We start from the raw sequence: 123,359 nt of genomic DNA on the forward strand, positions 1-123,359 counted from the left end.
AATTGCTATCTAATTATTGTATGAAATATATTTCAGAAATGACTGTACATGATAAGCACCTGAGTAAATGAAGCTGGGCCTGCTTTGGAATTTCATTTTTAAGAAAAGGATTTGAAAATTAAAAGAAAGAAAGTGGTTCTAATGGACAGTAGATGCTTCTCTCACTCCAGAAACATTTATTCTGTACCTCCTCTCTGCTATGCCCCGTTAGGGATAGAAGGTGAATGGACATGGCTCCTAACTGCAGGATGCTCATAGCATGGTAGTAGAGATGAAGGAGGTATATAAAAAAAAAGTAGTATGTGAGGCAGAGTAGGATCAATCTACTGAGGCACAGAAGGAAGATGACTCCCCTTAGGGACTTAGGAAGGGCTTGTGGAGATATCACTTGAGCTTGACTTTGAAGAATGGGTTCACAAATGGAAATTGGTAGGTCTGGAAGGGCATTCCAAATGGAACTATTCTTTTTATTTTACAGTTGAGAAAATTGAGGTGCAGGGAGGTTAAGCCACCCAAGGTCATGCAAATAATAAGTGGCAGGCCCAGAATTGGAACTCTGAGCTGATTCTGAAAACAAGTTTTTTTTCCCCAGTACATCCAGGCTTTCACTCAAATTTCCTCATTTAGTACAATGATGTATTAGAGATGTTCTTTCTTCCTCAGGCCAGGATATTTTGGTTTTAAGGAAGAGAGACCATGCAAACAGTTCAAGTGAAAGGGCGGGTTTTGTTTTGTTGGATTTACTTTTGCTCATTTATTTTAAAATAAAGATAAAATAAAGATATAGGGGCCTCTTGAGGAACCCACGTGAGGAAATAAGCAGAACCTTGTGCACGCTGACACCCACTGAAGGCCCACCTCACTCTCTCCTTATAGTCTCCCTGGTCTCCATTTCTTCCCGTTTGCTCTGTTTTTCCTCCATTCTTCTCTTCCTATGAAGGAGTCATCTTTGCTTCTTCATCAGTTTATCCATGGCCTTCAAACTTTCCCAAACCCGAGGAGCTTCTGCATCTTTTAAATGCATTTTACTTTTCAAATGAGAGACTTGATTGGAGCAGTTCTTCTTTCTGGGCAGAGCCCTTCATTGTCAGTCATTTATAAGCTGCTGATTGGATGTCCTCCTAGTTCCAAAGAACTGTGGCTGGAAGCAGTGAGAGTAGAGGTATATGGTTCATGACCATTTGGCAGTATGTGGTAGGACAAAGATGCATTCCCTGCCCTGACTGGTTCCTGACTGATCCCAGAAGTAGTCCCAGAAATTCGGAGACTTAGGAATTTTGAGAATGCTTACCTATTTGATCTTGAAAGCAGTTATGAGCTCTGCCAATTCTATAATACCACAGTGACTTATATTATCATCTGTGCTGACTTGAGGTGAAGGGCCATTGGAAAACAAGACTTTGAGACATAAAGGAGCTACTGTACTTGATAGTTATGGTAGTAACGATGATTATGATAGTAATGAAGAAGGACCAGCTTCTTCATGTGGCACTGGAGAGCTTATATAGAAGAAAGTGCTAAGCTCAGGGCTTTAAACTCTTGGCTCAAATCAGGGCATGGTCAAAGAAATGGAGAACTTCCATGATGGTGCTAATAGAACTTCCTATTTTTATATCACATACTGAAAACTAGATCAAAATCTAGTTGTACAGGCTTCCGAATTACAAGACAACTGCAACTTTTGCAATGTCAAGACTCTTATGTTAAGATTAGGTTATGTTAGTATGGCAGGTGGGACCTTGAAACTGAGATGAAGACATTTGGATAGGTTTGCAAAATCGAAGAACCTTGCATCCCAAATCTATTAAACCTTTCTTACCAGTACAAACACCTCCTTCCATACCATCTGAGGCCACTCACCTGACATAATAGGCTTTCAAGGAAAAGCCTGTTCTGAAGATTTGCCATCACTCTGCTTATTACCAAACCCCCAGTTACAGTAAGATCCATGCATCCTCAGTCTGTTCCTAGAGATAGATTATACACCAAAACAACAGCAAGATTTTGTTAAGTGTATATCCATAAGAACCTGAGATGGAAAAAATATTGGACTGGACTACATTTATTAATATGGGTACTATTAGCCAAGATTCTGGACTTCATGTGCTAGTTTGAAGAGCTGGAATTAGCTCTACCAATTTGGTTGGTTGGTTAACTGTTGGTTGACTATTGGCCCAATAGCAGTCTATGTTTAACAAAGCAGAGAGGTTCAAACTTCCCTGGAATAACGTCAAAGACTTAGGAATATGAGAAAGCTGAAAGGAGATTATTTTGTGCAACCCACTTACCCACCACCTGACTATGTCTCACAGGAGACCCAGAGACTGACCTTTATTAAGGCTTTGAGACATGCTCTGGTAAGGAGAGGACCAGATGCCTTGAACAGCCCTGTGAGAATGACAGTGGGAGAATTTCCAATGAAATGGGCTTTCTGGTTCAGTGGGAATGATGGGGCCCTGGGGCAATGAGTCCAACTGACAGCGCTTAACCAGCAGACAAGATGGGTACAATTACTATAGTGTGCAAAAGGGGTAAAGACAGTTTTAAGTTTGAACTGCTGGAATTAACTTTTAAAAGAAGCATGGGCACCCTCCTAAAGCATTACTTTACATAAGCAGAAAAATTCTAGGTCAGCAGAAACATGATTTGAATAACCACAAAAGGAAGTTATTTCTCTTTCAATTCCCAGAACTTTGCCAGCTCTCAGGAGCCCCAATTCCTTGATGAAGAGAAGACTAGGTCTCCTTAGGAAGGAACCTTCAGCACTGTCAGAAATAATACAGTAATATATAAGTCTTCCTCCAAGCCATCCCCAAAGGGACCCAAGGTCATTTACCAGGGTGACTAAGCATCAAGGAAAGAGAAATCATGAGAGTTTTGAGGGCCAAGTACTAAATATATATTGATGTTAATCTCTGGAAAGCCAAAATATCCCCATGTTCTACCATTCAGAGCAAATCTGTAGCATATTCTACTGACAACTGTAACTTTCGCTTTTGTGAAACAGCTGCTGGTTTCCTACTGATCTCTGGTAGAGACTGAAAGGTTGACCAGAGGACACCAGATTAGTAGGCAGTACAACTTGCCATCATGAACTGGATGCTATCTGACCCACCAAGCCATATGGCTGTGCATGCATAGCAGGAATTCATTATCAAGTGATAAATGCCTTACTTCTTTTGATGTGTAAGAGTCCATTGGTCAGAATAAGGTTTTACAAGATACCATGATGGCAAATAGACCATTCTTTGAGCCTATCAATAGTGGGACTAACAGAAGCATTGCAGGAAAGGAAAGCAAGTCCGCAGTCAAAATAGTTGTCTGTTGTCTTGAGAACAAATTGGTTTCCCCTCCATGATGGAAAGGGGTTTAATGTAATCAACATACCCACCATGTTGGCCTGTCACCAACACCCTCTTGGAATTGGTGCCCTACTGGAGAAGAAATGTTGACTTCTGCCATCAGCAGATTGGGCAATCAGCAGTGGCAGTAGCCAGATCAACCTTGGTAAGGGATAGTCCATATTTTTGAGCCATCATCCCTTTTGCTATGGCCACTTTTTACATGGGCCACTGAGCAAGCTGAGGAGAAAGCTAATATTCACATATTAATGTCAGCATGTCCACCTGACTTTTGAAAGTCTCTCTGCACTTGATGCCATTGGGAAGTTATCAGATGAGACACAAACGTCATCATGTTCCATCCATTTTGAGAAATCAGACCTCTTCCCCAGATCTCCTTGTCATAAATCTTCCAATTTTTTTCTAAGTCCCCAGTCAACCAGCCAAACTATTAGCCACTGTCTAATGATCCTTATCTCTGGCTATCTCTCCTATTCAGCAAAGAGCTCTAAGTTCTGTCCATTGGGAAGATTTCACCACTGTCAGGCCCACCTTGAAAGGGTCTGAATGCAACAGCAGTCTGTTTCTTGTTGGTGCCACCATGTTGTGTGGATATATCTGTAAACCAGATCAAGTTTTTATGTCCCTCTCATATGGTCATAAGGAGTTTCTATAAGACTTAAGTTTGGAAGAAGGGAGGGGCAGCAATGCAGCAAGAGTGGGTATCATAAGACTCTGTGCCTTCTGGATCTGCTTAAGCCCAATCTTATATATATTTAGTTATAGGACCACCTGGGAAACAATGTTGGAAGAGGGAAGCTACCTATAGAATGTTTTCAGCTGGGGAGAAATTTATGGTGCCATTTTTTCCACAACAGGATTTTACAAGTCCAGGGATCAATGGGGTGGAAATGTTAAAGAACCCTCTCACCATTACCTGATAATCTATCACCATTCTTGAAAACTTGGTCTAGAGGTTTAGAGTTTTTGGTTGTCAGGAGGTGGGGTGGAATGCTTTACTAGGGGATGTTCCTACTGACTCGCATGCTGAAACGTGGCAATTTGGGGCCTCCTTATACCACTGCCTCAAAGCAATAGGCAGATAGAGAAGGGGATTTAATGAGCAGTCTGGGTAATACATCCTGAATTCCAAGGGGATATTAGGTTGGTTCTGTATAGTAGGGGATAAGAGAGGACCAGGTTTGACACCCAGGGGATTTAGTGGGCTCTTCTTAGTACTTTAATGTCCAAAAGTAAAATCCAGTAGAAAACTACAGCTGTCCATTAAAGGTAGGACCACTGAGGACTCACATGACTCAGAAATAAAGGTTTGTGTCATTCTACCAGGTAAAGAATGCCAACTACATGATGGCAAAGGGAATTTGGAAAGGATGGTAAAAAAAAAAAAAAGTGATAATATCAACCTAATGACAGCTACAGAAATGAGAACTATAGTAGTTTTAAATAATAAAATATGATGAAAATATAGTAAATAAATAAAAATAAAAACATACATAAATAAGTTTTAAAATTATATATACACACACATCCACTTTATCTGTTGCCTATTATTTTAGACAAGGAGAACTGGTGTTACTCTGGATCTGACAGAGGTAACTATGTATGCACTTTGAGGTGGATCCAGAGATTGCTGGGGCTTTGTGTCTCTCTCTTTGAGGGGAGAGAGTATCTTAAGGGGAGCTGATTCTGATAGTTGGATACAATGACATTATTGTATGGGAGTTAAATATGCCTAGGTATATAATAGATAGAGCCACAGAAGGACTGGTTGTGCCAGTTACTTTTCATCTGCTCTCATACCTTCCCAGCCCTCAGCCTGCTCTGCTCCATCAGACTTCATTTCCCAGACTCCCTTGCCAGGCTCCAGGTAGGATTGGCCAACAGGAGGAACTGGTAAGAGATTGGCAGGAAGGAAAAGGAGAGAAGCAGAGTACCCCCTCCCCATTCTCCCTGCTCTTGCAGTGTTTCTGGCTGTGTCTCCTCTGTCCTTCAGTTCTGACTAAGTGACTTCTCCCCCAGAGCCCCAATTCCAGCACACATAGGTGGTCCTGGCTTTTGGATATCAGGCTTCACATCCTTTCTTTGTCCTTTCTGCCCTAGGGAGGTAGTGCTTCCTGAAATTACTAATGTCTGGGATACCTTGCCCTCCACTGTACTCTATCAGCTTCTTAACCCATTGCTCCCAATTACCCAGATTAAAATCCCCCTGTTGATCTGTGTGATTTAGGCTGTTTCCCAAGCCTATTACTATGTGTGCTGTCACATCGCTGTGAGACATTACTGTGTTAAGCCTTATGAATGTTTATCATCTGCTTGACTTGTTTCCCACAAAATCCAAATGAGCACCTACATTTGTGAACCAGTTAAAAAATCAAATTCACACGCATCAGTGCCCTGCAAAGAACATCCAGAACTGAGCTTGCTCTGGGAAGCTTTAGGACTATTGCAGCTTTGCCCAAAGAAAAGGTCACAACCATTTTGCAACAAATGGCTGCATCCTAGAATTGTCCTTTAATCATGTCTAGTATGACATGCTAATGAGGGAGGGGTCATGGCTTCCAAGGAGCTAATTATCAGTGTGATGGCATTTCCAAGTTCCTCTCTGCCTAAGTAGCCACTCTTTTCTCTTAAACACACAGGAGGGGGAATCTTTCTTAAAGGAAAGTTGTGTTCTAGAAGTCAACTCTATCTTTCTCTCTCTCTTTTTTTTTAAGATTTTATTTATTTATTTGACAGAGAAAGAGAGAGCACAAGCAGGGGGAGTAGCAGGTAAAGGGAGAGGAAGAAGCAGGCTCCCCGCAGAGCAGGGGGACCCTGATGTGGGACTTGATCCCAGGACCCCGGGATCATGACCTGAGCCGAAGGCAGTTCCTTAACCAACTGAGCCACCCAGGCGCCCATAGAAATCAACTCTTAAGAAAACCCAGACCTACTGAGTCAGGAACTCAAATTTCAACATGGTTCCCAGTTGGTTCACACTCACCCTCAGGTTTGGAGAAGCATGGTTCCGTGGTGTAGAGGTTTTTACTAAAGTAATTTTAAAAAGTTAAAATAGTCATGGGTAAGCACACAGACTGTTGAGGTTTGAGTCTAGGTTCCAGCACTGACTGCCTTGGGTAGGTCATGGCACTGAAGGAAGAGCAGAAGGCAGTTCTGGTCCCCTAGGGCCCCATGCAAACCTGGAATAGCGACTATACAGGGAAGGCACGTGGCTTATTTTGAATCAGGCTGTCTCTTCCCCAAACCCTATAAGCACAGAGACCACCTGTGGTCCTTCAGAAACCGAAGTGACTAGGGCAGATACCCATTCCCTCCTGCTTCCTTCTCAACAAGGCACTGCCTTAGGCCGACATCCCTATCCCCAGCTTTGGGTAGACTCTGGTCAGCTGAGGGCCTGTGTGCTCCTTCCTTAAAGAATGAGGAACCTTTTCCCAGAGCTGTCCAGCGGCCAACACCCCTCCCCCCCCTGCAACACACCTTATTAGCCAAGATCAGTTGCTGATCCTTGCACAACTTGCCTGGCAAGGCAACAAACATGGCAACAGGCTAAGACTGACCAAGATTTCTACACTGGCGAAAGGTCACCTTCCCAAACAGTGGATTCCTGACCATAACTGGGAAGAAGCGGCTCTGCACATGGGAAGGCAGCCACACACCTGCTACTAAAAGTAAGGCACTAGGTTGTCAAGGTGCACAGGGGGTCTACCAGGCCAGCTGAAAGGGACAGGTACGGGAAACAGGGGGATGTGGGGGGAGGCCAGGGCCCTGCCTTCCCCCAGCTCTGCACCCACAGGGCCCACAGCCTCCCTGTCTGCTGCTTTCTGGGGAGGTGGGAGCCAGCACTTGGGAAGGCCGCCACCTCAGAGGTGGAACATTTCCTGCTGGACCTGAGTCCACAGGAAGTAGTTTGCATCATTCAGACTGAAGGAATGATATTCCCCGAGTCGACGGGACCAGAAACCAGCTATTCATCTTTCCTGGAGGCTTCAATGGGTGAGGATGGGGAGGGACATCAGAAATGTTTCTATTTCCTCTTCTCCAGTTCTGCCTTCCACCCCCAAGGACCATGGGCCAGCAGTTTGTTGGAGGCATTCCCAGGCGCAGATGCCGGAAGGCCAGGCTGTGGAATCCCGTGTTTGCTTCCTCAAGCACACTGGAGAAACACTTTTCCTTCTGTGTGATTATCTCTCATGGCCCTGGTAGGAAGAACAATAGGCAGAAAAACAGACCCAACCTGATGGGGCTCCCTGAGATGGCAGAAGAGCAGGCCCTGTGATTTAAGCAGCCAGCCTGAACAGAGAGGGCCCAAGGGCACCACAGGCCTGCTTTACTCAGTGGTTGGGATCAGAAGCTATCCTTGTGTGCCCTCTCTTTTCTTTTTAAATCTTTTTTTTTTAAGATTTTATTTATTTATTTATTTATTTATTTATTTATTTATTTATTTATTTGACACAGAGAGAGCGAGAGGGAGAGAAAGTGCACACAAGCAGAGGGAAGGGCAGGCAGGGGAGAAGCAGGCTCCCCGCTGAGCAAGGAGCCTGATGCGGGGCTCGATCCCAGGACCCTGGGATCATGACCTGAGCCGAAGGCAGCCGCTTAATCGACTGAGCCACCCAGGCACCCCTGTGTGCCCTCTCTTACCAGGGACTCAAGGTGACTATTAAATACATTATGTATCAGCCCCCATAAGGATCCCTTTCCAAACCAGGGCTCACTGACCCACTTCTGGCTGAGACATGTGGGGGGCCAGAGGTGTGGGGAGCCAGAGGTCTTTGAGAAAAAGCTGCTTACTCTTGAAAGGAAGCTCCAGGGAGAACCTGGGTCTCCTACCACAGGCAGTGTCAGTGTCTGGCTGTGATGGGGGCCCACATCCGCAGCTCTGGAGGGGATTCACCTGAACATAGCAGTCTAAGGATGGCAGAGCAGAGCAATGGAATGAACCTGGGTCCCTGATGACATCATTGAATGTCACACCACACCTCCAGAATGTCATGTGATAAGAGATAATACTCTTCCTAAGACAACTTGTTTGGGATTTTTTTTGGAACTTAAAGATAATAAGAGTCTGAAGTCCTCCTAAAAACAGAGTAGTCTTGCTACTCACACTGAAAAAGCAAAGGCTCTGCCCTGTGGCCAGTTTCTCAGTATTACCTTGCATCTGTATGTTCCTTCATTATTTGTCAATGCACATGGTCACAACCACTACTTATCTGCTAATGTGTTTGCGGGTTAGCTGGAGGGAGGGGAGCATTTGTTCTTCCATCTTCTGGAATTGGCTCAGAGATGGAGAGGGTGTTCTGTTTAAGACAGCAGCCACTCTACAGGAGTGGGACCACATACATCTCTGAGTTTTTGAGAGGTTTGCCTTTGTAACACACCCATCCTGATCCCCGGAAATGGTGACCCATGAGAACCTGACTGATCTAAGCATTGGTAGGTGATACGCAGTTACAGCCAGTGAGAACAAAGGTCATGCTCTCCTACCTGCCCTGCTGCCTGCCTCCCCGGGTTACACCTGCCAGAGGGCTGGAGGGTGTGGTCTGACCTCGCAACTGCGCTCCAGCCCAGGTGATCTCAGCCTGGCTTTCCACGTCATCTATAAGCTCTTGCACCTGACCCAGACCCCTCCCTAGGCTCTGATTTCCAACTGGCTGCCTCACCTTTCTACTTGGATAAGCATCTCAAACTTAACCCATCCTAAAATATAGCCCTTGGTTTCCCCCTAAAACTTGTTCCTCCCACCAGTTCGTCATCTCAATAAAGCCACCAGGTTGTTCAAGTAAGAAACTGGGGATCATTTTTTTTTTTTAACATACTCCATGACGCAAACCAGACAAAATTAATTGGTGATGTTGGAAAGCAAGCCACTGGCTCCCTCTGAGGAGGTGGGTGGAGCAGGAACTGGGAGGGGCACATAGGGGTTCTGGGAGCTGATGAGGTTTTCTTTCTCGGGCAGTGGTCACCCAGTGTGTTCACGTTGTGGTGTGTCATTGAGCAGAAGTAGCTTACCGCCTACTCTCCTGTCAGAAGAGCAGACAGGCCCAAGGATATTGCTTTGCCTCATTTGAAATATATTGGTATTAATATTACCTTACATGTTGGATGTTACTCTTGGATTTTTGCATGTTGAACCTACTTTATGTATGTTATTTTTATTTATTTATTTTTGTGTGAGAGAGAGAGAAGGAGGGCGCATGAGCTGGGGGGAGGGGCCGAGGGAGAAGCAGGCTCCCTGCTGAACAGGGAGCTCATTGCAAAATTCCATCCCAGGACCCTGAGATCATGACTGAAGGCAGATACTTAACTGACTGAGCCACCCAGGCGCCCCTGTATATTTTTAAATTTTTTTTAAATTTTATTTTATTATTTTATTTTAAAATTTTATTTTAATATCTTTGAGATTGTTACATATTAATATTTCTATGACTGTCTCAAAAATATTAAAATGTCATGTGAAATGACTTGGAGCCTAATTCTATAGACTGGACAGAAATTGATGCAATGTGGTGGGTCTTTTGCCAGGTGACCTGAGTTTGAACCCTGGTTCTGGCACTTAAGTTTTAAAATGTGTCTCAGCTTCCCCATCTGTAAAATGGGCATGGTGGTGATAAATATGGTGTTCAAATGCAGTAATGTACATTCAGAAAGGTGTCTGCAGGATCAAGTGTCATATAACATTAGTTCTTTCTTCTTAAGAAAAATGCTTGATGGAAAACTTCATTCATATACAAAAGAAGGAATGGCATACTGAACCCCATACATCCAAAACCAGGCTTCAGTGATGATCAACACATGGCTGGCCTTTTTTCATCAAGACTTCTATCCACTTCTCCCTCCCAGCCAGACATAATACCATTTCACCCAAATATATTTTAGTATATATGTCTAAAAGATAGGAACTCTTTTTGAAAACGTAACTAGGATTCATTCTTGACTCTGTTCCCTAGCCTTCTCCATTCACGCCATCAGTAAGTCCTGAGGATGCTAACTCCAAAACAGATCTCCAACCTGGACCTTGCTCTTGGCCTCTACCCCTTCTCCTGGTCGAGGACTCCATCGTTGCTGGGACTGCTACCTGGTGTCCCATCTCTACCTCTCATCCTCCAACCCACCGGTCCATTCACAAAGCAGTCAGCAATATGCTTTTAAAAGATGTAAATCATACTATGTCATTCTGCTACTTAAAATCTTCCAGAGGCTTCCCACTACGTGGAGAATATGGTCACAGATCCTGCCAGCTTTCCCTCAGAAGCCAACCCTGGCCACTCTATTATTTCATCCTCTCTGCTTCCTTCCTAAGATTCCTCTGATGTGTGATTCCTGCTTATGTGCCCATTTGCTTGCTTATTGTTTGCCTTCCCCAACAGACTGTAAGCAACTCCAGGGCAGAGATGGAGGTCACTTGTCACTGGCCACCGGGCTTTGCACAGGGGGCGGAGTGCAGTAAGGTGACCAAGGAAGGTTTGTGGAATGATAGGTGTTCTCAAAGTCTGAGTCACACCTGTGCTCCAAAGGCTTTCAAGAGGGAAGGGCATAAACGCAAGTCTAGTTTTGTTCTTAGGCTTTAACACTGCAGATCTGGTGAGTTGTGCAAGTGACTTCTATATTTCTATGCCTCCCTCCTCTAGGTGCCAAGGCCTCCTAACCCTCTTCTGGTCTCCCTCTTATATTTTCTCAGGTGTTCTATTCATAGGGTATGAGTTACTAATGACACTGAAATGGAATCATTTCTGTTTCAGCATTCATTCAATTCATTCATTCCATCAAAGAGGGTAGTCCTGAGGCTGGAAGGCTGATTCGAAGCCCAGCCCTCCCCTGAACTGCCACTTAAAACTGTTGTCAGGATCAAAATGGTAACTCAGGTAAGTGCTAATAGCACTGGTAAGGAACAAGTACTACTTAGGCATTGGTTGTGAGTATCCATTCTAAGAACAAATATTTACTTGTGAAGAGTGGGAGTCTTTTGCCCTGAAACAAATAATACATTATATGTTAATAAAAAAAATTTTTTTTAAATTAATAAAACTAGTAAAAAAAAAAAAAAAGAATGGGAGTCTTTTGTAACCAAACATTTGCAAGTTCTAGGGTTGCTTTGGGGTCATGGTATCACAGTGAGATACTATTTTACCCAATGCATGTGTTTGTTTACATTAATAAATTAGTATTGAGCACCTGGCATTGTCACCCACTGTACTAGTTACTGGGGTCCGAATGGCGACCAAACAGATGTAGACCCCTGCCCCCAGGGTGTTTCCATTCCAGCAAAGAAGACAGACAATAAAACATTCTTACAAATATTTGATTACATAATTTTGGAGGGACTCAGTCTAGGAGTCAGGGAAATATTCTCTGAAGAGATGGTGGTTAGCCAGTCAGGCTTTCTGCAGTGGCTTGAAATAACCACTCCTGGAACTACCCTGAATTGCTTTCTACCTGCTAATTGGTTTGTTAATATTATCTTCCCTCTCTGACCTTTCTCATGTACTGTATTCATGAATCTATGGTCATTGCCCACGACAGCCATACAAAGTGAAGCCATGTTACTAGGGCTCCACTATCCTATTGGCTCACTAAATTTGCCTCAAGGAGTTTTTTTTATTCTAAGTAATGGAAATCCACCTACACTAGCTAAAGGGTTAGAAAAGGACTGGATGATAAGGACATGCCTGTAGAACCTCTCCCTCCGCCTGCCACTCCCCCTGCTTGTGCTCTCTTTCTGTCAAATAAATAAATAAAATCTTTTTAAAAAATATTAAATCAAACTATTACTTATCTAGATGACTGATTTTTCTGGCACTGTCCCCCTTGCAGTTTGTGTCCAAAGTAAAATCCTCACCCTGGTGCCTAACTGAAATATGAGGGTCAGTCACCTGAAAGGAGACCAGAAATATAACCAACTGATAGGAAGTAACCTAGGGAGCATGCCCAGTGAGGTCTCCCTCAGGAGACAAGATGCCTGAGGAGGGAAGGTCAGAGGTCAAGAAGTAGGAAGTAGCCTGGATGGGGTGCCAACCCCATCCCATTCTATGTCCTAGTGCCCTATGCAGCTGATGTCGGGCTTCAGATTTCCTTTGACTTCAGATCCCTCTGGTTCTCCCTTGTGTCTTAGTCAAGTTTTTTCAAATGCTGCAGCCTTTCTGCCGGCAAGAAGAGTTTTATCCGCACTGGGAGCGGAGAGTTTAAAATGAGAACAGTGAACCTCTGGGAGCTAGCATGGGGTGACAGCCATAATCAAATAGTTGTAACACTCACATTGGACTTCCTATGTGTACACCCAGGCTCCAGGCAGAGAACCATGACCCTCCCACCTGTCAGTGCACCAATCCCCGGAGGGTTAGCATGCCATCCTCACCTGGAAAGTCTCCTTTTGGATATAAACTTGGGAGGACCTGGGTTTGTTTTAATAAAGTATGGTCTCATTTACTAATGGCAGCAGCACTTGGCTTTACACAGAGAACAAAATCTCAGGCTGAAAGGGTGCATTTTAGGCGTCTCCCATGAGGGATTTGGCCAGAAGAGGCTGGGTGCCCAATCCTTTTGCGGCTGTAGGACAGGTAGTTGAAATTACTGACCAGACTGGTGAGGATTTGCAATGCCAGTCCTACTCCTATTGCCTTCTTCCTACCTGTCTCTACACCTTGCAAGATTACCCCTGCACTCTCTTGGCAATGGAGACTCAAAAACAGTCTGCAAGGAATTAAATTCATTGCACCCATGAAGAGGTGCATTACAAATAAAACGCCAGTGGAAGAATTTTACCAGTGGATTGAAGAGTAACCTCGCCACTAGCATTCACTCTGACATTTAGGATCCCACTGGCTTGTGAATGGAGGCATTGTCCTTTGGGGCCACACAGTACGGGAAGCAAACAAAAGCTGTTCAGAGTTAGCATTGCATTGCTATTCTTGGGAGTGGGGAAGAGCAGGAGCAAACCAACCAGGGAAAAGTCCCTAAAAGCTGACAGTGTGAGCAGAGCGGTTTCTGCTGACTTCCTCTTCTGTTTGTTCTAAGTGATGGGATCTGGACCTTGGCAGTGGAAGGGGTCCTGTGATCTGGAAATCAAATATTGACAAGTGGCTGAGGAAACAGGGCAGGAAACAGAGTCCAGGTTTGGATAACAGTTCCATTTCTTTGGAAAGTGGCGTGCTGGCCTCAGCTTTAAATTCTAGTCCAAAAAAGACAAGATGGAAAAAATAACCTCAAAAAAAATAACAAGAGGCAATACTGACTGCCAGGGACCTAATCAATATGGACATTAGTAACATGTCAGAACTAGAGTTCAGAATGACGATTTTAAAGATACTAGCTAGGCTTGAAAAAAACATGGAAGATATTAGAGAAACCCTTTCTGGAGAAAAAAAAGAACTAAAATCTAACCAAGTCGAAATCAAAAAGGCTATTAATGAGGTGCAATCAAAAATAGAGGCTCTAACTGCTAGGATAAATGAGGCAGAAGAGAGAATTAGTAATATAGAAGACCAAATGATGGAAAATAAAGCAGCTGAGAAAAGAGAGATAAACAACTACTGGATCACAAGGGCAGAATTCGAGATAAGTGATACCATAAGACAAAACAATATTAGAATAATTGGGATCCCAGAAGAAGAAGAAAGAGAGAGAGGGGCAGAGGGTATATTGGAGCAAATTATAGCAGAAAACGTTCCTATTTTGGGGAAGGAAACAGGCATCTAAATCCAGGAGACACAGAGAACCCCCCTCAAAATCAATAAAAATAGGTCAACACCCCAACATCTAATAATAAAACTTAGGAGTCTCAGAGAAAAAGAGAAAATCCTGAAAGCAGCTTGAGATAAGAGATCTGTAACCTACAATGGAAGAAACATTAGATTGACAACAGACCTATCCACAGAGACCTGGCAGTCCAGAAAGGACTGGCATGATATATCCTGAGCACTAAATGAGAAAAATATGCAGCCAAGAATACTATATCCAGCGAGGCTGTCATTGAAAATAGGAGAGATAAAAAGTTTCCAGGATAATCAAAAACTAAAGGAATTTGCAACACAAAACCAGGCCTACAAGAAATCTTGAAAGGGGTCCTCTAAGCAAAGAGAGAGCCTAAAAGTAACATAGACCACAAAGGAACACGGGCAATATACAGTAACAGTCACCTTACAGGCAATACAATGGCACTAAATTCCTATCTTTCAATAGTTAATCTGAATGTAAGTGGGCTAAATGCCCCAATCAAAAGACACAGGCTATCACATTGGATAAAAAAACAAGACCCATTGATATGCTGTCTGCAAGAGATTCATTTTAGACCCAAAGACACCTCCAGATTGAAAGTGAAGGGGTGGAAAACCATTTACCATGCTAATGGACACCAAAAGAAAGCTGGGGTGGCAATCCTTATAGCAGACAAATTAGATTTTAGACCAAAGACTGTAATCAGCAATGAGTAAGGACACTATATCCTACATAAAGGGTCTATCCAACAAGATGATCTAACAATTGTAAATATCTATGTCCCTAACATGGGAGCAGCCAATTATATAAGGCAATTAATAACAAAAGCAAAGAAACACATCGACAACAATACAATAATAGTGGGGGACTTTAACACCCCCCTCACTGAAATGGACAGATCATCTAAGCAAAAGATCAACAAGAATATAAAGGCTTTAAATGACACACTGGACCACATGGACTTCACAGATATATTCAGAACATTCCATCCCAAAACAACAGAACACATTCTTTTCTAGTGCCCATGGAACATTCTCCAGAATCGATCACATCCTAGGTCATAAATCAGGTCTCAACCGGTACTAAAAGATTGGGATCATTCCCTGCCTATTTTCAGACCACAATGCTTTGAAACTAGAACTTAGTCACAAGAGGAAAGTCAGAAAGAACTCAAGTACATGGAGGCTAAAGAGCATCCTACTAAAGAAGGAATGGGTCAACCAGGAAATTAAAGAAGAATTTAAAAAATTCATGGAAACAAATGAAAATGAAAACACAACTGTTCAAAATCTTTGGGATGCAGCAAAGGCCGTCCTAAGAGGAAAGTATATAGCAATACAAGCCTTTCTCAAGAAACAAGAAAGGTCTCAAGTACACAACCTAACCCTACACCTAAAGGAGCTGGAGAAAGAACAGCAAATAAAACCTAAACCCAGCAGGAGAAGAGAAATAATAAAGATCAGAGCAGAAATCAATGAAATACAAACCAAAAGAATGGTAGAACAGATTAACGAAACTAGGAGCTGGTTCTTTGAAACAATTAATAAGATTGATAAACCCCTGGCCAGACTTATCAAACAGAAAAGAGAAATGACCCAAATAAATAAAATCATGAATGAAAGAGGAGAAATCACAACCAACACCAAAGAAATACAAACAATTATAAGAACATATTATGAGCAACTCTACGCCAGCAAATTAGATAACCTGGAAGAAATGGATGCGTTCCTAGAGTTGTATCAACTACCAAAACTGAACCAGGAAGAAATAGAAAACCTGAACAGACCTATAACCACTAAGGAAATTGAAGCAGTCATCAAAAATCTCCCAACAAACAAAAGCCCAGGGCCAGATGGCTTCCCAGGGGAATTCTACCAGACATTTAAAGAAGAATTAATACCTATTCTTCTGAAACTGTTTCAAAAAATAGAAATGGAAGGAAAATTTCCAAACTTGTTTTATGATGCCAACATCACCTTGATCCCAAAACCAAAGACCCCATCAAAAAGAATTGCAGACCAATATCCTTGATGAACATGGATGCAAAAATTCTCACCAAAATACTGGTCAATAGGATCCAACAGTACATTAAAAGGATTATTCACCATGACCAAGTGGGATTTATCCCTGGGCTGCAAGGTTGGTTCAACATCCACAAATCAATCAATGTGATACAATACATTAATAAAAGAAAGAACAAGAACCATATGATCCTCTCAATAGATGCAGAAAAAGCATTTGACAAAGTACAGCATCCTTTCTTGATCAAAACTCTTCAGAGTATAGGGATAGAGGGTCCATACCTCAATATCATAAAAGCCATCTATGAAAAACCCACAGCGAATATCATTCTCAATGGAGAAAAACAGAGCTTTCCCCCTAAGGTCAGGAACACAGCAGGGATGTCCACTATCAGCACTGCTATTCAACATAGTATTAGAAGTCCAAGCCACAGCAATCAGACAACAAAAAGAAATCAAAGGCATCCAAATCGGCAAAGAAGAAGTCAAACTCTCACTGTTTGCAGAGGATATGATACTTTATGTGGAAAACCCAAAAGACTCCACCCCAAAACTGCTAGAACTCAGACAGGAATTCAGTAAAGTGGCAGGATATAAAATCAATGCAAAGAAATCAGTGGCATTCCTATACACCAACAAGACAGAAGAAAGAGAAATTAAGGAGTCCATCCCATTTACCATTGCACCCAAAACAATAAGATACCTAGGAATAAATCTAACCAAAGAGGCAAAGGATCTGTACTCAGAAAACTATAAAATACTCATGAAAGAAATTGAGGAAGACACAAAGAAATGGAAAAATGTTCCATGCTCATGGATTGGAAGAACAAATATTGTGAAGATGTCAGTGCTACCTAGAGCAATCTACACATTTAATGCAATCCCTATCAAAATACCATCAACTTTTTTCAAAGAAATGGAGTAAATAATCCTAAAATTTGTATGGAATGAGAAAAGACCCTGAATAGCCAGAGGAATATTGAAAAAGAAAAGCAAAGCTGGTGGCATCACAATTCCGGACTTCAAGCTCTATGACAAAGCTGTCATCATCAAGACAGTATGGTACTGGCACAAAAACAGACACATAGATCAATGGAACAGAATAGAGAGCCCAGAAATGGACCCTCAACTCTATGGTCAACTAATCTTTGACAAAGCGGGAAAGAATGTCCAATGGAAAAAAGTCTCTTCAACAAATGGTGTTGGGAAAATTGGACAGCCACATGCAGAAGAATGAAACTGGACCATTTCCTTACACCACACACAAAAATAGACTCCAAATGGTTGAAAGACCTAAATTTGAGACAGGAGTCCATCAAAATCCTAAAGGAGAACACAGGCAGCAACCTCTTCGACCTCAGCCGCAGCAATTTCTTCCTAGAAACAGCGCCAAAGGCAAGGGAAGCAAGGGCAAAAATGAACTATTGGGACTTCATCAAGATAAAAAGCTTTTGCATAGCAAAAGAAACAGTCAACAAAACCAAAGGACAACCCACAGAATGGGAGAAGATACTTGCAAATGACATATCAGATAAAGGGCTAGTATCCAAAATCTATAAAGAACTTATGAAACTTAACACCCAAAGAACAAATGATCCAATCAAGAAATGGGCAGAAGACATGAATAGACATTTTTCCAAAGAAGACATCCAAATGCCAACAGACACATGAAAAAGTGCTCAACATCGCTCAGCATCAGGGAAATCCAAATCAAAACCTCAATGAGATACCACCTCACACCAGTCAGAATGGCTAAAATTAACAAGTCAGGAAACGACAGATGTTGGCGGGGATACAGACAAAGGGGAACCCTCCTGCACTGTTGGTGGAAATGCAAGCTGGTGCAGCCACTCTGGAAAACAGTATGGAGGTTCCTCAGAAAGTTGAAAATAGAGGTACCATACAACCCAGCAATTGCACTACTGGGTATTTACCCCAAAGATACAAATGTAGGGATCCGAAGGGGTACATGCACCCCGATGTTTATAGCAGCAATGTCTACAATAGCCAAACTATGGAAAGAGCCAAGATGTCCATCGACAGATGACTGGATAAAGAAGAGGTGGTGTATATATATACAATGGAATATTATGCAGCCATCAAAAGGAATGAAATCTTGCCATTTGCAACAACGTGGGTGGAACTGGAGGGTATTATGTGGAGCGAAATAAGTCAATCAGAGAAAGACATGTATCATATAGTCTCACTGACATGAGGAATTCTTAATCTCAGGAAACAAACTGAGGGTTGCTGCAGTGGTGGGGGGTGGGAGAGATGGGGTGGCTGGGTGATAGACATTGGGGAGGGTATGTGCTATGGTGAGCACTGTGAATTGTGTAAGAGTGTTGAATCAGAGACCTGTACCTCTGAAACAAATAATACATTATATGTTAAAAAAAAAAAAGAAGAAGAAGAAGATAGCAGGAAGGGAAAAATGAAGGTGGGAAATTGGAGGGGGAGACAAACCATGAGAGACTATGGACTCTGAGAAACAAACTGAGGGTTCTAGAGGGAAGAGGGGGTGGGGGGATGGGTTAGCCTGGTGATGGGTATTAAAGAGGGCACATACTGAATGGAGCACTGGGTGTTATACGCAAACAATGAATCATGGAACACTACATCAAAAACTAATGACGTAATGTATGGTGATTAACATAACATAATAAAATTTAAAAAATGTAAAAAAAAATAATAAATTCCAGTCCGAGGCTGCAATGAGGAAGCATTACTGCAACTTCCCCAGCAACAGTGTTCTAGATGCTCTTGGGGTTAAAGAGATCTTGGAGCCAATTCATAGCTCCTGTGGTTCGAATATGGTCACTGCAAAAACCTGATTTTCTTTTTTTGCCTTAGAGAAACTTTGCACATGGTTTCTTAGTGCTCATCTTAGATCTGGAACATTCTAACTTAACACGGACTACTCCCCTTCGACCATGCTCTCTCCCCTAGTGACCTTATTTGATCCTGTGGCCTTAAATAGCCTCCGTGGCTGATGGCTCCTGAGGTGCACCCCCAGCTCCATCATCTCCTCCGAGCTGCGCAGATGGACGTCCAACTGTGGATTGACACTTCCAAACGCCACCTCAAACTCAGTATGGCCAAACCTGAACTTCTGAGTGCTGCCTCTCCCAGTTTTCCTCTCAACAAGTTCATAACCATCCTCCCGTAGCCATCCTCGCAAAAACTTAGGAATCACTCCCCCAAAATATATCCTGAATCATTCAGTTCTCACCACTTCACTGACAGAACCAGAGTGCAAGTCACCTTCCCTGCTCACCTAGGTTATTATATTGTGAAAGCTTCCCTCCCTTCTTCTCTCTCACTTATTTTTACTTTTTTATGTTTTAAAAACTCTTTATTATGGAAAATTTAAAACATATAAGAAGTAAAAGGTAATAAAGTAATAAAGTAATAAACCTCCATAAACCCATCACCCAGCTTCAAAATACCAGCATTTTGCTCATATTATTTTTATCTTTTTTCACACAATACTGGTATTTTGTTTTATTTCAGAACATTTAAAGCAAATCTCTCCTATCATGCCACTTTTTTCTGTAAATACTTCAGTATGCATCTGTAAAATTTTTAAGAAACATAATCACCATAGTATTGTCATATCTAACAAAATTTGCAAATACTTCTTTCATAATGTACATATTGTCTTAAAAACCTATTTTTACAGGTGTTTTGGTGGAATCAGGATCCAAACAAATTCCACATATTGCATTTGGCTAATTTGTTCCTTAAATCTCTTTTATAATCATCCTTCCCCTCCTTTTTATGGTATTAATTCAGGGGAACCTGGTCATTTATCCTGTGTTTTCCACATTCTGGAATGATTGATGACATCCTCATGGTGTCATTTAAATTGTCTCACTGTTCCTTGCTATTTCCTGGAAGAAAGGTGGTAGCTAGTTCCACAGGTTTGATTAAGTTTAGGTTACATTTTTACGGCAAGAATACTACATAAGTGATGCTAAAAACTTCTTTCTGCATATACCGGGAGGTATAATGTCTATAGTTCCGGTTTTAGTTCAGAATCCCTTCAAGTCAAAATTAATGGAATGGTGCTATAATTTTTAAAATTCTGTGAGAATTCTATTTGGTGATCCAAACCCAGAGTCTACACAGTAAGTGGGAAAAGTGAAGCAACATGATTAGTTATGACTGGTTGAAGATAAGGGATAGGGGTAAGGACATGGCAATGAGGCATCTAAAAATCACAGGCCACCTGTCTCACCACTGGGATCAGATACTGAATGGATGTCATCCTGAGATGGGCCCTTGACTTGCATCCTTTTCTTCCTCCCAGGTGTGACCCTCACCTCCACCCTACCAGCCCTCTGTTCTGTCTGGACTTCTGGGGCAGGGTGCTCTGCCAGAAAGGGGCCTTTGTTGATGTTACATTGATTTTTACATTCTCTTTTAAAGAGAAAATGCCAGCTACTTCACAGCATAGTCAGTACTAAAAAAATCTTGATCTCACTAAGAATGGGCCAGTCATCTCTTGAATGTTTTAGAAGAATGATGAAACAAGATATTTTGAGTTGAAGAGAAGAAAAATTGGTCAATAGAACTTTAGTCGGCAAGGAGTTAAGGATGGGGGGAGCTGACAGTTCTAGGCTTAGGATATGGAAGATACTAGAGTAAGTCTTTTCAGCTTTAGTGTCTTCTTAACTATCCAACCCATCCATCCACTGTGGGCTGTACCCCAAAAGAAGATAGGTCAAAGATACGTTCCCTAATGACCCCCATTATTATGAGGGATAGTCTGTGTGTAACAGGAGGAAGGGATAGTGTTTTGGAAGAGAACAGACTAGACCTCGAGGGTGCTACCTCCCAATAGCGTGTAAGGGTTCTAAGATTAAGCAGGTCTATGAATTGCATTTCAAGCTGTGTAGAAGGACATCAAGTTAAACTTAGCATATACTATCTTGTTAAATTCCCGTAACAAGCCTATGATGGTAGGTATTATTCATCTTTATTTTGTGATGAGAAAGCTGAGACTCAGAGAAGTGAATCAAACTGATTTAAGTCTCACAGTCAGTAGTATGTTTTATTTTTTTTAATGGATTTTGTAACACTGTCCTCTGAAAAGCCTAGAAACAATGAAAGACCCAAAAGTAATGTGCACCATAGATGTCTCTATGGCATTTCTCACGAAAACAAAACAAAAACTCGGTTTCTTTAGAAAAGTGTCCAATTCCAGGTATGGGGAAGGAAATGTACAAAATGAATTTGGAACATATTGTTATATTAGAAAGCAAAGAAGTAACAGCGACTACTAGAGTTGTGTCAAAATGAGTTATTAGCCAACTTGAGAGCCAACTAAAGGTCAGAAAGACCCTCTCAAATTGGTTATTAAAATTAGAGCATCAAAAAATAATTAGGGAGGATTGAAAAACATTAAATATGTTAAAGCTCACAGTTCATAAAGATATCTTTAAAATTCCATTCCCTGGGCACCTTTGGAAGATTCTAGGAAACCATTTTGTTGTTTGGAAAATTGGCAAATAAAAGGGTAAAACCCATGCATTTATCCTTCTTTTCCCATATGAACTATATCTCAGTGTAACTGAATAGTTGATGAGAAGTTTCTCTTTACAGAAGTATTCCAGCTAATAATTGAAGAGAGAATGATAGAATTAGAAGATAACCATTTGACAACACTTAAAATAGTGGATCTGGAGACCCATCTTCAATAACTGCAAACTTCACACTTATAGGTACAAACAACAGATATTACGGGTTTCCTGATAAAAGTACAGAATACCACTTATGAAGTGTTCTTGGCAAAATGGAACCTGAATATAATTAAGCCTATAGATACCAATACCAATTTCCAGGAAATAAGGAGACAGAAGAACATGATAAATGACACCATAGGGCTACAGTTGGCAAAATCTTGACTGTGGGAACTCTAAAGGAAGAATGAACCAATTTCTTCAACAAATAAATAGAAGCTATAGGGCACCTGGGAGGCTCAGTTGGTTAAGTGTCTGCCTTCAGCTCAGGTTATGATCTCAGGGTCCTGGGATCAAGCCTGGCATCAGGCTCCCTGCTCAGTGGGGAATCTGCTTCTCTCTCTCCTTCTGCCCCTCCCCAGCCCCCTCCCCCTCTGTTCATGCTCTGTCTCTAGCTTTCTCTCTCTCAAATAAATAAATAAAACTTTTTAAAATAAATAAATAAATGGAAGCTATAAAAAATTTTTTTTGATGGAGTAATTGGGGGAGAAACCTATCAGTTAAGAGACTTAACACATAACCAATTGAAATGCATGAACCTAACTTGGACTCTGTTTTGAAAAAACAAACTATTTAGAAATATGAGAAAATGGGGGAAATTTGAACACTGAATATTTGATGATATTAAGGAATCATTGCTGATACTTTAGGTGTGATAATGATATTGTGATTATGTGATTGTGTGTATGTGTGTGTGTACACACATTTTCCTTTTAGGGACACAAACAAACTTTTCTTATTTTGAGTTTTATTAAGAATTTTAAAGTCTAAATATTTTGGGGCACCTTGGTGGCTCAGTTGGTTAAATGGCCGACTCTTGGTTTTGGCTCAGGTCATGATCTCAGGGTTCTAGGACTGAGCCCCACATCCAGCTCTGCTCTCAGCAGGGAGTCTGCTCAAGGATTCTCTCTCTCCCTCTCTCTCTGCCCCACCCCCTGCTCAAGCTCTCTCTCTCTCAAATTAATAAATAAATCTTTTAAAAAGATCTAAATATTTCATAGAGGACTGGGAAGCCTTCCTGGACACTACACCCTCCTGCATTAAACATGTCCACATACCTCACTGCGCACACACCCTGATGATGTGCAGTTTGGCAGCACAGGGAGTGTCTATATTTTTACAATTTGTAGAAAACAGGCATTTAGATTTCAAAATTTATATTCCTAAATTACCAGCAGCAGTTTTAAACATTTCAACAATGCTTATGAACTCCACTTTTTCTGATGTTTGGGATTTGCTTCAAAATAACACGAGACAAGGGAAAGTGGGTAGGAAAATAGATGAAAGAGGATTTGACAAAACAGCTATCTGTGGAGCCTGGTTTGTGGGTTCATTGGGGCTTACATATACTTTTCCATACTTTTGACATGTTCCAAAATGAAAAGTTAACCACAACAACAGCTAACCATTTCCCTCCAGACAATATCCTTGGTTATTAGGACCCACAATTTTTTGACTGCTAGCAGTTCCTATTTCCTACCTTATCTTCTACTTCTCAGAAGTACACTTTGTTCTAACCAAAGTGTGTTATTCATTGTCTCCCAATGTCAGGCGGAGACCACAGACTTTGAGGACATGCATTATATTGTCCTGTTGCTGGAACCAACCCATCTGTCATCATTCCAGGTACATGGTTCCTTGGTCTGTCTCCTTTAATGCTTCCCATTTGACAATACACTTTTTCCTCTGGGAGCATTAGTAACACATGAGTATGTGTATCTCACCTTCAGCACTGACATTGTTAGTTACCTTTCTGTATACATGTGGCTTTCATTCCTGTCTAAGATATAAGTCCCTGAGACCCAAAACCTTGTCTTGTACTTATTGGTACACACAGAAGACTTAGCACTATGGTCTGTAGTAAATGATGAAAGAAATATGACTTAAATGGCTGTAATGACTCAGATGCTAGAGGTAGAGCCTTTGAAAGGAAAAAGATGGTGATATCTGAAAGCAAAGTTAGGAAAAAGAAAAGCTAGAAGTGAGGCAATCTGCCCAGAAGAGGAAAAAAAATTACCTGGTGACAGCCTTTTGAATACTTTGGGCTTAGTGTGGGAAGATTCTGTCTTATGCCTTTAGCAGATAATATTAGCAGATTTTCCCCAGGCTCTAAGTAAAGTGTCATTTTGTGCACACACAAGGGACTTTTATTTCCTGCTTACAGCATAACACTTCTGTCTGCCCCAAATGTTCAGTTGCCAAAGTACACAATCTGGTTGAAACACCCTGAACCACTCATTAAATGGACATTACTCAGTTCCTTTTATTAATCCTAATTTCTTTCTAAAATGTATCTCAAATAGCCAAAGGAAAATAAAGATTATTTGAGAAACAGAAAGCCTGCCTCTGCCATTTACGTGACTGGCTAGAATACTATCCCTTTGTTCCTTAATCCATTTTTTTTTTAATGTGGCAAATACACATAACATAAAATTTACCATTTTAGCCATTTTTAGATCAGTTTAGAGGCATTAAGTACATTCCGTTGCTGTGCAACTATCACTACCATTCATTTCCAGAACTTTTCCATCTTGCAAAACTGAAACTCTATTCTCATTAAACACTAAGTCCCCATTGTCTATCCCCCAATCCCCTGGCAGCCCCCATTCTACTTTCTGGCTCTATGAATTGGACTACTCTAGGTACCTCATATAAGTGGAATTATACAGTATTTCTCTGTGCCAGGCTTATTTCACTTAGCATAATGTCTTTAAGGTTAGCCTAGGTTATAGCATGTGTCAGAATTTCACTCCTTTTCACGTTGAATAATAGTCCATTCTATGAATATACCACATCTTGTTTACCCATTCATCCCAATGTCATTTGGGTTGTTTCTACCTTTTAACTATTGTGAATAATGCCACTATAAACATTGGTGTAGAAATATCTGTTCAAGTCCCTATTTTTCAATTCTTTTGGGTAAATACCCAGCCCAACCCATGTTTGGAAGCCATTATTTGCAGTTATAACTTCTTAGGCATCCTGAATATTTTCCTTCTCCCTTCTCTTATTTTTTAAGTAATTCTAGAAGATTTATCTTCAATTTCTAGTCTTTGGTAAGCCCCATATAAAAAGCAACAGCCTCTAAGTGTCAGGAGATTGTCAGAGTTGATTTGGAAACAGGAGCCAGGCGGGTATGGATGGGCGCCGAGCCATCTGATTCAGTCCTTCCTGCTACACCTGGGCCTGATTTAGAATAACAGATGCTTCAGTCTCCAGGCTTGAGGATTTGGAACGACTGTTCAGTAAACAGCAGGAGGGCAGGGTAAAAACAGAGCCCAGGAATTTGAGCCTCCCATCGAGAAATGGCTGAGTGTGGCTGTGATTCACTGGAGCGGGAAACCGGCAGCCCAGAGTTAAGGATTGCAGTGACATGCCATGCTAATGAGGCATTGCTGTGGCCCTCAGTGACTAATCAACTCTGCCCTTCCCTGGCCTGAGTTTACCAGCTTTTAGAAAAGGGATCCTGTAAAACATGCTTACTCTTCAGAGCCATTGTGAGGAAAGATTAAATATTAAAAGAGATTCAGGCTTTGAAAAAAAAAATCATATAATTTCTAAGTATTCCCGTGAATCCCCCACTATGGTTAATGCACGCTTTCAGAACAAAGTAGAAGACCCAAGAAAGAGAGAAAATGCCCAGCCCTTTCTGAGCAGGAAGTTCTGTGGGTTCTTTTCTAATCTAGTACTGTTAGAAAACATGAGTGGCCTGTAGTAACCTTTTGTAAAAGGCCCATCCAAGCCTCTAGATTACAACCAAATTCCTAACATGATTTCTAGAGTCAAATAACTAATTAAAACCTGCAGAAGATTCTGGAGGGGTTCTCTTTACCACAACGTCCAGTGAGATGGAGAAACATCTGCTTTATTTTCTTAGCATAAATTCAGCCTAATGCTTAAATCCATCACTACTATTAATTCCTCAATTCAGAAAGAAGAGAATAAAAGCACTTGAAAAAAATCTCAGTGAACCTCTGCAAATGAGCAGGTGCTGCAGATCAAACTACTTTAACATGTGAAAGGTCTGACAACTAAAACCATTCTAAGCATTAGGCAAACTAGCTCCTTCTTTCCAAGATTATTGGCTAGAAAAGCCAGGTGACACCTCTTTTAAATTGCTCCCATGTTTGCCGTAAAAAAAAAAGGGGGGGGGGGGATTTGGCCAGTAGCAACATCTGCTGGGTCCAGGCTCTGTTTTGGAGCATGGCCAGGACGTTACTGGAGGTAGAAAAAAGCCTCCAACCTCTATTTCAAGAAACTTCATCTCAGGGTGTTGGCAGAAGAACCAGGGAGTCTTACAAGAGCATCATCTCAACAATGCAATTTCTTAGGCATATGAAACTGCTTTTTAGCAGTTTTAGTGGTTTTTAATGGTTTTTTAACAGTTTAGTGGTTATTTTGGAGAGCCAGGCCTAGTAGCTGAGATCAGGCCCTCATGAATGAGCCATTAAAAGAACCTAAAAGACAACAGTATTGTATTATAATCATTAATCTTGACAAGAGACTAGAACTTAATGATTCCAATCACTAAAAAGAGAGGATGATTAGGTAATGTGATAGAGGTGCTAATTATTGCTACAATGGCAATCATATTACAATATATAAATGTATCAAATTATCATGTTGTACACCTTAAATTTATACAATGTATTTATCAAATATATTTCAATTAAAAATAAAAATTATTTTAAAAGAATTTTTTAAAGAATTGAATAATGGGAGCCCTGTTGCTGAGGTTCCATTTAAAAAATTTTTTTTTATTACTGTGCAAACCTACTCTTTGTATTACTGCGTATTACTATATTAGATGGGGAAGCAGAAATTGATTTTCTTAACATATGTGTGAAAGCTAAATCAAACTGGATTGATTTTTAAGCTGGTCAATGGAAAGAGGTCACACAGAAGACCAGCAACTAGATCACCATTATCTTTTTGTAGATGGCTCAGTCTCACTCTTCAAAGTCATTTTGAAAACCAGGTTCAGGACAAATAAGAACAACGCACACCAGTCCAAACATGTAACATGCACACCTGGTGGGGAATTTGGAAATTTGGTTTGCTTTTATGGAACATAAAAATGAAAGTTTCAGAAAAAAAGTTAAATCTGATATGGAAACTACTTTCAGAGAGCAAACCTGGTGTTTACCCCATCTTTAAATGAACTTAATTTGGTTCCAGTGATTGCTACATCTTACCCCTTAAGTCTTGCATGTTATGTTCTTTTACCTAATTTTTAATGTAAGTTGCATTAAGAGCACAAAGAATTCCCATGTCTTTTGTCCTGATTCCTCAAATGTTAACATTTTGCCACATTTGCTTTAACTTTCTCTCTCGTTATCTTTTTTTCTTAAACCATTTGAGAGTAAGTTGCAGACGCGATGCTCCTTAGCCCAGATACTTAATGTATTTCCTGGGAGGAAAGAGATTCTTTTACACAACCACAATGATAAAATCAGAAAATTAGCATCGAAACAATGCCATTATAATCTACGGACCTTATTCAGATTTTGTCAATTATCTTAATAATGTCCTTTATAGCAAAAGAAAGTTTGGATCCTGTGTTGCATGTGGTTGTCATATTTCTCTAGTCTCTTTTAGTCTGGAACAGTTCCTCTGACTCTTCTTGTCTTTTATGATATTGGTGCTTTTGAAGACCACATGTCAATATATTATAGAAAGTCCCTCCATTTGGGTTTGTCAGATGTTTCCTAGTTATTCCATTCAGGTTATACACTTTTGGTAGAGATTTCAGAGAAGTAATGTATTCTTTTCAGTGCCTCACATCAGGAGGCATATTATGGTGGTGCATAATAACTTCTCATAGAAAAACTATATCTTGGTACACTCTTCTCAGTGGGAAACACATGAGAATTGTAAACTATCATCAGATTCTTAATAACCTAGTACAATTCTGTATTTATCACTTTCCAAGGCTAAGAAAGGTATAGAGCATGTCGTATTCCTATTTACAATTTAGCACCCAGGAAAGTGCATGACATCTAATCGCACTCAATAATACCTACTGAGTGAATTATTTTTCAAGAGGAGAACACTCACTCCATCTTCACAAACCATGTTTCTACTCTGGATCTCCTCAATCTTGGCTTCTTTCTCAACGTAGACAGGGTCACACAGTAGTCCAGTTTGGACACAGCTCCCTCTTAGGACATGACATGTGGCTCCCCTCTGAAGCTCAGAGTGGTAAAATGCCACTCACTTCAGTGCTCAAGAATGTTGGATCACTAAATAAATACATGTTTAGAATATAATATGCCAAGTAATTCTCTCACTTCTGCTAAACACTGGAGTTTCATAAAGTGGATTGAAGAACTAACTCATTAACCTTCAAAAACTTTTTGTGATTTATAGAAAATATTAGGATCATCAATTTCAGTTTTCCCTATAAATTGGTGTTAACACTCAGGACGTAAGTTCTTGTCATAGTCTACATGTTAGGGGTTGCTGACAGATGACAAAATAAATAAACATGTCAGCAATGGAATATTTAATTAGAAAAAGATGATTGTAATTGTTTACCAGGTTTTAATTTCTTCATAGATACTCAGTTGTGGTTTGATTTTACATTATATGCAAATTAGTATTATACTGAACATTGATCTTTTTTTGTATGCAGATCTAAACTCCTTCCTGTTAGTTCTCTCTTAATTTTTAAAATTACAAGTGATTGTTATTATTGTATTATGCAGTCAATAGTCTTTTTTTGATTTGCCCACATAGGCACATTAATGTACACATAACCCATATGTCTCAGAACTTCCATCTGGGATTACTTTGGCTTTTTCTCAATATAGTTCTTTAATGAACAACAATATTAGCAGCAAATTCTTTCAATTTTTACTTATCTGAAAACACCTTTATTGTGCCCTCAGTCTTGAAAGACCTCTTAGCTTCATCTTCAGTTACAGCTGACTGTTATTTTTGTCAGTGCATTGAAGCCATCATCCCCTTGGCCTTGTGGCTCTTATTGCCCTTATTGCTATTAAGAGATTAGCTCTCAGCCTAGCTGTCCATTTTGGGGAGATAATGTGCCTTTCTCTCTGGCTTATTTTGGTGTTTTCTCTTTGTACTTGGTGTTCTCCAGTCTAAGGATAATATATCTAGGTGTCAGTTACTACTCATTTATTCTGTTTGTGATTTGTTGGACTTCCTGATCAATGATTGGTATTTTTCATCAGTTGGGGAAAATTCCATCATTGTTTCTTTATCTCCTACAGGAATCCTAAATCCATGTATGTTAGGTCTCATCCTATCCTTTATTTGTCTTACCTTCTTTTTTACATTAAAAAAAAAAAACTCTCTCTCTGAGCTGCATCTATATAATTTCCTCAAATGTATCTTCCAGTTGATTTTTTTTTCCTTTTTCTGAAATGTCTGATCTGGTATAAGGCAGGTTGTCCATTAAGTTTGTTCATTTTCAATTTCAATTACTATATATTTTATTTATGAAAGTTTTGTTTAGGGGCACCTGGGTGGCTCAGTTGGTTAACTGCCTTTGGCTCAGGTCATAATCCCAGGGTCCTGGGATGGAGCCCTGCATTGGACTCCCTGCTCAGCGGGGAGCCTGCTTCTCCTTCTCCCTCTGCCTGCCACTCCCCCTGCTTGTGCTCTCTCTCTCTCTTTGTCAAATGGATAAATAAAATCTTTTATTTTTTTTTTTTAAGATTTTATTTATTTGACACAGAGAGAGAGAGCACAAGTAGGGGAGTGACAGGCAGAGGAAGAGGGAAAAGCAGGCTCCCCTACAGAGCAGGGAGCCTGATGTGGGGCTTGATCCCAGGACCCCTGGATCATGACCTGAGCCAAAGGCAGTTACTTAACCAACTGAACCACCCAGCCACCCCAGATAAATAAAACAGTTTTTAAAAAAGTTTTTTTTAAATTCCTTTTCAAATAAGCTTATTCAACTTAGAGTCTCTCATTAGTTGCTCACATTTTTGTGCTGAGTGTTCAGAAAGGAATATGAAAAAATCTATGCCCAGATAAAGCTCACCATGTAGTATGGAAAATAGGTAGAAAAACTAAATGAAACATCATAGGGTAACATCTCAGGCTTACAGGTGGTAATAGCTTCCCTGGGTGCTTCAGCCTTCCCTGCTGGTTTCTTAATCCTATTTATTCTTTTTAAAATTGTTCTGAGAACAAGACACCCTAATAATTAGATAGCAACAGTTAACAGACAAGATGAGTCCCTTCATGTCAAGGGAAAAAAAACCCAAAAACTATAATCAGGCTGAATAACCATGAGGAACAAAACCACTCAGCACCAAGATGACAAGCTTGTACAAAATTCATCAAAATTTGCAGAAAGATCCCTGCAACATATCTTATCATGCTCTTCAGTGGCTGCTGCTACATCCTGGAACTGCTACCAGAAATGGTGAGCTGTATCCTGCTGGTCACTCTGCTCCTGAAGTTTGCAGTTTGGCACCTGAGTCTGACCAATTTCGGAGCATACTTTTGGTTTGCAGCAGAGGCTATGTCTCCCCAGTTTGTAAATTGCATGGTGATAAACTTTTCCTTCCCTCTGACCAAATCATTGCATTCTGAGAATTTTTGTTGAGAGTTCCTTCATTTAAAAGTCTTTTAAAAAATTCCAGCTGAATATGCCTTCTATTTCTCATCAAGACCCTACTTAATACAATTCCCCAAAATCCTTTTCCATAGAGCATGAGCACAATAAAGAGGGAGTAACAACATTTATGATAACGTGGCAGATTTTAGAGCTCTTTCCCACAAAAGGAAAGAAATCTAACATGATAATTGTGTATTTCATCTTGGACATCAAGTATTGAACAGATAACTGTTTCCACCAAAACTGGTCTGACACCAATCGGGTACACTGTAATTCATTCCAACACTGGCCACCTGAAGTCAGGTATAGTCCCCACAGGCTGAGGCAGAGTCCTGCCCTCACTGTAGACAGTAGCCACAAGTCTCGGAGGGTCCCCTTGGGTTTGATACTTCACTAGAACAACTAACAGAACTCAGGAAAGTGCTGTACTTATGAGTATAGGTTTATTGTAAAAGATACACATAGGGCAAGATCTGGGAGGGTCCCAAATGCATAGTTTCTGTTCCCTCTCCCTGTGGAATAAGGGTGTGTCACTATTGGGGTTTCATTACATGGACACAGTTGGTTAAATCATGGACCACATAACTGAACTCAATTTCCAGGCCCATCCCAACCCCCAACCCTCAAGGTGTGGCTTGAGGTCCCAACCCTCTAATTACATGGTTGGCTTTTTGTTTGGTGACCAGCCCCCCATCCTAAAGCTATCTAGGGACCTATCATGGGTCACCTCATTGGCATAACAAAAACACTCCTCTATCATTTAGGAAATTCCAAGACATTTAAGAGACTCCATGCCAGGAAGCCAAGACAAAGACCAGAAACATTCTTTAGTATACAACAATGATCACGAGAAGGCTTAATGAACTTGTAGCTTCTCCCAGAGCACAGGATTTTCAAACTTCATATTAGTAGTGGGAAAGGACTTAGGACACAAATCAACATACAACTTAAATTGGGATGCTATTTGTAACTAGGGTTTCCCAAATTATGGATTTGGCAAGTTATGACAAATGTTGTCATTAAACTTATGAATTGGTATCTATATACTTACCTCACTTTCCAAAAAGATTTGGGACTATGAATGCGACTTCTTTTCAAAATATCCTATTATAAGAAAGTATAATTCACCCAAACCATAGAAAATAGTCTAAATGGAGGCAATAGTAGTGAGCTGAGACTCTGTGGGCTTAGATCCACACCCTAGCTCAGCCACAATGTTACTCTTGCCTTATCTCTGCTGCTCCATGTATAACACCAAAAGCTGGACAAGATGATATCTGCCATCCTACGCCTGCCACAAGTCAACTGCCAGTTCATGCAACGATGGCATCATGTGTACTTAAGCTTCAAATAACTGGCATTCTTAGAATATTTATAATATGTAATTTTCAAGCTTTTAATCTTAGAAACTTTTATCATATATGGTATTGAGATTTAAAAATCAATTCTCAATTTAGTAAATATATATATATATAAACTAATTTTTATATTAAGGTTAGAGATTTATCATTTTTTAAGTTTGTGGAAATAAGGTCCAGAAAAATGAAAAATCAATATAATTTATTTTAAAGAAACTACTTTAGGCCAAGTAACATTTGTACTTGCTGGTGGCTATTCAGTAGTATTTATCCATTAGGAAGTATTTTATGTTTAGTCAGACACTTACAATTAAATGATTACCAGCTTGTTTGCCAAAAACATGAGATTATTCAAGAAGAAAAGGGATAACAACCAGAGCTACTTAAGTACTTTTGTAAGATTAACAAAATCTGCCATTTAAAAATAAATTAAATGTACTACCTGAGATGCGTTGCTTCAAAAAGGTAGCATGTCATCATATTGGTGAAATGCTTTGAAATGAAATGTGGGTAGATTTTAAAAAATATAAAACAAGCAGACAGCTTTGGGGGCAGAAAAATGCATTCATATAGAAAACATGAGACTATAAGTAAGTATATAAAGGAGAGGGGCTTACCCTAGTAAACTAAATGTGGCTCTAATGGGAATAACAGGAAATATATTCTTTAAAGGCTCATGATCAGTTGTTTGAAACAGAAATCAGGAAAGGGGTATCTATTGCAGTCTCCTAGGTGTCTGGAACATCTCTGTGTTAGAGAGAAGGCTGTAGGCTGAGCTTCTAAGACCCTCCCAGAATACCACCACAGAAGAGGACCACTGGAGCTGCCACCTCAGTTTCTATCTGGAAGATGGAGACTCAAGAAGTCACTGTCCCAGATGGACCAGAGTTAAAAAGATATGCATGCCCTGCCACCCAGCATCTGCTCACCAAAAGCCTTTCATTAGGATATTCATAACACACACATTATAGCCCCAAAAAGAAACTACTCAATTGACATAAAAGACATAAATTGTGTTATAGTCACACAACTATATAACAATGAGAATAAACAACCAATCTGCAATCAATAATATAGATGAATCTCATAAACACCATTCAGGAAAAAAGTCAGACACATGGAGTATATACTATATAATTCCATTTATATAACATGCAAAGACAGTCAAAATTAATCTATGGAGTTTTTTATATACTCCAATAAAATAAAAATTTAAGTCACTGCCTCAACTATGGATCTAGGCCCCCCCTGTCCTAGCCCCAGTCCACACCAGCAAATTGGATGCGTGTACACTGCTCTAGACTTCGATGAATCTAAGGACCAAGCTAGGGCTCTACTCCCAGGAAAGAATTCCATCCCCAGCTTGCCTGTGGAATGACAGACAGAAGAGCCTGCATCTCATCTTGACCTTCCTAATCTGCAAAGCAGAAATTTGATGGAAGCCAGTCTAAATAAAAGTTCTCAAATTTGAGGGTCTAAGAGGTATAGCTGCAAGTCTGAAATATGCCAGTTTCCAGAGTAGGCACAGGACAGGGGGTTGGGATGGAGTTGTGGGATCAGTGTGCAAATCGGCCTCCCTTTACCATCCACTAGCTGATGTCCTTGGTATTTGCCTCTTTAGTTTAATCTTGCCTCATCTGTTAACAGTTTAATGTAGTAGCTTTCTCAGGGCTTGTTTATAATTTAGATTTTATTGTGAATGAGTTCAGATAAACAGCAAAACAAGGAAGAATGGAAAACTCATGACAAGAGACTGTCATACTTTGGTATGCCTGTCTCTTTCTTTCTTTTCTTTTTCTTTCTTTCTTTCTTTCTTTCTTTCTTTCTTTCTTTCTTTCTTTCTTTCTTTCTTTTCATTTTCTTTCTTTCTTTCTTTTTCCCCCTCGTGCAATATTTCAAACAAACAAAAAAATGGTAAACAAATATATATACATCACCCAGCTGTAGCATATTTAAACATATTGCTATGTTTGATTCTGATTTTTTTTTTTAATATTTTATTTACTTATTTGACAGAGAGAGAAACAGCAAGAGAAGGAACACAAGCAGGGGGAGTGGCAGGCAGAGGGAGAAGCAGGCTCCCCACTGAGCAGGGAGCCTGATGCGGGGCTGGAAACCCGGACCCTGGGATCATGACCTGAGCCGAAGGCAGACACTTGATGACTGAGCCACCCAGGCGCCCCAATTTCTGATCTTTTTTTAAAGAAACAGAACACAACGGATATAGTTATTTCTCCACTTCATTCTCCTTCCCCTGCAAAGGTAACAACCATTTGGTATATATCACCCCATGCCTTTTTTGTGCTGCATATGTTTGTCTCCCCAAATGAAACAGTATTATTTTATTTTCAAATCATATAAACTGCATCATACTCTACATTTCAGTCTGCAATTTGCTTTCTTTTTTCACTTAACACTACAATTTTGAATTTAATCCATGTTGGTATATATGGCTTTATTTCATTTATTTTTAATTGCTTTATAGTATGTCATTGTATGGTAGTTCTACAATGTATCTGTTCTCCTCCTGTTGGAAATTTAGGTTGTTCCCTTTCTGATTGTTATTAGAAAAAATACTGCAACAAACAGGAACTTTCCCTTGCTTGAGTTCCCTAGAGCCAAAGCTAACCAATTCCTGGGATCTTATTGAAATGCAAATTCTGATTCAGGAAGTCTGGGTGGGGCCTGAGATTCTGGGCTTCTAATAAGCTCCAAAGTGATGCTGATGCTTTAGGTATAAAGACTATCATCCACTGGGGTGCCTGGTGGTGCAGCCGGTTAAACTTCCAACTCTTAGTTTTGGCTCAGGTCCTGATCTCAGGATCATGAGATCAAGCCCTGCTCCATGCTTACGACTCTCTCTCTCTCTCTCTGTCCCTCCCTGCACTTGCTCTCTCCCCTTCCCCTCTCAAATAAATAAATAAATCTTAAAAAAAAAATAGAGGCTATCTCCTGAGTAGGGTATGTATTGAGAAGTGGAATGGTTGGCTTAAAGGGTATAGGTATCTTCAACTTCATTCCATTTTTCCAAATTCCTTCCATAGTGGTTCTACTTTACACCCTTTCTGCATGACAGTTCTCTTTGCTCTACATTTTTTCCTAACATTTGGTGTTATAAGAATATAAAGCTGTTTAGATGATTATATAGTTTTTCTCCATACTGGATTGTGGTATATTATATCAGACAGATTTTCTGATTTTGAAGCAGCCTTTCACTGCTGAGGGAAGTACCTTACTTGAATTTGCTGAATTTGATAAGCTATCATTAAGGATTTTTAACTCTAGGTTAACAAGTGAAATCGGCCTATAATTTTGTTTTCTTGCACTCTGCCAGTCTGATTTTGGTATCAAATTACATTAAACTCATAAAGTGAGTGTTTCTTTTTACATTCTCTGAAACAATGTATGTTAGAAAGTATCTGTTTATGTTACATTTTGTTTGTTTTGAGAGATTACAGTGTTTTGGGGAAAGAACGACTTTTAATTAACAGCTCAATTTCTTTAAAAAATTTTTTTTAAAGAATTTATTTATTTATTTGACGGAGAGAGCAAGAGAGCACAAGCAGGGGGAGCAGCAGAGGAAGAGGGAGAAGCAGGCTCCCTGCTGAGCAGGGAGCCCAACATGGGGCTCGATCCCAGGACCCTGAGATCATGACCTGAGCTGAAGGCAGATGCTTAACCAACTGAGCCACCCAGGTGCCCCAACAACTCAATTTCTTGAATGGTTATTTGGTTTTTAAAGATTTTCTATTTTGGCAGGCGCAATGGGGAACCTGCTTCTCCTTCTCCCTCTGCCCCCCCTCCCCTGCTCATGCTCACTCTCTCTCAAAATAAATAAATAAAATCTTTTTAAAAAAGATTTTCTATTTTTTAAGTCTTTTTCCCCTTAAAACATTATCTATTTGATATTATTTCTCAAATTGTTACTGTAAAGTCACTATATTGTTTTTGTATAATTTCTTATCACCATCTTTAAATTTACTATATTTCTAGTTTGATTTGAGTGACTGACCTAGTTTCATTCAGATAACATGAATTGATGAAAAATCTGAATTATAAGATGTTATAAATGCAATTCATTTCCATGTATAAACTCAAGCTAGGTTGACAAATTTCTGCTTCAACATAGGTCCCAGTGTTAATGACTGCCTGCAGCTAGGCTGGGGCATGAGAATAAGCATCTGTATCACAGAATTTTCTGATTAAAATGACCTCAAAGTTTATCCTGTCCAACTTTCCACTCAGTTTAGAATTCTCTCCTCAATATCTTACACTAATGGTAGTATTCGCCTTGAATGAGAGGCACATGGTGATGGTTTACAGTCTTCACCTACCAATGTTTCCTTTAAATACTCCTTTACTCTGTTCATTTGCTTACCAAAATATCACTGCAGCATTAGTTAAGAGCTTAACTTCAGTGCAGCCCAAATCTGAATAGATTTTCTGTGTATACCCAAGAGATAGAGATGTATGCAAGGACACAAGGAGATCGTGAATCTGACCAGTCAGCATAAGAATTACACATGTCTAGACTATACTCATTAACTACCTCCCCCCTCCCCCCAAACACACACATAGGGAAGGAAAAGAAGAGCAGACCTCAAGTAACATTCCCCAGGTAAGTTGCAGATGGCTTCAGAAGGAGACCTGAAGGAAAGTTTAGGAGAGTGAAAAAATGTTTATGAAATGTGCAAGGTGGATTGGAAACATTATCAGGGTGAGGTGGGAGGCAGGGAGGGCAGTGGCGGGAGATGAGGCCAGAAAGAAGAAAGTGGACCCCGGAAGATTGTGAAAACCTTGTCAGTCCAAAGCCTAGGAATGGCATGGTCAGGTGTTTCATTTGCAAATCTCCCTCCAGAAAGGGTGCCACGGACTGGCAGTGGGCACATGGAGACTGAACAAGCAAGCATCTTAGTGAAGCTTCCTGTGGTATCCAAGCTGTAACAAGTCCTACTCTCATCTCTGAAGCCTTAGAGTTAAGGTGTCCTTAGACGAGAATCTAAATACTAGCTTTTTTTCACTTTTTCAATATCTGTATTAGGTATAACCCAGTAAAAACTGAATGAATTATTTTAGACCAAGGAGAGAGGATAGCCTAAATTAAAGAAAAGTCAGATACCCAAAAATACAGAAGGAACCATTAAGTTGGAGTTACACTGGGGAATGTAAATGGGGTGAAATGAGTAGTTTTTACTTTTTCCCCTATCTGGTTCTATCCTGTCATTTGTTGAAATCCGTGAGCATACATTACATTTTTTAAATAAAAAGAGTTAATAAATTAAAGCAAGGCATTTTTATTCATTTGAAGCCCATATGTTGTTAACTGGGTGTCAAAGTTATAGGAGGTGACTCATTTTTAAGAGCAGTTTGCAAACAAGGGGCAAATATCCTTAACGATTCTGTTCTTTAAAACATATAAATATCACCCTTTGTAATACAGCAAAGGCAAGTTAATTTCTATTCCAAAATGAGTTATCAAAATTCAGATTCATTGGGTTAAAAATTGGAACATTTATGGCAAGGAAAATGGATGATGTATTGCTGGTTTCCTTTGAGGTTGACCTTTAATCTTATGATTGTGGAAGCAGCAAGCCTTCCATTAAAGCTTAGTGCTCAAAGTGGGAGGAGAGGCTGGGGAGAGGGGAGGTGAGCCTGAAAAAAGAAACATAACCATACCCTATACATTTTAGCTACTCTATCATTCTGAGCTAAGAAAATAATCTTTCTCAACCCAAATGAATTTTATCCTAGGCGAGATAGAAAAAAACTAAATACCTAAAAATCTAGTTTTAATCTTTTTCCTGTGCAGCAATATCAGGTATTAAATCAGCATTTGCCTCACTCATCACTGCTTGCCTGTGGTTTTTGTTTGGGTCTCTTATACAGGGACTGTGAATGTTCTACATCATTTCTACATCACTAGGTGGTAGCCTTGTAAGCTTATGGCCAGTTGACTATAACTTATGTTCCCAGAGAAGTGGCATAGTTTAGTGCTTACCACAAACCCAAGAACCAAGTTGCCTGAGGTTAAGACCAAGCTTTACTACTAACTAGTTTTGTGAACTTGGACAAAGAGCCAGTTTCTGTATCTCAATTTCCCATCAATAAAATGGAGACACTAGAATCTAATGGGGAGGAAGCTGGGAGAATTAAACAGCTTACTTCTTATTAAGTGCTTAAAACCTTGCCTGGCACACACAGTAAGCTTCCTGGAAGTATTAACTGTTTTCATACAGCCAAAGAAAACCCTTTGCCAGGTTTAGAATCTCCTTAGCGCAGACTCAGCATGCAGCCATAGGATTGAACTGATGACCATAACCAAACCATTGCCTCTTGAATACATACTTGTTATGGACTGAATGTTTGTGTCTTCTCAAAATTCATATGTTGAAACCTAATCCCCAATGTGAAGATATTAGGAGGTAAGGCCTTTGGGTAGTGATTAGGTCACGAAGATAGAGCTCTCATGAATGGGATTAGTGCCCTTGTAAAAGAGACCCCGGAGAGCTCCTTTGCTCTTCTGTCATGTGAGGACACAGGGAAGAGACTACTGCCTACATGAAGCAGGAAGCAGATTCTAACCAGACACAGATTCTGCCAGAACCTTGGTCTTGAACTTCCCAGCCTCTATAACTGTGAAAAATGAATTTCTGTTGTTTATATGCCACCCGGTCTATGGTATTCTGTTATAGCAGCCCGGATGGACTAAGACAAAACTCAAGGATCACAATTACCAATATTGGAAACTTCTGGACAAATCTCAGGAATTCAGATCTTCTGAGAGACCCATAAGAGTATTCTAACACATGCTTCTGGGTTCTTTCATCAGAACAGCATAAATTTGGGTTAAAAAATTATATAATGCTACTTCACTGGATAACTTACTTCATTCAAAGTCAGGCCAGTTTTAGTTAAACCTTTGGTCAGAATGGATATGGCCTAGAGCAGTGTTTATCAAGACAGAACAGTCACAAAGGCGCTTTAGATCTATTTTAACTTCTCAGGTGCTCCTATAACCTCTGATTATTTCCAAGGGCTGTGTTGGGCCTCCTGAGACAGTCCATGGCATGTTTAAAATGATTATTAGTAAGTCCTCTAAGCTAAACTTCACCTCTCTATTCTTTTGCTTTTTGGGGTTACACAAAGTAGTCATTTGTATACATGATAATACTTAGAATATTTAAAGTCAGTTAAAGTAGATTCTCCTAGGGATTATGTACTTGAATTAACTTGTAAGGTAAAATTTTCTTATAATCAAATTTACTCATGAAAATCTTTTAAGTTGCTCACAAAGTAAAATCCTATTAAAGCTGATTTTACCTCCTGGGTTGGAGGATTGTTCTTTTGGCTGGTCTGTAGATTAAGTGGTTGGCTAGCAGTTAGGAGCCAGATCCCATGAAAAATACCTTTATTCATTTGGCGTAAATGCGTATCATTGAAATTATCCATATGATGTAACACTATGAAATATTTTAGTGTTTTCCACTAAAAAAACAAACAAACAAACAACAACACCCACTTATCTTCAACACACCAGGCATTGTGTGAGGGTGGGGACTTGTCCCATATTCCTCACCAATAAATGTGGAAAAAGAGACAATTTTTTAACTGAATGGGGAAGCCATTCCTAAGATGAAACTGAGTTTTAAAGAGAAGATTAAGGAGAAAAAAGTATAACGTGAAAGTGATATTCTTCAGAGGAAAATAATCAGATATGACACAAACAACTCTACTGCCAAATCTTGAAAAATGAGTTCACAAAATGTCATTTTTCAACTTAACATCTAATGTTATTCATGAAAATTTGACTCATCTCTGAAGGAACAATGGTTTGCAGTAAATTCCCAGAATATTTTTTAGGATTAACTTCCAGGAAACTCCAAATAATTGCCATTTATTTAGCAAAATACAGTTTTTCACTAGGACTAATTACAAAGATCTTCAAGTGGACTGTTTAATGAATCCTTCTAAGATACGTACTTCTAAGGAAAGAAGTCATTCTAGAAACAGAAACTAGACTTATTTAGTCCTTCAGTTGTACGGAAAAATATTTTATAAGTTGTCATAAAGCAAGAGTGACAACAAAAATCCCCAGCAGCAATGATAATTGGATCTTCCCAGGAGAGCAGCGGCAGACAAGTACATCAAGGCTTCCCACATATCCCTTTGACATCTGAATAGAGGTGAATTTTGTTAAAATAAAGATCAAAGTATTTATTTGGTGAGGAAATGAGCTCACTAATGATCAAAGCTTAATGGATATTGAAGAAAATAGAAAAAGGCATTCTTACGCCTTTAAGATCTGGTCTGGGTAGGAAGGGTTCAGGTTAGTTGGTGTTTGCATGAACTATACGTTTTTTTTGTTTTTTTTAAAGGTAGTGGTGAAGGTACTACCTTCTGTCCAAGTTGATTCCTCCATCACTGAAGCCAAACTACAGTAGTTTTGCCCAAATTTGGCAATTTGAAGTGCTGAAAATATTGTAGAAAAGCACTGAATCTTAAAATCTTACTAGCTGCCATTTACTTCGTGACCCTGAATAGCCATCAACCTTCATTCCCTTATCAACTTTAAGGGACAGGAAAGGGATTATATAAATGGAAACTTTGAAAAGCATTGTGTGAACTATAAAACACTACACAGGTAAGAAGTATAAAGGACTACAATGATTTAGACAATTCAGAGAAAAAATGTAGTGTGAACCTTTTATTTTGACAAAACAAACTTTTACAAATTATACACTCTATAAACTCCCAAAGTTTCACTCATTTAAAAAATAAGAGACAAGGCATCCTGGACTCACAAGATTTCAGTCATGAATAAAATAGTACCAGATTTTCAAGTTATATAAACTAGCTGCATTTTACATACCATAAAAGTGTAGAGAATTGTGACCAAACATTCACTAGTTTCAAGGGTACCTATAAGAAACACATGGATATACTTGGGTTGTCTACCCTACACAGTTTCATATCAACAAACATCTAAGTAACTGACATATATATTTCCATTAATGGCAGACACAACTCCACAAAATCAAATTACACAGATCATTTGCTTTTAATAATCTCAATTTGGAAACTGAAAAATAAGAGGAATGTAGAGTTTAAGTAGATGAAAATGCTATACTTATTGCACACAAGCACATAATGACAAGGAATGTTAGAAGTAGTTCCCCTCAGGAATGATTTTTGAAAATTTAGAGTTTATTGGAAAATTTAAAATCTTTAGTGTGAAAGGCAGGTTAAATGAAGTATTGACTCAATCTCTAAAAATCCGGTAAATTATAGATTTTGTGTAATTAGTTACTAATATATGTTTTGAGATTAATACTGACTTTAATAGAACATTTAGATGGCTCTGAAGTATCTACTTTTCATAGTTCACTTTAGCTTTATATGTCAATGAAATATAAGATTCCAGGGTGCCTGGATGGCTCAGGTGTTAAGCCCCTGCCTTCGGCTCAGGTCATGGTCCCAGGGTCCTGGGATGGAGCCCCACATTAGGTTCCCTGCCCCGCAGGAAGCCTGCTTCTCCCTCTCCCACTCCCCCTGCTTGTGTTCCTTCTCTCACTGTGTCTCACTCTGTCAAATAAATAAATAAAATCTTTAAAAAAAAAAAGAAATGTCAGATTCCTCGGTGGGAAGTTATATAGCTTGTTCTGCACTAGATACAGGTAATGTGTATATGATTCCAAACAAATGACTGCTTTTCACCTTCAAGGAACCTCTATTTATACAAAATTAGACTGTTTTTATCCATATGTATGGATAAAAGTGCTTCTCAAACGTACCTAGCCCACTTCCATAATCCTAAAAAAAAAGGCACACAAATGGATAATACTTTCTATATTTTATGTGAATATTTTTGATATGTCTTTAAACAAATTCAATTGCTATCTAGAAAGGTTGACAAACTTGGTACAAATTTCTCCGACTTGGGAAAGTAAAGATCTAAGAACTCTCTTAAGTCTCCAGTTCTGCGCCATTTATATACTGGTTCATTCACATTTATACACATCTTATGTACCTCTATGGGCTGCAGGTACTTACATTTCAGCAGTTAGGACACCAAAAAAAAACTGAGAGAGAAGGACTTGTTAGAATTAGTCTCCCACAAAGTTGTTTTGAATCTTGTTACAAATTGATTTAATACGCTTGTGAGTTAAATTTTATATTATATAGACGTTTACCCTAACAAATTTTAATGAAATGTGATTAAGAACTACACTTAACTCTGTAATCTTAATGAAAGGTATTTTTCACTTATATACAAAAGAATTCAATAGCCAGCAGCATTTAAATAAATAGTCCCATCTCTTCTCTTTTCCCTTTTATAAAGTGCTATTTTTAACTGGGTAGATTTACTATCCAGCTTTTCAATAACTTCACTGTACGTCTCTAACAAATTCAAGGAAACATTGGAAAATTGAAAGTCTTTAGTATTATAAACATTTGCAAACATTGCTACAAAGCACAGACTATGAGCACAATGAGTGTACTTTATTAGTAAAATAAAAAGTGTACCTTATGTGAGAATCATTGATTTAATAATTACTTCACAGAAGCATAGGCTCACTAACATTTATGCCAATTTTTGCTAGTCGTCTAAATCAGAAACAGATTCTGTAGGCAATTCACATCTAAGTACCACCAAATAGGGTCATGTCAAATAGAACCAATGGTTATATGATCCCTAGAATTAAAACTCTGGCAAATTTAGACTTATAATAGCAAAACAAATTAGTGAGAATCAGAACCAAAGGCAATGTTTTACTTAAAAGTACCATAGGTTGTTAAGTGTTCTCTTTAAATAAAAATTTGTGTAGTTATTAATAATGTACCTTAACACTGAGTGCAATGATACTAGAGATAGTTAAGAGGAAACCACACTATAGATTACCTCAAAAATGAATGTTGCCTATATCTTTAGTTCAGTGATTAAAGTTGAAATTGCTTTTTAAAAACATAGTTGAGCACTACTTACAATACAAACAGGATACCATTTTTATTCACATTATTCTCTAAATAGTATTGTCGCTTTTCAACTTTGACCTGACCTTCAGTAGTATTTTAAAAAGTAAATGCAATTAGTAAAAAACAAAAAACCAGAGCAGTATGTAGTTTTGTTCACACTTACAATTTCATTACAACTTGCATTTCTTGTTGCTCTTGGAAGAGTAATCACTTTTAAAAACAGAAACATGAAAGTGCAATATTCCTTATTTTGCATGGCATCCAGTAATGGTAAAATCAAAGGAACCCTCAATCATCAATTCTGTACACCCAATTTAAATACATTTCCAGTCCTCAGAAACAGGGACTCCAGGGCAGAGGGGTGGCATAGGGAAAAGAGGCCTAGGGCACGGTTTGATGAAAAAAATCACTGGAAACCTACTTCACACAGAATGCTAGGGGGAATTCCTCCCACCCATTCCAACTCCCCAAGTAAGAATGCAGAATTTAGCCTCTTTTCTGGTCTCTCTTCCTTGCCTACACTGTGTATTCTATTCCTGAAGACCAATAAACCTAGAATTTTCTAAAAGGAATTATTTTTACCCAAATACATTGGACTTCGGCCTCAGTTTGAATGAGGATGAGTGGCCTTTAAGAGGCCGGTCCTCCTCTTCCTCCTCCCCCTCCTCCAGTGGCTGCTCCGGGTCTCTGAAAGAGGGTGTAGTGTGGATGATCTGGGTGCGGAAGCGGATTTTGTTGAGTCTGGGTTTTATTCGTCCACTAGAGCTGCCGGGGCCCTTGCGACCTGGATCCTTTGCTTTGGCTCCAGCCCATCCCTCAGTCAAGTGGTGGTGGTGGTGGTGGTGATGATGGTGATGATCCCCTCCATCCTCCAGAACATGTGAGAGTTTGTAGGTGATGAGGTGTGAAGGGAGCACCTTTGAAAGCCTCCAACGCCCACCCCCGCTGCCAGTGGCACTCTCTCCATCGTCCTCGTCCAGGGCTCCCACCAGGTTCTTGATTTCCTCCGCGATGCTCTGACTCAGGTACTGAGAGGCCTTTTTCCCACTGTAGTCCCTGATGTCCACGTCTGCGTCGTAAGCCCCCACCAGCAACTTCACCACCTCCACGTGCCCGTGCATGGCAGCTAAGTGCAGGGCAGTGTAGCCTCCGCTTGTCCTGGCGTTGATGTTCACTGGCAGCTGGTGTTTGTTAGCGAAGTTGACCAGCATGGCCAGGAGCTCCTGCCTGCCGTGCTTGGCGGCCCAGTGCAGGCAGGTGAAGCCAGTGATAAAGTCTCGCTTGGCGAGCAGGCCGGGCTCGCAGGTGAGCAACCCTTCCAGGCTGTCCCACTTGCCGTCAGAGGCTGAGAGCATCCAGGCGTGTTCTAGAGGGTCCAGCGTCACTGAACCCCCGCCGCTGCTCTCCTCCTCTGCCGACGACGAAGCGACTGATGCGCTGTCTGAGTCGCCCCCGCCTTTGCCGCGTACTCCCCCAGAGGAGCTGCCCGGGCTGCTCCCCCCGGGACAGACGCTCCTCTTCAGCTGCGGGGAGCTGCCCATCACAAGGTCCCGGAGGTTCTGGCGGGTAGACCTTGGGGTGGTTACGCCCCCGGGGGAGCTGCCCGAGTCCATCTCGCCGCAGCCGTGGGGCGGGGGCGCCAGGTCCTCGCTGGGCCCGGGGACCGGTCCCCGGGGGGGAGGTTGCATGTCTCGCCGCGAGTTTTTCCTCCGGGCACCGCCGCTCAGGGGCGGCCCGTTCCGGCTCTCGCCGGCCGCGCTTGGCCGCCCAAGCGCTGCGGCCGGGGGCTCCCCATCGCTCGGCTCGCAACGCGGACTTGGGGACGCCGCCTCTGCGCACAGGCCGCTCTCCCGGGTCTCGACCAGGCCGTCGGGCGCCCCAGGGGCGCAGCTGCTGGACTCGGGCTCTGCAGTCACCGAGATGCTGGGGAGGTCCCGTGGGGGCACGGCTTCGGACGGTGGGGCCCCCTCCAAGAACCTCTTCTTAAGGTGCACGTACTTAGAGCCGTCGGCAGGGTCGGTGCGCACCGTGGCCACCGCATTGACCAGCTCCTTGAAAAGGGCGCGGGCGCGGGTGCGCTGCTCGGGCTCGCCGCCCAGGGCACCCCTGAAGTGCTGCACCAGCTCGGCGTGCCGGGCCCGACCCCCGCGCTCCGAGAGGAAGCGCAGCACGGCTTCGGGGCTGAACTCCGCCGGCCCCTCCATCCTTGGCCGCGCTGCTCGTCCGGCGGCGGGCGGTTCAACCCGGCCCCATCTCGGCCGGCTTCCAAACGCTGGCTTCTGACCGACGTACAGTCGAATCGGCTGGCTCCTCAGGGTCCGTGCCTGGCTGTCCGCAGCGGGAGACGCCACCACCGCCTTACTGGGGCCGCGCCCCGGGCGAACACGCCCCCGCCGGCCCCGCCCCCGCCGGCTGCACCCCGCCCCCGAACCCGCCCACTTCCGGTCCCCGCGCTGGCCGCAAGCTCGGCTCCCGCCGGCCGCCGGCGGACACGCCCCCTCCCCGCCCCATGACCCGCCCACTTCCGGCCTTCGCGGGGGCCCGCAATCAGTGCGCCCGCCCGCTGCTGTCCGCTGGCCGAGGTTTGTTTCCTCGCATCTTCTTCCTCAGGTCCCGAATCTCTTCCAGTCACCCTCCCCCTGCATGGATTTGTCGTTCTATGAGACGTCGAGGGGCACTCCTATGAGAGGCTCGCTTCGCGCGCCCGCTCAACGATTTGGCGCGGTTAATGGCGCGCGCCCCGCCTGGTGGGGCCTCCGCCCTCCGGCTCTGCGCCCTCGCGTCACTGAGGCCACTAGGCTTGGCTCCTCCCCTTTCCCCGAACACCCCCTCCATGCTACCCCCCTCCCCCAGCGGAGGCTGGTCCCGCCCGTTACACCCGCCTCCGGCCAGCGCCCCGCGCGTTCCACCCGTTCCGGCCCCCCTTTGCTCCCTTCGTGGTCCGGACGCTCGCTCGGGGGCCGGGGCTGAGACCCCCGCTTCACTGGGACCCCCGCCTTCGCTCAGCTCTCGCTCGGGACCATGACCTCTGAGGTGGCGCGGCACTTGGTGAGTCCCGGTCGACCCCTCAAGCCCCCTCCGTTGCTCAGCGCTGCCCCCTCCCCCAAGGGCCCAACTCCCAGGACCCCCGCCCCGCCTTTCCCGGGGTCCCAGCGTAACTTCCTTAGCCCGGGGCTCAGGGCGGGCAGCCCAGTCCCGGCCCCGTCCAGTTCAGGCGGCGATTGTGAGCCGCGCCCCTCCCCAGCCCTTAACTGCCCACTCTCCGGGGTCCCGCGGCCGGCTGGTCCGACCCGGTGGGGATGGGGGGATTCTCTTTCTCCTGCTGCAGCGGAGGAGACGCCCGGCGTGGCTGTACCTCGCCTCCAGAAGCGGGGCCCAGGGCGGACCCCCACAGCTCGCGGAGAGCGCGGTGCTGGAGTGGCTGGAGGTTTTTTCATTGCTTCCCTGTCTCGCCAAAAGTTAAACTGAAACAGTGATTGTGGGTCCATCATTTTTATAACGGTTTTGGACGCACAGAGCAGATTAATGCAATAGTAGTGTAATATTTTATGGTTGTACACTCTTCCCTGACTATACTCCCTGGAGCCCAGATTCCTTGGACTTTCAAGAAGTTCCCTCTTTTTACCAACTGTGCGCTTGTCCAAGTTGTCCTCCATTAGGATTTGAGCTTTTTTTTTTTCCTTTGCCTTGGCACCCTTGAACATTAAAAGAATGTAAGTTTTGTTCAATGATTTGTTCAGTGTTTTATACTTTTAAAATCACTTAAATATTTACCTCATTTGATAGTAAGCCAGTGGTTCTCAAGGTGTGGTCACAATTATTTTCATAACAATACCAAGCAGTTATTTGCCCTTTTCACCCTCTTTCTAAGTACACATTGAATTTTCCAGAGACTGCATGAGATGGGATGACCTCACCATTCTGAGGGCTAATGTGTGTACTTGTCTTTTAAAAAAATTCTCTTTTAATTACTAATGCTGTAAATATTAATGTTTGTAATCCAGGTAAGTGAAAGCTCTTTGGGGGCCTGAGACCAAAATGTTTGGGAACTACTGGTCTAAGCAATCTCCTAAATTAGTTTAGATAGTAGGAACAGAGTTCAGATTGTAGCCATAGAGGTAAGGTGATGTGTGGAAGTTATACAGCGTTTCTTTGATAGAGCCTGGATAAGGACTTTTCTCCCTGATACAGCCCAGGTCTCTTTCCACTTTTATCACGTGTTTAGAGAAATCTGTTTTTCTGTCTGAACTGTGCTACAGTTGCTTGGTGTGCGTATGTAGGTGAGGAAAATGTGTTTTATAAACTCTGATTCAGAGTAATCGTCAGAATTAAACGTGGGCTAAAGAGAGCACTTCATTTAATTGGTGTTGGATTTCTTGTCAGTTGCTGTACTTATTTTGCAATAATGCTACCTTTATTTTCTAATTTAACTTTTTATTTTGAGGTAATTGAGGATTCAGATGTAGTTTTGCAGTTAGTAAATAATAGAGATCCCCTGTACCCTTAATCCAGTTTTCTTCAATAATAACATCTTGCAAAACTGTAGTACAAGACCACAACCAGGACATTGCTACTGATAACTGTGAAGATAGAGAACCTTCCATCACCACAGGATCCCTCAGGTTGTCCATTTATACCACATCCACTTCATTTCTACCCCACTTCCTCCTTAACCCCTGACAACCAGTAATCTGTTTTTCATTTCTATAATTTTCTCATTTTAAGACTGTTATATAATGGAATCACATAGTATGTCACCTTTTGGGATTGGATTTTTTTCATGGAGCAAAATTCTCTGGAGATTTCGTCCAGGTGGTTGCATGTGTCATTAGTTTGCTCCTTTTAATTGCTGAGTGGTATTCCATGGTATGGACGTACCACACTTTGTTTGAAGGACACTTAGTTGTTTCCATTGTTGGGCTACTATGAATAATGTTGTTGTAAACATTCCAGTACAGTAACATGTCATGTAATATAAGTCTTCATTTCTCTGGGATAAATGCCCAGGAGTATAGTTGCTGGTTCACATGGCAGTTGCATGTTTAGTTTTTTTGTTTTGTTTTTTAAAAGATTTTATTTATTTGTCAGAGAGAAAAAGAGAGAGCAGGGGCAGCGGCAGAGGGAGAAGCAGACTCCCGGCTGAGCAAGGAGCCCGATGCGGGACACCATCTGAGGACCCTGGGATCATGACCTAAGCTGAAGGCAGACGCTTAACCGTCTGAGCCACCCGGGTGTCCCGCATGTTTAGTTTTGATGAAAAACTGTTAAAATTGTTTTCCAGAGCGTCTGCACCATTTTACATTCCCACCAGCAATGTATGTGGGGTCAGTCTCCCCGCATCCTCATCAGCATTTAGTGTTCCTATTTTTTATTTAGACATTTTGATAGATATGTATGTATGTATGACAGGTATGTGGTTTTAATTTGCATTCTCCTAATGGTTAATGATGTTTAGCATCTTTTCATGGGCTTATTTGTCATCTGCATATTCTCTTCAGTGAAATGTCTCTTCATTTCTTTTTTTTTATTATGTTCAGTTAGCCAACATATAGTACATCATTAGTTTTTGATGTAGTGTTCAGTGATTCATTAGTTGCATATAATACCTAGTGCTCATCGCAACAAGTGTCTCTTCATTTCTTTAGCCCGTTTGCTAATTGGATTTTTTTACTGTTGATTTTCGAGGGGTTTTTTTTTTTTCTTTTTTAAAAATTTGTCTGGTGCCAGTCCCTTCTTGATACGTAGTTTGCAAATGTTTTCTCTCAGTCTGTTTTTTTTTTTCTTGTCCTCTGAAAAGACTCTTTTGCAGAGCAAAAGTTCTTAGTTTTGATAAAATCTGTTTTAACAATTTTTCCTCCAATGGATTATACTTTTGGTGTTAAGTCTTAGAACTCTTTGCCTAACCTTAGATCCCAAACGTTTTCTCATTTTTTTCCTAAAAGTTTTATAGTTTATTATTTTACATTAAGCCCATGACCCGTTTTTTTTTTTTTTTTTTTTTTAAGGTTTATTTATTTATTTTAGAGAGAGAGTGTGAACGGAGGAAGGGGCAGAGGGAGAGGGAAAGAGAGAATTCAAGCAGACTCCCTGCTGAGGGTGGAGCCCCGCTGCAGGGCTCCATCTCATGACCCTGATATCATGACCTGAGCTGAAATCAAGAGTCAGACTCTTAACTGACTGAGCCACCCAGGAGCCCCAAGCCCATGACCCATTTTGAGTTAGTTTTTGTATAAGGTGTAAGACTAGATCAAGTGTCATTTTTTGGCTTGTGGATGCTCCAACACCATTTGTTAAAAATGCTATCTATCCTCTGTTGAATTGTTTTTGCACTTTGTCAAAAAGCAGTTGAGTATATTTGTGTGGATCTATTTGTGGGTCCCTATTAGCACACAGCCTTGATTCTTGTAGCTGTATAATTCTTGAAATAGAGTGGATTGGTACTTCTCACTTTTTTCTTATTTTTCTTTTCTTTTTTTTTTTTTAAGATTATTTATTTATTTTATTTATTTAAAAGAGAGACAGAGATAGCGAGAGAGAGCACAGGCGGGGAGAAGAGGGAGAAGCGGGAGAAGCAGGCTCGCCACCAAGCAGGGAACCCGACACAGGGTTCGATCCCATGACCTGAGTTGAAGGCAGATGCTTAACCGACTGAGCCACCCAGGTGCCCCTATTCTTATTTTTTCAAAAATTATTTGGTTATTCTAGTTCCTTTGCCTTTCATTATAAATTTTAGAATAGTCTTGTCAATATCTACAAAGAATTTTGCTAGGATTTTATAGGGATTACATTAAATCTGTATCAATTTAGGGAGAATTGAAATCTCTAGTATGTTGAGTCTTCCAACTTACAGACATGGTGTCTCTCCCCATTTCTTTATATTTTCTTTCATTTCTTTCATCAGCATTATGTAGTTTTCAGCATACAAGTCTTGCATGTTCGATTTACACCCATTTCATTTTTTTAAGCAATTGTAAATTACATTTTTAATTTTATCATCCCCATATTCATTGTTAACATATAGAAATACAGTTTATTTTTGTATATTTATCTTGTGTCCTTTGACCTTGCTGAATTCATTCATTCTTGAAATTGGGATTCCTAGTGGATTCCTTGGGATGGTCTTCATAGAAAATCGTGTCATTTGCACATAGAGACAGTTTTATTTCTTTCTTTCCAATCTGTCTTTTCTTGCTGCCTTATTTGTGCTGCTTAGGACTTGTAGCATTATTTGAAAAAGAGTGGTAAGAATAGATGTTCTTGCTTTGTTTGTGATGTTGAGGGGAAAGCATTCAGTCTTTCATCACAGAGGCAGATTTTTTTGTAGATTTCTATCAGTTCATGAGGGATATTGGCCTGTAGGTTTTTTGTATTGTCTTGGTCTGGTATTAGAGTAATAATAGCTTCATAACATTAATTGGGAAGTGTTCCCTCCTTTTCTTTTTCTAGAAGAGAGTGTGTAGAATTGGTGTTAATTCTTTTTTAAATGTTTGATAGCCTTCTTCAGTGAAACCATTTGGGCCTGGAGGTTTCTTTTTTAGAGTTTTAAAATTACAGATTTTATTTCCTTAGTAGTTATGTGGCTATTAATATTATTTCTTATTGGATGAACTGTGGTAATGGGTTGTTTGGTGATCCATTCCTTCCCAGTTGTTAAATTTATCTGCTCTTGGCCATATTGTTTCTGCCACTGCTCCAGCATTGTCCCTTATTAGTAATTGCATAAGTGTTATGATTCAAGAGATCTTGACTGTATAGTTATTTATTGCTGACTGCAATAGTAGATCTTGAAATAACATTGACTATCTTTTCCTTTCTCCTGAGAAAAGCACTTGGAATTTCCCGCTTTTCCAGATTATCCTTACCAAAACTTTTAAATGGTGTCTGAATTTTTTCAACTTTTATCTGCATTTGTGATTTCTTCTTTCAGCTGTAATGCTTCTGAACTCTTTTATGTTTCTTTTTTAGTTATCCTTCAGTGAAGAGAATGTATCTTAGAGGCTTTCCTCATTTGTTTTATTTTCTGTTTTGAAGTTGTGATTCTTAATTTTCTACTTTCATGTCCTGGAATTAATTACCACCTCAGTGCCTTGTGTATTTCCATTTCTCCATCTGGAGAAACATCCTTTTTTTCCCACTGATCCAGATCCTATAATCATTATAGGATAATGAAAGACCAGGTTCCTGTCCCACCTTCTCTGAAGCTTTCCCAGAGAATCCTAACCCTTGAAATCTGTCATACTGCTCATTTGCCACTTAGTCATATGCTACTTTGTAATACCTCCTAACTTATGTTTTGTATTGTTACTTAACTTTTTGCATCAATTAAGTTTTAATGAGCCTTGCATTTTCCCCCTCATGATCTGTTTTCAGGAAGAGCAACCTTTAATATTCTTTGTATCCTTCATAGCCATGATTATATATTGTTGAGGACAGATGTTGATTATTCTTTATATGGAAAATAAGTTCACCTTGAATCATTTTATTCTTGTTGAATGTTAAATGCAGAAATTATAAATTCTTACAGGCAGCCAGGAGCTATTTCTTGGTCTGCATTTATGCTTTCATGAAGCTCCACCTTCCACCAGGCTGGACACAGATAATGTCATACCTTTTAGGCATTCCCAGACCGGTTTTGATCCTAACAAAGTCCCAGACTACCTATTTGTATTGGTATGTACGTATGTATGTATGTATATATGTATGTATTTAATTTAGTGTGTGGGAGAAGAGGAAGGACAGTACTTTTAAAATTTTATATTTTACTACAGAATAGATTTCCTCTCTTCAGGAATATGTATCAACCCCCATTTTTAACCGTATTAAATCTGATTTTCTCTGCTTAAGATTTTAAGTACTTCTAATACAAAATACCTGATTTTCAAAGCTCTCTCAGAAGTTTGATTTTACACTTTCTTCTCATATCTGGAAGGAAGTTTGATGCTTTATTTCAAAAATTTATTTAACACCTTGTAATATTTGTATCCACTACTGATTTGAAGATCATGGAAATAGGAATCACATTTCTTATAGTCTCAATAACATAAATAAAAGATGAAAAACTCATTTTAAATACCTTAAAAATAAATATGATTTTGTAGACTGGGACATAGCACTTAGACTTTGTTAGTATTACTTTTAGTAAATATGCATATTTTGTTCCAATATTCTTCCCATCTTTGAAATTTTGTCTTTGGCAGTTAAACTAATTTGAAATTAACTGCTTTCTTTGTATTTCTCAGCAAGTCTTGAGATTTTTCACTGAGGATTTAGCTGAAACAGTTCATTCCAGAACATGACATTTTGAGGGTGAATTTTGTTTGCCAACCTTATATATTTTGGCACCCCCCTTTTCCTTGTTTGCTTTGCTTAAATAATGTCGCATCAAATGTATAGGTTTCCCTTTGGCTACCTACAAACCTTATTATCATAGACGAATGAAGGCGTGTGATTACAGTTTTACCTAGTTAGAAAAGTCTTGAGTCCTGGATTTTCTGCAACAGTGCCAGTTATCTTTCTAAGTACCATGATCCCTTTAGACCTTGTGTTTGGAGAAACATGGTTATCATATTGTCTCAGTAACCATGAATTGACTACATTGGGAATTCTAGAATTTTCAGATTTCTTTCAGTCTGTTTTTTTCAGGCACTAGACAGTTTTAAATTATGGAGTAAATAAATTGTCAGGCCAAATTTTAAAAAGTGCACTGGGTATTGAGACTAGAAAGGAAGGTAAATTCAAACAGCATGTGAAAGATTTTTGAAATTCACCCTTGGGGATATATAAACTGAGGAGAATGACCCTAGGCTTTAGAATTTCACTCCCACTTCTTTCTGTTACAAGGGAAGATGCTTGGAGACTCAAGTGAGAGAAAGTGGTAGTTTCTCTGATAAGAATAGGGGAGAGCTAAGGCTATAGAGTCTCTGTTAGAGGAGAGGGATAAAGATAGACCCTCTCAGCCATGTTCCATTTAAGGCTGTCCCACCTCTTTTTCCATTTAAAGAATCCTACATACTCTGATGTCTAGGCCTGAGACAACTGACAGAAAAGTATACAGCAGTATAGTGGAGATTGCGTAGTAATCATTTCATTAACAAAAGTTGTGTTCCAAAATCCTTATGACCAGAGGTAGAAATTATATAGGAGGCCTAGGGTTATTTGCTGGGATGTCAGACCAGAGTAATATATTAAATTGAAATATAAACTAAAATGATGCTGTATGTTGAACAAAGTAATATATACATAGGAAGAAGAAGGGGCTATGGTTAGGGGAAAGGAGAAGAGACAGTTGTGTTTGAGATTTGGGTGTGGGGTGAGACCAGGATGACCCAGCCCTGCAGGTCCTTGCCAGGTATGATGGGTGCCTCAGCCCCTTCAAGCTAGTTTTAAGCAGCCTAGTGTCACATGACCAAGGGGTTTACCAAAGAGAAGATGGGAGAATCATCAGACATCTCTGATCTCCTTTCCCCTCTCCTCTTAAGAATCAGGTCAAGTTTATCCTACTCTCTGTGTGGGCTATACTTATAGAGACACTAAGGAGTCCTGTTGTTCTGGTTAGCCTTATATGTGTAGAAAGATATTTTGTGAGTCATCTGTATGCTGGTTTTTTTTTTTTTAAGATTTTATTTATTTTTTGACAGAGAGACAGCGAGAGAGGGAACACAAACAGGGGGAGTGGGGGAGGGAGAAGCAGACTTCCCGCTGAGCAAGGAGCCCTATGTGGAGCTGGATCCCAGGACCCTGGGATCATGACCTGAGCCGAAGGCAGACGCTTAACGACTGAGCCACCCAGGTGCCCCTGTATGCTGTTTTTTTCATAGACAAATATAAGTTGTGCACAGCAATATTTTGCCTAGTTGTATGTATACTCTATAGCTGGAACATTACCTTGAGCTGTGGATTAAGCCAGAATTGCTTGAATGATTTTTGAAAATCAAAAGATGTCTTTGTTATAAAGGAGTTTTGTTTTAAGAGGTGTTGTTAACTAGGGTGCTCCTGTATATGTGGATGAGAAATTGTCCTCTTTGACAAATTCACAGCTAGTACTGCTCAGTAGGCAGAGCAGTGAGTCAGGGCTTCAAAAACAAAGACATTGAATTATCCCCCACCTCCAGTATGATCTTCAGCATTTTCCCATTTATACTGCATGAAATCCACTTATTCTCTTGTGAAAGTATAGCTAGCTCTGGGAAGTCAGTGGGTAAGTATAGCTAGCTCTGGAAAGTCAGTGGGTCACTTTCCTAACACCTAGTGAGGTTTTGGGAGTCCAGAAAGGGAATCCATTAGGAGTGAATACAGGTGGGCAGTTTTGATTTAGGGCCAGATTGGGGGAAGAGACTGGAGTGGGAAAGACAGCATGGGAGAGCGCTGCAAAAGCAAGGTGGGAAAAGACAAAATGGCAAACATGTCCTGTCTCAAGGTTTACCTAGAGTAGTAGTTCTCAACCTTTTATTTTCGTTACTGCCCCTTAAGGTGAAAAATTAAATTTAAATCAAATTTTGTTAATAAGAGATTTAATCAGTCTTTTAAAATTAATCTAGTTAATTGAATAACTTTAAGTTCTCCCTGATAAGAGGAATTCAATACCAAAGAATAATTCTTTTAGGTAGGTTGAGCTTAGGAGGGCTACAAACCATTGACTTTGGGGTTTTTCATGCCCCAAGGGCTGATTTCTACCACCTTTCTGTGGGTTAGGTAATATCTCCACTACAAATGCATGACCTAGAGTTGGTCTTTCTAGGAAGAGGGCAGCAAATATGCTTTCTTCTTAGTTAGCTGCTGGATTTGAAAACTTAGTCTCGGGCTGTAAATTGTTTTTTTTTTTTTTTTTTTTTTTAAAGATTTTATTTATTTATTTGAGAGAGGATGAGAGGAGAGAGAGAGCACATGAGAGGGGGGAGGGTCAGAGGGAGAAGCAGACTCCCTGCTGAGCAGGGAGCCTGATGCGGGACTCGATCCCGGGACTCCAGGATCATGACCTGAGCTGAAGGCAGCTGCTCAACCAACTGAGCCACCCAGGCACCCTCGGGCTGTAAATTGTGTATCATAGGTAAATAAATGAGGCATTTGTGAACCTACTCAGGACCTGAACTCCATTTATAATATTGTTTCTATGGAAACTGTATTCTAAATTCAAGAAGCTTATTACTAAAATGAACTTTTGGAAAATACAACCTATTTGTAAGATTATGATTTGTACTAGTTTTAAGTTATATAGTGAAGACTTTGCAAAAGTTCAATATTGAGCTAAAGAAGAGATGGCTATAGATTAGAAGAACTGGCTGTATATTTTAGGTAGGAAGAAGATTCAATATCTCAGACTCAGTCTGTATACTCAATCTTAAAATAACACGAGATGCCTTTTAATTGTATTTACTAATCATGAAAAAATTCCCTTTAAATTTTTTTAGGTATAGTTGTAAAAAACTAAAGGGAACTTTAGCCATCACTTTCAACTTCTTTGGACATATTTTTACTTCTTTTAGTGGTCTAATAATCTCTAAAGATCTTTGCAAACATTAAAGTATTCAAGATGTGTTTTTACATTTTTTTTCCTAAAGATTTATTTATTTATTTGCCAGAGAGAGAGAGCATGAGCAGGAGGGGCAGAGGGAGAGAGACTCTCAAGCACATACTCTGTGCTGAGCGTGGAGCCCAGTTGGGCTCAGGCCTGGATCCCATGACCCTGAGATCATGACCTGAGCAGAAACCAAGAGTCAGACGCTTAACCGACTGAGCCACCCAGGTGCCCCTCAAGATATATATATTTTTTTTTTTTTCTCAAGATATATTTTTATATGGATTTCTCCTTTGCTGCTTTGAGTATATCCACCGGGATAATTGAATGTTACCAAATGCTAAGGTGCTTTCCCTGTGACAAGTACTTAGGTTGTATTATCACATTTATCCTCCTAACCCCAGGAGCTCAATACTGTTATTCCATTTTGGGGGGATGAGGGTTAACTTTCTTAAATTTTACTGAGAAATCTTTTTTTTTTTTAAAGGTTTTATTTACTCACTTGAGAGAGAGGCAGAGAGAGTGAGAGGGAACACAAGTGGGGTGAGGGGCAGAGGGTAGCAGGGAGCCCTATGCAAAGCTCAATCCCAGGACTCCAGGATCATGACCTGAGCCAAAGGCAGACGCCCAACCGACTGAGCCACCCAGGCGCCCCCAGAGAAATCTTGTTTTGTTCATGTTTTCATTGTACCTCCTTGTCCCAGACCCTCATACAGGGCTTTGGCAGTTACTTTGTGCTCCAGCAGTTTGCATCTGTTGCCACCATAAGCAGTTAATTCTAACAGCCTTCTTAAGCCATACGTTTATACTGATGTCATGTTAACTCTTCTCTGCTGTGACATGGACCATTGGGATCATTTCTAGGGCTCTCTCTTTTGGGAGAAGATAGGCTGCTTGTCATATAGTAACAGAGATTCTGTTGTATAGAAAAGAAATAAAATTTACAGTTTCCACATAATTCTGAGAGCCAAAAGAACCTAATGCTGAATTGTAATTTGAACAGTTGGAGAAAATATTTTAATCTCCTTTTGCATTTGCTTATTTTGGTGTATATTTACTTTTTTATTGCTGCTTACAAATATGTTGTCTTAATTAGTTTATCCTCAGATGTTCTAAGTTTTCGTTAGCTACTGCTTTCCCATGTATTGATTACTTATGTTTAGTTAGCAAATTTTGTTATAGCTTCATGAATTAAGTTTTTTTGTTGAGGTATAATATATGTGTAGTGAAATTTACCCTTTTTTTAGTATAAAGTTCCATGAGTTTTGATGAACACAAGCAGTTGTGTAACCATAACCATAATCAAAGATATAGAACAGTTCTATCACTGTCCAACCCCCTATTCCTTTGTGCTTCTTTATAGTCTTTCTCCTGATCTCTGACAATCACTGATCAGTTTTCTGCCCCAATTGTTTTGCCTTTACCAGAGTGTCCTATGTATGGAATTACCATAGCTTTTGAGCTGGCTTCTTTCACTGAATGTAATACTTCTGAGATTTGTCCCTGTTGTTGCATGTTCCTTTTTATTGCTGAGTATTAGCCCATTGTATGGATGTGTTAACAGTTGAGTTTGTTCATTCTTTCTCCATTTGAGGAACATTTGGGCTGTTTCCAGTTTTAACAGTTTTGAATGAAGTTACTAGTTACATTCACATACAGGTTTTTATATGAATATAATTTTTTATTTCATCTGGGTTGATATCTAGGAGTAAGATTGCTGAGTGGAATGGTAAGTGTTTATTTAATTTAAGAAACTGTCAAACTGTTTTCCAAAATGTTTGTACCAATTTGTATTCCCACCAATACTGACTGAGAGCCCTTGTTGCTCTGCATCTTTACTGGTGTTGTCAGTTTTTTAAAAAGTCATTTTGATAGGTATGTAGTGATATCTCGTGATTTATTTGGCTTTACCTTATGACTGATGATGTTAAGCATCTTGTCATGTTCTTAAAACTTTTTTAAGTTAAGTTATTGTGTAATTATTGAGTTGTACAAGTTTTAAATATATATGTATTTCTCATATAAGTCCTTTATGAGATAAATGACTTACAAATGTGTTGTCAAAGTATGTGTCTTGTGTTTTCATTCTCTTAACAGTGTGTTTTGAAGAGCAGATGTTTTTTAGTTTGTTAGGTTCAATTTATCATTTTTTCTTTATGGCTCACGCTTTTGGTGTTGTAGCTAAGAAATTTTTGTCTAACCTAAGGACACAAAGTTTTAGGTCTACAATCTATTTTGAGGTAATTTTTGTATATAGTACAAGGTTCCTTTTTTTTTTTTTTTTTTTCCATATGGGAGTCCCAATTGTTCCAGCACCATTTTTTAAAAAGACTTGCCTTTCTCCATTGAACTGTATTTGCACCTTGTTGGAAATCTCCCCCTCTCCCCCTTTGTGCTTTGACTGCTCTGGATCACATCACTCTCTTCCCTTCATAACATTGACCACACTCTGCTTTCCTCTTTAACTGTCTCCTCTTCACTAAGCTCCTTGAAAGGAGGAACTTTTATATTGGACTGAGGATGGAAAAGGTATCCAGGCAGAGGGAATGACCGTTGCAAAGGGCCTACCTGTGGTGGGGTGGGGCTTTGGCATGTCTGAAAACATGCCCGAAGTGGGGGCATCAAGAACAAGGTGAAGCTGGAGAGATAGAGATAGATGGTGGTCAAATCCTGTAGAGCCTTAGAGAGCCATGGTACCAAAGGACAGTATGGCCCAGGGCAAAAGGATTGCCCTACAGAGGGAACAGGGCATCATCACAGCATGATATTCCTCTTTGTCAGTATAGATGAAAGAGGAATAATAAAAATTTTCACCTATTTATTGCTTGTGTCTTGTTCCACAGTTCCCCAGAGTTCCTCCCATTGCTTTTCTTAGGTTAAGATGGATTAAGCCTTCCTATGTATTTGTTAATTTAGTCAGAATATAGTAATATTTTACCAATTTTACATGTGACCAAACTTCCCAGAGAGGATTTGTGGGAGCTTTGTTTCAAGGTTTACTGTCATTAATGGACACCCCTTGTAGTGTGGAACCTATTATCATAGCATATGCTTTATGCCTGTCTTCCCCTAACTGGAATGGAAGCTTCCTGATGGCCAGGACTTTTTTCTATTCTGTTAAGTTATACTTCCCCTGTACCTAGGACAGTTCCTCGAACATAGTAGTCACTCAATACATACCTGTTGAATAAATGCATTTTTATAGATATTTGAAAAATACTTACTTCTTTTTTTCTTTTAGTCTTTGTTAAATTCACATAAGTGAAGGGGCGCCTGGGTGGCTCAGTCGTTAAGCGTCTGTCTTCGACTCAGGTCATGATCCTGGGGTCTTGGGATTGAGCCCCGAATCGGGCTCCCTGCTCAGCGGGAAGCCTGCTTCTCCCTCTCCCACTCCCCCTGCTTATGTTCCCTCTCTCGCTGCCTCTCTCTCTGTCAAATAAATAAATAAAATCTTAAAAAAAAATTCACTTAAGTGATAATATTAATGGATATCAAGAAAAAAAGACTCAGACTCCGTATATGCTTGTTCATATGCGTAAATAACTTGTAACCATGGTGTCAGTACAGTCTTAAATTCTTATTTTGCCACTTAATATCATATCATATCATTTCTCTTAATTTTCATAATTATTGCTTCCAATTTTTGTAATAATATTGCCCATAGTCAGTATTTCAATGTAGACTTATATGCAACTTTTCCCTTTTTTTTTAAACATTTCTTTTTCTGACTTATAAAAATGGAAACTACCTTCTAAACTGCAGCCTGTTAGTAGTAATACAGCATTAACTATGTTCAGTCTAAAAAGTAAGCCTGACTGGCTAAGTGACTTAGGCTAAGTTTTTAGTGCTCTAAAATGTAGAATTACCAATATGGATGAATTCCAGTCTTAGAGAATCAGTGGAAACTTCAAGAGAAATGGGAATTACCACTGTATTTTTAATAATCATGTAAAAATTACCCTAGATTAATTATATACTTGACTAAAGATTTGGGTGATTAGACTCTCTGTGAGGGATCCAGAGTGCCCATGAGAACCTTAAACTCAGTATTTCCAAAATTTCATCAAACCTGTGCTGATTTATCTCATTTCTTTCCTGCCTCACAGTAATATCTACCAAATTACCTTAGGTCAAGACACTTGAAGGTGGGCAGGGCTTCACTCTAAGGCAGAGTGGATGTCCAGCCCCCTGTTGCCTTGTCCAGGCTCACCTTTTGTGTCCTCCTTGCACTTAACCTTAAGCCTCTTTAGGCTTAAATGATAATGAGCTTACTGTTGTTTTCCAACCATTCCAGCTGCTGTTTTCCAACCATTCCAAGTATACTTGCATGTTTTGCACACATCAGTTCCTCTACTTTCTTTTCCCATTTGCTAGGAATATTTGTATTTCTCTTTCAAGTCTTTGCTCAAGCCTTTTCTTGGCAGTGTCTTCTCTGACCATGCAGGGTTCATTATACCCTGAGCTACTGTTGTGTCCTGTCCATAAGTTGAAAGACTGTTTTCTCACTGTACTAAAATTTAAATTGCAGGGATATTTGACTTATTCATTTTTGATCCTCAGTGCCTGGCGTTTGTTATTCTGTCCTGGAAATGGAAGGCCTTTTAGTTAAGTATTGTGTGTATTTGTGGAACAAATAAAAAGCAGTTGTGTATTGATAGTCTTCACACTGATTCCTCAGTATTCTTTTTTCCTCAGGTATTCCTTGTCGATTCTAAGTCTTTTTAATGAGTTTCTTCTGCCTTCCCCCCTTTTTCAGCTCCTTTTCCCATTTGCTTTTTCTGGGTTAAATAAATGACTTAAAATTTGATTGGCTTTTTTATCACCTAGTCTGCATGGAACATACTCCCTCTCCCAGGAATTCAAGCTGTCTACTTTTCATTTAAGTAAGCCTTGAGATACAGTTCCAAGAAGTCTTTTCACATCAACTAGCAGTTTTGTTGTGCCTTTCCTTACTTCCCTTTGTCTGAGCATGCAGTTTCCATGACTCATTCTTCATTCTCCAACACATCACATACTTTTTCCTCATTGCTCGCTCATAGCTATGCAGTCATAAAATTGAGTTGAAAGAGACCTTAGAAGATCATTATTTTTGCTTCCCACTCAGTGCAGGAATTGGCTCTACTGTTTGCCTAGTTGATCACTATGTAACTGTTTAAACCCCCCCACGGGGTGGGGGGCAGTAGCTGAATCCTTCCACTCTTGCTAGGCAGCCCTAGTCCTTCAGTAATTTCTCCTCACTGTGTCAGATTGGCCTCTTTAGTCCATTCATGCAATTCTTAATTTTTCCCTGGGGATTCATTTCCCTAAAACAGACTATGGATGTTTGAATATACTTTGCTGTCCCTTTATGGAGAAGTAGGCTAAGGATGTTGGGAAAAAGTCAGATTGCCTTGACTCACACAGTGCTAGAAGGTAATTTTTAGAAGGCTTGAAAACTTATGTGTAAGACATGAAACCCTAAAAGAACTTGGAAAAAATTTAGATGCATTTTTTTTAAGCCTCAGGGTGTGAAAAGATTTTTTAATCTTTACATTTATGGAAGAAACCATAAAGGAAAGGATTGATAGATTAGGCTCTATGAAAATTGAAAAGGTCAGTGACAGATCAGGAGAAGATATTTGTAATACACATGACAAGCACAGAGTTATATCCAACAGCTTTTGTAAATAAGAGGAGCAAAAAAGGGATACCCTGATAGGCAAATGGGGGAAAACATGAACTGACGACTTATGAAAATATGCTGAAAAAAATGTTCGAAATACTGGATATCAAATTAAGATGTCAGTGTTTGCCTATCAAATTGACAGACACTTAAAAAGTGTTAATATCCTGAATTGATGACTACATAATGAAATGAACATACAAATTTTGTTTTTTGGTTTTTGGGGGGTTTTTTTGAACATACTAAATGTGAACAGGTATAGCCTTTTTGAGGGGCAGTTTGGCAATATGTTCATACCTTTGACCAGTAATTATATTCTAGGAATTTATCATGAGGAAATTATCAAACGTACAGAATGATTGATGCTTATACAGGTATGTCCCTTTGGATCCTCCAGGAAGCAGATGCTGAAGTTAGGAGTGTTAGAGGTAGATTGGGGGTAGGAGGTAGGGAGGGGAGGTAATGCGTATGAAAGAGAAAGGGGGAGGAAGCAGGACTGCAAAGGAAAAGCCTTCAAGCTCTGATGCAGTTGGAGATAGCTGTGATAAGAAGCTGGGAAGCTAGAACCTGGTGGAGAGAGCCTCAGAGGGCATGCAGGTCTGGCAGAGTCTGGGCCAACCCAGTAGAGAGCTCTCTGACTGACTGTTAGGGCTGCCCACCTAGCACAGAAGGGGCCAGGCCCTGACACCCTCACTGTGCTCAGTCCTGGGCTAGGGGCTGCCAGGGAGGAATGGTCTCCGGTGGAATACTGTGCAGATCCTGAAGGCTCCGCAGCTGGAGGCTGTCAGCCAGCTTCATTCTTTGTAATCAAAGGGCAAGTTCTTGCTAGACGGGAGATCTAAGTAGTGTACCACAAGAGGGATGTTCGTTGCAGTGACACAATTAGAAATGGTATTTTTCCCTATAATAAACAAAATACTCCCATTTCTAATTAAAGGGAGGAAAGTAATTTCAAAATAATTTCAAAATAAATTGCATTTATTATTTTAAGCAGCCTTCTATTACTGTAAGCTTTTGTTAAGCTTGATACCCCTAACTCTTTAGTACATGAACCACTCTCAAGAATTTCCATGTCCTGGGCGCCTGGGTGGCTCAGTCGTTAAGCGTCTGCCTTCGGCTCAGGTCATGATCCCAGGGTCCTGGGATCGAGTCCCACATCGGGCTCCCTGCTCGGCAGGAAGCCTGCTTCTCCCTCTCCCACTCCCCCTGCTTGTGTTCCTGCTCTCGCTATCTCTCTCTCTGTCAAATAAATAAATAAAATCTTTAAAAAAAAAAAAAAAAAAAAAAAAGAATTTCCATGTCCTGATCTTTTGAGGCTGAATATTAGACTTTGTAGTTATCCTCTAATTTTTATATTTATTGGAGATGATGGTAACATTGAGGTGATATTTTGATGGGACTTTGGCTCTCCCAAGCTGCCCTAAACTGAGACTGCCCTGGGGGAGATCCAGGCAGGACACAGGAGGCTGCTGTGTTGCTTTGCCTTAACACTATCCAGTCTTACTGGTTTCAGTTGAATTCTTTCTTTTTTTCCCTGGGTTGTAATTACCATCCACTTCTAGAATCAGGTAATGTTACTACTTGTTTTTAGTAAAAGTTTAGATCAAGACTCTTTATTTTAAAGTTTCCTTAACCTGAAGAGTTAATAAAATGATTTTAAATAATGAGTTTGTGGAATCTTTCAAAATACTATTTTAAGCCAAAGAACTCTGTCATCTTGAAACCCATAAAATAGACCCAGGTAATTATTTTGACCCTCTCTGCTTTCATTCTCTTACTTCCCCCCCCCCCCCCCCCCCCCCGCCTTTTAACTCTAGGGAACAGCAGGGAACAATTTGGAAACTTTGGTTCTATTTCTTGGATTAATTTTATAAAGAAAAAAATTGTGGGACAGTAAAGTTAAAATGAAACTATGGTAAAGCCAAGTCACATTTCTGTTCCTCTAAGGCTCATTGTTATACCTAGAGAGAGGGGCAGTTTCAAGAATGTTTACAAGTAAGGAAACTTGTTATCTGAGGTCCTATTGTGAAGGAATCACCAAATGTTTCCCATAATTGGCTGATAGGAAAAAGGTCATCTACTGTATGTCTCCCAAAGGACCCCAGAACAAATTGTGTGCCACCTATGTTGTATTTCCCATACCCCCCAAACTGAAATTTTGTAGAAAGTAGAGCACCCATCTCTTCCTCCAGCTACCCCAAAATGTTATGGCACTTTTATCTATGATTCATTATATATTACAACTTAAGAAAAGTGTGTTAGAGTTTGCCAGGAGTTAAAGGTACTGTATTTTTTTTTCCCCTGTAGGTAGTGTGTGTATAGATTTAAATATATATATGTTTGTGTATGATGTGTATATGTATTTAAAATAAAGTAAAAACTATAGAAAAAGCAAACAGTAATCAAGTGTAGGTGGTGATTTTGTTAGTCTTCCTTGGAATGAGATTGATCAATGACTTTGTGTTTCTCTGAGGCAGGTTCTTAAGATCAAGGGCTCTGTCTTACTCCTCCTGAGACCCCAGTACCAGGCACAGTGATTTGCACATAGTAAGTGATCATTGATATTGCAGACTGGAATTCCACTTCCAATTTTTTTTTTTTTTTTAATTTAGGGTTTGCCACTAGAGGGACTTGGTCAGCTCTTGTCCCCTTGTTATTTTACCTTCAATAATGTCTTGTTAATTTGTTAAAAACTTTATTCTAAAACTTGTTTTGGAAATTCGACTAGTCAGGTAGTGGCAGGGGAAAAATTAAAAACAACTATTTTTAATACTTCTATGTGACTCATTCATACTTCCTGATCAAAACATTTATCCACAGAGATATTAAGTAGACTTTTTTTGGCAGGTATTCAGAAACACAGGAAATGAACAATCAAAAGCAGATCTTTGAAATGAACATATATAAATGACAGAAATATAACCTAGGTTTTATTAGTCAAAATTTATTGATGAACTAATACAAAACCTATCCTGTTTCTTAAGCAATTTTTTTTTTTTTTTTAAGATTTTATTTATTTATTTGACAGAGAGACACAGCGAGAGAGGGAATACAAGCTGGGGGAGTGGGAGAGGGAGAAGCAGGCTTCCCACTGAGCAGGGAGCCCTACCCTGGGACCTGAGCCAAAGGCAGATGCTTAACAACTGAGCCACCCAGGCGCCTGTAAGCAAATTTTACCTATCAACCAAATTGCTTACTAAGCAAGTATTTAACAAAAATATGCTAGTCATTATATTAAAACTGTGAAGCTACTTTCTTAACCATAATTTTTTTGACATCAGGAAGTAGCACTAGGCATGGAGTGTTCTACTGTCTTACTCAGTTTATCTAAGGCAAGGCTCTGAACAGGGCCCCCAAACAGTTATTTTCAGACTCTTGAGATGGACGCTTCAAAATTCCTCAATCAGCTACTCATCTGTTGTACCTAATCGTTTCTCAGCCTCATTTATAACCTCATTCATAACTACAGCAGGAGACCAATGAACTTTTTTTTCCCCCCACCAAACTCTTATATTCACTATTTTCTTTCTCCAAATACTAAATTCTACCTCCCTCTGGTACTCAGGGATTTTTTTTTCTACCCTAAATGCCACCTTCTCTCTTGCTATATATGCCATTTTTCCTGACTCGTTGCAATATCATTGTCTTCTCTGAAAACTGCTCTGGCCTGTAATGATCTCTTTCTCCACATTTCCATAACTACCACTGCTCTTTTCCCTTAGCTCTCACTTTTCTCTTCTGGCATAGGAGAGGGACATGAGCTACTGCCTACATGTCAGACAATGACTGGGGGCAAGGGAGCTGGCTGGGGGGAGTAAGGTGAAGTATATATAGTTAAAAACAAAAAACAAAATCTTAAGCCAATTTGATGTGCTTATGTATTTTTCACTTTTTTAAATTGTGAAAATACAGCCAGTACGTAAGTGTTCATCACAGAATTTTTGTTGTGTGCTTTATATAAAGGACATCTTCCAATTGACAAGAGTCATTTCATGTTGAAACAATGTGTTCAGTTAGGTACTCAGGATTTGGAAACACTGTATATGTAGTGATTAAGTCACAAGGCCAGCTTCAATAGATTATATTTCCCAGAATGTACAGAGGGAGATTGTTGTTAGTATTCTATAAAATCCAGTCATGATACATACCTGTGTATCTGTGAGATTGCATTCACAATCCCAGTATGTGTGTGTGTATGGTGGGGGAGCACTTGAAGGTGCCAAAAGCACTACTCTCTTGCTGCAGTGGTAAGGTTCTCCCTTTCATCATACATGTGGTCAAAGCTGTTCATTGAAGCATAGTTTATTGTAATTAAAGACTAGGGACTGCTTAAATAAAGATAGAGATCCACATATATTGTCATATATAAAACAATACTATACTACTGAAGGAATGAAGTAGATCTGCATAACAGTGAAACAGTCTCCGTGAGAGATTAAGGGGAAACATCACAATGCAGAGCAATAGGCCACTACCATTTTTATAAATTAAGACACCTGCATATTCACATACACTCATACATGCATGGTCTGTCTCTGCAAAGGATACATAGGTCTGCTGAGGTACTAGTAAATCAAGGGTAGGAGAGGAACTTATTTTGCACTGTTTTCTTACTGGCACTGTTTACATTTTTCTTACTACATGCATATGAATGCTACTTTTTAAAAAATGCCACATTTCCTTAGTATCTTGTCCTGCACTGAAAAGTAGCATAGCAACTTTTGAGGCAGCATTGCTTTGAAATTCCCACTTCTCTTTTACTTCTCTTCCCCCATTCCTCACTGTTGCAAACAGTGAATATTTGTTTGGTTTGTAGCTTGGGACAGTAGTGGAAGGAACATCAGCTTTGCAGGCAGATCAGACCTGTGTCTACAGCTTATTGGCTTTTATGATTTGGGGTATGTTCTTTAACCTTTCAGAATCCTAATTTTCTCATGTAGGCTGTCAGAATGAGAATATGTATAGCTCAGAAAATAAGAAATGTACTTAAATAAGAATATGTACTTAATGAGCTATATAATGATTGGCATATAACAGGAACCCTATAAATGATAATTATTTCTATTTTAATTGGATAACTAAGGGACTTGTTCAAATTTTTAAATACCTGTTTTCCTAACTCTACTGAAATTGGATCATTAACATTTGTATTTACCCTGGCATGCTTCTGGGGAATACACCTAATTTTGAGTATCTTCTTGGCTCCTAGAATATTTTTTTAGTGAAATAGCTTATTTTCCCTTTTTAATCCTGTAAAGTCTTTTGTTTTTTTTAATTTTTAATTTCAATTCAATTTAATTAACATATAGTTTATTATTAGTTTCAGAGGTAGAATTTAATGATTCATCAGTTGCCTCTAACAACCAGTGCTCATTCCATCAAGTGTCCTCCTTAAAGACCAACACCCAGTTACCCCATCCTCCCCTCCATCAACCCTCAGTTTGTTTCCTATGGTTAAGAGTCTCTTATGGTTTGTCTCCCTCTCTGATTATGTCTTATTTTATTTTTCCCTCCCTCCTCCATGCTCCTCTGTTTTGTTTCTTAAATTCTAAGTATGAATGAAATCATATGATAATTGTCTTTCTCTGATTGACTTACTTCATTTAGCAAAATACCTTTTAGTTCCATCCATGTCTATATATATATATATACCCACAATGTGTATATGTGTATACACACATCATACACACACATCACATCTTATGTATATGTGTATATATATTGTTTATCCATTCATCTGTCGAGAGACATCTGGGCTCTTCCCATAGTTTGGCTATTGTGGACATTGCTGCTATAAATATTGGGGTGCATGTGCCCCTTTGAATCACTATGTTTGTATCCTTTGGATAAATACCTAGTAGTGTAATTGCTGGGTCATAAGGTAGCTCTATTTGTAGCTTTTTGAGGAAGCTCCATACTGTTTTTCAGAGTGGCTGCACCAGTTTGCATTCCCACCAACGGTGTAAGAGGGTTCCCCTTTCTCCGCATCCTCGCCAACATCTGGTGTTTTCTCAGTTGTTCATTTTAGCCATTCTGACTGGTGTGAGGTGGTATTTCACACCTGTCAGGTGGTTTTGATTTATATTTTCCTGATGCTGAGTGATGTGGAGCATTTTTTCATGTGTCTGTTGGCCACTTTTATGTCTTCTTTGGAGAAACATCTGTTCATGTCTAATGCCCATTTCCTGACTGGATTTTTTGGTTTTTTTGGGTGTTGAGTTTGATAAGTTCTTTAATGGATCTTGTATACTAGCCCTTTATCTGATAAGACATTTGCAAATATCTTCTCCCATTCCATAGGTTACCTTTTAGTTTTGTGAACTGTTTCCTTTGCTATGCAAAAGCTTTTTATCTTGATGAGGTCCCAGTATATTTTTGCTTTGTTTCCCTTGGCTTTGAAGACATGTCTAATAAGAAGTTGGTGTGGCTTAGGTCAAAGAGATTGCTGCCTGTGTTCTCCTCTAGGATTTTGATGGGTTCATGTCTCAAATTTAGGTTTTTCATCCATTTTGAGTTTATTTTTGTGTATGTTGTAAGAAAATGGTCCAGTTTCATTCTTTTGCATGTCATGGTCTAATTTTCCCAACACCATTTGTTGAAGAGACTGTCTTTTATCCATTGGATATTCTTTCCTGCCTTGTTGAAGATTAGTTGACTACAGAGTTGAGGGTCCATTTCTGGGTTCTCTATTGTGTTCCATTGATCTGTGTGTCTGTTTTTATGCCAGTACCATACTGTCTTGATGATTACAGCTTTGTAATATGGCTTGAAGTGTGGAACTCTGATGCCACCAGCTTTGGTTTTCTTTTTCAACATTCCTTTGGCTATCCGGGGTCTTTTCTGGTTCCCACTGTAAAGTCTTCTAAGTAAAAGTAATGTTCTTTGTCTTCCTGGATGTAAATGGGAGTTTACTCTTTTATAGAATTTTTGAATATTTGGGTAAGTATGTTGATTGTAAATTATATGTTGAATATTATATATTATTTACTTTTGCATATATTTATCCAGCAGGAAAACCATGTTTTAAGCATGAGTCAGTTGTATAGATTGCAAGTCAAAACTTGGTGATAATGATAATATTAGAATTCCTGTTTAACATAGATACGTTATTTAGATATAAGGTTTTCTGGAGTAATATCTGTTTTAATTTTTTTTTTTTTTCTTTTTCAGCTCTGTCAGTCTCACATGCCAACAAAAACAACTTGTCTGTCCTCACAAGTATCTGATGATGAACAGAAAGTGAGTATATCTTTTAAATAGATCCATATTGTACTCTGCATACCTCTTGGATTTCAAAATAACTACTCAGAGACCTGAAAGACTTTTGTTTGTACCTTGAATATAAATTAACTTTTATGTTGATTGAAATTAAAAATCAATAATAGATTGAATAATTATTGAGTGTTTTCAGTGTCTCTTTCTTATGGGACATTGAAGCAAATTAAAACTCTTAACTGCTTCCACAGCATTCAGTAGGAAGACTAGCACTGCTTTTGCTGGGCATACTTGCAGAACTTGGTGGATGGAGAGAACTCCTTTAATGACAGAGTGTAGAAAGTCGCTGGATGGCCCTGTCAGATGCCTTCCTGAGTGCGAGATCAGCCCTTAAAGGTTCTTCTAAGTGTGCCTGCATAGGAGGGATGTGTTTTGGTAATTCATACGAAAATTTATATTTAAAAAGAGGAGTAAATTTAACTTGGTGAAAGGTGAGTTGATGATTCTTTAAGTAGAAAATCTCAAATACAGGTTAAGCATCTGCCTTGGCTCAGGTCATGATCCCAGGGTTCCTGAGACTGAGCCCTGCATTGGGCTCCCTGCTCAGCGGAGAGCCTGCTTCTCTCTCTCCCTCTGCTGCTCCCCCTGCTTGTGCTCTCTCTCTCTCTGTCAAATAAATAAATAAAATCTTAAAAAAAAAAAACAACAAAAATCACAAATACAAGCATGGATAATTCAATAAGATTAAATGATTTTCTTAGTTTTGTGCTCATTAAGCCTCTTCTTGTTTTTCCCTCTTCCTTCACACATGCTAAAGGCTCCATGGTTTTGATAAATTGTAGTTTGACCACCAAACTACCATCCTTTTTATCTTTTTTTCACTCTTTGGTAATAATAGTCTGCCCCATCTTTATTTTATCACCTTGCAGACCTTTGGAATTACTCTTTATCTGCTTTCTAACACATTGCTCTGCTGAAACTGCTGTCACAGTCACTAATACTTTAGTGACTAATCCACTGAATGGTCATTGCTTAATCCTCATTTTCTCTGGCCCCTCTTCTTCATTTTTGAAAAGCTTCTTTTAACATGACCCTAAAGTCTTATAGCTTTAGAACTAGAAGGGATTCTATAGATCATTTAGTTCGACTTTTATCTGATAAGCATGTGCTTATCAGGTAAAAACTAACAAGTATTACTCTAATCTTCTTGAATACTTTCATGACTGGGAAGCATGGTGTTTCTTCTCTCTTAATAATAAAGACAACATACTTACATGACTAAAAGGTATTCAAAAAGTAGAAAAGAGAAGAATATAGTGTACTAGTTTTCTATTGCCCTGTAACAAATTGCCAGAATTTAGCTTCTTAAAATAACACCTATTTATTAGCTTATTGTTTTGTAGCTTAGAAAGTCAGGCCAGCACAGCTGGCTTCTCTGCTCAGGGTCTCACTCAGGATATTGGCTGGCTAGGTTCTTATCTGAGGCTCCTCTTCCAAATTCTTTCAGGCTGTTGGCAGGATTCAGTTTCTTGATGGCTGGTTGCTATCAGCTCCTAGAGAACATTCTTATGTCCTTGCGCTATAGCTCTCTGTCATTCATACAAGACGGGAGAACCCAAATGTCAAATCCCTTTCAGGTTTCAAATCTCTTTCACCTGGAAGCTCCCAGTCCTTTTTAAGGGCTCACCTGATTAGGTCAGGCCCACCCAGGATAATCTCCCTTTCTCAGGTTAACTGATTTGTGACCTTAATTACATCTACACAATCCCTTCATAGTAGCACCTAGATTAGTGTTTGATCAAAAAAAATAGAAGGTGCGGGTACACGAGGGACCATCAATCTTGGGGTCCATGTTAGAATTTTACCCACCATATACAGTAAAAAGTGAATCTTTCTCACCTCTACCTCCCACACCACTCCCTCCAAGTCCATTCCCCAGTAATAACCACTCTCAATAGTCTGTCACTACCCTTTGAAAGATTTTTATCCATATTCATATATATGAGAATATATGAAAAAATATACTTTTATTTTTTAGTCAAATCACAGTAAATACATCACTTAGTTTTTGAGACTTACCCATATTGTGGCATATATCAGTAGTTTAGTATTCCATTGTATGGATATACTACATTTTATTTCTCCATTCACCAGTTGTTGGATATTTGGGTTGTTTCTGGTTTTTAACTATTTGGACTAAAGCTGCCAAGAACATTCATGTGTATTTTTATTTATCTTGGGTATCTACAGGTAGAGTTTTTTGGTTGTATAATAATGTGTATTTAACTTTATAAGCAACTGCCCACCTGTTATCCAAAGTGGCTTTCCAAAGCATTTTGCTTTCACACCAGCAAATGTATCAGCCTTTTAAATTTTTAAATTTTCGCTGTTTTGGTGGGTGTTCAGTGATATCTTATTGTAGTTTTTTTTTTTTTTAAGATTTTATTTATTTTTGAGAAACAGAGAGAGAGAATGGGTGAGAGCATGGTGGGGGCAGAGGGAGAAGCAGACTCCCCATTGAGCAGGGAGCCCAATGTGGGGCTCGATCCCAGGACCCTGGGATCATGACCCGAGCTGAAGGCAGACGCTTAACTGACTGAGCCACCCAGGCACCCACCTTACTGTAGTTTTAATTCACATTTCCCTAATAACCAGTACTGTTGAGTACTCTCTCATTTGCTCATTGGCTATTTTGTTATCTTCTTTGTGAAGTTCTATTCGAGTCTTTACCCATTTTTTTAAAAAACTGGATTGTTATTACTAAATCATTTGAATTCTTCATGTATTCTGAATATAAGTGCTTTGTCATGTATATATGTCAAATATATAATATTTTCTTTCAATCTGATATACATATTCCTTGATGATCACAAGTTTTTAATTTTGATGAAGCAGACAAATAGATAATTTGATTGTCACAGTACCACACTTCCTGGCGATTGTAGCTTTACCATTAGGTAGTGTAAGTCCTTCAACTTTGTTCTTTTGCATAATTGTTGTAGTTGTTCTTAATCACCTACATTTCCATATAGATTTTAGAACCAGATTGTCAGTTACTATATTGATAGCATAGAGATGAGTCTTGCTCTTTTATCCAGTCTGACGATTTCCTTCTTTTAACTGAAATGTTTAGACATTCATTGTCCAGAATGGTAGCCACTAGCCACATGAGGCTATTTAAATTTAAATCAGTTAAATAAAATTTAAAAGTCAGTTCCTCAGTTGGATTAGTCACATTTGAAGTCCTCAGTATCTGAATGTGGCTGGCTAGTGGGTTCCTGTTGCACAGCTCAGATGTAGAACACTTCTACCATCATAGGAAGTTCTGTTGGATATCACTGGTTTAGACCATTTACATTTAATTTAATTATAGATTTGGCTAGGTTTAAGTCTGCCTGTTTGCTGCTATTTTCTTTGTCCCATTTGTTCTTTCAGTTTTCTTTTTTCTATGCCTTTTGGATTAATATTTTTATGATTGCATTTCACCTTAACTATTGACTTACTGGCTATATCTCTTTGGTCTTTTATTTTTTTTAATAGTAATTGGTGTAGGCTTTAATTTATCACACATATCTTCAAACAGTATTATAATACTTCATGTATAGTATAGAAACCTTACAAGAGTAGCTCTTCATTTCCTTTCCCATGTGTTGTGCTGTCACTGTCATATATTCTGCTTCTCTGTGATTACAAATTCTGCAGTACATTGTTGTTGTTATTGCTTTAAACAATCATATTTTCAAGAAATTAAAACTAACCAAAAAATTCTCTTACAATTACCCACATTTCTACCTTTCTGGCAATTTTTATTTCTTTTTGTAGATATGATGTCATTTTCCTTTCTCTTGAATAACTTTTAACATTTTTTTTTTTTTTTTTTTTTTTAAAGATTTTATTTATTTATTTGACAGAGAGAGAGATAGCGAGAGCAGGAACACAGCAGGGGGAGTGGGAGAGGGAGAAGCAGGCTTCCCGCCGAGCAGGGAGCCCGATGTGGGACTCGATCCCAGGACCCTGGGATCATGACCTGAGCCGAAGGCAGACGCTTAACGACTGAGCCACCCAGGCGCCCTTAACATTTCTTATAGTATAGGTCTGCTCTTAGTGAATTATGTCAGATTTTTTTTTTTTTTTTTGGTCTGAAGATGTCTTTCTTTGGCTTTCATTTATGAACGATATTTTCATTGGATATAGAATTCTAGGTTGTCATTTTTTTTCTTTTGCATTTTATTGATGTTCTGTTGTCTTATGCTTTGCATTGTTGTTTATGAGAAACCCGTAGTCATTTTATATGTTTCACTGGTGTGTAATATGTCTCCCCACATTTGGTTGCTCGTAAAGTTTTTCTTTATCTTTGTTTTGAAACATTTTGTTCTAATGTGCCTAGTTGTGGGTTGCTGTGGATTTTTCCTGTTTGTAGTTTGCTAAAATTCTTGGATCTCTTAGTTCATGTTTAGAAAATTGGAAAATTTTCAGTCACTGTCACTTGGATATTTCCTTCCCTCCCCCAGTCTCTCCCCATCTTTTCTATATGGCATTCCAATTACAGGTATGTAAGACCATTTGATATTGTCCCACAGTTTTTTTGGACTCTCTTAGTTTTATCTTTTCTATAAGAGGTTGGCTTGGACTGATAAAGATATTTAACTTGGATATAACTATTGAACAAGTCTTTCCTTCCATTGTTTGATCTGCTGTTAATTCTGTTCAATATGTTTTTTATTTCAGATGTTGCATTTTTCCTTCTAGGAATTCCATTTGTTGCCTTTTGTTGTTGAGAGCTTTCATATCTCTCTGGTAATTCGCCACACATTATACCTATCTCCTTTTCCTGTAGAAAAAGAGGGTATTTTTTCTTCTTCAGCATATTTATCATAGTTATTTTAAAGTTCTTATCAGCTGATTCAATATCTGGTTAATTTGTGGATCTTTTTCTGTTGACTTTTCCCCCTGACCGTGAATCACATTTTTCTGCTTCTTCCTCTGTAGTAATTTTTTATTGTATAGTAGATGTTGTGGATGATACATCATAGCGGTGCTGGATTCTGATTTCTTCTTCTGAAGAGTGTTGACCTTGGTTCTAGCAGGCAGTAAATTACTAGCTTCTTGCATTGTTCATGTTGAGCCTTGGTTATACACTTTGTTAGGGCAGGTCTATTTCATTTGTGTGCTAGGGAACATTTCTGATTCCTGGGATGTGATCCTTACTCCTAAAATGTCCATATAGGTTTTTGGTGGAAAGCCTGAAATGTTTATTAAGCCCCTTTAACTTACAGAGTTAAAATTCAAGCTTCCCAGGATGGCATTCTTGAAACCTCTACATAGTTCCTTCCAATTTCCATTTCCCCCTTGCTAGGCTCTTTGTGTTCCCCCTGTTCTTGTGCAGTTCAGCAGTCAGCCAGAGATTTGAGGGGAGTGCACTTGCAGATTTTGGACTCCCTCCTTTCTGTAATTTTCTTCTTCAATTTTCAGCTGATCTACCTGCCCTTATTTCCAACTTCTCAACCCAGTAAGACTACCACTTCCATCCTGAGGTCTGTCTTTGAGCAGCAGTGACTGGGGTATGCCCTCAGAAAGACCTAGAAAATGTGCATCTCACTTTACATGGTTCCTACTCCCAAGAGACCTCCAGTGTCTGTTGGCCTTTGGTTGCACTCCATTGACTTGGAAGAATAGATTATAATTGTTATTAGCAGCTGACATAAGTTATTCTGCCATTACTGGGAGCTGAAACTGTAATTTTGTATTGTACTTTTTTCATGTGACATTTTAATGTAAAATTTAAGTTACTGAATACTTATCATAAACATTTATAATAACTAAACATTCCATTTCGTGAATGACTGCCATAGTTTACATGAGTATTTTCCTAATTTTTGGAAATCAAGTATTTGAATGAAGAGAATAAGAAATGTGTATGTGTTTTCAGGGTCTGGAAACAGGTTTCTCACAAATTTACTTAATATAGTTGTATCTTGGTGAAGGTCTAATGATCATAAAATCTTTAGTTTCTTTGGTAAAGTATATTTATCCTTTCAAATGTGCCTACATCCTATTTTAGTAAGTTTTTTGTTTTTAATTTTAATTAAAAATTTTAATTTAATTAATTTAATTTAAAACAATAATTGTTTTAAATTATTGCCATTGTCTTTGTTTTCCTTTAGCAAAAAAAAGAAAATATTCGTTCTTTAACTATGTCTGGCCATGTTGGTTTTGAGAGTTTGCCTGATCAGCTGGTCAATAGATCCATTCAGCAAGGCTTCTGTTTTAATATTCTCTGTGTGGGTAAGTGCCAAACTCTTCCTCTAAATTATTCCTTTATATTCCTTGTGTTCTCTTCACTCTTAGAAGCAGTATGATGCTCATGTTATTAATTTGAGATCATGATTGCAGATTTTTTTCAGTTACTTAAATTCTGTCAGTTTTGTTTTTCTTAGCTGTACTGCTTTAAACTTTTTTATTCTGTAAACATTTCAGGGCTTTCTTCAGAGTTCTGAGTAACTTAGCATACATACTCACTTTTATGTTCTGCTAATGACTCAGTGGACTAGCCTTAACTTGTATATCTTTCAGCATTTGGAATGTTTGAAATATTTGGGATCCTTGAAACCAGTCTAAGAGTTCTATTTTTTCTCATTTGTCCTCTGCACCTGTGAAGATGTACCTTTGTTTCTTTCAGGGGAGACTGGAATTGGAAAATCAACGCTGATTGACACATTGTTTAATACTAATTTTGAAGACCATGGATCCTCACATTTTTACCCACATGTTAGACTTAAAGCCCAGACATATGAACTCCATGAAAGTAATGTTCGATTGAAATTGACCATTGTGAATACAGTAGGATTTGGTGACCAAATAAACAAAGAAGAGAGGTACATGTTTTCTTATTGTAATTGTTTTATTTCAAGACAGTTGTCTCGTCCCATGAGCCATGATTTGGTTTTCTACTCTGGAAATTCATACCTTTTCTTCCCAGACTTTAACTTTTTTTTAATAAATCAGCAATGTTTTATTCTTAACAAATTGACATTTTTCTATCCAGTTGTCTTAAATTTTTTTTAGCATAATTTGACTCACATTATTGAAATGTGTACTTTGACAGAAATTGTTTTAATTATTTCCTCACATGCCAGTTTGGTGTGTAATAAGTGATTTGTTCTAATTTTGAGGCAGGACTTACTTTGTTGAGGGGAAAAAAGTAAGACATACAATGGCAAATATATAATGGCCAAATCCATGGTGCATGAATTTTTGTGTGTGTGAAATTCTAAGCAAATCAGCCAGGTCCATTATTAAGCATTGCAGGAAAAGTTTGATAGTGAAATTGTTACTTATATTTTATATTATGTCATTCTTTCTCCTATGGTATTATAAAGAATGATTATAGACTGTGTATGAAATTTAAAATATGAAGCAGGGAAATAGTTTGGGGTTAAGCAATAACTTCTTGTTCTTTTTCCTTTTTGAAATTCATATATTTTCATTGTTAGAGGTAATTTTTTAATTTCCTAAAGTTTGCTTTAGAGGGGAAATAGTTTGCATAATTGATTCCCTTTATGTGACTTAACGTTGGCCTTTCAGCATATTTATGTGGACTTTTGAAGAAGCAGATTAGTGGTAGAGTCAAAGGCCTGTGACATGTTGCTTTAAATCTTCATAATTTCCTTATAGTTTTCAATGTAGTGATCTTATACAGCTTTACTTAAATTTATTATTAGATATTTGGTGTATTTGATGCTCTCATAGATGATATCTTTTAGAAATACTTCATTTTCTATTTGGTGTATAGAAATATAATTGATTTTGCATACAGTGACTTTTGTAAATTCTCTGATTAATTCCAGCAATTCATCTCTAAATTTGTGTAGATTTTCTATGTATGTATAATAGTGTAATCTATGAATAATGACATTTATATATTTTTTTCAGTTCTTTTGTTTCTTTTAAAATAAGTTTTATTGGGGCGCCTGGATGGCTCAGTCATTAAGCGTCTGTCTTCGGCTCAGATCATGATCCCAGGGTCCTGGGATCGAGCCCCACATTGGGCTCCCTGCTCGGTGGGAAGCCTGCTTCTCCCTCTCCCACTCCCCCTGCTTGTATTCCCTCTTTCACTGTGTCTCTCTCTGTCAAATAAATAAATAAAATCTTGTAAAAAAATAAATAAGTTTTATTGATGTATAATTTACACAGAATAAAATGCACTTTTTTTTTTAAGTGTACAATTCAGTTAATTTTGACAAATACATAGTTTTGTAACTACCACCATGATTATAACATAGGAAATATCCATAGTCTTGGGTTCTTTCCTCACATGTATATGCAGATTAGTGCTTCACCACAGACTGGAGGGAAGCGCTGTCTGTCTAGATCATTAGCACTTCTGTTGGTGCAGCTGCCTTCTATTCAGTGTTCTTGCCTACAAATTCTAGTTGCCTTGGCCTCCTTGAACTCCTGTTTCTGTCTCCTCAACTTGGTGAGTCCGCCAGGCTCTGTGCTCTTTTGTGCTGTGCCCTGGAAACTTGTCTTCAGGCAGTAAGCTGGGAGAATCAAAAAGCTTTCCTCATTTATTTCCTTTCTCAGTGAACACAGTTTTATACTGCCTGTTGTCCAATGTCTGAAAGCCTTTTTCGTGTATTTTATCCAAGTTTCTAGTTGTTCATAGTGGGAGAGTAAATCCAGTCCCGGTTACTTCATTATGGCTGAAGACAGTTTTAATTTTTCTTTCTTCCATTTTTAAAACCTGACTGCACTGGGTAGGACTTACAGTATTATGTTGGATAGTCAGTGGTATTAGTGGGTATCTTTGGCATGTCGTGATGCAAAGGGAAAGCTTTATTTTTACCATTTATTATGCTTGCTTGCTTGCTTTTTTTTTTTAAGTTGGAATGAGGAAGTTCCATTGTATTACTAGTAGAGTTTTATTTTTTATCATGAAAAATATTATCAGATATTTTTTGTTTTTGCATTCTGTAGAGAAGATTGTACATTTTCTTCTTTAATCTTTAACAAGATGAATTTTAGTAACTGATTTTTCATTGGTAAATTAGCCTTCAATCTTGAATATCATTTTGTATTCTTTTTATATTATGCATAAAATTAGAGTTATTTTTCCCTGAAGTGATTGGTGGAACTCACTAATAAAACCATCTCGGTCTGGAGTTTTCTGAGGTTTTTAATTACTAACTAATGTTCTTTAATGATTATAGGCCAATTTAGAGTAGTTTCTAGAGACAGTTGGAATACTACAGTGTTCCAAGAATCTGTCCATTTCATCCAAATTTTCAAAGATATTTACTTAAAATATTTGATAATATATTCCTAATATCTTTTTATTGTTTACATCATCTGTGATGATATCTGCATTTCCTTTTCTTTTTTTTTTTTTTTTTTAATTTTTATTTATTTATTTATTTATTTATTTATTTGACAGAGAGAGAGGCAACACAAGCAAGGGGAGTGTGAGAGGGAGAAGCAGGCTTCCCGCGGAGCAGGGAGCCCGATGCGGGGCTCGATCCCAGGACCCTGGGATCATGACCTGAGCTGAAGGCAGACGCTTAACGACTGAGCCACCCAGGCGCCCCGTGCATTTCCTTTTCTGATTCTGGTTATTTGTGCTCGTTTTCCTTTGATCAGTCTCAACAAAGCTTTGTTGGTCTGTTTTTTTTCAAAATTTGGCTTTATTATTTGTCCTCTCAATTTTATATTGTTTTTTTTCCTACTTATTTCTGCTCTTACACCTATAATTACCTGTCTTTGGGTTTTGATCTAATTTGCTCTAATTTCTCATTGATTCTCAGCCTTATGCATTACTTACTGATGTTTGTTTTTTTCCTTTGGTTCTCATTCATTGTGCTTTTTTTCTTATATGCTTGGTTATTTTTTTAATATAGTTCTCATGGTCTTTGGAAAAGTTTTTGCAGAGATACTTTGAGTCTAAGATGAAGTTGTCTTCCTTTGAACAGATTTGGATATGCTTATGTTAGGCCCCTGTTGGCTTTAATACTCTGAGGATCCTTACACTCATTTCATGGCTCAGGGTTCTCAGCATCAAAGAGGCATTGTGAACCTGGGCTGTGGATATGTGTGAGAGCAGACCTGTGGCTTCAAGTTCTCAAGGACTTTTTTTTCCCCTTTTATTTTCCCTGCTTCATTTAGTGCCAGGGCAACCTTTCCTATAGAAACTTGGGGAGAGGGGAGGAATTGTAGGTTAATTTCTAGTTCATTCTTACCCTGAAGGTGTGGCTTTTAGGATCTCAATTCAGTTTCTTAATAGATTCCTACCTGTGTGGGCCCTGGGCTTTGATTTTTTCCTTCTTGTCCTGTGAGTCCTTCAGAAGTGAAGCTCAAGAACTAGATTGACAAGTGGCCTCAGGACGAAACTAGCACTGATGCTTTTAGTGCAGGGGTTAGTAAACTCTTTCTGTAAAGTGCCAGATAGTAAATATTTCAGACTTTGCGGGACTTATGTTTTCTGTCCAAACTACTCAACTCAGCCATTGTAGCACAAAGGAGCCATAGGCAATACATACACCTGTGAACAGAGCTGTGTGATACAGGCATCATCTGGACTTGACCCATTTACTGACCCCTCCTGTAGTCCTCTGCTCACCTCTCTCAGGCTCCACTCTCTCTTCAATTTTTTTAAATTTTATTTTATGTTATGTTAGTCACCATACATTACATCATTAGTTTTTGATGTAGTGTTCCATGATTCATTGTTTGCGTATAACACCCAGTGCTCCATGCAGAACGTGCCCTCTTTAATACCCATCACCAAGCTAACCCATCCCCCACCCCCTCCCCTCTAGAACCCTCAGTTTGTTTCTCAGAGTCCATAATCTCTCATGGTTCGTCTCCCCCTTCGATTTCCCTCTTTCATATTTCCCTTCTTACTTTTTTTTTTTTTTTAACATATAATGTATTATTTGTTTTAGAGGTACAGGTCTGTGATTCATCAGTCTTACATAATTCACAGCACTCACCATAGCACATACCCTCCCCAGTGTCCATCACCCAGCCACCCCATCCCTCCCACCCCCCACCACTCCAGCAACCCTCAGTTTGTTTCCTGAGATTAAGAGTCTCTTATGGTTTGTCTTCCTCTCGGTTTCATCTTGTTTCATTTTTTCCTCCCTTCCCCTATGATCCTCTGTCTTGTTTCTCAGATTCCTCCTATCAGTGAGATCATATGATACTTGTCTTTCTCTGATTGACTTATTTTGCTTAGCATAATACCCTCTAGTTCCATCCATGTCGTTGCAAATGGCAAGATTTTGGGGTTTTTTTGATGGCTGCATAATATTCCATTGTGTATATATACCACATCTTCTTTATCCATTCATCTGTTGATGGACATCTTGGCTCTTTCCATAGTTTGGCTATTGTAGACATTGCTGCTATAAACATTGAGGTGTACATACCCCTTCGGATTACTACATTTGTATCTTTGGGGTAAATACCCAGTAGTGCAATTGCTGGGTTGTAGGGTAGCTCTATTTTAAACTTTTTAAGGAACCTCCATACTGTTTTCCAGAGTGGCTGCACCAGCTTGCATTCCCACCAACAGCGTAGGAGGGTTCCCCTTTCTCTGCATCCTCACCAACATCTGTCATTTCCTGACTTGTTAATTCTAGCCATTCTGACTGGTGTGAGGCGGTATCTCATTGTCTCTCTTCAATTTTGACCTGGTTAATTCCTTATCACTTTATGAATACTTGGAGGTTTTTAAGGAGGTGGTTTTTATATTTTAAGCCATTGTCTTTTGTTTCATTGGAAGACTGAGTATGCAGTGTATTAGAAATGGAAACCTAGGGCAAATTACTATGGAAGAACTCCTAATGGTATGCTATTTATTTAGCAGAAAATGTTTTGGTCTTCATTTATGACAAGTGTAATGCAGCACAGTCAGGTAGAGGACCGTTTATGGCTATTAGGTCATAAAATGGGTCATGTTACTGATCTCTTTCAGGTCATTAATAAACGCTTCTTTGGATTTTTTTTATGTTAAATATGTACTTACAGATTAAGTTTTACTATTTTATTATTTTGGGGAGGGAATCATGTTGGATCACATTTAGACAAGTTTCCCAAGGATAGTGTTCCTGATAGTGAATACTCGTGTTCCTAATACTCTCTCTCATAATGTTCAAAGTACATGCTAGGTGTCATGGAGAACAAAGAAGTATAAGATACTGTCCCTGTCCTCACATTGTTTACCATCTGCATGGGAAGAATAAGGTATTCCATGACATTAAAAGAGGTGATGATCCTTAAGGACTAGAAGGATCAGGCAACTTTATGGAAGAATTCAGTTCTATGCACACCTATTGAGTACCTCAGCTGCACAAAGTACTGCTCCATTTGGGCTACAAAGATAATTATGTGTCCACGGAATTTGATAGAGGAACTATTTGCTATTATTTTCACTTGGACAGCCAGATTTACTTAATAAGAATAGTTAAGAGTAGAAAGTTGAATTGTGTAGACAGTTTTTAATATATCAGAATGAAGCGGAACATTCACAAACTAAGTTGAATGCCCATGCACATGCAGTGTGATATGATTTGCATCTTGAAAGATGAATAGAATGAAATAGCTAGTGGGAAAATGGCATGCCAGGAGGAGAAGTGATCTAAGCAAGGACGCAGAGCACAGAGTGTGTGTGCCTTTCCTTTGTTTATAATTAAACAAAGATAAAATCATGCCTGCATTACTAGTTACTTTCCATTTGATGTACACCTTTCCTCCTTACTTTGTTGCTGTTCTTCATGCCTTATGAATCAGATTTAAGAAGCAAGGAGTCATAGAATTTGACTTAAATATCTTTTAAGTTATTAATACTCATGCCTTTTCTCAGTTAAATAATATGTCCAGTTTGGTTATAGTTAAGTGCCTGGCCTCATTCAGCAGTCTGACAAGTATGGGAACCCTTATCAGAAAGGGGAGCAGTGTATGAATGAATGTGAGAATGACTCCAGGTACATTCATTCAGTTTCTATAAAGCAATTTAAAGTACAGGTTATACTGATGGTTTTGAAGTACTATCTGTGCATGCATATTCTGTGAAATTTGTTTTATTACTAAAGTTCTCTGTTTAGCAAAGATAGTAGCTGTTTATTAATTGGTAAAAATATAGATCTCACACCTTAGAATTACAGAAATACCTTACTAAGGTAGAGTAAATATATTGTATTAAATACTTAAATATTTATTTTTTCAGCTACCAACCGATAGTTGACTACATAGATGCTCAGTTTGAGGCCTATCTCCAAGAGGAGCTGAAGATCAAGCGCTCTCTCTTTAACTACCACGATTCTCGCATCCATGTGTGCCTCTACTTCATCTCCCCCACAGGTCACTCTCTGAAGACACTGGATCTCTTAACAATGAAGAGCCTTGACAGCAAGGTGGGCTTGGAAAAGGACTCAATTTATCATGCTTTAATATTTATTTTGAACTGTTAAATACCTTTACAATATGTATATGTATTTTAATTTTTATTCTGTGCATTTTTAAAACATTTGATAAGTTTCAATCTTAGGTTATTTTCCAGAGAAATTCAGTTTGGAAGATGCGCTGCAAAGAAAATACATTAACAAAACTTAAGTCCTTTTTTAAGTGATTAAATTGCATGGCAGAATTTATTTGACACTAATTTTACTTTATGACGCTGGTGAGAAGAAGTTCGTTGACAAAGATTAAGGTCTAATGTTTCATCATGTGTTATAATAAATTATGTTTTAATTTGAACCATACCAAGAAAACCTATTTTTGAATTTCTGAGCCAAGGAGTGATATATAAATTCAGGGAGCTATAAAAAAATAATATCTACAAATTAACTTACCTTTTTTTTTTTTTAAACTGTGTAAAAAGGTGGTTGAAGACTTCTATCTTGTACTAAAAAAACTAGTTTTCCCATAACCTCTGATGGTGTGAGAAATGCAGCTTTCATTATCCTGCCTAATGATTTTATGAGATAGGATTCAAGAAAAAGGGCATTCTCGCCAGTACTACTTTCTATATAGAAATCAGTATGGAAAGCATAAAGCTGCCAGTGAAGTTGTGATTGATTGACTTTTGGCTAGTTGCACAGTCCTCTGGCTTTAGCAAAAACTTGATGAAGCTTACATGATAGTCTCCTCATTTGCTCAGATGTTATAACCATTTATCCGTATTCTCATAGTTGAGTCTGATTATATGGAAGCTCATAAAATCCACATAAAACCAAGCGTGTGCAAGTTTGTCTTAGCTAGACAGAAGCAACATGATGTAATCTGTATAAACAGCATAGAATTTGGTGTCAGTGGAGGCTGGTTTTAAATACTGGCTCTGTCACTTAATAGCTTTGTGTTCTTTGGCAAGTTTCTATAGTCTCCTGAGCCTCAGTTTCCTCACATCTAAAATAAAAAATTAAGGAGAATAATACCTACATTGGGGGCAGATGTGAGTGTTAATTAAATTGATAGCTTGTCTTTTGTTCCTAAAAGCAGAATACTCCACTGCTTGACATGAAAGTTACCTTATGCAAACAGTGACAGGTTACCATCAGTGTAAAACATCTTTTTCCCTCCCCCTAATATACAAATAAACATATGTATAGCTTTCAGTGTAGCTTTCAGTCTGTGATGTACACTCCCAGCCTAATTATAGTGATATTCTTGGCTAGGAATGCCTGAGGTAGTCCCCGCAACTATATTATTCATAGCAAGCCCCACAGACATCCTCCCCAGGGCCAGTGTCATGGCTGGACCCAGCCCTTGTGGCTCTTACTACAATCTTAGGATACACTTCAGGCAGATACCATCAGGGAACTTTGAAGAACAAGGTCTATATTACTTACAGGTCCTGGAGGGTACATAGCATGCTGAAGGGCCACACAATGAGGTCGAGTGTGAACCTGGGCTCTGCCTTTATTAGGGTTGAGGGTTGGGTGTCTAGGGTTTCATAAGTTCACTCTTTGTCGGCAGATTTAAAGCATAAGAGTGGGATTAGGGCATGCTCAAGTGGTCAGTTATCCAGGTCACCCAGGTTTTTTAAAAGGGGAATGTTATGGGTGGGGGTGGCTTTGTGCCTTATTCATTTGCTAGTAGCTGTGTCATACGGCTGGCAATATGTTTATTCGACATGGATGTCTTTGAAATGAGTACCTTGACAATCAAAAGCTTAATGTCAGACACTTACACTACAGCGTGGTTTTGCTATTTATTGTGGAAGCAATTATAAGTTATTAACTTGGCATAATTTATTGACAGTCTAAGTATATAATGAAACCAAGAACTTGGCATCAAATTTTTATGTACTATAATTTAGCATGAAAGCTGGTAAGTTTTCATGGGTAGATGAAAAAATCTTTATCTCCTGTGGAGCATATTTATAAGACTAATAAATCGAATATACATAGTAAGTGTGAAATTGGAGAAGAGCAAGAAATTTAAGAATAGAATTGATTTTTACTTTTCATTCTGAAAATTACATTGATATTTCACTCTCTTGATACTAGTTAGCTTGAAATTTTTCACTAAAACCAACTAAATAACCAAAAAAACCCAAAAAACAAACAAAAAAACCCCACAAACCTACAAACCCCTAGATTTGCGGAGACATCAATCTTTTGTGGGACTAATGTTGCAAAGTTGGTCTTTATGACCCCACATTTTTTCCTCTCTGGCCAGTGATAGGACTTTAAGGCTGAGAATGTCATGAACACTTTCAATTGGTATTCATAAAATTTCCTTCCTTCAACATCTAGGTAGAAGTCTCTCACACAGGGTGCAGATTGGATGGAGTCATTGGGGAGGGGACCTGCCAAAATGAGAGGCAGAAGAAGAAACTCGCCTGCTTCAAAGTTTTGCCCAGGGATCAATTACCCTGATTATTTAGTGCTTAGATTATTATTTTTTTTTCATTTTCTTTCTTTATTTTTTATTTTTTAAATTTTATTATGTTATGTTAGTCACCATACAACACATCATTGGTTTTTGATGTAGTGATCCACGATCCATTGTTTTCGTATAACACCCAGTGCTCCATGCAGTACGTGACCTCCTTAATACCCATCACCGGGCTAACCAATCCCCCCTCCCCCCTCCCCTCTAAAACCCTGTTTGTTTCTCAGGTCCATAGTCTCCCATGGTTCATCTCTCCCTCCAATTCCCCCTGCCCATTTTTCCCTTCCTTCTCCTAATGTCCTCCATGTTATTCCTTATGTTCCACAAATAAGTGAAACCATATGATAATTGACTTTCTCTGCTTGACTTATTTCACTTAGCATAATCTCCTCCAGTCCCATCCATGTTGATGTAAAAGTTGGGTATTCATCTTTTCTGATGGCTGAGTCATATTCCATATTGTATATATGGACCTTCTTTATCCATTCATCTGTTGAAGGGCGTCTCGGCTCTTTCCACAGTTTGGCTATTGCGGACATTGCTGCTATGAACATTGGGGTGCATATGGCCCTTCTTTTCACTACATCTGTGTCTTTGGCGTAAATACCCAGGAGTGTGATTGCTGGGTCATAGGGTAGCTCTATTTTTAACTTTTTGAGGAACCTCCACACTGTTTTCCAAAGTGGCTGTACCAACTTACATTCCCACCAACAGTGTAAGAGGGTTCCCCTTTCTCCACAACCTCTCCAACATTTGTTGTTTCTTTCCCTGTCCATTTTGGCCATTCTAACTGGTGTAAGGTGGTATCTCAGTGTGGTTTTGATTTGGATTTCCCTGATGGCTAATGATGATGAACATTTTTTCATGTGTCTGTTAGCCATTTGTATGTCTTCTTCAGAGAAGTGTCTGTTCATCTCTTCTGCCCACTTTTTGACTTGATTATTTGTTTTTTGGGTGTTGAGTTTGAGAAGTTCTTTATAGATCTTGGATACCAGCCCTTTATCTGCAGTGTCATTTGCAAATATCTTCTCCCATTCTGTGGGTTGCCTCTTTGTTTTGTTGACTGTTTCCTTTGCTGTGCAGAAGCTTTTTATCTTGATGAAGTCCCAAAAGTTCATTTTTGCTTTTGTTTCACTAGCTTTTGGAGATGTATCTTGAAAGAAGTTGCTGTGGCCGATGTCAAAGAGGTTACTGCCTATGTTCTCCTGTAGGATTTTGATGGATTCCTGTCTCACATTGAGGTCTTCCATCCACTTTGAGTTTATCTTTGTGAATGGTGTTAGAGAATGGTCGAGTTTCATTCTTCTGCATGTGGCTGTCCAATTTTCCCAGCACGATTTATTGAAGAGACTGTCTTTTTTCCATTGCATGTTTTTTCCTGCTTTGTCAAAGATTATTTGACCATAGAGTTGAGGGTCCATATCTGGGTTCTCTATTCTGTTCCATTGGTGTATATGTCTGTTTTTGTGCCAGTACCATGCTGTCTTGGTGATCACAGCTTTGTAATAGAGCTTGAAATCAGGCAACGTGATGCCCCCAGCTTTGTTTTTCTTTTTCAGCATTTCCTTGGCGATTCGGGGTCTTTTCTGATTCCATACAAATTTTAGGATTGTTTGTTCCAGCACTTTGAAAAATGTCATTGGAATTTTGATTGGGATGGCATTGAAGGTATAGATTGCTCTGGGTAGCATAGACATTTTAACAGTGTTTATTCTTCCGATCCATGAGCATGGAATATTTTTCCATCTTTTTGTGTCTTCTTCAATTTCTTTCATGAGTGTTTTGTAGTTCCTAGAGTATAGATCCTTTACCTCTTTGGTTAGGTTTATTCCGAGGTATCTTATGGTTTTTGGTGCTGTTGTAAATGGAATTGTTTCTCTAATTTCTCTTTCTACAGTTGCGTTGTTAGTGTATAAGAAAGCAACTGTGGGCGCCTGGGTGGCTCAGTTGGTTAAGTGACTGCCTTCGGCTCAGGTCATGATCCTGGAGTCCTGGGATCGAGTCCCACATCAGACTCCCGGCTCAGCGGGGAGCCTGCTACTCCCTCTGACCCTCTCCCCTCTCATGCTGTTTCTCTTTCTCTCTCTCGAATAAATAAATAAATAAAATCTTAAAAAAAAAAAAAAGAAAGGAAGAAACTGATTTCTGTGCATTGATTTTGTATCCTGCTATATTACTGAATTGCTGGATGAGTTCTAGTAATTTGGGGGTGGAGTGTTTTGGGTTTTCCACATAAAGTATCATGTTGTCTGCGAAGAGAGAGAGTTTGACTTCTTCTTTGCCAATTTGAATACCTTTTATTTCTTTTTGTTGTCTGATTGCTGTTGCTAGGGCTTCTAGTACTATGTTGGACAACAGTGGCGAGAGTGGGCATCCTTGATGTGTTCCTGATCTTAAGGGAAAGGCTCTCAGCTTTTCCCCATTGAGGATATTCGCTGTGGGTTTTTCATAGATGGATTTTATGAGCTTGAGGAATGTTCCCTCTATCCCTATACTCTGGAGAGTTTTAATCAGGAAAGGACGTTGTATTTTGTCAAGTGCTTTTTCTGCATCAATTGAGAGGCCCATATGGTTCTTCTCCCTCCTCTTCTTAATGTGTTCTATCACATTGATTGATTTGCGAATGTTGAACCACCCTTGCATCCCGGGGATAAATCCCACTTGGTCGTGGTGGATGATCCTTTTAATGTATTGTTGGATCCTATTAGCTAGGATTTTGTTGAGGATTTTGGAATCCATATTCATCAGGGATATCGGTCTGAAATTCTCCTTTTTGATGGGGTCTTTGCCTGGTTTGGGGATTAAGGTAATGCTGGCCTCATAGAATGAGTTTGGAAGTTTTCCTTCTGTTTCTATTTTTTGAAACAGCTTCAGTAGAATAGCTATTATTTCTTCTTTGAATGTTTGGTAGAATTCCCCAGGGAATCCATCAGGCCCTGGACTCTTGTGTTTGGGGAGGTTTTTGATCCCTGCTTCCATCTCATTACTGGTTGTTATTGGCCTATTCAGGTTGTCAATTTCTTCCTGTTTCAGTCTTGGCAGCTTATAGGTTTCCAGGAAGGCCTCCATTTCATCCAGATTGCTCAGTTTATTGGCATATAGTTGTTGATAATAATTTCTAATAATTGTTTCTATTTCCTTGGTGTTAGTGGTGATCTCTCCCCTTTCATTCATAATTTTATTAATTTGGGTCCTTTCTCTTTTCTTTTGGACAAGTCTGGCCAGTGGTTTATCGATCTTACTAATTCTTTCAAAGAACCAACTTCTAGTTTCGTTGATCTGATCTACTGTGTTTCTGGTTTCTAATTCATTGATTTCTGCTCTAATTTTAACTGTTTCTCTTCTAATGCGTGGCTTAGGCGTCGTTTGTTGCTTTTTGTCTAGTTCTTTAAGGTGTAGAGTTAGTTGGTCAATTTGGGATTTTTCTGTTTTTTTGAGTGAGGCTTGGATGGCTATGTATTTCCCCCTTAGGACCGCCCTTGCAGTATCCCATAGGTTTTGGACCGATGTGTTTTTGTTCTCATTGATTTCCATGAATTGTTTAAGTTCTTCTTTGATTTCCTGGTTGACCCAAACATTCTTGAGCAGAGTGGTCTTTAGCTTCCAAGTGTTTGAATTTCTGCCAAATTTTTTCTTGTGATTGAGTTCCAGTTTTAGAGCATTGTGGTCTGAGAATATGCAGGGAATGATCTCAATCTTTTGGTATCGGTTGAGACCTGATTTGTGACCAAGTATATGGTCTATCCTGGAGAAAGTTCCATGTGCGCTCGAGAAGAATGAGTATTGTGTTGTTTTAGTGTGGAATGTTCTGTAAATATCTATGAGGTCCATCTGGTCCAATGTATCATTCAAAGCTCTTGTTTCCTTGTTGATTTTCTGCTTAGATGATCCGTCCATTGCTGAGAGTGGAGTATTGAGGTCTCCTACAATTAACGTATTGTTCTCAATACGACTCTTTATTTTGGTTAACAGTTGGCTTATGTAGATGGCTGCTCCCACGTTGGGGGCATAGATATTTACAATTATTAGATCTTCTTGTTGGTTAGACCCTTTCAGAATGATATAGTGTCCTTCTGTGTCTCTTATTACAGACTTTAGTTTAAAATCTAATTTGTCTGGTATAAGAATTGCTACCCCAGCTTTCTTTTGAGGTCCGCTGGCATGGAAGATGGATCTCCATCCCTTCACTTTCAGTCTGGATGTATCTTTAGGTTCAAAATGAGTCTCTTGTAGACAGCATATGGATGGGTCCTGTCTTTTTAGCCAATCTGCAACCCTGTGCCGTTTTATGGGAGCATTTAGGCCATTTTCGTTGAAAGTGATTATTGAAAGATATGAATTAATTGTCATCATGTTGCCTGTGAAGACATTGTTTTTATAGATTGTCCCTGTAAATTTCTGTTGTATATCACTCTTGGGGTCTTTCTCCTTTTATAGAACCCCCCTTAATATTTCTTGCAGGGCTGGCTTAGTGGTCACATATTCTTTCAGTTTCTGCCGGTCATGGAAGCTCTGCATCTCTCCATCCATTCTAAATGAAAGCCTTGCCGGATAAAGTATTCTTGGCTGCATGTTCTCATTTAGTACCCTGAATATGTCTTGCCAGGCCTTTCTGGCTTGCCAGGTCTCTGTGGATAGGTCTGACGTTATTCTGATGTTCCTCCCTCTGTACGTAAGGAATCTCTTCCCCCAACTGCCCTTAAGATGGGTTCCTTGGTTCTAAGATTTGCAAATTTTACTATTACATGCTAGGGTGTTGGCCTGTTTTCCTTAATCTTAGGAGGGGTCCGCTCTGCCTCTAGGACACGAATGTTTGTTTCATTCCCCAGATTAGGGAAGTTCTCAGCTATGATTTGCTCAAATACATCTTCTAGTCCTCTCTCTCTCTCCACTCCTTCCGGGATTCCAATTATTCTGACATTCGAACGCTTCATGGTGTCACTTATTTCTCTGATTCTATTTTCACGGATTCTGAGTTGTTTTTCCCTTTTTATCTATTATATTGTCTTCCAGGTCGCTTATTCATTCTTTTGCCTCAGTTACCCTAGCTGTTAGATTATCTAGATTGGATTGGATCTCATTGATAGCATTTTTAAGTTCTGCCAATTCACCTTTTATTTCTGCCCTTAGAGACTCTATGTTGCCATTAATTGATTTCTCCATTCTAGCCATTGTCTTCACAATTGCTAGCCTGAATTCCATCTCCTACATCTTGGTTATGTCTGCATCCATTTGTAAATCTGCAGCATAAGTCATAATCTCTGAGTCTTTTCTGTTTTGGGGGCTCCTTCTCCTAGTCATTCTGTTGATGGGTGTTTGAGGGAATGTATAGAGTCCAAATTATTGACCAGAACCCAAGCAAGATGCACCTGTTTTCTTGGGACCTTAGGGTTGCTGGCCTCTTGTTTTCCCAGCCTGTCTTCTGGGGGAGGGGCCTGCTGCGCTGTTACTCAGGCAACCCCGTTTGGGCGGAGTTGCCCTGTGCCCCTGTGGCAGGGGATGGGCTCAGTGGGAATCAGTCTTTGGGGCTTTTGTTCTCTGGCACCTTTCCCTGGCGGCTTTCCGTGTCTCTTCCGTGAGTCAGAGCAGACGAGACCGTTTCCAACCCTCTGCCTCAGAGCAGAGAGATCGCAGTCTGTTCTTCAGTGAGCTCTCCAGGCCACACTGTCTCCGTTTCTGTCCGTGCTGCTATAAACTGCAGCGTCCTGGGTTGTGTGCCTCTCCGCAGCACTCTCAGTCCTGCCTCCAGGTCGGAGCATGTCTCTGCCCTTTGTGCTTCCAAAACCGCCAGCTGCTCCCAGTTCGCGGGCGCGTGACCCCACCACTCCGGGTTTCCGCCCCAGGAGCTGCAGTTCGCAGGTGCGACCCCGCCACTCCGGGTTTCCACCCCAGGGGCTGCCCTAAAGTCCTTTCCCCGCTGCTACCGGTCTGCGAGTCTGTGCCCGTCCGCATCGCGCGAGGCTGTCACTCACCGGCGGTGTAGGATCCCCATGGCCAGGCACCCTCCCAGTGCCGTTTATCCTCCGATATCTGCCCGCCGAATCACGGCTCCCCGCTTCGTACCTCAATTTTATGTGATAAAATTATAAGAGACTTTGAGAAAGAGAAGAAAATATAAGATTTCTAACCCTAAATTCAAATGTAAGATTAATCTTATGAGAACTCTGCTTTTTAAAAGCAGTTACTATTAAGGCCAGCATCTGTAGGAATGATTGTGTAGGGGAATATGGTGGTAGTGACAGCCAGCGATGATCTGGGTTAGGAGTTGGCAAGCTTTTTCTGTGAAGAACTAGGTAGTAAATACTTTAGGCTTTATAGGCCATATGGTCTCTGATGTAACTACTTATCTCAGCTATTGGAGAATGAAAGTGGCTCTGGATAATATGTAAATGAATGGGTGTAGCTGTGTTCTAGTAAATATTTATATTAACAGACAATGAGCTGGCCCATAGTTTATTCATCCCCTGATCTAGGTTAAGGAAGTTTGTCAGAGACTGAGTGGTTTTGAATGCAAAAACTACAGAGTTAAAAAATAAATCCTCAATTATGAGATTTTGTTTTTCTTTATTGTCAATAGGTGAACATTATACCAGTGATTGCCAAAGCAGATGCAATTTCTAAAGCTGAATTACAGAAGTTTAAGATCAAGCTCATGAGTGAATTGGTTAGCAACGGTGTTCAGATATATCAGTTTCCAACAGACGATGAAACTATTGCTAAAATCAATGCTTCAATGAATGTAAGCTCCTAGTTGAATGTTAATTCTGTTTACATGTGAAAAGAGTAACTTGTAAGTGACATTCCTACTAACACTTTAACTTGTGTCTTCTAAAAAGACTTCACGGGGGCGCCTGGGTGGCTCAGTCGTTAAGCGTCTGCCTTCGGCTCAGGTCATGATCCCAGGGTCCTGGGATCGAGTCCCACATCGGGCTCCCTGCTCAGCAAGAAGCCTGCTTCTCCCTCTCCCACTCCCCCTGCTTGTGTTCCTGCTCTCGTTATCTCTCTCTCTCTGTCAAATAAATAAATAAAATCTTTAAAAAAAAAAATAAATAAAAATAAAAATAAAAAGACTTCACACAAGGTGAATTTTCAAAAAGTTCAGTATAGGAAAATGTGTTATTTTCTAGAGTTGGAAAAAATATATGAGAATATATTTTTGAGCATATTTTCTTTCCTCTACTTTCACCTAAATAAAATGATACATTGGTGAGGCTGGGATACTCCTTTTGTGGCACCATACTTACTAATTGCCTTAGAAAGATGCCTTTTATCCTGTCTTTAAAAAACATGTGAAGTCTTTATATTCTCCCTCAGAATGCTTTGGAATCTTAAAGTCCTTAAGGATATCTTTCTAATCTGATATTTAAGCTCAGTGTCCTTATAGTGTCACACGTACATATTAAACATTCACATAACTTTTCATTTAATATGACTAAAGATGGCTAAGTTCTTTGTGATAGTTTCTTTAGGCTACTAAATTTCTTAAATATCTGGTTATATTTTGAAGGGTCATTGGTTTTGACTTAACCGTATGTTCTTGTGGGAGATATTAACCTCCCTGAGACTGTTAACTTACCTACAAAATTGGGTTAATACGTACAGTTGGGTTGTTGTGAGGGTATAGTCTTTGTTCACTGCCCAACACAGTGATATTCAGTAACTGTTCATGCCATGTCTCCTTTTCCTTTTCTGATTTTTCATTAAGATACTTTAAATTTAAAAAGCTGACTAATGTAAATGAAGTGATCTCAATACCTATGTGTTATATTGTCTTTAGATCTAATTTTATTTTTTGTGCCCACTTGGAATAATTTTTCAGAAAGGGACAATTAAGACACCAAATGTCAATTATTAAATATTAAATATAATACTTAAAACTTTTACATTAGACTTTTCTCCTATATTAATCCTCAGCTTCAGACAGACCAGTCTACTCTCTGTTCTCTACATCTAGCTATTATGTATTTGTTCAAAATCTTCTCCTTACCTAAGTTAGTTCTTACTCTCCTTGATCCATCTCTGGTTTGGGTTATATCTTTCTGCTCACAGTGATCCCTTACTCCTCTAAGTTTATGTAACATTTACTATCTTTAGCACTAGTTTGGGACTTAAATATTACTTTGTATTAGTATCATGTATCTGTGCACACACTAAATATAGATATGTATTTTAGTTATTTATTTTGTGTGTGTGTTTGTATGTGTGTAATTTCCTCAACATTACTTTTGTCTTTTAGGGCAAAAATTCTATACTACAATTTTTTTTATTCTTATAGCATGATACCTTGCATGTGGGGGATTCTCAGTGAATAATTTTCTTTACAGAGCCTGAAATTTACTTTTATAGAACAGTTGGCACATATTCACTACCAAGTTTTAAAATTGGAGGTATAGGGGCACCTGGGTGGCTCAGTTGGGTAAGCATCTGCCTTCAGCTCAGGTCATGATCCCAGGGTCCCGGGATCGAGTCCTGCGTCAGGCTCCTTGCTTAACAGGGAGCCTGCAGCTCCCCCTACTTGTGCTCTCTCTCTCTGACAAATAAATGAGTAAAATCTTAAAAAAATAAAATAATTTTAAAATAAATAAAATCAGAGGCATAGCAGATCATTTGATTTTAATAACTCTGTTATTTAGTAAATTTTCTCTAATCTGTTATTTTCATAAAACTTTTTTAGTTGGTCATTTATCACAATAGCGTGAGATATGATTTGGTATCATGGTTCCTTTCCAGGGACATTTGCCATTTGCTGTTGTAGGAAGTATGGATGAGGTAAAAGTTGGAAATAAGATGGTCAAAGCTCGCCAGTACCCTTGGGGTGTTGTACAAGGTAAATGAGATGAATGATGACTAGGAATATGTTTGTCACCTAACAGTCTGAAAGTTGCATTCAGTGCATTCTCTGAGTTGATGCTTATTTTGGGTTATGATTTGGTTATCAGAAGAGTGGAATGTGTTCTGTTTTGGCCAAGTATGTGGAGGCTGGGCAGAGTGTCCCCATTTTCTCCATTATACCACACACATTTTGTGCCTGGTATGCCAAGACATTCAGAAAGTGGAAAGCACTAGTCAGAACAGAATTTGAGTATAAATACTAGTGTTTAGACATGATATATAAATTAATTACTAGGTAATTCTAGGCACAATAAACCATCTTGTACATTCATGTATTTCTAATCACCAAAGTATCACCAACTGTTTCCAAAACAAACTAGTCAGCCAATTAAAAAATTTTAGGATTTATGTAGCATTGTAATGATTAAGTAATTAGTACTATCTGGTTCATTCACTTACTTGTGCTTTTATTACTGGGGAATGGATTCCCTACTAGTACTGGTTTCCCAATACTGCTGCTTTTTTAAATTGACAGATTTGTAGTTAATAAAAATATTAACAAACTTAACATTTTTAATATATAAAAAATACAAAAATAGTAATTGTACTTAAAACTGTTGGTTATAGTTACACAATTATTTGTAGTCTTCTGGTTACCCTAACCCTAGAAGAAGGGCCATGTAAGGAGAACTAAGTGTATTTATTCACTAATCTTGAATGGTGTCAAACACAGCATCATAAATGTGGCATTGTATAAAAAGAATTTGATAATTACAGCATGTACAGATGGCATCTTGAGTATGCAGAATTACTACTTTGAAGTTTTAGTAAAATAATGTTACAGACTCTTTTTAAGCACTTTGTAAAATGTCCTAAGGATGGTTTGTAAACTGCCAACAAAATATTTGTGAAATAACTGGAGCATATGGTAACATAATATAATGTATTTCTTTCCTGTTTATCGATTGCCTACTAAATTTAAAGCAATTTGCCAATCTGTTCATTTAAATTGCCTATAATTCAGTGTGTATAATGCAAGAGTTTCTTCCTTGGGTACTTATATAAAACAATCATAGGTATTAGGCTGATCATTTCACTGTTATTTCGGATGTGTTTTTATAGATTCTTTCATTCAACAAATACCGTGTGCCAGGAATTAAAAATTGGTATTGCTGTTTTCTTGTTTTTCTGGCTAGTGGAAAATGAAAACCACTGTGACTTTGTAAAGCTCCGGGAAATGCTCATTTGTACAAACATGGAAGATCTGCGAGAACAGACCCACACTAGGCATTATGAACTTTACAGGCGTTGCAAACTGGAGGAAATGGGCTTTACAGATGTGAGCCCAGAGAATAAGCCACTCAGGTAACAGGGGATTTCTGTGAGAAGCCAACCAAAGAGGAAGTTAGAGAGGATTGTACCTTGTTATATATCCAGGATGCTGGAGAATGTGGTTTTCAGAAATCTGGCAAACCATGAAGTAGAATCATTTGCTTATGATTAATTATTGTGCTTCTCAGATCACTTGAGGCCTTCTTGCTTTTGAAGGGTCTCTAATACCTCATCTGACTCAAAGAGTTTAAGAAAGAACATAATGGGGCGCCTGGGTGGCTCAGTCGTTAAGCGTCTGCCTTCGGCTCAGGTCATGATCCCAGGGTCCTGGGATTGAGTCCCACATCAGGCTCCCTGTTCGGTGGGAGGCCTGCTTCTCCCTCTCCCACTCCCCCTGCGTGTGTTCCTGTTCTCGCTGTCCCTCTCTCTGTCAAATAAATAAATAAAATCTTTAAAAAATAAAAAAAATGAATAAAAAAAAGAGAACATAATGGCAGAAGCCCATTATCTCAATACATGCTGAAATGAATAAGTAAAGGAAAGAACTCTCATTATTTGGTTTTATGTTGTATTTTTCTGAAAAAGATAAAAGTATATTTATCTGTTCTTCTAAAAGAAAGTTGGAATGTGAATCATATTAAACCAAAAACAAAACAACCTTGGTTTTTATCTTGATGAAAGTTTGAAATTAGTTAAACTTAGGAAAATGTCTTATAAAGGAAGAATGAAAGTGCTTGTAGGGAATCAGAGATTAGACTGTTTCTTAAAATATTACAGGGTACTTGTAAGAATTTTAGAGCCTGATGACCTTCTTGTTCAGTAATTACAGCATTCAGTGTTATAAACTTGCTGGGTAATTTTATGTACTGCCACATTCCTGACTTTTTTTATTATTAAGGTATGTAAACATGAAACTAATCCTTAACCTACTACATCAAATTTGATTTGATGTAACATTCCAGAATAGTTTTTGCATGGAGGAAAGCATGAGATCTTTAGGCAAAATACTCTTTAAAACTCTGTTGTGGAACTAAGGATTTCTTTTCTATTTCATTATTTGTATTTCTGTCATTTCCCTGACTGTTAGTATTTGTAGTAGAGTAAACACAAAAAGACGGAGAAGGAGAACATTAAATCAGTGCTGCCATTGCATATGACCTTTGGGAAGATTTAATAGTAGATGAGGTTAAATTTTTAAATTTTTTAATCTATGGATTTAATTAGTGTTGTCGCTCTAGTAGTATGATAAATTAAGAATTATATGTACTTGGGCGCCTGGGTGGCTCAGTTGGTTAAGCGACTGCCTTCGGCTCAGGTCATGATCCTGGAGTCCCGGGATTGAGTCCCACATCGGGCTCCCTGCTCAGCGGGGAGTCGGCTTCTCCCTCTGACCCTCCTCCCTCTCATGCTCTCTGTCTCTCATTGTCTCTCTCGCAAATAAATAAAAAAAAAAAATCTTAAAAAAAAAAAAAAGAATTATATGTACTTAACCCTCCTCACCAATTTCACGCATGCTATGCTTTTGATTACAGGCCAATCTGATAAAATTATTTTCTCTATTGAAGATTTGGCTTCGCTAGTGTTTCCCAGAGGAGGCTTACTTCTCGTTCTTTCAAATTTGAGGGTCAATTCAGAGGTCTCAGTGTACATTACTAAGACATGAATCCTGAGTGAGAGCAAGTGGGACAGCCTTGAAGTACTCTGAGAAGAGGGATTCAGGTTGCCTGGTGAGTCAGTCATCAGGCATCTGTGGAAGATTAAGAAATGTGGGTTCAGAATTTCCAGGGATGGAGCCCAAGAATCTGCATTTAAGTTAAAATTTCAGTCATTCAGCAGATATTTGCTGTTTGTCTCCCATTGGTTCCACACACTGCTAGTCAGTGATATGTAAGCACTGTGGGATTAAACAGAAACTCTACCTTACAGAATTTCTGGGGTAGAGGTGGGAGGAGGACACTCTGGCCCTTTGTGGAAAATAGAGTCAGGGTGCTGCTACAGTAGTCCTGGTGAGACCATAAAGGCTTGGGGTAGAGTGGTAGTGTAGAGGTGGTCAGAAGCACATTTAAGACATCTAATTTGAAGGTAAAATTCATAGGACTCATTGATGGTTTGGATATGGGATGTAAAGGACAGAAGAATCAAGGATGACTCCAGTCACTGAAAAATGACCTGAATTTGGCTGAATGGTGGTAATATTTACTGATATGAGCAAGACTGGGGAAAGGATAGATTTTAGGGGTTATGGTTGATAATTGAGAGGTTTTGGACATGTTAAATTTAAGTTGCTTATTAAATACTACAGTGAAGAGACGCCTGGGTGGCTCAGTGGGTTAAACATTCAACTCTTGGTTTCTGCTCACGTCATGATCTCATGGGTTGTGGGATCAAGCCCTGCATTGGGCTCCACACTCAGCGGGGAGTCCGTTTGAAGATTCTGTTCCTCTGCCCCTCTGTCCACTCATGCACGCACATGTGTTCTCTGTCTCTCTTTAAAATAAATAAATAAATCTTTTAAATAAATGCATATTCCAGTGAAGAGTTTCAGTAGGTTATTACATAAATGAATCTGGCACTTAGGGAGAAGTTAAGGCTGTGATGATAATTTGAAAGTCAGCAGTGAATAATATGAAAAATCATAAACACTTTTTTTTTTTTTAAAGATTTTATTTACTTACTTGATAGAGATAGAGCCAGAAGCACAAACGGGGGGAATGGCAGAGGGAGAGGGAGAAGCAGGCTCCCCGCTGAGCAGGGAGCCTGATGTGGATCTCCATCCCAGGCCCCTGGGATCATGACTTGAGCCACCCAGGTGCCCCCAAATCATAAACATTTTAAAAAGTGTCTCCTATTTGCAAGGCTCGGGCTAAGTGCTGGGGATATAATAGGAATAAGATCCTATAGACCTGGCTGTCATGGAGATTACATTCTTATAGGGGAGGCCAAAATCAAATTGCACAATTAATCACAATTGTGAAATGTGCACTAAAGGAGAGATGGTATATAATGGGGGAGGGTTTTTCCTGACTTAATCTGGAAAATTAGAGAAGATTTTCTTGAGGCAGTTAACTTTTTGAGCTAATAATTTGGGGAAGTCAGAGCAAGACATGAAAAGACTGCAAGCAGAGAGAGAATGACATCTTCAGAGCTCTGTAAGAAGGTCAGTGCAGCTGGAGAGCAGACAAGTTGGGGGCATAAGATTGAGAAAACAGGTAGGCAGGAGTCAAACTGTGGAGGACCTGGTTGGGATTTGGGCTTTGTTTCAAGGGAAAGGCAAAACCATTCAAGGAGTTATCATACCATATTTGCATTTGAAAAATCACTTTTAGCTGTAATGCAAAGAAAGTATTAAAATGGTGTGCAAAGATGCTTAGGAGAGACCAGTAGGAGAGTATTGCTTGGATGAAAGCAAAAGTGGTGAAAATAGAACTGGGTGTGTTTGGGACATATCTAGAAGATGAAATTGAAAGAATTTAGTGACTGTTTGGATATACTGAGGTAAAGAAGCAGGAAATGCCAGAAGATGCTGCTAAAAAGAAAGACTTTTAGTTTCCTGGTATTATGGTTTCATTGGCTAGGTAGATGGTTGTACCTTTCCTCGAAATAGGTATCTCTGGAAGGACTGGCTCTTTTGTGGAGCAGCAGTGCTGGGCATGATGGAGCATAAGCTTGGTTTGGGACCTGCTGACTTGAGTTTCCTCTGAAACATACAAGTGACAATGTTGAATAGGCACTTTGGGTATTTTTCTGGAGCTCAGAGGAGAGGGCTGGGCCAAAGGAATGAACTTAAAGAGTCATCAGCATTTAGATGGCTAACTGAATGTTTGAATATGGATGAGATTGCCTGGAGAGAGAAATACATCTGAAAAGAAAGGTGCCTTGGAAACAGACTTGAGTCACTAATATTTGTCAGCTGGAGAAGCAGATAGAAGAGACTGAGAAGCCTTGGGTAGAGGAAGGAGGAAAACCAGCAGTGACATGTCTTGGAAGCCAAGTGAAGAGAGTTTCAGGAAAGGAGAGGTCAGCTGTGTTGAAGCTAAGGATCAGGTTCTTGCTATAGAAGTACAGCAGTGTAATACATTGCAGTTGCTTCCTTTACAGCTCTTTGAAAATAAGACAAAAAGGGCAGTAGTTCTATGGAAGGCTACATCAGCTAAGAATTACAGATTCAAAGAGAAGACTTAGAATGGGTAGAAACCAGTTTCATTCTATGCTGGGAGTGGAGTGAATGAACTGAAACCATTTCCAGCCTTTTTATTCTCTGCTTGACAGTTTATAGTCTAGTCCAGTAGGCCTACCTTAGGACATGTACCCTTGTCTTGGCCGGAGTGGGCATGAATCTAATTAATTGTCCCACCAGACTGTATCCCCAGGGGGAAGAGGTAGCTCTCCAAAAGGTAATCAGGTTAACAATACCAAAGGGAAGTATAGGTAGATGGTGGGCATTCAGAATCAAAGATTGCTTAGAACATCCATTTTTTTGAGCATTTCTTCAGTTCGGGAAGCACCTGCTCACTGATCAAATGAAGAATGGAAAATTGGAAAAAGGAGGTTCTTCAGTCTACACCAGGTAACAGATTGGGTAGGGAACAAGCAAGAAAGGTTGGGGAACTAGATCTCAGTGTCAGGGAGGCCTCTGCCTGCCTGAGTCTTCTACCCTTCCTAGGCTGCTCTCCTTAAGGGAGAAGACATTTTTTACTGGATTTCTTGAATCAGGCATGGCAGAATGTTTCTTCTCCTGGTGTTTTCTTGTTTGTAAATAAATTATTTGGTAAAGCTTCTATAGTTCATTATAGCTTGATGTCTTAGGAAGGTTTTATAGTTTCAAGAAGTTCCATTCTATTTTCTGGGCAATATTTCCCATTTAATTTGGGGTGTACCTAACAGTAGTCACTATGGTTTGGTTGGCATGTAAAATCCATCCCTCAATATTATATCTATCAATTAAAAAAACAGTTATATGAACATGTTAGGATGACTTTTATTTCTCTTTACTACCCAGTCCTCTACATTGCCAGACCTTCAGCTTGTTTTCCATTTACATTTTATTGTGAACAGTTATGCTGAGTCATAGTTAGTGTCTTAATCTCTCAACACTATTCATGTGCTTATCATGAGGTCCCAGTAAATGGCATTATACTCTCCTCTAGCCTTAACTAACTGATCTTTAATTATTTAAGCTAGATCAGAAATAACTGATAAACCTTCTTAAATCCCTAAGTTATTTTAGATTAACATAACCATTCTCATTCCAACAGTTAATCATCTTTAATGTTTGAGTATAAAATCACTGCCATTTGAAGTGTCGAGGGACCTGTAGTTTTGAAAGGAAGATTTTTGTAGTATTTTAGAGTTGCTTAAGTTTGACATAATTTTTTTTGTGTTGTAAAATTTGTGTCTTTGAAACTCTCAAGAAATAAATAACTTTCTGCATTTAGTCTATAGCAGAAATGGAAAAAGTTCAGCAGGCTTTTAAGAACTGTATATGAAACACAAAGAAGTCCTAAGTGAAGGGACTGCAGTGATTTTCTTGATGAATATGAGCATTTGAAAAATTTTTTCTTCCTCTTTGGTTCTAAACTTTGCTTTAAATCAGTGATATTTGCAAGTATAGTAATATGTTTCATTGAATATTTGTGACAACAAGCTACTTTTATACTAGAAAAAGCAAGAATTTTATACTAACATAGCAAGAAAACTTTTTCATTTTCGTTTAATGAATAAATCCATGATTGTAAACAGTAGTTGCATTAGTTTTACAACACTAACTATGTGAATTGTTCCCTTACAGATCTTCTAGGAGTTTTTTTTTACCACCTTTTGAAAGATAGTGTGGGTTTTTTAACTTACAATTGGTTTTACTTAAAATGGACTTCTGGTTGTCAAAGTTGAAAAACGATGTGACATGATGGAAAATATGCAGGAGCAGTACATGACTTTTTAATCTTTTGATAAAACAAAAACCTAACCTGGTTCAAATTCTAGCTTTTTACTTAACGACTATGTTGCTTTGATTACTTTTCCTCTCTGAGCTTTAGTTTTCTTATCTGTAAAACAGAGTATTAGTGCTTATTCTTCATGGATGCTATGGGAATTAGGTAGAGAAAGGATTCCAGAAAAGTACCTTGTTGGTAGGAGCTATTCAACAAATGTTAGGTCTTTTCTCTTTGCCAGGTAGATTTATTTTCCTCTTAAGCAACTCAAGTGCTTATATAAACAGATAATGGGAACTTTTTTAAGCTTACATTTGGTATGAATTCAGAACATTATTTAAATCAAGTTTGTCATTAAAGACTATCAATCCAGTGTAGGATCAGCAAAATGTAGTGAGGTTTCTGAAAATGATGAAAGTAGCCTGATAGATATAGAGGTTTCTTTAAAATAAGACCAAAACAAACACAGAAAAGCAAAAAGCCTGGTAAAAAGTAAAATGTTTCCTTGAGATTTTGAGCATTTATGTGGTTATCTAGGGCAGTTTGTACATTTTGCTCTTACAGACAATGTTTAGGATCTGTTCCTCCTCAGAACACCTGCTATGCATACCCCATACAATCAGCTGTAATAGCTGTTGTGCAACATTTCTTACTCTAATTCTCCTTGAACTTCTAGAATTCTCTATTTATAAGATTTATTTCTCCAGTTATGGGACCAGTGAATAGGTTGGTATGGCTGGAACCTTAAGAGGATTAGTTTGTTTGGTAAGAGATGAATCTGGAAGGGTAGAATTAGGCCAGATTGTGAAGTTTCTTAAGTGCTATTTAAAGGAGGTGGGACCTTATTTAAGACTGTAAAATTCCTTAATTCATCATATTTATATCTACTTAGATATAAAATACTTTTGTAAGCAGTAGAAATTTCTCACTGCAACACAGCTGGAAAGTACATTTGTGTTCCCTGTTAAATCTTTGTGATAGTCTCATAGTGAGCTGAAATGGAAGGGCTTGGTGTTTCTGACGTATAAGAAGGTCTGTGATACCTCTGAAATGCTATAAGTAAAACAAAAAATATATATATAAAAAAAGGGGCAGCTGGGCATAGTGTTCCAGGACAATCCTTGCTCTGCTTGGTTAAATCTGGCTCTACTTCCTGGCAATTTCTGTCATTAAATGAACAGTTATGAAGAGCCTGAAATGTCTAGAGAGTTTTGCTGGATAGTGGGGTTACAAAGATAATGATCTATTAGAGAGACAAGTAGGATATAAATGCCAAAGAAGAGGTACAGAGTGCCATGAGAGTGCTTAGAAGGCATAGTTAGTTCCAAATGGGGAGACCAGAGAAGGCTTTTTTTTTTTTTTTTTAAAGATTTTATTTGTTTATTTGAGAGAGAGAGAGAGCAAGCACAAGCAGGGGGAACTGCAGAGGGAGAGGGAGAAGGAGACTACTCTCCACTGAGCAGGGAGCCGGATGCAGGGGTCAATCCCAGGACCCTGGGATCATGACCTGAGCCAAAGGCACTTAACTGACTGAGCCACCCAGACGCTCCCAGAGAAGGCTTTATAGAGAAAGTTGCATTTGAATTTGGCCTTTCAAATTCAAGGAGTAGAGGATTAGCTGGGTAGAATGGGGGTTGGCAGGTGGGCAGTAATGTTGGAAGCACAAGTTACACAAGCTAAAGCATGAAATGTGTGGTTTTAGGAACAACGAATTGGTTGGTATGGCTGGAACCTTAGGAGGATTGGATTTGTTTGGTAAGAGATGAATCTGGAAAGGTAGAATTAGACCAGATTGTAAAGTTTCTTAAGTGCTATTTAAAGGAAGTGGGATCTTATTCTGTAGATAACATAACTAATGCAGTGGAAAAAAAGATAATGAGATCTGTGGTGTTTTTTGGAAAGTCTTAGGAGTGGCAAGATTAAGAAAGTGAAAGAAAGAAGAACTAAAAGCCCAGAGATCAGTTAGGATATTAATTTGTAATAGTGAAGGCAGAAAATCACTTATGATTGAGTTGGGCTGTACCAGAGTATCTGTAGAAATCAGAAGACTGGATTAAAATGATGTCAAGGTCACAGACTGAACTCCCAGACCTTGGTGATCAGATACAGAGATAAGGTTAAGGGAAGAGTCATGGATGACTTAAAGACTTCAAGGTTTCCAGACACAGTGATGCTAATTAACAAAGACTGAAAGAGGAATTCATTTGGGGTAAAATGAGAATACTTCTTGTAAAGGACTTGACAAGTCAGAGATTTCAGAAATCTAGTACTCTCTATTAGCTGTAGCGCTGGTGGCTTTTTAAGTCTCATGCTGTAGGAAATGTCATGTTTCGGACTGCTCTGTATAAGAGGTATTGGTACATGTTGTTATAGTTACAAGGCTTAACCCAAGAAGTTTGAGTGTTTGCAAGTTTCCTACATCATTTTTTAACATGAGAGTACCACAAATAACTTTTTAGTCTTCAAGAAACCTATGAAGCCAAAAGACATGAATTTTATGGTGAACGTCAGAGGAAGGAAGAAGAAATGAAGCAGATGTTTGTGCAGCGAGTAAAGGAGAAAGAAGCCATATTGAAAGAAGCTGAAAGAGAGGCAAGTATGCTGGTTTGATATGATTTGCATTTGTTTTTTAGGTGTCCTGTTGGGGAGATTTATCTCAAGAATTTAGCTGAGATGCTTTTGGAGACTACTTCTTCAATAAGTAGCTATTTTAACACATAGTCTTTGCATATGGACTTTAAAAAGTCTGAATTCAAGTAAAAATTTTGGCCTTTTTGCATAGTCTTCCATTAGAAGTGGTTCACCAAGTACTTGTATTGGACTAGGTTACTAAGAAGTGTTTTATTTATTTATTTTTTTAAAAGATTTTATTTATTCATTTGAGACACAGAGATACAGAGAGAGAGAGAGAAAGCACGAGCAGGGAGAGAGGCAGAGGGAGAGGGAGAAGCAGGCTCCTCGCTGAGCCAGGAGCCCGATGTGGGGCTTGATCCCAGGACCCCGGGATCATGACCTGAGCTGAAGGCAGACGCTTAACACCCAGGCGCCCTCTAAGAAGTGTTTTAAATGTCTTAAGTTTGAACCAGAAATGTTTTAGCTGTGGCTTTATAAAGCCTTTCTTGAGAGTTCTTGAGAGTTGTTGGGATTGATGCTTGCTATGAAATGGGTAACTATGAAAGCAGTTAAGTAGCTCTTTCAGTTTGAAGTCAGGCTTTCCACATGAGTCAGGTGGTCAAATGACCTTTGGATAGCCTTGGTGCACATGTGCACATGCATACATATAAAACATCACAGTTAATTTCCATAGTACTGTTTGCTTCTAGTTCTTCAGGCAATAATTTTACTTTTATTCGAGTTAAGCTATTTCCTATAGACCTAACCACAATGGCTACTTTTAAGTGAAATGGCCATATTCAAGATGGTGGTCAAAAAGGATTAGCTCAAAAGGGAATTTGCCATCTGTATTTTATAAATGCGTGTGTATGCATCTGAGGGGAGGATGTATATTTTTCCCTGGTCATCTGAAAGCTGATTATAGACATTATGATTATGATTATGACACTTTATCCCGAGGCCCTTCAGTATGCATCTCTGAAGCTTAGGCACATTTTCCTCCATAACCATTGTACCAGTATTATACCTAAGAAAAATTTTTTTTTTTTTTACACCTAAGAAAATTAATAAGAATGCCATAATCTCACCTGATCTCCAGTCGACATTCATACTTCCCCAGTTGTCCCAAGATGGCCTTTTATTGTGTGGCTTTTTTTGTTTTGGTTTGGTTTGGTTTGGTTTTTTTGGTGATTTTTTTTTACTTTTGTTTTTGAACTGGAATTCAATTGTAGGTCTCATGTCACATTTGGGTATTCTCTTTGTTTAGTCTCTTGTATTGGAGAATAATCCCCTAGTTTTGAGTTATTTTTAAATATAAATATTGAGGAAAGAGTTGTGATGAGTAGGAAGTAAGGATGCTGATTTTTTTTTTCATTAGTAGATTCATCTTTAAGATGGTAGTAGAGTAAAACTCTTTATTTAAGAGTTTATCTCATGTATCATGAGTCTTAGTTTCTCCAGTGAGGAGAAAAGACGTAGAAGTGGTTTCTAGTTGAGTTTTTAATTTTTAAAATCCCACATAAGAATATTTTGCTTAAACGTGTATTGTTTAAAAGGAAATTAAAAATTCAGGGTAATCACATGGTTAAAAGAAAAAAAGAAAGACTGTTTGTCAGCAGATCTTTTGAAGACTTTTATTTTTATGGTTCAAGTGCTTTTTTGTGAAGCACAAAAAATGCAGTTAATGTAAACCTAAGGCATCAACAACCAAAATTCTCACAAGAGTTCTAAATTTTTTATTATATAGCATTAGAGGCAGTAGATTCCCGGCCCCTTTATTAATATTACAAGGTACTTCATGACCAGTTTTTATACTGTAAAGTCAGTATCATTAAATACTTTAGAGTCAAGGTCAGAAAAACAGACCTCTGTGCTGTTGATAACTTCTCACCAGTGCCCTTAAGACAGTATCATCAGTATGGTACACTGCTATATCTTTTGTAAACACTACTTCTGAATATTTGAAAATATGTTTGAATTAAATCCCTATTGTAGTGAATAGTGGAACCATGAGTGAATCTTGTATATGGTGTAGACTGTTGGTATCAAAAGTTGTGAACTCCACGTGATGTGATGTCACACCTACCCTGCCTCCCCTTTTATTTTTTTTAAAGATTTTATTTATTCATTTGAGAGAGACAGAACACAAGGCCGGGGGGGGGTGGGTGGGGAGAGGCAGAGGGAGAGAGAGAAGCAGACTCCCACCCCCCTGAGCTGGGAGCCTAACGCGGGGCTCAATCCCAGGACCTGGAGACCATGACCTGAGCCGAAGGCAGACACTTAAGCATCTGAGCCACCCAGGCGCCCCGCCCCCCCGCCTCCCCTTTTAAAACATTTTTCTCTTTATAGTATTTCTGCAATTTTTAGTCAACCTCATGAATGATATATGAAGTACCCTATAACCTTTCAAGATACGTAACTATGCATATAAAGTATGCAGCCTCCACTTAAGTAATCAGAGATGTCTTAATTAATATAATATAAATCCACTCCTGTATCCTGTCTTTACAGGCTCTACTCAGCTCCTCTCCCACATTTATAGGAAATGCACACATACTCAGAGAGTTGTGACTCTCTTGTTTATACCACTGATTTGAATGACAACTAGATTACCCCACCCTTTAAGCACACACACATACAAACAGCTTTTTGCAAAAGCAGGAACTATTTAAATAAGCAAATACTAAGGAACTGATGCTTCTCTGAAATGCCATCCTCAGGAATAAAAGAATCTTAGCGTAGAAGGGTCTTACTTAATCTGTTTCAGTTCTTTTCTCTCTCCATTTAAATACATCTCCAGTCAGGCTTTACTGGTGTACAACACAACCTCTTCCATATTTGGAACAGTTAATTTTTATTAGGATGGAGTTTAGCTCTTCAGTTTCCACCCTCAACCTCTGATTTCTTTTTTTAAAAGATTTTATTTATTCATTTGAGAGAGAAAGAGAGCACAAGCAGGGGGAGAGGCAGAGGGAGAGGGAGAAGCAGACTCTCTACTAAGCAGGGAGCCCGATGCGGGGCTCCATCCCAGGACCCTGGGATCATGACCTGAGCCGAAGGCAGATGCTTAACCATCTGAGCAACCCAGGTGCCCCTCAACCTCTGATTTTTAGCAAAACATTTCTTCAGTTATTATATGCCATCTTTTCTAGAAACCAAGTCCTACTTTTTTTTCTTTTAGAGAGATTTTATTTATTTGAGAGAGAGGGAGCGCCTTCGTGCACATGTGCAAGGTAGGGAGGGGCAGAAGGAGAAGCAGACTCCCCACTGAGCAGGGAGCCTGATGTGGGGCTGGATTCTAGGACCCCGGGATCATGACCTGAGCTGAAGTCATATGCTTAACTGCCTGAGCCACCTAGGCGCCCTAAGTCCCACTTTTTTATATGAATGCTGCCCAGAACTGAAAATACTAAAGTTAATCTAACTAGATTAGAGAATTTTAAAAGTTGCCTTTTTTGCTCTAGATTCTAGATGCTGTACTTGTGTTCTTGGCAGGTAAGGCATGCAGCTGATTCATGTGGGAATGTGCTCATGTCCCTAGATTTTTTTTTCCAGATAAACACCAAACTAGGGAAATTTCACCTTGTAATGTTATAACCTTTTACAAACTCATTTTAATGACTGCATTGAGTGTACTTTGCATAAATTTATTTTTGACTTTATTAGACACAGGCTATTTTTTCCCATTATGGTGTAAATTCTACTACAGTAAGTATTTTTATGAATAACACTTACTCAGTTTAGGATTTCTTGATTTACTTTAGATTTCAAGAAGGTGAATGGCTGGAGAAAAATGTAATAGATTTTTAAGGTTCTTGATTTAAATTGATAATTGGCACTTTCCAGGTAGGTTTACCAATGTAACTTTTTACTGTTTCACTACACTTGGTAACTTTATTTGGAAAATAAGGTGTTTTTTTGATAACTTGATTTTGTGATTTGTGTCCCTCACTTTTATTGAACATGGATTTTAGAAAGTTTATTTGAAGAGGCTTTGTGGAGAAAATACAGAGCAAGAAAATAAAAACTCTTAAGAAAAGGTCAAATGTTTTAAAAACAGGTTTTTACATGAGGCTGTGGCTTTTTATTTATTTTTTTTGTTCATTTTTTTTTGCATGGGAACTCATTTAAAATTAAAGTTACTTGGGCGCCTGGGTGGCTTAGTCGTTAGGCATCTACCTTCAGTCAGGTCATGATCCCAGGGTCCTGGGATCGAGTCTCGCATCGGGCTCCCTGCTCAGCGGGGAGCCTGTTTCTTCCTCTTCCTCTGCTGCTCCCCCTGCTTGTTTTCTCTCTCTAATAAATAAAATCTTTTTTTTTTTTAAGATTTTATTTATTTATTTGACAGAGAGAGACACAGTGAGAGGAGCACAGCAGGGGGAGTGGGAGAGGGAGAAGGAGGCTTCCTGCAGAGCAGGGAGCCTATGCGGGACTCGATCCCAGGACCCTGGGATCATGACCTGAGCCGAAGGCAGACGCTTAACGACTGAGCCACCCAGGCGCCCCTCTAACAAATAAAATCTTTTAAAAAAATAAAAAATAAAGTTACCAAGGCAGTTTCATATGTACATTTTTCCTTCAAGCATGAACTTTTGAGACATCAGGAAAATTTGTAGATTACTGTATAGGTTAGTGTTAGCAATTGTTGCTAAGCTCGGGAACATTCCTGTGTGTGTGCTGCCACACTGTGTCATTAATGGGAATTGCACCTTTATTTCACAGCTGCAGGCCAAATTTGAACACCTTAAAAGAGTTCACCAAGAAGAGAGAATGAAGCTTGAAGAGAAGAAAAGACTCTTGGAAGAAGAAATAATTGCTTTCTCAAAAAAGAAAGCTACCTCAGAGATATACCAGAACCAGTCCTACATGGCATCGGGCAGCAACCTGAAGAAGGACAAGGACCGTAAGAAGTAAGCTCTTCCCAAAACCCCCACTCTGGTGGTCCCCTCCCTCATTACTTTCTGTTTCATTGCCCTCTTTGATCTTGTGCTTATCACAGTCTGTTTCCTTATTATCAGGCTCTGGCAACTAAAATGTCAGCTTCTTGAGAGCAGAGACCTGTCCCTCTTGTTCACTGCTATTTCCCCAGCATCTAGCACATATTAGGTGCTCAGTAAATATTTGCCAAAATGAGCAAATGAATGAATGAACAAAATATATCATAATGTAAAAAGGCTCATTTACCTGAGGGGAAAAATGGCTGCTCTAATTTCATTGTCCAGCCTGTGTTTCTAGTACACATCTAATAACTGCTGACCTACCGTTAGTTATGTTAAATTTCATGTCTAAATGGAAGCTATATACTTTGTTGGGGAATCATAGAAGTAAAATAATATTTGATAAGAAAAATTTAGTTCATTTTTTTAACAAATTCTACTGATGATGATTTTGTGAGAATTTTTATTTCAATAAGGGAACCAGGCTATCGATTCGAACTCCTGTGCTTTGATGTCAGAGCTTGTGAAACCAGTGGTGGACGTAAAGATGCAGAGGAAGGTAGAGAGGGCCCCTGTACAATGGGGCGGCCATGAGTAGCATTTGGATGATAATCTCAAGGCTTATAGGTTTGGGGTATGTGTTAAAATCAAAGTTACCAAAGTTTTAGAAAATAAGTTTTTTTTCCTTTTCTATACTTTATGTCCTTTATTTCTCCCACTTAAAATGTCCGTGTCATTTTGCCTATTTGACTGTTCTTGAAATTCATCACTGACTTGTTCTGTTGAGTGCTTCTTGGTGACTCTTTGCCTTAGTTTACTCCAGCTACCTCTGTTTTGGCAGCATCTAGCTCTCCTTTTGTTCCTCACAGAGCAACATTTCTGGTTTAATTTTATCATCACATCTTATTTCAAACCCAGCATTTTCAGAATACTATAATTTAACTTAAAAATAATTAGGAAAACATAATGTTGGCCCATGGCAGCTTTCCATTTTTGAACTATGGAGAAGTAAATCCACAGAGTTTTGGTGGGTTCAACTGACCTGTGGATTTAATGGTTTGTGGGGAAAAGAAAAGGAATGAATTCTCACATCTGATCTTTCAATATAAGTTCTACATGGGCATGGATCTTGTTTTGTTCATTGATGCATCCATCCCCAGAGCCTAGAACAGTGCCTGCTATATAGTGGACATGCAATTATTTGTCAGAAGAATGAATATGACTTTTAATAGTTATGTTTTATTCAATCATTGAATTTCAAATGATAAACTATAGTTTATGACTGCTTTAAGATATGCTTTGAATTATAAAGCTAAGGGACCTTTTACCTGTTCTTATCCTTTCACCTCAATCCAGCATTACTAAAATTGGATTCCCCAAGTTTCTTCCATATATGAAAGACAGTTTACATTTGCTTTGTAAAAATTGTTGCCCTGCTCCACTTAAAGACCACTGTTAGCATGTGCTCTTGTATAAAGTCAGGGCCAAGCCTATAGTTTTTTTGAGAGCTCAAAAGAATTCATATTCAAGAAAATGGAGTTTGATGTTTTTTTATTTTTTATTTTCCAAAGATATCTATAGTATATTAGATGTATATTTGCTCTTTCTGTAAAAGTTTACCTTGTAAAACTAATGATTCTAGTAATTTTTATTTCCTATGTAGTTTTTTTTATTGTACCAATCAAAAGGTTTTTTCTTCTCTTTCCAGCTCCAATTTTATGTAAAACAAAGGTTCCAGATCACAGAAGGTCATCACAAGCAAAAATTATTAAAATGTTAGAAGTATACTTTGATTTTCTTGCTGTTTTTATTTGCTGTATCATTTATTCTATATTTGGCAAATGGCTGTAGTTACTGCCATTTATGGAAAAATATTTTTAAGTATAAGGTTAATACATAAGCCACAGTGGGTGATACCACTTTTATATTCACTGTTGTTAGAAGTTTTCAAGTTGCTGGTTTGTGATGAATCTAAATCATTTCCCCTGTTGCCCAGTTATTGTCACTTACATGCATTGTACCACAGAGCAAAGTGTCAATGCCGTTGAAAATACAGAAGTCATTCATTATATGGCTATCTGATTGCATTTATATTCCAAGATGAACTCCTTTTTTGTACATACTAAAGGTAAATTTTGGGAAATATGTTTTAAAATGTATTATGTACCTGAAGCTCTAACCTCTTAATAGTTTCATAGAACTTTTTTTTAGTTTTTGATACCATTATCCAATTGGTAACATGATCCTAAGCTTTTGTATCAAATTATGTAACATGGCCTTCCACAATTCAGTGTGCCTTATTGTGGTTGATGTATTGTTGTGATGAAACAAGATGTGTGTAAAAGTAAAAACATCTAGGTATAAATCATCTAGTGATGAGTACCTTTGAACCTGGGGTATTGCCACTCTATTTCATTAGAATGTTTTACATACTTGTTGTTTAAAACTCTGTTTTCCAGGGGAAAAATCATAAGGTAGAATCATCTTATTAAAAATATTTCTTAAGAAAATAACTGTGAGCAACTGAATATTAAAGATGAAAATTTAGATAATCCATATATTAAGGGATATTTGAATTCAGTGCCTTTGTAGCGTTCTTAGAACAATTTAATGCCTTCTAATTTTTTCTTAACAGTCATTGGTATATAAATTTTCATTTTTTGTACTTGAATACCCTAAATAAAATTGACACTTACTCTTGACAAGTAACATATACATCTATATATTTACTCAAATGTGGTTAAATAACGTTTCTTTTTGCAAACTGTCATCTTAAACATTTTATCAAAATTCGTTCATTTAATCATGTGTTTGAATTAAATTTTAAGACAGGCATATATTACCCATATTTTTCAGAAAACAAAATGTTTTACTTAGCGTATGTCAGATTCTGAGCAGTGTATTTTTTCATGAAGTTGTGTAAGTTGCAAATAAAACCTTTCATTTCATAGTACAATTTATCTGGACAAACACTTCAAATTCCAGTTTTACATTTGAAATTCACAAATGTCTCTTAGCCTTTTAAAACTTCAGTAAAGTAAGTTATAAATATCACAGAAAAAGCTCTGAACTTTCTTCTCAGGATCAGGAATGCCCAAGTTCTGGAAGGTGGGAGCAGGAGAGCCCGTGAGTCCATGAGGGCAGGTAGCCTGTCGTACAGAGCCCGTGAGTTCATGAGGGCAGGTAGCCTGTCGTACAGAGCCCAGCCACTGCCACAGCGCTGAGCGTTAGCCGAGGAGAGTGTCATCCCAGAAGCTCAATTATGTGATGTGAGTGGTGGCTAGCTGTAGATTTATTATATCAAATTGTGTATTAAACAGCTATCCTCAACTTTAATAAAGTTACTTTTAAATGCCAGATTGGTCATTGGCATGTTAAAACAAAGTTAATCAGTTCTCTAGTTGAAGAGATTATGGAAACCTGCCCAAACTCTGAACTTAGCAGAGGGGTAATCATTTTGTGCTGCTCGTGACTCTGTTTTGAGAAAGACTCAGCACATGCGCTTCATTCACAACGTGATGTTATGTATTTGGGATTCCAGGTAAGATTTTTTTTTAAAAGAGTTATCCTGCAAAGAACAAAATTTTTAGAACAATTAACAACATTACAAGATTCTCCTTACAAAGCTGATATATTTTTCACTATTCAGGCACAGGGTGACAAAGTAAGTTATGATCTCCTGATACTTAAATTTCCTGGGAACAAAATAAAGGTAGACATGTTTTGTTTAAATTTTTTTTCCATAAAGCATGTGAAATAGTTACCACTCACTACCAACCATTAATCTTTATATACTTATCTGATTTTTCAAGCTCTTTCACATAGACTGTGATTTCAGCTTCAGAACAACACAAAGGAAAACAAATGCATTATGGGGAGTATAATCCCCTTTTGGAGGATGATCTCAATTTAGGCCCCATTTTCCTATTGGGCTAGGAAATGGGGATATGCATGGTTAAGGCTAGTCCTGCCCTCATGGAGCAACCAGAACAGTAACAAGAGAGCAGATTTATGCACAGAGTACTCTCAGAAGGGCTTTGGCCTCCACCCACAGAGCACAAGAAAGCACCCAGGGAAGTGACTAGGTCTTGAAGGATTAGAAGCAGTTTTTCAGATACACAAATGGAGAATGGCAATCCAGGTACAAGGAATAGCATGTTTTTGATAAAATCTGGGTACTCTAGAAAATCACTAACTGTGAGTAGAGAGTATAGGGCAGATGTGGGACATAAGTAAGGATGAGATTTTAGAATTAGGTAGGGGACAGATCAAGAAAGAGTTTATAAACCCAATCCAGTAGGCAGTAGGAGCCATGGAAAGATTTGACCTCACCTGGTCAGATACTCCTCCAGAGTTCACAGGAAAGATGTACTGGAGGAGCTGGGACTGGCCCGGGCTGGCTGACTCAGTAGAGAGACTGCAGTCCAGGCAAGCAGTTCTTAATACAGCGTGCAGTAGAATAAATAAGTAGTGTTTAAAAAAATACAGATGCAGAAGGGTATATATGGTAATGGAAATGGTAACCATCTGGATAAATCAAAATGAATAATGGCTGCAAAACAATGTCTTGTGGAGATGGAAATACAGAGAGAACTAAAATACAAGACTAGAGTGGCATATAAATTGGGGGAGGGGGATAAATTGAGTAATCTAAAGTTCTTGCATTAACTGAGAGTCCCAGTCAGCTCATAACATGAGACTTGGAGTGCACGTAGACATGGTAAAGTGTGTGACTTTCAAGTCAGTAGAAGGAACACTAGTCCACTAAATGATCATCCAAAAGCAAACAAAGGAAATAAAACAGGTATGACAACCAGAAAGCATTTAGTAATATGGTAGATTTAGACCCAAATAAATAAGTAATTACATGGATTATATGCTGTAATTTTTTTTAGGTGAAAGTCTTTAAAAATCAGCTGTGAGCGTTTGACAAGAGAAGTCTGAAACTTTCTCTGTCTTCATAGACAAAAGATAGGAAAAGGTACATCATGCAGACTCCAGCCAAAAGCTAATGTGTACCTGCATTTTCTATGTATTAAAAAAACTTTAAGGCAAAAGCACTGTTAGAGATGGAGATAGATTTCTCGAGTACGAGAATATATAAAAATTCCAAATTTGTATGTACGTAACAGCCTTAGCGTATTTAAAGCAAAAATGATGAGAATACATGGAGAAGTATGCAAATCCACACTCGGGAGATTTTCACACACCTTTTGTGTATGATAGACTAAGCAGACTAATATTGGTACAGATATGGGAGCCTTGAAGAAAACATTCAGCCACATTGGCCTGGTGAACAATTACAGAGCAGTGTATCCCAAATCACACAACACACACTGCTTTCAGGCCCACCAGGAACATTTATGAAAACTGACTAGGACATTTGACTACAAAGTAAGCCTGAGTACTTCTAAAGGAGTTACATCATGTAGACTGTGTTCCCTGATCATATTATAATTAAGAGAAATCAGTAATAACAAAAATGCTCATGTTTGGAAACTAATAAATACACTTCTAAGTAACCCATTGGTCAGAGAAGAAATCAAAAAGGAAATTAGAAAAATATCTTGAGCTGAATGATAATGAAAATATTATACATCATAACTTGTGAGAAGCAGCTAAAGCCATTCCTAGAGTCAAAATTTATAATCCTAAAGGCTAGTATTAGGAGGGGAAAAGGCTGAAGACCAGTGCTGTACACATTCATCTCAAGAAGTTAGGAAAAAAATAGTAAACTAAACCCAAAGCAAACAATAAAGATGAAAACAGGATTTCAGGAATTAATGAAATAGGAAAAAAAATCAAAAGTTCTTATGTTTTTAAAAGATTATTGAAATTGATAAACCATGGGAAGAATGACCAAGAAGAAAGGAAAGAGGCATAGAATGGCTAAAGTTGAAAACAACAACAAACCTGACAAAAAAAAGGGGGGTTGTTGTGGAATGATGACCATTGCTGGTGGGAATGCAAAATGGTTCAGCCATTTCAGGAAGTCTGGCAGTTTCCTGTTCCCTCACTGTATGTGTTAGTTTTCTACAGCTGCTATAACAAATTGCTACAAACTTAGTGGCTTAAAAAACACAGTATTACAGTTTTGGAGGCCAGAAGGCTGACATGGGTCTCACATGGCTAAAATCAAGGTGTGGCCAGGGTTGTGTGCCTTCTGAAAGCCCTAGGGGAGAATCCTCTGCCTTTTCCTGCTTCTAGAAGCTGTCCACATTCCTTGACTCATGATTGCTTCCGCCGTCTTCACAGTCAGCAGTGGTGAGTTGAATCCTTCTCACATGGCCTCAGTCTGACCTTTTCCTCTTGCCTCCGTCTTCCAGCTTTCAGAGACCCTGGTGATTGCATGGGGCCCACTAGCAACATCTCTCTATCTGCTGGCTAGCAACCTTAGTAACCCTTTGCCATGTAACCTAACCTTCAAACATTCCAGAGATTGAGATCTAGGGGGACATTGGTCTGTCATGTTGTACAAGCCTGCAATTCCAGTCCTAAAAAATGTATTCAAGATAAATGAAAATGTTTGTTCATACAAAGACCTGTACTGAAATGTTTATAGCAGCTTTTTCCATAATCTGCCAAACTGGTAACAACCCAAATGTCCATCAACTGATGAGTGTATAAACAAGCTACACTGATACATGTAGACATGTGAATAAATCCAAAAGTATTATGCTAAGCCAAACACAAATGGCTCTGTGACTCCATTTATGTGACATTTTTGTCAAAGCAAAACTATAGGGACAGAAATAAGCTGTGGTTGGTTACCAGGCATGCTGAGGCCGGGGGTGGGGTGGGGTGTGTGGATTGACTTCAAAGGCACACAAGGAAACCTCTTGGAGTGGTGGAAAACGTTCATATACCTCAAATAAGCCTGATATTTTTTCTTAAAAAGTAAAAGTTAAAAGGCAGAAACAATGGGAATGAAAAAAGAAAATGTCACTCTACAGATCCTGTTAGACATTAAGATGTCATAAATAAAATTGAAAATACAGAAGAAATGATAAATTCATTTAAAAAATAACTTACTGATAAATTAATAGAAAGTCTCATAATAATAGGTAATCCATAATTAAGATCCTCAAAGTTTAGGCCGAGATAGCTTCACCCAAGAATCCTACCAGATGTCTAAGGAACAGAGTGTTCTTTCACTCCTCTCCCTGTGGTAGGTAGGGGCAGCGCTTGCCTCTCCCAGACCACTGAGGATGTCTGTGCCCTAATGCCCCGAATCCGGGAAGCTGAACCCTACCTGGCAAAAAAAGACTGTAGTTGTAAGTGAGCTCTAGCCTGGAGGTGGGAAGATGGGCCTGGATTGTCAGGGTGGGCCCAGTCTAATCACTTAGTTCCTTAGAGCTGAGGAGAGCCTTTCCTGGCTGTAGTCAGAGGGAGGCTCAGAGGGATGGACCACTGTTGGCTCTGATGACAGAGGAAGAGGCCACAGCCAGGAACGCAGGGGCCTCCAGAAGCTGGAAAAGGCAAGGAACTGATTCTCCGCTGGAGCCTCCAGAGGGAACTCAGCTGTGCTTTGATTTTAGCCCAGTGAGACCCAAAGAAGACTTCTGACCTTTGCATAAATTCCTGTCTTTCTTAGCTACAAGTAGCTGTCACCCACAGGTCAAAGCAGCAGGTGCTCTAAACTTCTGCCAAGTCGAGAAGTGTAAAGCCAAGTGCACAGCTAAAAACAGCCTACAAGACACCAAGCCACAACACCCACCCATGTCAAATCTGTGTAGCTAGAAGTCCGAATCATGGTCATTGCAGGGGAGGAGTGGTAGCTGAAGGGAGCCTGAAGGGACATTCTGGCGTCCTGGTAAGTTTCTTGGTGTTGGTTACATGGGTGCCACTGTTTTGTGAAAACTTGTCAGGCTGTACATTTACATGTGCACTTTCTGTAATACTTTAAAGTGTTAAGAAGGGGGGGGGAAGTGCCACATTCTGAGCCCCATACACCTGGTCCCACAAAACCTCACCATGAGTTCCTTGGTCTGCATCCATTCTCTGTTATTTCTCAATGTTTCTGACCAGTTAAAAATTTTCAGAGGCTAATTGCCCCCAGTTTCCTCACCTGAGTTCTGAAAGAAATTGAAAAGTAAAACTGGCAGTGGGAGGCCAAAATAATCACCTTTATTGCTGACAAAGTCTAAGCTTAATGTGAGAGCCAGATGAGCTTGTTAAATGAAGCCCATAATTAGGGGGAATCACCCTCCCTGCGCCCCCACCCCAGGCTGTGCTGGATGAGTGCAGGCCTTCTCAGAATTATATCCACTACCACCTCACCTAAATTGCCTGATTCAATTAGGTAAAACACAAGAACAAGAAACTTTTGGTCCTAGACATTTCAGTAGCATTGGCTTAAACATTGTTTCGGAGTCTGGTGCCCTCTCAGCAATCTGTGGCTTTTAAAGCACTTAGTGATTTTCAGCTGCTCTAATTAATGTCAGTGCTCCTGTTTGACTCAAGGAAGCAGGTGGGCGGGTGTTACTGACCCTCCTTGTCTCCTGCTGTAACGCCCTGCACTCCCCGATAAAGAAACCAGATATTTCTGTCTTTCCCAGTGAACAGTGTAGCTGTTTGTTCACAAAACTTGGCTCTGACAGTCTTACCAACACAGCCTTGTCAATAGAATGTCTCCAGGAAGATGTGAGCTGAGGGGAATTTCTTTTTGGGCATCTGGAAACTGGAAACTGATTATAATGTCCCTCAGGTTAGACACCTAAGGAGAGAGGGCAGCTTACCGGCCCCTCCCCACCCCCGCCATGCCAACACCTGGTAGTATTCTCCAGGGCTTGACCCTGTATTCCTCAGTTATTTCTGTTTGTTCCAGGTTTCTTATTGCAGAGTTGTTAATTTCAGTGTTTTAAGGTGTTACCCGACATAAAAATCCTAGCTTTAAAAAGATGCTTAAAGAACGGAAAAATCTTCAAGACTTGAACAAGTTTGAATGATGGGATTTCAGAAATATCAGTAGATGGGAAAATTTTTTTTAAAGATTTTATTTATTTGAGAGAGAGCGTGTACACGAGTGGGATGGGGCGGGGGGAGAGGGGAGGGGCAGAAGGAGAGGGAGAAGCAGGCTCCCCCTCTGAGCAAGGAGCCTGATACGGGGCTGGATCTCAGGACCCTGGGATCATGGCCTGAGCCAAAGGGAGACACTTAACCTACTGAGCCACCCAGGCGCCCCTAGATGGGAAATTTTTTAAAGCACCTCCCAGGATCTCCTATTCTCTAATTTGATCATAGTAAAGGCTGTTTTTCAGTGCCGGTTACAAATTGTATTTACATGAATTTAGTGGATTCATAGTTCATATGACATTGTATCACTTTAATACTTATCTGTTTCTATTTGCTAAGAGTTTATTTCCTTCTGGGACGCCTGGGTGGCTCAGTTGGTTAAGCGACTGCCTTCGGCTCAGGTCATGATCCTGGAGTCCCGGGATCGAGTCCCGCATCAGGCTCCCTGCTCGGCAGGGAGTCTGCTTCTCCCTCTGACCCTCCTCCCTCTCATGCTCTCTGTCTCTCATTCTCTCTCTCTCAAATAAATAAATAAAATCTTTAAAAAAATAAATAAAAAATAAAAAAAAAACTTTAAAAAAAAAAAAAGAGTTTATTTCCTTCTAAAAAATGTTTAAAGGTTGTTATGTAAAAAAAAAATTGATACATGAATGTGACATTGAGTGGAGAATATTATTGGAATGCAGACATTACCTCACACCCATGTTATCCCATTGGACAGCCTTGGTTTGATCAATATTTCCCATGGAACTCCACATCAAAATTTCTGCTTTAGAAGATAGATGTTTTGCTGTTCTTCAGTAGCAGATGCAAATAAAAAACTGTTTTCTAAGAGAAAAATAAGTGTCTAATATTTCTTTTGAAAATACAGAGAATAGGTATAACAAAAAGGATAAGTCACTGTCTTGCTATTCTTTTTGTGGGCCCCAGTTCACACATGTTTGCACACATATCACAGTGCACATTGGTATATTGATTTTCAAATGCTTACATCTTAAGAACCATCCATTTAAACGTGAACCATTTTCCTTTTTTTCCTCCTCATTCAACAACAACAAAAAATAATACAATCCTTCTGAGGTGCTAGACTTTTCCTAGTGAATATATAAACAATTTGCCATAACTAAAATAATTTCCTTTTAAAATCCGGGTGTTTATGATTCCCACCAGCAGATGCTGCTAAGTAATCACTCTGAGTTGTATGTGGCTGCGTGTCTTAGTCATGCTGTTAGGACAGCTATCTTCTGGACTATCAATAGTTTTGTGCAAATTTCTGAACAAAGGTAAGGTTTACCCAGTGTCAAAGTGGTTAATGCCAATTTAAGAGAGGTGAGAATTTAGTAAATCACTTGAGACTGTCCAGAAAATACCTGAGAGGTTTTTAAGAGTATTCTAAAGTATGGTGGGATATTCAGAGATGTCTGATTTAAGGAAAACTTCCCATCTCTTCTAGAAATCTATCATTTGGGTAAAAATAAGATGTGACATTACTTTATACCTAAGTGCTACATATGACCTTAAATAGTGCCTGGTGTTCATAAGCGAAAGTAATGACAGACCATAAAAATAATCTCTAGCTTTAGATAAATTTTTGATCTTGATAGTTTTCTCTGATGTCTTGGGATGGACAGATTATCATCTCTACTTTGGGATGACAGGACTGTGACCCATTTGCTAAGTGGTTTATTCTATTCCCACATCCAGATATGGAAGAAGTCATCCATTCAGATCTTCCTGAGGCCCAGCTGTCTTTGTGGTGCCTTCAGGAGGAACAGGAATGAGTGAGTGGAAGCCCCTGCTTTTCCTGAGCTCGGCCCCGTGTGTTATTTAATGTAATGAGGTTAACATGCTCTGTGTGAGGCACCATCTGGCTGCATTATGTTGTCATATTATTATTTCACTTATCTTCAGAATACTCCGAAAGATGGTTGTTTTTCTTTCCCCTGTCAAGACGCTGAGGCAGGTTTGGGAAGATGAAGCTCTGTTCTCACCTACTTCCCCTTCTCCACCTTCTGTGCTGGGCTAGTTTCCTTAATCACTTGAAAGATGGCGTCACCAGTTCCATCCTCAGCTTTCCTTCCCCTCCCCTCCTCAGTCCTCCTGTGTGTGCTCACCTCCACTCTTCACTTCAGCCACATGCCGATGGTACCATATTTGTACTGTGGCCTTCATCTCTCATCCAAGCACCAGATCCATATTTCTAACCATGTGTTGGAAATATATCTAGCTGGGTGGCCAACAGGTACCAACACTTCAGCAGTCCCAAACAGGCCTCCTCATGTCCACTGCCCACCCTCCTCCTGGGTACCCTAGTCTGGCTAATGGAACACCCTCTGTCCAGTTGTTCAAACCTGTCTCCAGAGGCTCCCACATGGGTTCCCCGTTTCTTGGGGAACCTCAGTTTTGTGCCCAGGAGGCTGTGAGGCATTGGGCACCTACCCTACCAGCCTCTGGTAGCACCTTGCCCAGAAAATTACCCTCTTGGTCCACATGGTCTTGTAACTGTAGCTGGTTCAACTCAGGAGGGCTCCCGACCCATGACAGCCATGGGTGGCTAGCAGCCTGTGGGATTAACCTGTTTGGGATGAGAGAGAGAAAGAAGGCCTGATTGCATTTAACAGCAATTTAGCAGTCTGGGTCATTAGGATCATCGGGAAGAGGGGAACCCAGGGAGTTCACAGAGGATGTTCTGTGGGGGCTGGTTGTACAGGTGCTGCCGAGCACAGGGGAGCCCTGAGTAACGTGGGAATGGCAGCTCCCAAGGGCCATGCTGGTGAGAACGCAAGCAATTGGCACTTTGCCCCTCTTGCCCCGCGGTGCTCCCCTGCCTCCCCTCTGCAAAGCCTAATCAGAAGCTGCTGCAAAGCTAAAATATGGGCTACAGAGTTGCGAAGGAGGAGATGGAAGGGAGGCTGTGGGCTGTGGGCCACATAACCTAGTCGGACTCTCCCTAGGAGTTTGAATATGAAGGTGGTGGTCCGTAGCCACAGCAGGGGCTGAGAAATCAGGACACAGTGAGGTCAGCATCAGTCTACTGACCCTCCTCTCTTTCTCTGTCTCTCTCTTCATGTGGTGAAATCCAAGAGAACATCGAAAGTAAAAGTGATAATGTCAAGCTTTACCCAAGCTTTGTGATCCTGGAAAACTGTGTTCCAGGAAATGACTTTCTGCCAAGATCCCCCTTCCCATACAATTTAGAGGACATTCACAATGTCCCCTTGTTTGCCATGGACAAGATTCGACCCAGACTGGTCCCCACTGATTAATCGGAATAAAGTGCTCCAACTCTGACCCACCCTCAGCTGGACCCAGCCTCTCAGCCCCTCCTTGGGCCCTCCTGAGAATAGGCTGGCCTCTGGGTGAGTCATTCTCTGATTTTCGACGAGATTCTGCCACTCCTCCACCCCACTTCCCCACAGCCGGCTCTCTCCAGCTTTGTTCCCTGCTCCCTATAACAGGAAAGCCCTTTTTGCCTGACCCTGAGCTATGCAGATGCCATGATCAGAGCGTTCCCCCTATCACAACAGTCCCTATCTCCAGCCCTTACAACAACCCTTTGGAATAAAGTCTTTCCTTACTATGTCTGTATTTGTTTTTTATTTGATAAATCTTACTGGAGTGGGGAGGGGATGCAGGGAGAAGAATTTCCCAGGTGGGAGATGGAGGCAGGGCATGTCAAGCATATATAAGGCAGGGGGACATGAGAGCAGTCAGTGCTGTGGGTATAGGGACTCAGGGAGAGGCTCGGGATGATTTGGTGCCTTTGGGCAGGAGGACAAATGGATACCAGTGCCCTGCAGCCTGCCCCTCAATGTTCAGACCAAGGGTCCTTATATGCACAGGACTGTGGGTCTATGGCCCAACAACCCCATCTTACCTCTCCCCACCCCCCACGTGCACACACAAGTGCTCTTTGTCCAACCCTCAGCTTACTCCTGGAGACCTGGCTGTCCTGGGAGGTTGTATCCAGGGCAGAGACCTGCAGAGGTTCTGGCAGCCAGCTGGGTCTGAGCTCTCCTCACCTGTGGAGAGGAGCAGGCTGGCAGTGCGCAGTGCAGGGGTTCATGTGTGCAGTGCTGGGCCTCGAGCAGGCAGGCTGGCTAGGGATGCGGAAAGGGACAGAATAGCTGGACCAGCAGGGGGAAGGCCCCTGATGTTGACAGGATTCCCTTCTTGGAACTCCCACAAAACATATTCCTATATCATGGTGCTTAGATGGCTTATGTGCTTGAGCTTTTCACTACACCACAAAATCCTTCAGGTCAGAGTCCATGTCCAATTCATCTCTGGAGTTCCAGGGTCTGGCATGCAGTCCACTCAGCTGTCAGCTGGATGGATGATGCCAATCTGTGGGCATTACAAATGGGGTTTGTGTGCTCCATACAAGATTGTTTTTAGTGGCTGGAGAAAATGCTTCTAGCAGATTCTATATACATCAGTCAGGAGCAGTCAGGAGAGAGAAACCGCATAGTGAACAGGGAAAATTTAATATGAAGAATTATCAACTATAACAGAATTAAAGAGGATCTGGATAGTAAGAAGCAGAGAAAATGCCAGAGAGTACAGCAATAACAGCTACAAGGAGCAGCCACTGCCCCTGGGGCTGAGAAGGAGCTCCTGGGGAAGTGGGGTGGAGGAGTGGCAGGATCTGGTCAAAAATCAGAGAATGACTCACCCAGAGGCCAGCCTATTCTCAGCCTATTCTCTATTAATTGCCCTCCCCACCCCAAAGCCCCTGCCAGGCACACGAAGCAGTTTCTGTGGTGCTGCCCTGGGAAACCTGCAGGAAACCCACCCTACAGGGTGCTAGGAAGGCTGTTCTCAGGGAGGCGTCTGAGAAAAGGCACTCCTGTCTACAACCACCTAAGTGCTGCAGGAGCCTGCTGGAACTTGGAAGGAGAATGCCTCTTCCCAATGCCCTCAACTAACAAAATTTAATGTGGTGCCAGCTGGCAAAGAAAAAATATGTAAAGGGCCCATCTTAATTTTCATGAGCAAGCAATGAAGGATGAATTTGAAGTTGAGAGACAATATATTGATAATTGACAGTATATCTAAATTATTTAAACAAGAAGTACACAAGATCTATCAACTAGGCAGGGCAGTTTGCTGCTATTGTTGTTATTTACTGATTTACCTTCAGAAGAACTGACCTTGTTCTTGACCTCCTTCCTCTATGAGAGAGGTCCCTTGCACTTTGATCTTCCTCTGCCTGTGGCTCCCTGAGCTAGCTGGGCTGCACCCCTACTGCATGAAGTACAGAGGCCATCCCACCTGCTCCTCTTGGAGGAAAGTGGCAGCTGCTGAAACCCCACCTTGCCCAGGCTAGGAACTCGATCCTCTTTTAGTAGAGATCCAAAACATAAAAGTAGATCTGGTCAACAGACTCACACATCACTTCTCTCCCATGGGCCTCCATACCCCCATTTTAAAATCAAGACTCCACACAAGCCCTCTCTATCCATCCCCTATGATTTTCTGTAAAATCTTCCACATTGACTTGCTTTTGATCATGGCACATGAGCTCGGTGCCCCCCAAGAAGCTGGCTCCTGTCCTGCCCATCCATGGCTGTGTAGAGCAAAACCTTATCATGCTCAGTGAGGTGCCAGTTGATCAGTTTAGCAAGCATAGATTTGTAGGTAGTATTGCTGTATGAAAGGTTCCCAGTTGTTGATGTGGCAATCATATAATTCTTGAGTAATTTGTCCCCATCTATTTATCTCTATAAGCAGCTTGTTTCTGCTACTAATCAGGCTCTGTCTTCCTTTATGAGCCAGTGAGAATTCTACATATCATCTGATATCTGATATCATCCTCTTTTTGCTTTGGCTACTGGGGAGCTCAAAGTTCAATTTAGTGCCAAAGAAGAGTAATAAGCTTGTTCTTAATTCCTGGCACATTTATCTCCCTGCTTCACCTGTACATTTTCCAATAGCTTAAACAATTAGCTGCCATGTTTACATCTGTATGTGTTTTTACTATAAAGCTTATCATATCTCTTTTTGTTTTTGAATTTGGCAGACCATACATTTTAAACAAGCATACATAGTTCCTATATAGGTCTTTTAATTATCTTTTTCTTCTGCTTTGAGAATGTTTTGTAAAGCTTAGCCTATAACTTTATTTATCCATTTACCCAGCTTCCAGATATCTTTAGTGGGCAAAGTTCAAGGCATGATAACCCAGCCAGCAGGCACAGCTCAGAGCTCTGCTGTTTTGAGGGCTCTGATGGAGAAGCTCAGGATGCTACTGAAGCTTGTAAATGGAATGCCCAATCTGGACTTGGTGGGGCCTCAAGCAGTCTTTCCAGAAGAAGTAACACCAAGCCTAAAGGATGCTGGATTAGCCTTCTTTTGTTTTAATCAGGAATGGAGGCTGGATTTTGTTAAATGCTTTCTCTATTGAAATAATCATGTTTCTTCCTTTTCAATTTATTTTTTAAAAGTATTTTATTGAGATGTAATTGACATAGTGTAAGTTCAAAGAATACATGTGTTGATTTGATACATTTATATATTGTGACATAATTCTCACTGTAGTGTCACCTAACACTTCTATCACATCACATAATTATCATTTCTTTTTGTTGTGGGAACAATTAAGATGTAGTCTTCTAGCAACTTTGAAGTTTATAAAACAGTATTGTTCTCTATAA

At 39.4% G+C, this 123,359-nt stretch overlaps 2 protein-coding genes across 9 annotated transcripts; one reads left to right on the forward strand and one right to left on the reverse strand.

Annotated features, from left to right (window-relative positions):
• Nucleotides 1-40,464: 40,464 nt before the first annotated feature.
• SOWAHC (sosondowah ankyrin repeat domain family member C) lies at nucleotides 40,465-45,146 on the reverse strand. Its single transcript, XM_036110341.2, has one exon. The coding sequence runs from the start codon at nucleotides 44,964-44,966 to the stop codon at nucleotides 43,341-43,343; it is 1,626 nt and encodes a 541-aa protein (XP_035966234.1). The 5' UTR covers nucleotides 44,967-45,146; the 3' UTR covers nucleotides 40,465-43,340.
• A 145-nt stretch (nucleotides 45,147-45,291) lies between these two features.
• Nucleotides 45,292-120,287, forward strand: SEPTIN10 (septin 10). 8 transcript variants are annotated; one of them, XM_078056672.1, is made up of 12 exons: nucleotides 45,292-45,810; nucleotides 63,416-63,485; nucleotides 68,109-68,177; nucleotides 74,318-74,438; nucleotides 74,833-75,028; nucleotides 81,376-81,562; nucleotides 90,622-90,783; nucleotides 92,775-92,871; nucleotides 94,073-94,241; nucleotides 102,598-102,730; nucleotides 107,474-107,661; nucleotides 108,165-109,475. In XM_078056672.1, the coding sequence occupies exons 3-12, from the start codon at nucleotides 68,124-68,126 to the stop codon at nucleotides 108,280-108,282; spliced, it is 1,425 nt and encodes a 474-aa protein (XP_077912798.1). In that variant the 5' UTR covers nucleotides 45,292-45,810; nucleotides 63,416-63,485; nucleotides 68,109-68,123; the 3' UTR covers nucleotides 108,283-109,475. The 8 variants fall into 8 exon arrangements, with proteins under 8 accessions (XP_077912798.1, XP_077912797.1, XP_077912801.1 ...); XM_036110336.2 differs by lacking the exons at nucleotides 63,416-63,485; nucleotides 108,165-109,475 and adding exons at nucleotides 118,408-118,484; nucleotides 119,788-120,287 and having other exon boundaries at nucleotides 45,293-45,810; XM_078056671.1 differs by lacking the exon at nucleotides 63,416-63,485.
• Nucleotides 120,288-123,359: the final 3,072 nt, after the last annotated feature.

The sequence above is a fragment of the Halichoerus grypus genome, chromosome 10 (genome assembly GCF_964656455.1).
Source record: "Halichoerus grypus chromosome 10, mHalGry1.hap1.1, whole genome shotgun sequence".
Lineage (NCBI taxonomy): Eukaryota > Metazoa > Chordata > Mammalia > Carnivora > Phocidae > Halichoerus > Halichoerus grypus.

What these genes read in the sequence shown, in the direction of transcription:
- SOWAHC (XM_036110341.2), bottom strand. Translation starts at nt 44,966, where the DNA reads ATGGAGGGGCCGGCGGAGTTCAGCCCCGAAGCCGTGCTGCGCTTCCTC.
- SEPTIN10 (XM_078056671.1), top strand. Translation starts at nt 45,784, where the DNA reads ATGACCTCTGAGGTGGCGCGGCACTTG. An exon ending in CTGAGGTGGCGCGGCACTTG is followed by an intron (nt 45,811 to 68,108) that starts GTGAGTCCCGGT and finishes TTTCTTTTTCAG; the next exon opens with CTCTGTCAGTCTCACATGCC. An exon ending in CAAATAAACAAAGAAGAGAG is followed by an intron (nt 75,029 to 81,375) that starts GTACATGTTTTC and finishes TTATTTTTTCAG; the next exon opens with CTACCAACCGATAGTTGACT.